The sequence below is a fragment of the Aythya marila genome (assembly GCF_965140915.1).
Source record: "Aythya marila genome assembly, chromosome: W".
In the NCBI taxonomy this organism is placed as follows: Eukaryota; Metazoa; Chordata; class Aves; order Anseriformes; family Anatidae; genus Aythya; species Aythya marila.
This window is the reverse complement of record NC_139081.1, coordinates 6066123-6210301: the sequence shown is the minus strand read 5'-3', so window position 1 is coordinate 6210301 and position 144179 is coordinate 6066123. Positions and strand designations below refer to the sequence as shown.

The following is a 144179-nucleotide window of genomic DNA, read 5'->3' as shown; positions in this document are numbered from 1 at the left end:
GGCGACTATGAGAATTTCCCATGACAGTGTTCCCACATCGCCCAAGTGAGGAATTTAGAAAAATATTGTTACCAGCCTCTGGCTTCAAGGAATACATGTAAGTAGAGGAAAACAACAACAACAACAAACAAAAAAGAAATAACTTCAAAAAAGCTGAACAAATGAAATGAAGAGGATCCAAACCAATTTCACTCCGTAGTTTTAAACTTGCACACTTGTGCATTTAACTACATCACAAAGGGCGACCAACATGCATCAATCAATACAGTGTAGATACCCTGCATTACATACGTGAACTTAAACATCTCTTTAAGATCATGCTTTGAACAAAAGGAAAGCATAGAAGGTAATATGTTAAGAGGGAATAAACACAAATAGAGCAGTCGTCATCAACTTCACAATTTTCTTCATGTGCCAACCAACATTTATGCAGCTTTTAACGGATCTTACCATATAACTTATTTTTAGAGATTCTGATAAAAATCACTATATAACCATGAAGAAAGTGCATCATATTGACAGCACAGAGGCAAATATTTTGCACAGCTATTTCAGCTTTCCATATTGTGCAGGTTACACACAATACAATCTTATTGTTAACAGCTCCTAAAGACATTTCAAAGCCTAATTGTTAGCTACAGTACTTTATATCTATGTTCTCAATAAAAATAAAATCCACAGAATTTTAGAAAAGGAATTTTAAATGCAGGGCTATATTGAATTGGTAAACCGCAACACAAAACTGATACAAAAACAGGTAAATGTATAACAATTTTACTCCATGAAATGCAAAAGCATTCTACTTCCCCCACTAATTTAAATTACTTCTGATCACTATGAGCCAGAATGCATGCCTGAACCTTAAACTGCATGCTAAGAATAAAGCCTTAGTCTAGAAATTAAACCTAATGAAGTACAATAATCAAATATCATATCTACTACTTTAAATTAAAAAAAATATGCAAAACCAAAAGGAGTGACTCACTTGGCAGCTTGCAGGTTGCTTCATTTTGTCCAAATTAACCTTTATTAGTTTACAATGGGGTTTCTATATTGTACACTGCAAGTGTCTGTTCCTAATACAGACACAAGCTGCATTTTAACTGTAATAGGTTCATTTGCGTAGTTCTTCATTAACATGAAGATACCTAGGAATCCCATCAAGCAGGATGAAATAATGTAGGAAAACCTTACTTAAAAAAAAAAAAAAAAAAAAAAGCCTTTTACTGTTTGTGATCCCCCACATTCTTAGGTTTCCTTTGTTGTGTGCAAAATAGTTTTCCTCTTCACATATCCCTACAGTTCAATTATGTGTTTCTTGCTTTGGTACAATTCCCCACAATATTCCAGGAAGTGCTGTTTTGTGAATATTTTTTTCCTTCTTCACGTCCATTGCAGAGTTGTAATAGGAGATAGATTTCAACTTACAAAGACTCCAGATGTTTAAACATTTCCCAACATTGACTTAATACAGTGACAGCAACTTCCCTCCCGTCCCTCCCAGTATGGTTGGGACTGTACTGTGTTCACTACTGGTTTACCCTTCCCCCCGGTAAAGGGTAATATTTCCCTGGGTGCAGAGACTCCCTCATAGACCCCCAGACTGAAGGACCTGTAAAAAGAAGAGATAGAGGTATAGTTAAATCTTACTTTGCATCTTAACTGACAGACCTGTGCATAAACAAAGAGCTTTTTTGCCTTTTTTTAAAGCAGTAGGTACCAACCTTCAAAGGGAAAATCTAGGCACAAATTTGTTTTTAAGTTTGTATTTATACCAGGTAAGATTATTATCCATGAAATAACAATGCATGCTTTAAAGCTATACCTTCAGTCCCACTACTGTGGCTAAGCTTAAGATTTAAGCAGTCTTATATATTTTAACAAGCTTTTGCCCATTTAGTACAAAATTATGTGGTAGTTATGACATTGAAAAAGAATATTAAACATACCTTCTATTAACCTAATGATTTGATCTTTAGGTGGATTAAAAACAAAACAAACAAACAAACAAAAAACATACCACAAGGCATCTCCCTCAATACCTCAATACAAACTGAGAATTTTATCATTTTGCATTCTTCCTCATTAGGAGGAAAAACAAACAAACTTTATGGCAAAACTAAAATAGATAAACACATAAATGTTTGAAGTTGTTTTATTTTTAGTCCATTGTTCAGATCAAAGATGTAATTAAAACAGTATTTCTTATATTGCTAACTCTGAAAAATTTAGGCTGACTTTAAATAGTTCTCCATTCAATAATAAAACAGAATTGCATGATTCACTCCAATAATTTCAGTACAAAAATTCTACATCAAATATTAAAATTATATAACAATTAAATGAATAAACTTAATTTTCCTTCTTTTTTTGGGGGTAGTATAATAACCTCCTCACAGTATCAGACTATTTTCTACATGAGAACTTTGCGTTATACAGTGTGCACAGAGAATCACAGAATCACAGAATCACAGAATCACAGAATGAACATACAAAGTAAGGTGGCATAATAATATAACTATTCTAGAATGGACAGTCACTGTTCTTTGTTGAAGTATTCCCTGTGACAGAACTGTATGCACCAATTCAGAATTGCTGAAGTGGAACACTGCAACAAAGAACACATCAACCTAACCAAAACATAAAGCTCTACAGTCAGAAGAGTTACAGATTAGCATAACATCCTTTATTCAATGCAAAGATCATCTAATGTGTGATAAGAAATGTATTAGACTTCTTATGGCTAACATGTCTTAACAAAGTTGCTTTCCTATCCTAGAAAAAATATTCCTGCTTAGACCACATCTGCCATCTACTTATTCATAACACACACAGGGAGTCTGTGTCTTTAGTATGATGACTTGAGGATCATATTAATTACTTTGCTTACTAAACCTGATCAGGCACTTTTTTACAGAAGGAAAGATGGAAAAAGAGTGAGTGTATAACATGCATGGTAGCGTAGCAAGATAAGATTGGTAATGTAGATGTAACAGAGTCAGACAACTGCTTTTGCTACAGCTATGCTACCAACATTTAGGCACAGTATCTTCCCCCCTGCCCCTTCTTATAGGAAGGGAAGATATTTGCCCCAGTGCATCTGAAAAATTGTAATCTAGCCAATTATGTTTCATATAATGCAAATAGGGAGGAAGTATGTTATACAGCTCTGTTTAGCAAGGAAGATTTGTGTGCCTACCTTTAATTATGGGACTGCAGCTACAGTGCACGAGGTTAAACTCCGTAGTAAGCTACAAGGAGCTCTTTTAAGGGAAGAGGAAATTGGTCAGAGAAATGCCTCCAATTCTCATCCCCAACTTGATTTTTAAATCCATGAAGAATCTACAAATAGGGGGAAGGTAAAGAATTACTAAACAGTAGATACATGATCATTATTTTCTAGCAATGTATGCAGTAGGCCACAGATCCTGGACTGTGCATCTGTCAAATATTTAATTGGAGAATTCAAATGAAGTGTTAAACAAAGGAAATTTAGTAACGCCTTTCTTAAAAGAGAAAAAACACAAAACATTTCAGTTAAGCATGGCATGTAGAATAATATAGCTATCCACACAGATTAATATAAATATATATATATATTGCATGGAGAAAAGCACAAGAGAATACACTGTAAAAAGCAAGTATGTCCTTTTGCCAAGTGACCATAAAACATTGCGTCTAGCTTGAATGCATTAGATCCCATATGAATATGCTGGAAAGAATATGAAAAGAAAAAAAAACCTGAATTACTGAAGCAAGTATTCAGTGCTGAAGAACTAGTACAGAAACATGCACTGAAACTACTTTGGATAATCATCACAGAGAGCATCATGGACTTTCTTTTAATCTTGTAAGTATTTGTTGTTTCCTTCTGCTGACACTGGAATACTCAACTGTGCATTTCCTGAACCTAATGTTCTTTTCAAAGCCTCTTAGCCTGTCTCCTAACTAGTACAATGAGATTTCTTCCCTCAAGCTGGGATTCAAAAATTCTAGCTTCTGTCCTGATGTTCACACTTGGCATTACTTAAAGTGCCAATGCTGACCCATAATCCATGTAAGAAATATGCCCTGTTTTAGCTTTAAAAGAAGTATCATTAACTTTTCACATAAATCCTTCCTAAAAAGAGATATCTCACTTTACAACATATGAAGGAAGCCTTACTACTGAACAGTAACAGCATTTGTTCATGAAACTAAAATAAGGATGTTTTAGGTTAAAAATACACTAATGCCAAGACATAATCTATCACTTCCTACTATCACTTCCTAGGTGTTTTTTTTTTTTTTTTTTTTTATTTTACACAAGGTAAATAGCTCTTTTGCTTAAAACTTGATTAACACTTTATCTAGGGATGTATTCTTGGGTATCAATGTACATTAGTTTCTTGAAGATTTGTTCATCTAAGAAGGCTTCAGCAAAAGCAAGATTAACAGATCAGGATATCATTGAAATATTTGCAATTTTCTAGATATTTCTCAAAAATAACATAGGTATCTTCGTGGCCAAAAAAAAAAAAAAAAAAAGTCTTGAACCATATAGATCTCATTTTCTAAAAAAAAAAAATAAATTCTTTATGTGGTATGAAAAAAAATATCTTCCAAATGCAGTCAAAACATAGCAGGCTGGCATTGTGAAAAGCTCTTTGAAGATGATTATACTTTCAAATAAAATCCCAAATGAACTTTTCAACACTATTAAAAAGAAGAAAAGAAGTTTGGAATAATCTGAATGCATATAAGAAAACAAAGTTTAAGAAAATCTTCAGATTTTTTATGTTTTGTCTGAATATTTATTATTTTGCAAAGAAGTCTCTGTGACCACAAACATGGGAAGTCCTAGTATTAGAAATAAAAAGCAAGAAACAGAGGATCCAAAACAACCATAGTTAGTGCATACTGTCATATTAGAAACATTACCTTACAGAACATGTCTCAGAGATCATCTTTTGGGTTAATCCATGATGCAATAGCATCACAAAAAAAAAAATAATAAAGTCCTATAAGATTAAACAATCACATAGGTTAGAAACCTCAATTTATAGGTCTAAAAGAAATGGTTTGACATTCATTCTATGAACTATGCAGTGTCTTTGATCCTAATTCACAACTCTTTTTAAAAATGCATTTATTTTCCAGTTAATATAGGAAATAATAGTAAGGTATTGTATGCCTTAGTGTACAGAAATAGAACTAGCTGAGTGTAGGAAAAGCTTTGTTTCATAAGCGTATTGAAATACACTTCTCCCTTCCCACATCACATTTGTCTAACTTTGAATTCTTTCAGTATGTGTACCAAGTGTCCTGGTTTCAGTTAGAACAGAATTAATTTTCTTCCTAGTATCTGGTGGAATGCTGTGTTTTGGCTTAGGATGAGAAGAGTGCTGATAACACCCCGATGTTTTAATTGTTGCAGAGCAGTGCTTATACCAAGCCAAGGACATCTCAGCCTTTTGCTCTGTCCTGCCAACAGGCAGGCTGGGGGTGCAGTAAGAGCTGGGAGGGGACAGACCCAGGACAGGTGACCCAAACTAGCCAAAGGGGTATTCCATACCATCTGACGTCATGCTAAACAATATATAGGGGTGGCTAGCCGGGGGGAGGGGGCCGGACTGCTCGGGGTTAGGCTGGGCATCGGTCAGCGGGTGGTGAGCAATTGCATTGTGCATCACTTGTTTGTACATATTATTATTACTTTCCGATTATCACCATTGTAACATTATTGTTATTATTGTTATTATTACTTTTGTTATTATTATTTTCCTGTCTTATTAAACTGTCTTTATCTCAACTCACGGGCTTCACTTTCCATTTCTCTCCCCCGTCCCAGAGAGGGAGGGGGGAGGGTGAGCGAACGGCTGCGTGGTATTTAGCTGCCGGCCGGGTTAAACCACGACACCAAGAAACAATCATCTTAACAAGCAACGAACTCGAGACCACACTTGCAACTTTCTCTTGCAAATTTGGAAAAAAAGCTGCTGTAATTCTTCAATTAGAGCCAGAAGTTGTTTCTGGGACACATAGAATGTTTATCATACATGTTCAAAAACAAAGCCACACCGTAATCCCTGCACTTAGTTCATCTGCTGTCATGCATTACACCTCTTATGACACCATTAAAACACTAGTCTTTAATCACTAAGTTGATAAATGCACTTTATTTCCCCCTCCCCTTAACTTGTGTGAAAGAACAAATGGACAGCAGAAGAAGGCTATACTAAAGATCTTAAAATCTTTGTCAGCAACATGGACAGTAGGACTGAGTGCATCTTTACCAAGTTTGCTTACGACACCAAGCTGCATGCTGTGGTTGACACGATGGAAGGAAGGGATGCCATCCAGAAGGACCTGGACAAGCTTGAGAAATGGGCCTGTACAAACCTCATGAGGTTCAACAAGATCAAGTGAAAGGTGCTGCACCTGGGTTGGGGCAATCCCAAGCTCAAATACAGACTGGGCAGAGAATGGATTGAGAGTAGCCCTGATGAGAAGGATCTAGTGGGTGTTAGTTGAAGAGAAGATCAACGTGAGCTGGCAATGTGCACTTGCAGCCCAGAAAGCCAACTGTATCCTAGGCTGCATCAAAAGAAGCATGGCCAGTAGGTTGAGGGAGGTGATTCTCCCCCTCTGCTCTCCTAAGACCCCACCTGGATTGCTGTGTTCAGCTCTGGAGCCCCCAATACAAGAAGGATATGGAAGTATTAGAACAAGTCCAGACGAGGACCATGAAGACAATCGAGGGGCTGGAAGCACCTCTCCTATGAAGAGTGGCTGAGGGAGTTAGGGTTGTTCAGCCTGGAGAAGAGAAAGCTCTGGGGGGAGACCTTATTGTACCCTTCCAGTACTTAAAGGGGGCCTACAAGAAAGCTGAAGAACTCTTTGTCAGAGAGTGTAGTGATAAGACAGGGAGTAATGGCTTTAGACTAAACGAAGGTAGATTTAAATTACATATAAGGAAGAAATTCTTTACTATGAGGGTGGTGAGGCACTGGAACAGGTTGCCCAGAGATGTTGTGGATGCCCTATCCCTGGAAGTGTTCAAGGCCAGGTGGGATGAGGCTTTGAGCAACCTGGTCTAGTCGAAGATGTCCCTGCTCATGGCAGGGAGGTTGGAACTAGATGATCCTTAAGGGAAAACATTACATTGGTGTAGCTTTATTTTAGAGCTGTGGAGACTGAAGAGCAAAGTCATATTCTATTCATAACATCTAACATTTTAAAAATGTCTTCCTTGTCATGCTGACTATTTAAGTAATGTATCCAAAGCTGAAACAGAATCTTCCCTAGCCAAGTTTTAAAAATGAAGAGGTGGTAATTATTATTATTATTATTATTATTATCATTATTATTATTATTATTATTATTATTATCATTATTATTATTATTATTATCATTATTATTATTATTATTATTTTGTCTGTTTTTTTTTTTTTTTTTTGAAAAGCCTGGAATGCCTCTGAAAAACAGATCCCCAACACAAAAAAAACAACCTTGACAAGTACCAAAATGGAGTTATTTTAAATATTGTTGAGGGATTTTTGAAACAGCAAGGAGGCCATGACTTGCTGCAGCTGAGCAAACCAAGCTGCCAGGACGACTATGAGAAGTTCCCATGACAGTGTTCCCACATCGCCCGATTGAGGAATTTAAAAAATATTGTTGCCAGCAGCTGGCTTCAAGGACGAGATCTATGTGACTGCTAATCACAAGGGGGTTGTTTTCTTGCAGGTGTTTGTCTGAGTGCTTTTGACCAATAATCTTGTGTGAGACACTATCCACCCCTGTTAAGTTTGCTATAAAAGTCAGGCTATTCGGGTAATAAAGGGGAAGCATGATCTGACCATACTAGTGTCTGTCGTGTTTTCGGCCATTCTTCCTGCAACAAGTGGAGCCCGAACAGGCTGAGACCCGGCGAGACACGGAGAGACCTGAGAGGCACGGAGAGACCTGAGAGACGCGGAGTGGAGTCGCAGTGAAATGCGGAGAAGTGCAGTTTCTGAATTTTAATTTGATCTAGGAGAAGCGCCCCACCATTTGGTGGCTCCTGTTTGGGACCAATGACATCTTGAACCTGAATAAAGGTAAGCAAAAATTTTGATTTTTATGAGCTCCCTTGCCGGCTGCAGCACTATTTTTTGCCCGTAATTCTGCGTGCAAAGATCCGAACGAAGACGACAGAGTCGTAAGTATTTAAGGCATATACCATTCGGTTGGGTGGGATTCGGTTGCCTGTGTGTGTAAGAGTGTGACTGAGATGGAACTGAGTTCCGAAGCGAGTGTGGAGGTCTTCTAACCGCGGTTCCAATCTCCCGCAAGGGACTTGGCCGGTGAAGGACCGAAGCGATTCCTATAGGATTTGTGGGTGGGTGATAGGTCCTAAACCCCCTGCAAGACACTCTTACTAAGGTAACCAAGGGCTGTGGGAATTGCCATAGTAAAATTCCTAGATGGGTCAGACAGAATCAAAGACCAGGGACCAGAAGAAAGGGAGCAAATTACCAGACATACCACCAGAAAGTCCATTAGGAATAATGATTGGAAATTGGAACGATAGGGGCCCCAGAAAAGGAAAAAGTAAATTAAAAATGGTCCAGTATTGTATGATAGAATGGCCAAAGGAGCCTTTAAAACCACGTCTTTTGGCCTGTTTTTGGATCCTTTGAAGACTGGATTTGCCAGGCCTTAAATACACATGTTAATTCAAAGAAACCTTTTAGCCAAGAAGAAAATGATCATGCAGGATTATGGATCAGGACTTCACATCCTTTTCCAGCCTCAATATTTACACTAAAAGCAGATGAGAAATTTGAAGAAGAAGAAGAAAATAGGAAAAAGAAAAAGATGATGAATGGGAGCCGTTGGATAACCTACCACCTCCATATTCTAACAATCCACCCCCGGTGGCTCCCCCTCCGGTGGCCATGGTATATCCACCAGTACCACTGTTGCCCCTGCCTCCACCACCAACAGCACCGGAATTAGACTGACCTCCGGCTGCATGTATGAGAAATAGGACTGCTGTATCTGAGAGAGCTTCTCTATATCCCTTAAGAGAGGTACCCCTTGGAGGCTATCAGGGAGGCATCGGGTTTGTGGCAGTCCCATTAAATACCCTGTTTGGTCCTGTTTGGGCGCCAGTAGGGAGGATAAAATATCTATTGGTAATAGTAGATCATTTAACACAATGGGTAGAAGCTTATCCCATAGCATGAGCTACGGCACAAATGGTGGTAAAAATTCTATTAGAACACCTGATACCTAGATATGGGATAATCCAGTACATTGATTCTGATCAGGGCACACACTTTACCTCTAAAATAATAAAATTATTATGTCAATCATTAGGTATTCAGTGGAAATACCATACTCCATGGCACCCACAAAGCTCAGGGAAAGTAGAAAGAATGAATCAAACAATAAAACAATTGGCTAAGTTAATGATCGAGACACAAATGCTTACCTGGACAAAATGCTTACCGTTGGCACTTTTAAACATAAGAACTAAACCACACAGTGAGACTGGATTATCGCCATATGAAATGTTATATGGTATGCCTTATTCTCAAGGGATGACTCTAGGGAACAATGTAGTTGAGGATCGTAGCATCCAGAAATATATAATTACTATTGGAAGGAGATTACAAGAGCTAAGAGAAATTGGAATAATGGCTCAAACACCACCTTTAGGATTTGCTATTTATAAGATACAACCAGGAGACAAGGTCTTAATAAAAAAAAACCTGGAGGGAAGAATCATTGAACCCCCGAGGGGAGGGACTGTACCTTGTTTTACTGACTACCGAAACAGCTGTGAGAACCGCAGAAAGGGGTTGGACCCACGCACCCAGAATAAAAGGACCAATAACTACCGAAGCTTGGAGGGTTGAGTCCGCTTCTGGGGAACTGAAACTAAGGCTAAAGAGGGACTAGTATTCTGGCAATGAGGCTCTTCATGAATTAAGGGCACCAGATAAAGAGGAAAAGCCTGAAGGGAGGAAAGGGAGAAGGCAAGACCGGGGCAGGACCCTCCACTGCGGTGTGTAGGGTCTACCGAGGGAGGCAACCCCTATGGGTATTGACTGCCAAGTGAGAGGGCCTCGACCGGACTTCTCCCGTACTAAGGCCAGGTTGTCCCGGGGAAAGAAAAACAAACAAACAAAAATAATAATAAATAATAAATAAGAACTTTTTAAAACCCATATAAAATTGTAATTAGTTTTCCAGGAGCTGGATCACCCCAAAAGGCTGAACAGTAACACAAGCTCAAATTGATCCTGGAAGCGGGCCCAACCCCTTGATTGAACGCATTTCTCACACCCTCAAGATTGGACGACACAGAAGGATAAGAAATGTTATATTTCCTGGTACTATTTTTACAGGGGCAATTGAGCCATGGGCGAGAATGGAAGAATAACATTTTCATTCTGGGGGAGGAAGTAGCCAAGGCCTTTAACCTTAGTAACTGCTGGGTTTGTGGAGGACCAGGGGGGGAACTGAAAGTTGGCCCTGGGTAGCTGGCCCGGTCGAACCCAAGTGGTGGGTTAGTAATTTGAGTGAAGTTCATAATGGGACACAATTTTGGAAAGAGGAAGAAGGCCCGTGGCAATTGCACTCGTCAGATCGGGGTATATACTGTTTAAACAGAACAGGAACAGTAGAGGCAAAAAAAGCATTTGTAATTGGACTCTATATCCCAGATATGATTGTACTGATCCTGAATGTGGACCTATAAACTGTACAGCATGTAAAGGAAAATGGAATGCTACATACATGTATGTCCAGCTGAAAAACGGGACTTGGATGAAATGCTCATATAAAGAATTTTTTGGATCTGGATGTAAAACCATGGCAAGCGCACAAGCAGAGGGACAATTTGACGTTCAGATCCTGAGCTGTCAGTGTGATAACACCACTAGGGAGCAGCGTGTGGTAAGGGTCTACCGCTGGAGGTGGAAAGATGAGAATGGTAAACAAGTGTTCTTTAAACATTTCTGGTCAGCTCGTAATATGACAAGCCGCCAAGGAGAACTTGGTTGTAATTGTAAGTGGGAATCCAGTGCGGGAGCTTGGAGGTGTACATATACGAGTACTAATGGGGCGGACATTGTAACAGGACCACTCGGTAACGAAAACACTCTGTATTTTCATGTTCCAAAGAATAAAAGTGAATGGGATGGTCCTTTTCCAAATGGGACGTGGGCTCTAAAGGGACATTATTGGGTGTGTGGCAAACATGCCTACAAAAGGCTACCAAAAGACTGGTCAGGAATATGCTATGTGGGATACATAAGACCCTTGTTCTTTTTATTGTCACAAATACAAGGGAATAAATTAGGAATAAAATTATATGATGATCTGAATACAGACAAACGATCTACTGATGCTTTCTTAGCCAGGGGTAGCACCCAAAAAATGGAGAGAAGATGAATGGCCTCCTGAAAGAATCATAGAGCATTATGGACCGGCTACCTGGAACCCGAATGAGGTAGTATCGGGGGCCCGAGAACCTATTTATAATTTGAATCGAATAATTAGTTTGCAAGCTGTCCTTGAAATTATAACCAATCAAACAGCGACGGCTTTGGATCTTTTGGCTTATCGGTCCACCCAGATGAGGAATGCTATCTTTCAACATAGAATGGTTTTAGACTATTTACTATCAGAAGAGGGGGGAGTGTGTGGAAAGCTGAACGATTCTAATTGTTGTTTACAAATTGATGATAATGGGAAAGTGGTTAAACAGATAACAAAAGAAATTAGAAAATTAGCCCACTTCCCAGTACAAACTTGGAAAGGTATGGATTGGGATTTGTTTTCATGGCTGCCCGGTGAACCATGGGTTAAAAGGATGTTATTTTTATTTTTATGTGGTGTAATGATGTTATTATTTATACCTTGTATGATACCTTGCTTTACATTATTGATGTGCCGGAAAATAAATAGTACGCAATTTGTGATGACTTCGGTAGAGAAGGAAGGTGATATGTCAGTAATGATGCTTAAGAATTGGACCCACCAAGAACGGACTGATGAAATCCAGTTGTTACTGGTAAAAGTTGAAAAAGAGACACAAATTGAGGATATTAAAAAGAAGATAAGGGATTGTGAGGAATGTTTTAGCAATTCGTGTCAATAGAGAGCTTGAAGGGAAAAGTATTTGTAGGCTTTTCCTTGAAGTCTCTGATATCTGGGGGGGGTCCAGAATAACTGCTAACTATTATGACCATTGCATGGGACACTATGCAAGTCTCTGATATCTGTCCAGGAGATTAAGGAGAAGGGGAAAGCTGAAGGACAACTAAAAGACAAAGCTTGCAGGGGATGCTGCACAAGTCTCTGACATACAGCCAAGTTGGACAAAGAAGAAGGACAAGAAAAAAAGCCTGGGAGGAAGACTATGAGCCTTCAGCACGAAAGACCCCCAGAGACCCCCAGAGGGACCACCGGAGACTGATATGCATGCTCCAATGGGAGGGTTTAGATTCTGGAAACTAATTATAATAACCCTGTTTTTTCTAGAAGTAGTAATGAATATGTATTAGCCTAGGAGCATAAAAATAAGCCACCTGATGTAACTGGTGTGCGTCTTGGTGGAGCGGAGGCTCCCGGCGCACCCAGTGCTGTTTGCTTACCTCTATTCGTTTAATAAATTGTAAAACTTTGATTGTAATCCTATTTGGGACTTAGCCATTTATTACACTACGGAAGAGAGAAAAGATCTGTTCATGCATCTTACTTGGACTACTCCATTGGGGTTGACTGAGATCATTGTACATATCCCACGAAACGCTGAATCCTTTTCCTCATTGTCCCTTATGTTTTGCAGAGATGTACACCTAATAAATTGGAAAACAAATCCTAGCTAATTCTACTACTTTTTCATTCAGTCAGGTCAGAATTAGATTACAGTATTTGATGGAGTAAGTCACACTAAGATGACATTATTTTGAACACTTAGAAAAACACTTGTTGCACAGTGTTTAGTACTATATTCCCATTATGCATCACCTCTAGAATCTGGTTCTCCTGTTGCACTACATATAATTAGAAAGTGTGACCTGTATTCCATTAAATACAAAAGAAACATGCATCCAAAATATTATAGGAACTATCATCATTAGAAGTGGAACATATGTTATCACAGTATGAATTATGTCAGATACAACTTACAGAACATGTGTTTAACTTTTACAGCAGCAAGCAAGCTATTTTATACATAAAAAGTCTATAACGTTCCTTACAGCTATTCAAGTCTCATACTGAATTTTAAGTAATGCACAGTTTAAATTTTACAGTATTTACATGCATTCTGGTGGATTTTAAAATGCTCTTTCATAGTCAAGCTTTAACACAACAAGCATGTGACAATCTTATTCCATGCATAAATTGGTTGTTAGCCACAACATAAAGAATACATGATGGTGCTACTGAAAACTCACAAACCTGACAGGACAAGATTAGTCACATGGTTGTCAATGATTAAGGACTAAGATTTTGAAACCAACTGAAAATATATCTAAAAGTGAGATAGAGAAAAGAAAAGAGTGAAGAAACATGAATTTTAAGAAAAGAAGATTGAATAATACACACCAGGGTCTTATAAACTGCTGTAGCACGAGGGCCACCTCTTGAGGACAAATGTAACCAAGACGACCAATTGTTATTGCTAAGGAAATGCAATCACGGTTATACACCACCAAACGCCAACCAAGACATGAACAAATGAAGGGAAGGAGGAAAAAATAAACAAAAAAAACCAACAAATAACTAAGAAACAGAAATCAACAGAATCTATGCATGATAAACATAAGATTTCACCAGTGCATTATCACCACCCCCTAAATAAGAGGCAGCAACATATATGGTATACTCTCCAGGGTAAAAGAAAAACTAAATTATTAAATGAGAGAACACCAAAACCACAATTTAAAATCCAATGGTTTTCTTTCTGATTTAAGCAGTCATTTTTCCCTCTTCAGACTTCTCTACTACATAAAAGTGTATGGCAGGTAAATTTAAAAAGTTTTTATTCAACTGTACTATTATGGATAATCTTGAAAAATGGAATTATCCATTTTAAGTTTTAGCATTAAGTACGCTATTCTTTTCCTATATTTAGAATTCAGGATTTTAATAGGTCTGCTATTTATCAGTAAAAATATATTTAGAAATAAGTTTACATTTAATATATCACAGCAACTATCTGCAGAAAAATAATTCTTTAATCCTAATTTCTCCTGTTCACAACAGGCTTTCTCATAAAAGTCGTGTAACAATATGACTTCTGATACAAAGGCATAAGAACACATGAAAAGCCAAATCACATCTTGAGATGATTTGGCAATTTGGTTATTTGTTCTGAGGGCCCAACTGAACAAGATATCATCTTGAAAATGTGTTTTAATGGTGTTTGCTCAACTCACGACGACTAATCTTTAGAAAAAGGTGGGGAATAATGTAACAGGATTACTTGAAGCAAAATACATTAATACTAAAATCCAGTAGAATTATATGAAACAGAAAAAGAAAACCTATGTTTAAGGGACATACTATGCAACACTAATTAACAGGCATTTGTAAACAGTTTCTATGAAACATGCAATAAAGCAGATGATGCATTTTCCAATAAAAGTTTGGTGTAGGACATACTAGCAGTTTGAAACATACTCAACGAAAGCTGCAACTCAATGGCAATATACTTTTTTACCTGACATTACTCAATTTCAATATGCAGCATCTAAAATTTTCAGCAGATCTAACATAAAATTATACATGTATAGTGCTGAAGTACTAATTCCAGATGAAAATGTACTCTTAAGTTTTATCTCACAGAATCATACAATATCCTGAGCTGGAAGGGACCCATAAGGATCAGCAAGTCCAACTCCTGGCAACACACAGGTCTACCCCAAAATTTAGAACATGTTACTAAGTGCACAGTCCAATCGCTTCTTAAATTCAGACAGGCTTGGTGCAGTGACTACGTCCCTGGGGAGCCTGTTCCAGTGTGCAACCACCCTCTCGGTGAAGAACCTCTTCCTGATGTCCAGCCTAAACTTCCCCTGCCTCAGCTTAACACCATTTCCACGGGTCCTATCATGGGTGTTTACAGAGAATAGGTCAGCTGCCTCTCCACTCCCCCTCGCGAGGAAGTTGTAGACTGCGATGAAGTCCCCCCTCAGCCTCCTCTTCTCCAGGCTGAACAGGCCCAGTGACCTCAGCTGCTCCTCATATGTCCTCCCCTCTAGGCCCTTCGTGAGCATCTAGCATCTTCGTCACCCTCCTCTGGACACTCTCCAGCAGTTTAATGTCCTTCTTGTACTGTGGTGCCCAGAACTGCACACGGTACTCGAGGTGAGGCCGCAGCAGTGCAGAGTAGAGCGGGACAATCACCTCCCTCGACCGACTAGCAATGCTGTGCTTGATGCATCCCAGGATATGGTTGGCCCTCCTGGCTGCCAGGGCACATTGCTGGCTCATATTCAACTTGTTGTCAACCACAACCCCCAGATCCCTCTCAGTGGGGCTGCTCTCCAGCATCTCATAGCCCAGTCTGTACGTAAAGCCAGGGTTGCTCCATCCCAGGTACAAAACCCAGCACTTGCTCTTGTTAAACTTCATGCGGTTGGTGATTGCCCAGCTCTCCAATCTGTCCAGATCTCTCTGCAAGGACTTTCCACCCTCATCCGAGTCCAAAACTCCTCCAAATTTGGTGTCGTTGGCAAATTTGCTCAGAACACCTTCTAGTCCTACATCCAAATTATTTATAAAGACATTGAAGAGGACTGGCCCTAAAATGGAGCCCTGGGGGACCCCACTGGTGACTGGCCACCAGCCTGATGTAACCCCATTTACCATAACCCTTTGAAACCTACCCATCAGCCAATTATTCACCCATCATATGATGTTTTTGTTAAGTTGTATGCTGGACATTTTGTCCAGTAGAATCCTATGGGAAACCATGTCAAAAGCCTTGCTGAAGTCCAAAAAGATCACATCAGCTGGTTTCCCTTGATCAACTAGACGGGTGATGTTATCATAAATGTTATCATAAAAGGAAATTGTCGTGGTTTAACCCGACCGGCAGCTAAACACCACGCAGCCGTTCGCTCACCCTCCCCCCTCCCTCTCTGGGACGGGGGAGAGAAATGGAAAGTGAAGCCCGTGAGTTGAGATAAAGACAGTTTAATAAGACAGGAAAAAAAATAACAAAAATAATAATAACAATAATAATAATGATGATACAATGGTGATAATACGAAAGTAATAATAGTATGTACAAACAAGTGATGCACAATGCAATTGCTCACCACCCGCTGACCGATGCCCAGCCTAACCCCGAGCAGTCCGGCCCCCTCCCCCCGGCTAGCCACCCCTATATATTGTTTAGCATGACGTCAGATGGTATGGAATACCCCTTTGGCTAGTTTGGGTCACCTGTCCTGGGTCTGTCCCCTCCCAGCTCTTACTGCACCCCCCAGCCTGCCCGTTGGCAGGACAGAGCAAAGGCTGAGATGTCCTTGGCTTAGTATAAGCACTGCTCTGCAACAATTAAAGCATCGGGGTGTTATCAGCACTCTTCTCATTCTAAGCCAAAACACAGCATTCCACCAGCTACTAGGAAGAAAATTAATTCTGTGCTAACTGAAACCAGGACATCTATCCACCCCTTATTCCATACCATTTATGTCATGCTCAGGTTACACTCTTTTCCATACATTCTAATTAGTCACCTATAGTAATCATGGTAGTGATAACATACAGTATAATATACTATTTAACATGGTGCAATTCAGTTCATGGGCTATTCTCACCCAGTATTAAATCTCCTTGAGGTACACACCGGACCTCTCCGTTCTTTTGCATCACCCACCAAGTATATCCAGGTCCCTGAGCGAAAACAATTCCACGAATAGGTTTGCCTTTTCCTGAGGCAGGAGTAGCCCAGACTGTTTTACCCAGCATATTTTTTACATGCACTACAGGAACTTTATCCCCATCTACAGTACGTAACAGGTTTGATTGGGCAGGTCCAGCTCGGTTGGTAGATCCCCTAGTATTGACTAACCAGGTGGCCTTTGCCAAATGCGTATCCCAGTTTTTGAACGTCCCAGCGCCCATTGCTTTCAAGGTAGTCTTTAACAGGCCATTGTATCGTTCAACTTTCCCGGAGGCTGGTGCATGATAGGGGATGTGATACACCCATTCAATACCATGTTCTTTGGCCCAAGTGTCTATAAGGTTGTTTCGGAAGTGAGTCCCATTGTCTGATTCTATTCTTTCTGGGGTGCCATGTCGCCATAGGACTTGCTTTTCAAGGCCCAGGATGGTGTTCCGGGCGGTAGCATGAGGCACAGGATATGTTTCCAGCCATCCGGTGGTTGCTTCCACCATTGTAAGTACGTGGCGCTTGCCATTGCGAGTTTGAGGGAGTGTGATGTAATCAATCTGCCAGGCCTCTCCATATTTATATTTCAGCCATCGTCCTCCATACCAAAGAGGCTTTGACCGTTTGGCTTGCTTGATTGCAGCACATGTTTCGCAGTCATGAATAACCTGTGCTATAGCGTCCATGGTCAAGTCCACCCCTCGATCACGAGCCCATCTGTATGTTGCATCTCTACCTTGATGGCCTGAGGTGTCATGGGCCCATCGGGCTATAAATAATTCACCTTTATGCTGCCAATCCAGGTCCACCTGAGCTACTTCAATCTTAGCAGCCTGATCCACCTGCTGGTTGTTTTGATGTTCTTCAGTAGCCCGATTCTTGGGCACATGAGCATCTACGTGGCGTACTTTCACAGCCAGGTTCTCTACCCGAGCAGCAATATCTTGCCACAATGCAGCAGCCCAGATAGGTTTGCCCCTACGCTGCCAGTTGTTTTGCTTCCATTGCTGTAACCATCCCCACAGGGCATTTGCTACCATCCATGAATCGGTGTAGAGATAGAGAACTGGCCATTTTTCTCGTTCAGCAATGTCTAAAGCCAGCTGAATGGCTTTCACTTCTGCAAACTGACTCGATTCACCTTCTCCCTCAGCAGCTTCTGCAACTCGTCGCGTAGGACTCCATACAGCAGCCTTCCATCTCCGATGCTTCCCCACAATACGACAGGACCCATCAGTGAACAGGGCATATTTCTTTTCATTCTCTGGCAACTGGTTGTACAGTGGGGCTTCTTCAGCACGACCCACCTCCTCCTCTGATGATATCCCAAAGTATTTGCCTTCTGGCCAGTCCATGATCACTTCCAATATTCCTGGGCGACTGGGGTTTCCTATTCGAGCCCGCTGAGTAATCAGTGCAACCCACTTGCTCCATGTAGCATCAGTTGCATGATGCGTAGAGGGGACCCTTCCCTTGAACATCCAGCCTAGTACCGGTAATCGGGGTGCTAGGAGGAGCTGCGCTTCAGTACCGACCACCTCCGAAGCAGATCGAACTCCTTCATATGCTGCCAATATCTCCTTTTCAGTTGGAGTATAGCGGGCCTCAGATCCTCTGTATCCCCGACTCCAAAACCCCAGAGGCCGACCTCGAGTTTCCCCAGGTTCTTTCTGCCAGAGGCTCCAGGTGGGGCCGTTCTCCCCGGCTGCAGTGTAGAGCACATTCTTTACATCTGGTCCTGTTCGAACTGGCCCAAGGGCTACTGCATGGACTATTTCCTGCTTGATTTGTTCAAAGGCTTGTCGTTGTTCAGGGCCCCATTCAAACTCATTCTTCTTACGAGTTACTTGGTAGAGTGGGTTTACAATCAGACTGTAATTTGGGATGTGCATTCTCCAAAACCCCACAACACCTAGGAAAGTCTGTGTTTCTTTTTTGTTAGTTGGTGGAGACATAGCTGTTATTTTGTTGATCACATCCATTGGGATTTGACGACGTCCATCTTGCCATTTTATTCCTAAAAACTGGATCTCCCGTGCAGGTCCTTTGACTTTATTTTGTTTTATGGCAAAACCGGCTTTCAGAAGGATTTGGACTATTTTCTTCCCTTTCTCGAAAACTTCCTCTGCTGTGTCACCCCACACAATAATGTCATCGATGTACTGCAGGTGTTCAGGAGCTTCCCCCTGCTCTAGTGCAGACTGGATCAGCCCATGGCAAATGGTAGGGCTGTGTTTCCACCCCTGGGGTAGCCTATTCCAAGTATATTGGACTCCCCTCCAAGTGAAGGCAAATTGTGGCCTGCACTCTGCTGCTAGAGGGATGGAGAAAAATGCATTAGCGATATCAATTGTGGCGTACCACTTGGCTGCCTTCGATTCAAGTTCATACTGAAGTTCCAGCATGTCCGGCACTGCAGCACTCAGTGGTGGCGTGACTTCGTTCAGGCCGCGATAGTCCACTGTTAGTCTCCACTCGCCATTAGACTTTCGCACTGGCCATATGGGACTATTGAAAGGTGAATGAGTCTTGCTGATCACTCCTTGGCTCTCCAATTGACGAATTAGCTTATGGATGGGAATCAGGGAGTCTCGGTTGGTGCGATATTGCCGCCGGTGCACAGTTGTGGTAGCAATTGGCACTTGCTGTTCTTCGACCCTCAGCAACCCCACAACAGAGGGGTCCTCTGAGAGACCAGGCAAGGTAGATAATTGTTTAATGCCCTCTGTCTCTAAGGCAGCAATACCAAAAGCCCACCGGAACCCTTTTGGGTCCTTGCAGTATCCTCTTCTAAGATAGTCTATGCCAAGGATACATGGAGCATCCGGACCAGTCACAATGCGGTGCTTCTCCCACTCATTCCCAGTCAGACTCACTTCAGCCTCCAATACAGTCAACTGCTGAGATCCCCCTGTCACTCCACAAATATAGATGGGCTCTGGTCCTTTATAGCTCGATGGCATTATAGTACATTGTGCACCGGTGTCTACTAAAGCCTTATACTTCTGTGCGCGTGATGTGCCAGGCCATCGAATCCACACAGTCCAATAAACTCGATTGTCCCTTTCCTCCCCCTGGCTGGAGGCAGGGCCCCCCTAATCCTGGTCAGAATCTTCCTCGTTTCTGTGTTTGAAGGACTGTCTGCTGGAAGTTGGAGCAGCAAACTTTTCGGAGAATCCCTTTTTCCTGATTGTTTTCTTTTGCAACTCACGTACCCGTGCCTCTAGGGTCGCGGTAGATTTTCCATCCCACTTTCTCATGTCCTCTCCATGGTCTCGTAAGTAAAACCACAGGGTGGCACGGGGTGAGTACCCACCATATCGTCTTCCTTGTGTGGGTGAACGCCTACCCCTGACAGCTGAGACACTGCTTTGTACAGGTGCGAAGGAGAATAATCTCTCTTCAAGTTGGTGAACCTTTTCAGAAAGTTTCTCCCAAGTGTTCTCCTTTGGTCGGTGGGCACTGGTTGGTTCAGGTGGGGAGGACAATAGATTCTCTTCAAGTTGGTGAACCTTTTCAGAAAGTTTCTCCACAGCTGAGACGCAGGCCTGTAAGGAAGAGGAGAGACTTTCTTCGTACTGCCGGAGTTGTTTAGCCGCTTCACCCACTGTGGGTTCCTCATCCTCTTTCCAGGCCATTATTGCCAATGAGCTGGCATATGATGATGGTGCACTCCGTACAAACTTCCGCCACATGGGTCGTGTACACTTGACTTCATCTGGATCTGTGGATGTTTGTTTGAGGTCTGGATCCTCATAAATCACTTCCCGTACGGCTAATTCCCTCAGGTACTGGATTCCCTTCTCCATAGTGGTCCACTTGCCTGGTAGACATAAAATATCTTCCTTGAAGGGATACCTTTCCCTCACAGCTGAGAGGAGACGCCTCCAGAGGCTGGTGGGTCGTGCTCCATCTGCAATTGCTTTGTCAATGCCGGCGTCTCGAGCAAGGGATCCCAGCCGCTTGGCTTCCCTGCCGTCTAATTCCACACAATTGGCTCCAGAGTCCCAGCACCGGAGCAGCCAGGTGACAAGCTGCTCACCTATACAGCGACCAAAATCTTTTCGCACATCTCGTAGCTCGCGCTCGTTTAGGCTTCGGGTAGTTACTGTTGCTCTTTCGGCATACTCATCTTCCTCCTCCTGAATCCTTGACGGCCCAGCGTCGTCATCATCTTCGTCATCTCTATACTTAGTTTTGGCAGAAGCCTTACCTGGATTGGCAGAAGACTCTCTGCGTTCTAAACGACTTGAATTTCTATACCATATTTTCACCTTCTCTACAGGGGCAGCTTGCACTGCTACTGCTCGTTTCTCTGACTTTGTTACAGGGTCTGCCACAGGGGTTGGAATGCCCTCTGCAGGGTCAACTTGCACTGCTACAGCTCGTTTCTCTGACACGGCCACAGGAGCTGGAGCGGCTACAGGAGCTGGAGCAGTTGCAGGAACCGGAGCTGTAGCGGCTACAGGAGCTGGAGCTGGAGCTGGAGCAGTTGCAGGAGCTGGGACTGGAGCAGCAGTAGGAGCTGGAGCTGGAGCGGCTTCAGGAGCTGGAGCTGGAGCGGCTTCAGGAGCTGGGACTGGAGCAGTTGCAGGAACTGGGACTGGAGTAGCGGCCGGAGCTGGAACTGGAGCGACTGCAGGAACTGGGACTGGAGCAGCTGCAGGAGCTGGGACTGGAGCGGCTGCAGGAGCTGGGACTGGAGCGGCTGCAGGAGCTGGAGCTGGAGCGGCTGCAGGAGCTGGGACTGGAGCGGCTGCAGGAGCTGGGACTGGAGCGGCTGCAGAATCCACCGTAGGGGTCACAGTGGCCGTTGGATCTGTCACAGGGTTTGGAGTGGCCGCAGGGTCTGTCACTAAGTTGACAGCAGTATCAATGGCAGCTCGATAGGCATGAGCCAGGCCCCAGCACGTTACAATGATTTGTGTTACTTTGGAACTGCCAGAATCATTACACCTTTTTTTCAAGCATTCTGCCAGTTTTTGAGGATTTTGCCATTGTTCAGGGGTGAATTTCCAACACACTGGGGGTGCCAACTGCTCTAGATGCCTGCCCATATCCACCCATACTCCCTGCCACCCACAACTATACTGCCTCCGGGCAGATCTCCGGATGAGCTTCATAAGTAGTTGTTTAACTTTAAGCAGAATCTGAAGTGCATTCATGAGGCAGAACAACAAGACTATGGTATTCTGAGTATTCCAGAAATATTCAATATCTTGGAGAGCTATTGTGACAAGCTCAGGGGATAAGAGGGTGGTGAAGGAGGAAGGCAGAGTGACCCAGGAGGATACAGGGGTGGTGAAGGAGAAAGGGAGAGTAAGCAAGTAAGGAAAAATATCCTCCCCTTTCCCCTCCACAGATTGACTCTCTAATGGAGAAAAACAATAGGTATAATTGCTAATAGTTCCCAAGATGCTGTTTCCAAAGTACAGAGTCCACGATGTTACTGAGTATAAATACCAAGTTAGAGTCATGACCAGATATCTTATCGTCTCATAAGCCATTGCTATAACACTTAGTACCATAATGGTCTGAAACCAGGGCCCGGAGAGGAGAAACAACACTACAGAGAGCAAATACGGAAAATAATGTACTATAATACTCAATTTGGAAAACAGGCGCAGCAGAGTTGTGATTAAAGCAATCAGCATCATGACAAGTGACTATTAAGCAGGTCTAATCCTTCCACCAATTTTAGTTTAACACACTCTGATCAGATCTGCCGTTATCTCAACCTTTCGGGCCCCACGTTGGGCGCCAAAAAGACTGTCGTGGTTTAACCCGACCGGCAGCTAAACACCACGCAGCCGTTCGCTCACCCTCCCCCCTCCCTCTCTGGGACGGGGGAGAGAAATGGAAAGTGAAGCCCGTGAGTTGAGATAAAGACAGTTTAATAAGACAGGAAAAAAAATAACAAAAATAATAATAACAATAATAATAATGATGATACAATGGTGATAATACGAAAGTAATAATAGTATGTACAAACAAGTGATGCACAATGCAATTGCTCACCACCCGCTGACCGATGCCCAGCCTAACCCCGAGCAGTCCGGCCCCCTCCCCCCGGCTAGCCACCCCTATATATTGTTTAGCATGACGTCAGATGGTATGGAATACCCCTTTGGCTAGTTTGGGTCACCTGTCCTGGGTCTGTCCCCTCCCAGCTCTTACTGCACCCCCCAGCCTGCCCGTTGGCAGGACAGAGCAAAGGCTGAGATGTCCTTGGCTTAGTATAAGCACTGCTCTGCAACAATTAAAGCATCGGGGTGTTATCAGCACTCTTCTCATTCTAAGCCAAAACACAGCATTCCACCAGCTACTAGGAAGAAAATTAATTCTGTGCTAACTGAAACCAGGACAGAAATCAAATTTGTTAGGCATGACCTCATGAACCCATGTTGGCTGGGACCAATGACTGCATTGTCCCCCAGGTGCGCTTCAATAACTTCAAGAATCATCTTCTCCATAATTTTACCAGGCACTGACGTGAGACTGACAGGCCTGTAATTGCTAGGGTCTTCTTTCTTACCCTTCTTGAAAACTGGCACAACATTTGCCAGCTTGCAGCCTACTGGGGCCTCTCCAGATTCCCAAGACCATTGAAAAATAATTGAGAGGTCACCCGATGACATTAGCCAGCTCTTTCAGCACCCTGGGATGGATCCCATCCGGACCCATGGACTTGTATGGATCCAGGTGGAGCAGCAAATCTCGCACACGTTCAGGGTCGGTTGGGAGTTTGTCATTCCCACCATCATGGTCCTCCAACTCAGGGCACCCTGGATCCGAAGCCCACCATCAGTGTTGAAGACAGAGGCGAAGAAGACATTAAATGTGTCTGCTTTGCCTATGTCATTGTCTGTGAGGAGACCTTCCCCATCAAGTATCGGACCTATATTTTCTTTGGTCCTCCTTTTTCTGTTCACATATTTTAAAATGCCCTTTTTATTGTCTCTCACAGACATGGCCAGCTTCAACTCTAGTTGGGCTTTGGGCCCACAAATTTTCTCACTACAAACATGAACAGCATCCCTGTATTCCTTCCTCGTCACCTAACCCTCCTTCCAGCAGCCGTACACTTTCTTTTTCCATCTAAGCTCCAGTAGAAGATCCCTGGTCAGCCAGGCCGGCCTTCTGCCCCACCTGCCTGCCTTCCAATACTTTGGAATCACCTGATCTTGTGCTTTTAGGAGGCAGTGCTTAAAGACTGACCAGCACTGATGGATGCCAATGCCTTCAAAAGCAGCTTCCCAGGGGACCTTAGTAACTAGTTCCCTGAGCAGCCTGAAGTCTGCTCTCCCCATATCCAGGGCTGAAGCGTTGGTGGCAGTTTTCCTTCTGTCACCATAAATTCTAAACTCAACCACTTCATGGTCAGTATGACCGAGACAGCCGCCAATTGCCATGTCTCCCACAAGACCCTCTCTGTTTTGCAGCAACAGATCAAGGAGGCCACCTTTCCTAGTTGGCTCCCTTAGCACCTGCACCAAGAAGTTATCATCTAGGTGCTTTACGAACCTCCTGGACTTGCTTGTGTCAGCTGTGTGGTGATCCCAGTTGACATCTGGCAAGTTGAAATCCTCCATAAGGACAAGGGGAGTTGGATCTCGAGGCATCTCGTAGTTCTGCAAAGGATAATTCATAGATGTCGTCATCCTGGCCAGGTGGTCTGTAATAGACTCCCACTATGACATCCCCTTTATTTATTCTTCCCTTAATCCTTACCCAGAGGATCTCAACTTTGCCATTGCCAACTTGAAGTTCAACACAGTCCAGCCCATGCTTCACAGACATCGCCACCCCGCCACCTCACCTACCCTGCCTGTCCCTCCTGAAGAGCCTGTAACCATCCATTGCAGCACACCAGCCACAGGACTCATCCCACCAGGTTTCGCTTATGCCGATGTCGTAGTTGTAGAACTGGGCCAAGACTTCTAGCTCATCCATTTTATTCCTCATACTGCGTGCGTTTGTATAGAAGCACTTCAAATGCGCCTCCCTACATGCAGCACCTTGTGGAGCTGACCGAAGGACCTTACCGGCATACAGTCCCTCTGATTCTAGTGCACCATCCCTTAGCTCATCACCGGCGTGCCATGTTTTATCCCCTTCCCCCTTTTACTCTAGTTTAAAGCCCTATCTATCAGCCCTGCCAACTCCTGAGACAAAATCCTTACCCCCCTCTGAGAGAGGTGCATCCCATCTTGTGCCAGCAGGCCTGGTGTCACGTAGACCTTCCCGTGATCGAAGAACCCAAAGATCTGCAGGTTGCACCAGTCCCGAAGCCACGTATTAATATGATGTGCCCACTTGTCAGCACTGATCCCCCCTATTGAAAGGACAGAGGCAAACACAACCTGTGCCCCTGATCCTTTAAGTAGTCGCCCCAAAGCCCTAAAGTCCCTTTTGATTGATCTTGGACTTCTCGTTGCTACCTCGTCATTACCAGCCTGAAAGACCAGTCGCGGGTAGTAGTCAGTGGGCCGTACCAGTTGCTTGACTTTCTTAGCTAAGTCTCTCACCGGAGCCTCAGGGTGACAACAGACTTCCCTGTCGGTTGGGTCCAGTCGGCATATCGGGCCCTCTGTTCCTTTCAAAAGGGAGTCCCCCATGACAATAATCCTTCTGTCTTTCTTGACAGACAATGTAGCAATGGAGGGGGTAAGTTGCCTTGCCTTAGGCACCCTCTCCAACTGGGACGGGCCTTCGTCTATGTTATAAATGAAGTCTCAACTCAATCTGAATTTTGTAATATTTATAAAACAAATATTTATAAAAGGTATAAAAGGCAAGTAAACAGCGCTGGGTGTGCGGGGAGTCTATGCTCCACCAACACGCACACACGAACATCAAACATTCTAAACATATAGAACATGGCTTTTACATACTAAACCCAAGTATGCCTATACATAGGTACAATCAGGAAAGAACAAACAATCCTTTAAGTTCCGTGACTTAACAGTCTCCATTTTCCATTCCTTTTCTTGATTACAAACAACAGTCTCCATTTTCCATTCCTTTTGAACAATATGTCTCGCTTTAAGTTGTCAAGCAACTCGGTCTTTGGGCCTTATGTATCCCGTTCTTCCCAGATTGAAGAAAAACATATCTATCTCCTTTGCAAGGCCAATGAGGCCTGGGTCAAAAGGCACATCCAGGTCAGCAGGGGGCGTAACAGCAAAAGCCTTCGATGGCTGTGGCAGCAGAGGGGCCGATGGTGATGGCATAGCAGTCGGATCAGTAAAGGAGCCCGCAGCTCCCTCACTATCTGGCAAGCCACACGTTTGTGATTGTGGCTCCACATGGCTCTTTAAGGCCTCAGAGACTGCTTGCCAGGTGCTGAGCAATCCCAGTCATTTTCAGTTGCAGAGTCCCACACCTTGACCTCAGTTTGGTCCCATATTTCAGGATCATAAACTGTCCGATTGTTAATAAGGAGAATAAGCTGTAAGGTTACCAGGACAGTCTTTGTTCCTAAGGACGTATGATTCCCCATAATGCTCAACTGCTTACCAGCAAGAGGCAGTTGTGTGCACGGGTCCGCTTCTCTCAGCTCGAGCTTCTCTCCAGCTCCAGTGCGCCTGTTTCCAGCAACTTTCTGTACGAGCTTCTCTGAGTGGGGGCGGGGGGGGGGTTGCTGGTTAGAACTGTTAACATTTATTGTTTAGTGTGGTTTCAAGTGTTAACGAAACGCGGGAAAAGCAATCATGTTTTGTTGCTTTCGGGAACCTTGTGGTGGGCAGAGCATGTGCAGAAGAAGAGGGAGACAGTCGAAGCCGCTCCTGCAGTCTGGAACAAAAGGTTGCTAATGGTGATGGGGAAACCATGAGCCTTTCACCCACAACGACCACCACAAAGAGAATTATAATATGAAGCGGGGATAGGATATCCATATGTATAGGCGTACTCGGGTTTCTTGTAAATATGTAACAGCAATGTCCTATATATATTTGGAAAGTTCGATGGTTGGGTGTGCGTGTTGGTAGAGCATAGACTCCCTGCGCGCCCAGCGCTGTTTACTTGCCTTTTATAAATATTCTTTTATGTTACTAAATTCAGAGTTGAGACTTCATTTATAACAAATTGGTGACCCTGACGTGATCTTCTTGGACTTTGGATCTGCGACCGGTAAAGGGAGGCGCCCCACCTAGTGGCCCTTGCTGATAGCAGTGCTAGAGTTCAACAAGATTTCGAACATAAGAGGCAAGTAAAAAAAAAAAAAAAAAAAAAAAGAGCTCTCCGTCAGTGACCCGTAGTCTTGCGCGCGAAGACCTGAATGAAGAGGATTTGTGAGTATACCGGTATACCGTTTGGTTGGGTGGGATTTGGCTGTGTGACTGTGTATAAGGGTGTGACTGAGACGGAACGTAGTTCCGAAGCGAGTGCGGAGGTCTTCTAACCGCGGTTCCGATCTCCCGCGAGGGACTCGGCGGGTGAAGGACCGAAGCGATTGTTCTAGGACTTCGTGGGTGGGTTAACCACTTGCAAGACACCTCTACACAAACACAGCCAGGGATTCGGAACCTCTTTAAGGTTTCCAGGGATTCGGAACTTATTTTAAGCTTCCAGAGATTCGGCCAGGGATTTGGAACCTCTTTAAGGGTTTCAGGGATTCGGAACTTATTTGAAGGTTCCAGGATGGGTCTGGGGGAAAGTAGATTCTCCAACCTGGGAGACTCAGAGAACCCAGACATTCCACCAGAAAGCCCATTAGGGATAATGTTAAAATATTGGGATGTTTGGGAATCGATGAAAGGAAAAAATAAAGAGAAAATGGCTCAATTTTGTATGATAAAATGGCCAAAGGAACCTTTAAGGCCACATGTTTTTTGGCCATTTTTTGGATCCTTTGAGGATTGGGTGTGTCAGGCATTAAACCACTATGTTAACTCTAAGGAGCCTTTTAACCAAGAAGAAAGCAATTATGCAGCTCTGTGGGTAGGAGCCTCAAACGCATTTCCCCCAAAACAAATATTCGCTTTAAATACAAGAACTGACAGGGGAAAGGAAGAATGGGGACCTCTGGATAATATACCCCCTCCCTATTCATGGCAACCAGAACCGCCACATTTTGAAAGTCGATTGCCCACGGCCTGTTCTCTATCCCTCTCCTCCTGCACAAAGGACTAGAAGTAAGATAAGAGCCACAGAAAGGGAGGAAAGTGAAACACGAGGCCGGACTGATGATTTAGGAGGCCTTTACCCTTTGAGGGAGGTACCCCTTGGGGGGAACCAGGGGGGAATAGGGTTTGTAGTGGTTCCTTTGAACACGTCAGATGTAAGAAATTTTAAGAAGGAAATGGGAAACCTTTTAGATGACCCTTTAGGAGTTGCCGAAAGATTGGACCAGTTCCTAGGTCCAAACACGTATACCTGGGAAGAAATGCAGTCCATATTAGGAATCCTCTTCACTACAGAAGAAAGAGGAATGATCAGGCAAGCAGGAATGAGACTGTGGGAAAGACAAAATCAGGGAGGTCCTCCAGGGGATGTGAAATGGCCAAATACCAACCCTAACTGAGATCATCAGGCTGCTCAGGGGAGGCAAAATATGAGGGATCTTAGGACCATAATGATACAAGGGATAAAGGAATCGGTTCTAAGGGGACAAAATATAAATAAAGCTTTTAACGAGTGTCAGTGCAGAGACGAATCTCCAACTGAATGGTTAGACAGGCTGAGAAAAAGCCTTCAGATGTACTTGGGTATAGATCCTGATTCCCCTGCAGGAGGGGCACTGTTGAGAACCCAGTTTGTAGCAAAATCCTGGGAAGACATCCGAAAGAAATTGGAGAAACTTGATGATTGGCATGAAAAAGGATTAGAAGAATTATTGAGGGAAGCAGAAAAGGTCTATGTGAGGAGAGATGGGGAAAAACAGAAGGCAGATAGTGATGAAAAATTCAGAGTTGAGACTTCATTTGAGACTTGAGACAAAAGGAATGGAAAATGGAGACTGTTAAGTCATGGACTTAAAGGATTGTTTGTTACCTTTTCTGATTGTACATATGTATAGGCATACTTGGGTTTAGTATGTAAAAGCAATGTTCTGTATATTTAGAATGTTTGATGTTCATGTGTGCGTGTTGGTGGAGCATAGACTCCCCGTACACCCAGCGCTGTTTACTTGCCTTTTATGAATATTTGTTTTATAAATATTACAAAATTCAGATTGAGTTGAGACTTCATTTATAGCAAAACGTATCAAAAGATCCATCAGATGTTGTCAGCTAATGCTATGTCCAAAGACAGACTATTCTAAGTGACTAAAGAAAGTCCCACCATCACCAGGATCTTGCATTTAGCTTCCTTCCTTCAGGTGCTGTCAAGTGTTAAGCTGACCAGGGCCAGAGAGAGATTGAAAAAAAGGTCCTTTGATAGTATCGGGTCTTGGACAGCAAGTAAAATACCATGGAAACAACCCAAACTGTTTTATTCTAGCGTGCCTGTGCCATGTGAAGCACTACATAGAAATAAAACAAATTTCAATAGCTGTCATAAGAAGATGCACACAACACATACGCATATGCTATTAATAAACAAATGTATGCTACAAAACAAAAACAAAACAAAACAAAAAAAATGTTTTTTTTGCCCATGTTGTGTGTTATCTGTGCTTTGTCCAAAGTATTCTGTGTTTATACATAAATTTGCATGTCTATTGTACTCTCTGATAAAGCAATTTCTACCGATGATGTGCTCTACTACACTGGAAAAGGGACACACAGAACAGCTTAGCTATACTGAAAGCGGTTACCCCCCCAAAAAAACAACAAAACAAAACAAAACAACCACCACTCATTAGAAATTAGCACACATTGCACCAATTTCTATGAAGTCCTATTTAACATTTATATTGATATACATATCTCCTCTGAGCTGAAAAATTGAGAACAGGAAAAAAAATCATGATGAAAAGCACATTTCACAAGCCACCACATACACAGACATTTATTAAAAATGGAAAGTATTTGTATAATAGTAGAATAATTGTGTATTAGGCAAGGCAGTCTATGTATTTTACATGTATATATTTAGTATTATCAAAATCCACGCAGAAAGATCAGCATTTCTCTTTTGTAACATGTAAAGCACATTGCAGTAACCACTGAGCCAGTTTTTCAATATATGATAAGTGCTTTTACAGAACATAAGGTATACTCACTGGTTTACATGTATTTAGATGATGTCCTACAGAATCTGCTAGAGTTCCTATAGCATCATAAAGAATCAGCAGGTTTTTATGCTGGTATTTACTAAATGCGAAGACCAAAGTATCAAGTATATATGCAAGATCAGGAACAAGCTCTGTACAAGCCTCTTCTTCTAGAGTAGCAAATGCACTTAAGGACCAAAACAAACAAAACAAATAAACAAAACCCACGAAAACACAACAGGTCAGTCAGTACCTTGAAAAACAACACCACCCCAAAACACCCCACACTACCCATTTCTGTTTAAACATAAAATTGTATTTAGTTCTCAAATTCATCCAAGGTATGTTTTTAAAATGGTATTACTGAGGTAATATCATTCTATTTTGAACAAACACATAAGGATTCAGCTCTTAAACTGTGATCAAGAAAATTCAAAAATATTCCTGTTATGTGTACACAGGAAGCCCACCCCATTCCCCCCCAGCATTACTATACATAAGTTGCAATGTATTAATTGCAATAGTAGGAACCATAACAACAAATGCTTATTTCAGCTAAAAACAGCTCACTATATTTAATGTCTACTGCTGCAGCTGCATCTAGAAGCCCCAGTGCTGTTGTGCCAGTACAGCACCAATATCAGACTGTATTCTCAGCAGTTAACTACATAGAAAAACAGACACAAAGGCATGGAAAACTAGAAGCAAAGACAGCTGACAAACAATTTTAGCCAGCCTTGGTCAATGCACAAATCATGACATCATGGAAACTTTACAGCTCCTTTGTCAAGTGTTAAATAAGCATTAAACAAAACAAAACAAAAAAAAACAACAAAGCAAACAAAAGTCCCCAGTATGTGCCACTTCAGAGAAACAATAAAATATGAGGTGAACAAGCTCCTACTTAGCCCTCTACCAAGTACACAAATGCCTTTTTCTTAACAGTGCAACTGTGAACGCTTTGAGTGACTAGCATTATTTTATTTATTCTTTTATTATATTATTTTGAAGTATTCTTTCAGAAAGGCATAGAACGTGAGCAGGAAAACATGTTTCAATATCTTTTTGGGTACCCCCAACTAAAGGAGCAGTTTCTCAGTAGCACAGAAATGAAAGTTAGGCATCTGAGATGATACAGAAGATAGTGATGAAAACATATAGTATCCTACAACCAATTTTCAATATAGTAGACTAATGATCCGTGCAGCTATTTACTATAAGGATGCAGGTTGTTTTTGCTCCTCTCCAAGAAGTATTGCTAAATTATATTGCTATTTATAAAGCTAGTATGTTTTGACTTGACATTTTGCAGCCACTCACCGAGGTGATCGGCTCCAGGGCAGACACATTCTGCAGTGGAGCGGGGCATCGAGGTGGGCAGGGCTTTTTTTCTGGCATTGAGGCAGCTGAGGGAGCTGCCGGGACCCTTGACTTATTACAACTCAAGAGTAATTTGTGACTACTCAAGAAACAGCTGAACCTACTCAAGTTAAAAATAAAATTAAAATAAAATAAAATAAAATAAAATAAAATAAAATAAAATAAAATAAAATAAAATAAACACTAGAAATGAAGTCATGCATTCATTGATAAAGGCATTAAAATATCTTTCCATAAAAAAGCAGTGTCACGAACAGTACTTTTTGGTTTTGAAGCTTTGGCTTACCTGCAGGCAGCTTCTTGTACTCTCTTGTTGCTATCCAGGATATGCTTTAGCAACTCAGTCATTAATGGCTTCAAGTATGTGTCTGGGTGTTGACTAACTACCCAGTGTGCATAGCGACTAAGAGTCTAGCATGTAATGGAGCGCACAAGAGCCTTTTTGTTGGAAAGGCACTGAATAAGGTGAGGGATCAGCTCAGGAAGATATGCAATCATACCCTGCATGCAGCCTATAAGGAAAAAATATAGTTATTGCAGTACCAGAACCAAAACTTTTTTTTTTTTTTTTTTTTTTTATTTCCTAGAAGGGACATATTTTCATTCTTTATCATGTAGCAATACATTTTAACAATATACAAAGCAATCCTAAGTCCTAAAAAGAAACCTTACCATAAACAATAAATAAAATCTACAATCACATTTATATTAACTTCAACCATATTTCTACTTCAGTGTTTTGCCAATCTCTAGAAATACTGTTTTATTAAATGGATTACAACACGTAGATCTAAGTAAAATGAGTTTATAAAATTTGCATGTCCTACATCAGTCAACTCAGTGACTAAAACAAGTAGAGAAAAATTTGACCTTTATAACAAATAATCACATCATTTAAAAGGATTCATTGAGAAATCTAATTTTCTTGTCTTCTCCTAGCATCACACAAATACTGAGCAGCAATAAAAGCTACACCTTTCAAGTCAACAAGGGCAGTAATACACTTGCTAGAAGAACTTTTACCTTGCTTGTCTTGAAATCAAAATCAACAAAAGTTTTCTAGCAACAAAGAAAAAGGCACTGTGAAAAAGAAAGATAATCCAGGAATGGACCCAAATGTATTCCTTCATTTTGCAAAATGGACATAGATGATAGAAATACAGACAGAAGGCCAAGCTTGTGACTAAGAACAAAGAAATAGAAGTTATCACAGAATCATAGAATGGCTCGGGTTGGAAGGGACCTCATAGATCATCTAGATCCAACCTCCCTGACATAGGCAGGGATGCCACCCACTAGATCAGGGTGCCCAGGGCCTCATCTAACGTGGTCTTGAACACCTCCAGGGATGGGGCATCCACAGCCTCTCTGGGTAGCCTGTTCCAGTGCCTCACCACCCTCTGAGTGAAGAATTTCCTCCTAACCTCTAATCTAAATCTCCTCTCTTTTAGTTTAAAACCACTCCCCCTTGTCCTGTCATTTTTTTGCATGAGCAAAGAGTGGCTCTCCATGTTTTTTAAAAGTCCCCTTTATGTACTGAAAGGTCGCAATGAGGTCTCCTCGGAGCCTTTTCTTCTTTAGGTTGAACAGCCCCAGCTCTGTCAGCCTTTCTTCATAGGAGAGGTGCTCCAGCCCCCCCCCAGTCATCTTTGTGGTCCTACTCTGGACCCGCTCTAACAAATCAATAGCCTTCTTGTGCTGGGGGCTCCAGACCTGGATGCAGTACACAAGTAAATGCACCTAGAATGAATCACAGAGCTACTTTAGAGCTAATTAAAAACACAGCAATCTGATACGCACTGCTGCCTTACCTTCAGCAATTGCTCCAAGCACAAGAATACCAGATTCTTTAACTACCCATTCTGGATGGAAGAGCAGTTCCTTCAAAAGAGGCAAGATGTATGGCAGAAGTTCATCATGTACATGTACATTGGCCAGGACATCTAAAGCAGCAGCAGAACATTTCCCTGAGGGGAATCAACAGCAAGAATCTCTGCTTATTATACAACCAGTTGTAGTTAGTATAATTCTTATTTTAACTTTGAGCCGCCAGTGAAGTCTCAGGGCATTAGAAAGAAGGATACTTCCATTTCATTACAATACATGGTGATCTACTGTGTGCTGGTGAAAAGCTACAGCTACCAGTTTTGCAGTATTTAGAATAACCACTAAAAAGACATATACACTGGGGAAGTTGAAACTCTCACTTACAGGAACCACACAATCATATTGCAACATTGCATACACTATGTAATTTCAGGATGGTGTAACACTAAGGAAGAGGTAAGGTCTGTGACATGAATGTAACATACTGGAGAAACTAAGGAGTGATGACCTAAAAAAAATTAGCATTTGATTGAAACAAAAATGTTCAAACACGATCCATGTTTCAAACCAAATTAAAGTAAAAATAAATTAATAAAAAAAATAATAAAAATCAGTCTCTACAGACTGAAAGGAATCCATCAGCCTCTGTTCTGAGCTCTTATACATTATTGCTTTTTTCTGATGCACCAGTACAAAGAACACCTCAAAAATAATTTGAAAGCTTTTAATCTTGTGTTTTTACCAAATAAAAACACATAAAAGAAAAATCAGTAACAACTTCAAAATATGATTAAGAAATCCTTACTATTTTTCTGCTGTGGTGTTATGTCTAGAAAAACAATTCTAAGATTGTTTTGTAAAGAAACTTTGTATTATAGAATTTATACTGCTTTTTTTTTGGTTATTAAAATCTCGGGTCCTTATTAATCTCTTAGAAATGGTCCAAATGGAACAAAATTACACACTAGACAGATATCAGGCAAAACATACATAGCATACAGAATCACACACAGAATCACAGAATTTCTAGGTTGGAAGAGACCTCAAGATCATCGAGTCCAACCTCTGACCTAACGCTAACAGTCCCCACTAAACCATATCCCTAAGCTCTACGTAACATGCAGAAATCCTAAAATGGACCTGAACTGTTAGTAGACCCAAATATGACACAGATAAGTTTCAGCCGGGAGGAAGGAACTATTAGAATAGATAATAAATATTAACCTTTCTGCTCTGCTCCTAGATGAGGTCCAACAGATTTGCATGAATCAAAACATAAACCCTCAACACAGAGCACATCTCAATTACAAAATAATAAACATCACCAACTCTCAACAAAGATCAATACATGCTGTTATTAACTAAGGCTGTTTCAGCTTTCTACTAGAGGCAAAAAATGGAGGGCTCCCATAATTAATTACCAGGTGTAATTAGTAAACAATGCTGTTAACTGTTAGGCTGCACTGATGTTTCCTTTCTGTTCAAACTGGAAATCAAATATACAACAGAGGCTAAGAAATAGGGCACGAAATTCTGAATTTCAGATAATCCGAAATCTCTCGAGCCCAGATGACATATTTCAATACAGATTTCCCCAACTGTTCTGCTCTTTCTCTTTCAGGCTACCACTCACAGTAGCTTTAGCTTCCTTGCCATTTTAATCAAAACTCTGGACCACAGGGCATTCTCTGTCAATTTCAACTATGATTTTCAGGAAATATGTATTTAATTCTGCAATCTCTACACACAACAGTGACAACAACAGTGTTATGAATCTAAAAAATAACTAATAAGAGAATTTATAAAAATAAGCATATTTATGCCCATATTTTCTTCAAAAATAATAATGTATTGTTTTTACATGGCAAGGGTTTGGTAGCAGGGGGCTGTAGAGGTGGCCTCTAAGAAACAGCCCTGCAGCCACCAAGGTGTGTGAAGGAGGGGGAGGAGGTACTCCAGGTGCCAAAGTAGAAGTTCCACTGTGGCCTGTGGAGAGGACCATGGTAGAACAGGCTATCCTCCTGCAGCCCACGGTGTACCACGGTGGAGCAGATTTCCACACTGCAGCCCATGGAGGAGCCCATCGTAGAGCAGGTGGATCTGACCTGAAGGAGGCAGCAGCCCATGTTGAGCCCCTGATGGAGCAGACTCCAGGCCAGACCTCTAGCTCATGGAGAGGAGCCCACACATGAGCAGGTGACCTGGCAGGAGCTACTGCCTGTGGGGGACCCAAGGTGGAGAAGCGTGCTCCTGATGGATATACCCCGTGGTACGGACCCATATCTGGAGCAGTTCTTGAAGAGCTGCTGCCTGTGAGAAGTCCACGCAGGATCAGTTTGGGAAGGACTGCATCCCGTGGGATTAACCCCATGTTGGAGCAAGAGAAGAGAGTGACTGTGAAGGAGTGGCAGAGAGGAAGTGCTATAGACTGACCACAACCCCCATTCCCCTGTGCTGCTCAGGGGAGGAGGTTGAAGAGGGTGGAGGGGGGAGGGAAGGTATTTTTAGTTTCTCACTGTTCTAGTCTGCTAGTGATAGGTAATAAATTATATTAATCTTCCTATGCTGAGTCTGTTTTGCCTGTGACAATAATTGGTGAGTGATCACCCAGTCCTTATCTCAACCTTTGAGCCTTTACCATCATATTTTCTCCCCTGTTTTCTTTTAGGAGGGGGAGCAAGAGAGCAGTTGTGGTGTAGCTCAACTGCCCAGCAGGGTAAAACCACCATAAATAATTTAAAAATTTAGATATGTGCCAAATTTTTTTGATCCATAAACTTCAAGGTACATTCATCTGTTATGAAAACTCAAGGCTCTGTAAGAAAAAATAAAAATTATGTGGACGAATCATCTAAATTTCAAAACTGAAAAAAGGGTTCTTTAGGGAAGAAACTTTCCTGTAATATGTATTTCATGATACAGTGAGAAGAAAAAAAAAAGTGCAAGGACAAGTTGAAGTACAATTGTTGAGAACCTTCTGAACCAGAACTGAGGCAGCCACCAAGATCAGGCATTTCATTTCTATGGCTTCTCAGGGACTGAATGAAGTAGTTCAAAATCACATTATTAAGTTGTCAAAAAAACCCTACAGTATGATTTCCTATTAATATAAGTAAATCTAATTATAGATTTTATAGATTCAAAAAGAACACATATTTTCTCAAGTTAATCCACATCAAATATAAATTTCTAATGGCCCCAAGCAGTCATACTTCCTCACTTTATCTAAAGGATCATAACTGAGAAGTCAGCTCTTGGACTGGAAATAACCCTTCAGCAACAATATGAAGTTTAACAAGAGCAAGTGCCAGATTCTGCACCTGGGAAGGCACAACCCTGGTTATACATACAGACTGGGGGACGAGATGCTGGAGAGCAGCCCTGCAGAAAGGGATCTGGGAGTTTTGGTTGATAGCAAGCTGAACATAAGCCAGCAGTGTGCCTTGGCAGCCAGGAGGGCCAACCCTATCCTGGGGTGCATCAAGAACGGCATTGCTAGCCCATCAAAGGAAGTGATTGTCCTGCTCTACTCTGCACTGGTGCAGACTCACCTTGAGGACTGTGTGCAGTTTTGGGCACCACAGTATAAGAAAGACATAAAGTTGTTAGAGAGTGTCCAAAGGAGGGCTACAAAGATGGTGAAAGGTCTAGAGGGGAAGATGTACGAGGAGTGGCTGAGGTCACTTGGTTTGTTCAGCCTGAAGAAGAGAATACTGAGGGGAGACCTCATCACAGTCTACAGCTTCCTCATGAGGGGGAGCAGAGGGGCAGGTGCTGATCTCTTCTCTCTGGTGACCAGTGATAGCACCCAAGGGAACGGTTTGAAGCTGTGACAGGGGCGGTTCAGGCTGGATATCGGGAAAAAGTTCTTCACCGAGAGGATGGTCAGCAATTACAACAGGCTCCTCAGAGAAGTGGTCATGGCACCAAGCATGCTGGAGTTTAAGAAGCATTTGGACAACACTCTCAGACACATGGTCTGATTTTTTGGGTGGTCCTTTGGGGACCCAGGAGTTGGACTCGATGATCCTCATGGGTCCCTTCCAACTTGGGATATTCTATGATAACCCACTTGAGAACGTGTTCTACGTTTTCAGGTGGTCAGCACTAGAACCAACAAAAAAGACGGTGTGACAGCTACATATCTATCTCATGTGGAAGCAGATAGTCAGAAGACAAATCCTTGCCTGTTCCAGAATGAGGCTGCTTGCAAAGTATATTTAAATCAGATTTGCCAAAATTCTGCTTGTTGTCTGCTATCACTGAACTTAAATAATAATAATAATAATAATAAAAATTCCTAAAGATCCTATGACATATACACAGACCATCAAAACTATGGTTTCCTCACAGCTATCTCCAACTCTTCATAACTGAGGTACTATGTTCTGGTTAGAAGCAAACTTCTCATCAGTAGCCAGTTTCAGAGTGTAGACTGAAGTAAAAGAAAGCACTATTTAAGCTTCCCCCAGCTATGAACAATGTGTAAGAACTTTTTTTTTAAAGGTAAAGCTAAACAGGTGATCTATGATTTGTGTTATATGATTTGTATTATTCTGTAGAATTAAAATTCTAACTCCAAAGCATCTGTTAAATTACATCCATTATGTTTGCAGCTCCATCTGCCATATTCACAATAAGAAATAAGCTTACAGATAGCAAGCTTTTCTCAATGCAGTTATATAGTTCAAATATCATCTGAAAGAACACCCCCCCAAACCACCAATTATATCAGGAGATGATTCTTTTTCTGTTTTTCTGTTCAAAAGCAAAGTTTCTGTATTCCTATACAAAGTCCTATTTTTACTGTGGGATTTTTTTTAGTTATATTTTAAAACATTTTACACATTACTTTGACATACTTAAATTCCAGTCAGAAATAGTATCATCATCATCATCAAGTTCATCATCATCATTGTCATCATCTTCAATACCATCTTCTTCATGTTGCTGAGCCATTGTCCGTGAACGATGAAAACGAGGTCTTATGTCCTGTTCACTATCTGGAATAGCTTCATCTTCTTCAATATCCCCCTGTCATCAAAATATTTCATCAGTGTAACTATATTGCTTAAGGAAGTTAAGAACGCAGTATAAATTTCAGTTCAGAATTTCATAACCACATGAAAGATTCACCTCCCACTTGTGCTACCCAGCTAACTAAAAATGTTATTATTCCTGCATTCTGCTACAGTATTTACCAGAAAATAACAGGGGAAAAAAAAAAAAAAAAAGCAAGAGAGTTAAGCTCACATAAAAGCACAAAGTATCTGTCTTGTTAAGAAATCACTCTCGATGTGAATGAATTGGAAAGAAGTGATAGAGAAATTCTGGTACAGAGGCATATCCTAAAACACTGTGATGGAAAAAGTGTAGTTCAGTCTAGAAGGGCATTAGAACTAATTCTGAACATTTTTTTTAGGCTGCATTGTTACAATAGTTCTTGGGTAAAAGTATCCCAGCTCTGCCTAAGTTGGGTGAGAGAAGGTCAGGGCAAAGCAGGAAACGCCATGGATTATTTTCCAACAAGCATGGTAACAGTTAGCATTCAGTAGTTGGAACAGCACACCTTGCCCCAGAAAGATAATTCTCCATTGAACAGATGGAAGACTGGGTCTGGCCTACCAGCTGAATCATTCCGATTTACAGGTGTGTTCATTTGACTGGGCTCAAGTTATTTTTCTTTATAGAGGCTTGTATGGTGTTAAGTTTTGGATTTGTGATGAAAATAGTGCTGATACACACCAATGTTTTAGTTGTTGCTGAGCAGTGCTTACACAGAGTCAAGGACTCTCATGCTTCTCATGCTACCCTGCCAGCAAGGACGCTGGGGGTACACAAGAAGCTGGGAGGGGACACAACCAGGAGAGCTGATCTAAACTGTCTAAAGGGCTATTTCTTACCATATGATATCATGCTCAACAATAAAACTGGAGGGAATTAGCCGGGGTGTTACCATTGTTTGGGGCCTGGCTGGTCATTGGTGAGCTGGTGGTGAGCAAATGCATTGTGCATTACTTGTTTTGTTTTTCCCTTTGGTTGGGGGGGTTACTGTTTTTTTGCCCCCCCCCCCCCCCAACTGTCTTTATCTCAACCCCACAAGTTTTCTCACTTTTGCCTTTCTGATTCTCTTCCCCACATCCAGCTAGCGTGAGCAAGAGGCTGTGTGGTGCTTAGCTGCCTACTGGGTTTAAACCATAACAACAGGTCAGAAGCTAAGCAGATATTCCCACAGAGCAAAAGAAATCAATGCTCACCTTCAGCAAAATAATATCTATCTCTGAATATCTCATACCATTTATCAGCCTGCAAAGAAATATTGATACATTTCAAAATAATACATAAATAAGGCAAGCTAATTTTCAGTTATCTGGGCCATAATTTTGATTGTAATTATCCCCCCCCCAATTAAAAAACAAAACAAAACACACAAACCACAAACTAAAAAACACAACAAAAGAAAAGAAAAACCCACAACTTCACCCTGATAACAAAAGCTAGTACCTAAACTAAGTTTCACTTCATTAAGTTCATCAATACTTTGTAATCTGCAGAAGTGTTAATTTAACAAGCTTTCTAACTAGAGGCAGACAGGTGGCACAACTGAGTTTTACACTTTAAAAACAGGATATTTTTCCATAAGATCAAACTTATTCTGAAACACCTTTCAGATATTGTCTAAAGCTTTTCAGTAATAATTCAAACTCTCATAATATGCTTGATAAATAAGTTGGTTCTCTCCAATAGTACTTGTCACTTTATTTTTGGCTGAGGACCCTATCTCAATACTGAAAGATGGAAGTTTTCACCTTCTGTGATTACTTTGAAGTATCACTCCTTAAGGCAAGTCCCCAACATAGAAATCTTGACTAATCTATATGAGAACTTCACTTAGTTATTAAACTGTTAATAGCTATGAGACTCCAACTGTAAAAAACTGAAAAAGTACTAGGGGGAAAAAAGGCAAATAGTTTACATGAAAAATATATTCACCACAACAAAATCTATAAAAATAAACATTATGTATTACAAATCAAATCAATCTAATAAAATCACCATGGACTGACTCAGCACGTGTGACAGACTCAGTCCCTGTACATTCTGAAACTGAGGAGTAATCAGGCCAGCAATAACATTCACACATTTCAATGGTATGTTACTTTCTGAACTTTTAATGAAAGAATACTAAGTATTCAGATTAATACCAATTTGCTGGCATTTCTGCAACATACTTCATGAAGTACGCAGAAGCTATGTATTTTGTAAGAAAGCCTACAGGAGCAAAATGGAACAAGAAATTAGATTTCACATAAACAGGTTTTTAGAAGATCTTGCCCCACCCTTAATTTAATATAAAAATTTTTGAGGTTGTCATCAAGTATTGACAGACTTTCAGAGCGCCCTATTCAAACTGGACTCATCAACAAACAAGTTGCTTGCAATAAACATAACATTGAAAGATCATGAGAGAAATTTCACATTACTCATCTGTTTTCCAAGAAATTTAAAAGCTTCTTAAAAAAAAAAAAATCAACCATAAAGCTCTTGCAATGTCAAGAGAGGTTAAAATTTCATACTACTCACCTTCTCAGTGTAAATATGATGTGTAGTGGGAAGGGGGGTGAGTAGAATCAAGAATTATACTATCATTCTTTTGTCTTTTGAGCTACGGGAGTAGGAATTAAGTAAAATCATTTTAAAACTTAAAAATCATTTCTCATAACATTATTTTCCCTGTTTTCAACCCCTACTTTCAGTGCTAAAAAATATGTTTTAATCTCAATTCTCTACTTTCTGATTGCTTATAAAAACTGAAATTTTGTTGATTTTTTAAATTGCTTCTCATCTAAAATTCTCATTTCTGTCAAAAAGAAAGCATCTTTACTCTCAACATCTTGAGAGTAAGAACAGAATCACAGACAGAACTGCCCTAGTATTTTCAAAAAACTTCCATGCATACATAAAAAAACAGTCTCCATTTACTGGGAACATTGAAGAATCCATTAATTATTACAAAAGACTTCAGATTAGTATGAAACAAGCTACAAACACTGCTGCAGACATGCAGATGTATAAATCTCAAACATGGATATTCATTTCCATTCAATCTAGGACCTACATTTTGAGGCTTATAATAACTTTTTAGAACTTACAAAACACTACAGGCAATCTGGTCTGAAGAAGTATAAAGGAACACATTATACATGCTTTGTTCAAGCCTAAATTGCAGTGACAATTAATACAAAATTGATTCCTAGTTCTAAGTGATCTTATGTCATTTTGTTATGTTTATAAAGATGGGCATGACTGTGCACCCAGAAGCATTGCACAGTGATCCCCAAAATGGCAGTCATCAAGTTTATGTGTACTGTGTTATGCCAGATATTATAGGCAATGTCACGTGGAGATCACAGAATCACAGAATTTCTAGGTTGGAAGAGACCTCAAGATCATCGAGTCCAACCTCTGACCTAACACTAACAGTCCTCCACTAAACCATATTGCTAAGCTCTACATCTAAACGTCTTTTAAAGACGTCCAGGGATGGTGACTCCACCACTTCCCTGGGCAGCCCATTCCAATGCCTAACAACCCTTTTGGTAAAGAAGTTCTTCCTAACATCCAACCTAAAACTCCCCTGGCACAACTTTAGCCCATTCCCCCTCGTCCTGTCACCAGGCATGTGGGAGAACAGACCAACCCACACCTCGCTACAGCCTCCTTTAAGGTACCTGTAGAGAGCAATAAGGTCGCCCCTGATGTTTGAGCTTAAACACACATTATATCTTTGTATCCATTTGATGCTTAACAGGCTGTTAAGCCTGAGGTAAAACACCACAGTGACAGAGTTAGGTTGCTTCTGGAGCTAGCTGGGTAAGAAATTCTCATAAGTCTTTTCAACGAACTGTGCTACAAACATTTTTACTAAGTAGAAGAACTAGCTACAGGAAATCTCTTCTAAAGATGCTGCAAGCTAGATACAATCTTTATAAGAGTAACTAAGAACAAGTCAATTGAAGTTTAAAGATGACTATAAAAAAAAAAAGAGTTGTAATTACTTATACTTACTTAGTAAGATGCCGACATAATACATCTTTACAAATGGGCTGTTCAGTCAAAGTCAGCCAAAACTCACAAGCTTCCAAAGCACCATTTTCATCTTGGTCCTGGGTCCTTTGAAGCATGTACTACACAATATAGAAACAAATTACTTGTATAAGATAGAAGTTTTAAGTACCCAGAAGCTACCAACATTGCAAAGTGTGTTTGCAAAAACAGAGTATGCCACCATAACAACTTTGTTTTTTGGGGAAAGGGGGAGAAAGATACTTAAGAGACTACTTAAGGCTATGGTAAGAATAAGCTAAGGAACTTCTTTCTTAATCCTAGATGATTCAGATTCTAAACTCCTTCATTGTTTAAGTGAGAACATTATTACCAATGGACAGAAATATGAACAGCCCATGTCCTAACTGAAACCAGGACATATATCCACCCCTTATCCCATACCATTTACGTCATGCTCAGGTTACACTCTTTCCAATACATTCTGATTAATCACCATTTTCATCTATGGTATATAGTAATCATAGTAGTGATGACACTCACTCAATGCCATGTTCTTTGGCCCAAGTGTCTATAAGGTTGTTTCGGAAATGAGTCCCATTGTTTGACTCTATTCTTTCTGGGGTGCCATGTCGCCATAGGACTTGCTTTTCAAGGCCCAGGATAGTGTTCCGGGCGGTGGCATGAGGCACAGGATATGTTTCCAGCCATCCGGTGGTTGCTTCCACCATTGTAAGTACATGGTGCTTGCCGTTGAGGGTTTGAGGGAGTGTGATGTAATCAATCTGCCAGGCCTCTCCATATTTATATTTCAGCCATCGTCCTCCATACCAAAGAGGCTTTGGCCGTTTGGCTTGCTTGATTGCTGCACGTTTCACAGTCATGAATAACTTGTGCTACAGCGTCTACGGTCAGGTCCACCCCTCGATCACGAGCCCATCTGTATGTTGCATCTCTACCTTGATGGCCTGAGGTGTCATGGGCCCATCAGGCTATAAATAATTCACCTTTATGCTGCCAATCCAGGTCCACCTGAGCTACTTCAATCTTAGTAGCCTGATCCACCTGCTGGTTGTTTTGATGTTGTTCAGTAGCCCGATTCTTGGGCACATGAGCATCTACGTGGCGTACCTTTACAGCCAGGTTCTCCACCCGAGCAGCAATATCTTGCCACAGTGCAGCAGCCCAGATGGGTTTGCCCCTGCGCTGCCAGTTGTTTTGCTTCCATTGCTGTAACCATCCCCACAGGGCATTTGCTACCATCCATGAATCAGTGTAGAGATAAAGAACAGGCCATTTTTCTCATTCGACAATATCTAAAGCCAGCTGAATGGCCTTCACTTCTGCAAACTGATTCGATTCACCTTCTCCCTCAGCTGCTTCTGCAACTCGTTGTGTAGGACTCCATACAGCAGCCTTCCATCTCCTATGCATCCCCACAATACGACAGGACCCATCAGTGAACAGGGCATACTTTCAGGTAGCTTGTACAGTGGGGCTTCTTCAGCACGACCCACCTCCTCCTCTGATGATATACCAAAGTATTTGCTTTCTGGCCAGTCCATAATCACTTCCAATATTCCTGGGCGACTGGGGTTTCCTATTCGAGCCCGCTGAGTAATCAGTGCAACCCACTTGCTCCATGTAGCATCAGTTGCATGATGTGTAGAGGGGACCCTTCCTTTGAACATCCAGCCTAGTACCGGCAGTCGGGGTGCTAGGAGGAGCTGCGCTTCAGTACCGACCACCTCCGAAGCAGATCGAACTCCTTCATATGCTGCCAATATCTCCTTTTCAGTTGGAGTATAGTGGGCCTCAGATCCTCTGTATCCCCGACTCCAAAACCCCAGGGGCCGACCTCGAGTTTCCCCAGGTTCTTTCTGCCAGAGGCTCCAGGTGGGGCCGTTCTCCCCAGCTGCAGTGTAGAGCACATTCTTTACATCTGGTCCTGTTCGAACTGGCCCAAGGGCTACTGCATGGACTATTTCCTGCTTGATTTGTTCAAAGGCTTGTTGTTGTTCAGGGCCCCATTCAAACTCATTCTTCTTACGGGTTACTTGGTAGAGCGGGTTTACAATCAGACTGTAATTTGGGATGTGCATTCTCCAAAACCCCACTACACCTAGGAAAGTCTGTGTGTCTTTTTTGCTAGCTGGTGGAGACATAGCTGTTATTTTGTTGATCATATCCATTGGGATTTGACGACGTCCATCTTGCCATTTTATTCCTAAAATCTGGATCTCTCGTGCAGGTCCTTTGATTTTATTTTGTTTTATGGCAAAACCAGCTTTCAGAAGGATTTGGACTATTTTCTTCCCTTTCTCGAAAACTTCCTCTGCTGTGTCACCCCACACAATAATGTCATCGATGTACTGCAGGTGTTCAGGAGCTTCCCCCTGCTCCAGCGCAGATTGGATCAGTACATAGCAAATGGTAGGGCTGTGTTTCCACCCCTGGGGCAGCCGATTCCAAGTATATTGGACTCCCCTCCAAGTGAAGGCAAATTGTGGCCTGCACTCTGCTGCTAGAGGGATGGAGAAAAATGCATTAGCAATATCAACTGTGGTGTACCACTTGGCTGCCTTCTATTCCAGTTCGTACTGGAGTTCCAGAATGTCTGGCACTGCAGCACTCAGTGGTGGCATGACTTCATTCAGGCCACGATAGTCCACTGTTATTCTCCACTCACCATTAGACCAATAAAAACTCACCATTAGACCAATAAAAACTCACCATTAGACTTTCGCACTGGCCATATGGGACTATTGAAAGGTGAATGAGTCTTGCTGATCACTCCTTGGCTCTCCAATTGACGAATTAGCTTATGGATGGGAATCAGGGAGTCTCAGTTGGTGTGATATTGCCGCCGGTGCACAGTTGTGGTAGTGATTGGCTCTTGCTGTTCTTTGACCCTCAGCAACCCCACAACAGAAGAGCCCTCTGAGAGACCAGGCAAGGTAGATAATTGTTTAATGTCCTCTGTCTCTAAGGCAGCTATACCAAAAGCCCACTGGAACCCTTTTGGGTCCTTGAAATATCCTCTTCTAAGATGCCAAGGATGCATAGAGCATCCGGGCCAGTCACAATATGGTGCTTTTGCCACTCATTCCCAGTCAGACCCACTTCAGCCTCCAATACAGTCAACTGCTGAGATCCCCCTGTCACTCCATAAATACAGATGGGCTCTGGCCCTTTATAGCTTGATGGCATTACAGTACATTGTGCACCGGTGTCTACTAAAGCCTTATACTTCTGTGTACTGGGTCTGGCTGGAATGTTAACTTTCCCGGCAGCAGCCCATACAGTGCCGTACTCTGTACTTGTAGCTGGAACAGCAGTGTTATCACACCAGTGTTGTGTCTACTGCTGAGCAGCAGTGGCACAGCATTGGGCCTTTCTCTAACCCTCCTAGGGGGTGGGCAAAAAGTGAGGAGAGAAACATCACTAGGGCAGCTGACCTAAACCAATCAAAGGGATATTCCATACCATGTGGTGTCACACTCAGCAATAAAAGGTGGAAACAGGAAGAAGAGGGGAGGGGTGGGCTCTCGTTGAGAAGACGTCGGTCCTCCTCTCGAACACCGGCTGTGTGCGTTGAGGCCTTGCTTCAAGGACGTGGTCAATCATCGCTCATTTGTGGGAAGTAGAGAGTAATTTCTTTCCTCTGCACTTCCATATAGCTTTCATTTATTTTGTTTGTTTGTTTTCCTCCCTTTTTCCCCTTTCCCTTTTATTTCCCCTTAGTTAAATTGTTTAGTTCATGGTAGTCTTTATTTAATTATTATAATTATTTCCCTTTAGTTAAATTATCCTTATCTCAACCCGTGAGTTGTTCTTTGCTTTACTTCTCCCCCTCCTCATCTAAAGGAGGGGGAGTAAGAGAGAGGTTGTGGGGTTTAGCTGCCCAGCACGGTAAAACCACCACAGTCCTTTTTGGCGCCCAACGTGGGGCAACACAGCAGAAGAAGTTTTTGAGAAAGGGAAGAAAATAATCCAAATTCTCCTGAAAGCTGGTTTTGCCATTAAAAAGAGCAAGGTCAAGGGGCCTACACAGGAAATCCAGTTCTTGGGGGTAAAATGGCAGGATGGACGTCGCCATATTCCAATGGATATGATCAATAAAATAACAGCAATGTCTCCGCCAACTAGCAAAAAGGAAACGCAAGCTTTCCTAGGCCTCATGGGATTCTGGAGAATTCATGTGCCAGGCTATAGTCAGCTTGTGAGTCCTCTATATCGAGTGACTCGAAAGAGAAATTATTTTGAGTGGGGCCCTGAGCAACAACAGGCATTTGAACAAATCAAACAAGAAATAGCTCGTGCAGTAGCCCTTGGGCCTGTCCGTACTGGACCAGCTGTGCAAAATATACTGTACACTGCAGCTGGGGAGCATGAGCTCACCTGGAGCCTTTGGCAGAAAACCCCAGAAGAAACTCGAGGTCGACCTCTGGGCTTCTGGAGTCGGGGCTATCGAGGATCAGAAGCCAATTACACCCCAACTGAAAAAGAAATACTCACAGCATATGAGGGTGTTCGAGCTGCTTCAGAAGTTGTGGGTACAGAGGCACAGCTCCTTTTGGTACCGCGGCTACCTGTGTTACACTGGATGTTCAAAGAGAAAATTCCCACTTGTGGTGTAAATGCCTGAAGTAACTAGGAAAATAAAACTAACATTCACATTTTTAAGGAAAAGGTACAGCATTGAAGAGGCTTTCAGGGTAGGGCATAACTGCTTTATCTGAGCGTTCCCTAGGCTCCCAGCCTTAGATGCTATCGCGCTGGGGAAACTTGGTGTGCTAGCTCTAAGGAACAGCACGGAGCATAGAGTGGAGTGGAGACACCACGGCTAGGCTCTGTAATCAGATGGGACCTCGATTGTTCTTGTGCACAAAGCTGCACTTTTTGCCACCCTAAGCCAAAGACCTGTCATGTTTTGACAAATGCTGTACCCTAGTGTACTTTTTGCTCATTATAATATCATTATAATACCAAAACACACCTCCATCCCAAAAGCTACCCGCCTCCAAGGTGCGACCACCCCTCACTGAGCATGCGCTCTGAATTCCTCGGAGCCTATTACTTTAAACGGAGACGGGAAAACTTTACACCAATCATAACTAAGATATGCTTGACTAGAGCCACTCAAGCTCCACCTAAAAGATAGAAAATAATATAAATTGGCCCAAGAGAAAGGGGATGTTAGGGAAGATACCACCGTCAGGGGAGATACCATCCCGAGGACAATATCCTTAGGACCTCCTGACTCCTGGGATCAGTCGACGGGCTGAGCCTCTCTTCCCCCCCCATTGGGACGCCTTTGGGTGAGATCTGAATACTTGCTTATAAATCTCTATAGAGTCTTTGATCCTTTTAACGCGTTTATTTCTAGGCTGCACACCTGTGACACCTGTAAACACCTGTAACACCTGTAACACCTGCAACACCTATAACCTCTGTAACATCTGTAACATCTATAAACATCTATAACACCTGTAACACCTACAACACCTATAACACCTGTGTATTTTATGCATACTAACTTGCTTTTGCAGACAGTCACTATCGCCGGCAATCCAAAAGAACCTGATTATCTGTTGCTGTAATAAACCATACTTGATTGCATTGTGATAACTCTCATTGAGTGCAACGAGGGTGAGGGTGGTTATCCGTGATAGTTCAGTGTTCTGAATCTAACCAGACCCCCAGGCGGTTAATGCATTTTTGGTGAATGTCCGAACGGACCCCCAGATGGTTAATGCGTTTTTGGTGAATGTCTGAACGGACCCCCAGGCCGTTAATGCGTTTTTGGTGAATGTCTGACTGGACCCCCAGACGGTTAATGTGTTTTTTGGTGAATGTCCGACTGGTTCAGTAACCTGAATCTGACCGGGCCCGTAACGGTTAATCAGCTACACCCCTTAACGCGACAGTAAAATTGGCGTAGTCGGCAGGATTGCTATGGATAAACTTCTGCAAAAATACAAGCGTGCCCCTTCCCAGGCGGGGAAGGAGTGGGCCCAAAGGTTTTGGAAAGATGAGGAAAAGGTGGTGGAGCGCATTGAGCAGTGTCAGGCTTCACGAAAGATTGGTCAAAGAAAGGGTAAAGGTGCGATTTGTGCTGTGTTAGGAGCCTGTTTGTCTTGTGCTCAGCAAGAAGCTAAGGAAACTCCTGCTCCCAAACTGATCTCTGATGCGGAACATACAGCTTTGAAATCAGAGATTGATGTGTTGAAGTCATCATTGGCCTTTGAAAGGGAGACGGGAAAAACATTAGGAATCAGAGTGGATAAACTTTTGGATGAAAATAATAAACTTTCCATTGAGAATGACAAACTTGTGACTGAAAATGATAAACTTGTGAGTGAAAATAATCATCTTAAACAATTGCTGGAGAGGGTTAGTCATCTGTTAAATAAAGTACAGCCTTTCGCTCCGGTCAAGCAGATTCGTGGAGTGCTGCATAGTGCAGAACCTGAAAGCTGGGACAGTGATTTCTGGTCTGACAGTGATGATGGTGTTGAAGAGATTTCTGATTCTGAACCTCAATCGATTTCCTTGAGACCTTTGGTTAAGACTGAGACTACTGTTGATGATAATGATGAAATCCGTACTACTGTGCAAACGATTCCGTTGTCACCAGCAGAGTTGGTTAAAATACAGGAGAAGTTCTCAAGGCGGTCAGGGGAATCAGAAGTTGAGTATGTGTGTCGAGTTTCTCTTAAAGGAGGAGATCGAATGATGTTGTGTAAGGAAGAAGTAGGAGGCTTTTGGAGACCTGGAGTATTTTTAACCACCACACCAGGAGCTGACTTGGCTGTAGCAGTACAGAAAGCAGCCTGCATTCAGGCGATATATGAAAGAGATAAATTAAGGAATTCCCCAATGTTAGCTCCTATTGACCCGGTTCAATTAACCCCTCTCATCCGTGGACTCCCTGATTGTCTTAAGATGTTTGTAGAAAACACCCAAGATCACATACTAGCTGCTTGTAGGGATGATGATAGTGGTTGTAGGCGAAATCCTAACTCCCCTATTCCCACCTGGAGTGAATTGGTACAAGACATAGATAAATACGGATGCCAAATAGGCTGGATTAATTCATCCAGTGTTAAATCCCAAGACCACTCTTGGCGAGTCCGCCAAATCCACACTAAAAATCCCAGATATCCCAAATTCAAAGAGAGGTTGAAACCTAATAGGGAACGAGGTGAGTTGTGGTGTCGACAAAAAAACTCTTGTCCCCGGGGAGGGCAGTGAGCCACCCTGCTCAGCGGGTATTAGCAATTCAATGGCTCTCTAATGAACACTCTGACCCTATAATTGCCATTCCTGTTGAACCCCCAAAAATATTGGTAAATTTTCTTATTGATACCAGGACCCAAATGTCAGTAATTACACATGAGACAGCACAAACCCTGAGCATAACACCTGGTCAACGCAGGGTTAAATTCACGGGAATCAATGGTGTGGAAAAACAATGCCCCACTGCAAAAATTTCACTCTGGTTGCCAGAGGAACAAAAATTAACCAGGATAGAAGTATTAGTTGGTGCTGCATATACTAATATTTTAGGATTTGACATACTGCATGGTTGCATGTGGAAACTCCCTGATGGAACTGTGTGGAGTTTCGCGACACATCAAAGGGATTCAGGCACCATGAGACTGAGCCTGTTACAAACATCCATACCCTTATCCCCTGCTAAAATCATTAATGATCGGCAATATCTGTTGTCAGCAGCATTATTTACGGGGATTGACGGGGTGGTAACAGAATTGGAAAAAAGAGGCATTATTAAAAGGACCCATTCACCTTATAATTCACCAGTGTGGCCAGTAAAGGAACCAACCAGGCAATGGCATTTTACAATGGATTACAGACAGTTGAATGCTAACACTATACCTTTGACTGCCGCAGTTCCAAACATGGCAGAGATAGTGAAAGCCCTCTGTGTATCTAACAGTAGTAATAGTGCTAACTACTCCCAAATATTTCTATGCATGGGAAATCAAAGATTGCTATTTCACCCTCTTTCTAACCCTGCCGGTTGAATACAACCGAGCATATTTTATTTTCTTTTGTGTTCACAGGAACCCTGAGCAAACTGTATATGGACAGCTGGAAGATGACGAATGAACAGTTTGGATTAATAATGCCATGCTTTACCCTGACCTTGATGCAATTACAGACCTTAAAGGAAACTTAACTACTGTGTCTGTGCATGGAGCTGAGGTGTTTCACCATGGCATCTAACCATGTATTGTCACAGTATAGCACAGTCACTGGAACATCTCAAAACAGAAAGGACCTAAATCTCTCTACTTTAGTTCTACATGGAAACAAAATATTTTCAAAAGATGAATGGAGTTGGAATGATTCTCTAAGAATGGCTGAACTTCAAGCCATGTCTGGACAGACAATACAAATTGGTTGCCGAATAACTAACCGATCCACTTATAATCGGCTGACTGAAATTAAGACAGTATACATTGATTCACCAAACCTATAATTGTGTACTGTCTTTGGGGTTACAGAGGCACAGAATAAGAAGCCTCTGCCTCCGCAGATATTTGAAAACGAACCGACTCAGCCTCCCATTGGTCTAACTCCTTCCATCTTCAATACAGGCCCTTACATAATTCAACAACAAATTCTCTTTGACCCTAGTTGGTCCCTAAAAGAGGGCCACGGGATGCAACTGGGTTATTAGGGACAGGATTAGGTATATTAAATAGCATTGATGCTGAGGTTTTAATGAGTAGAATAACTGCTACTACAAATGACCTAAGGAAACTGGAACAACCAATAAAATCAACTTTATTGGCTTTAGGAGCAAATCAATGGCTTCTATCAGATATTTTACCCCATTGGGAACAAATTGAGGAAAATGATCATCAATTAATTGTAAATGCCCTTGGAAAAGCCCAAGGCAATACCTCCCTTGCCTTGAGCTGTATCCAAGCACAGTTATGGATACAATCTGTAGCAGCAGCTATTATTAGAGAGGGAGAAGGAGGAACTTTGCCCCCTGAAATTCGAAAATTGATTTGGGATAACGCTTCAGAATTTGAAAAAGAATTTCAAGCATGGTGGCAATTAGTCAACTTTACCCATTATGCAGAAAATGATAAAATTGTTGCCTTTGTACTTACTATAAGCAATGCCACCGTATACAATGTATATCCAATCATTGCATTAGGACTCAATCATAATGGAACTATACTTTATCCTAAAGAGCATAAAGTATGGGCCCATCAAAAGGGAGGAAAGTGGCAAACAATTGATGTAAATGCATGTATTGTGCGTGAACAAAAAGGTTTCATCTGTGAAAGTAACACGCTGGAATCCCAAGACATTTGTCTTGACACTGAGCAAAATATTTGCCACTTTGAGATACATCCTAATGAAACCCTTGAAACTGTACTTGTATATATTGGGAAAGGTTGTGTTTGCATGAGAACTCATTGTGATTCTATAGTCGTAGATAATGCAGTGGTAGATATCAATAATCACTCTAATGTTTGTGTTTGCAATTTTACCAAAATTCTAGGATGTGATTTTAAATACTCAGCTCCTGTCACTTCTTATCAACTTATTGCATCTAATTATATTCTGCTTCATGAACTGCTGCCTACTCCTATTGGAATGAACCTTACCTTGGTGAAGAAATTGCTGGTACATGAGGACCTGAAGCAGCTGATGACACAGGTCCGAGAAAATGGACAAAAGACTCTGTTTACTGTCCATCATGATGCACAAGAAATACATCGAGTGATGGAAGGAGTAAAGAGAGATGAGAGACACCGTTGGTGGGACACTTTGTTTGGATGGTCGCCAGCTGCCAAGGGAATCTGCAACAAGATGCTTCACCCTGTTATTGTTCTGCTAATCTGGTTTATGATGAAACGTTTAGCATCCCTACACAATGTACATACACTCGATAAACCTCATCCTGAGAATGTTTGTGATATCCCCGACATATTCTAACTGTCGTGAAGCTTGAGTGACTATAGTCACGGGGTGGATTATGTGGTGTAAATGCCTGAAGTAACTAGGAAAATAAAACTAACATTCACATTTTTAAGGAAAAGGTACAGCATTGAAGAGGCTTTCAGGGTAGGGCATAACTGCTTTATCTGAGCGTTCCCTAGGCTCCCAGCCTTAGATGCTATCGCGCTGGGGAAACTTGGTGTGCTAGCTCTAAGGAACAGCACGGAGCATAGAGTGGAGTGGAGACACCACGGCTAGGCTCTGTAATCAGATGGGACCTCGATTGTTCTTGTGCACAAAGCTGCACTTTTTGCCACCCTAAGCCAAAGACCTGTCATGTTTTGACAAATGCTGTACCCTAGTGTACTTTTTGCTCATTATAATATCATTATAATACCAAAACACACCTCCATCCCAAAAGCTACCCGCCTCCAAGGTGCGACCACCCCTCACTGAGCATGCGCTCTGAATTCCTCGGAGCCTATTACTTTAAACGGAGACGGGAAAACTTTACACCAATCATAACTAAGATATGCTTGACTAGAGCCACTCAAGCTCCACCTAAAAGATAGAAAATAATATAAATTGGCCCAAGAGAAAGGGGATGTTAGGGAAGATACCACCGTCAGGGGAGATACCATCCCGAGGACAATATCCTTAGGACCTCCTGACTCCTGGGATCAGTCGACGGGCTGAGCCTCTCTTCCCCCCCCATTGGGACGCCTTTGGGTGAGATCTGAATACTTGCTTATAAATCTCTATAGAGTCTTTGATCCTTTTAACGCGTTTATTTCTAGGCTGCACACCTGTGACACCTGTAAACACCTGTAACACCTGTAACACCTGCAACACCTATAACCTCTGTAACATCTGTAACATCTATAAACATCTATAACACCTGTAACACCTACAACACCTATAACACCTGTGTATTTTATGCATACTAACTTGCTTTTGCAGACAGTCACTATCGCCGGCAATCCAAAAGAACCTGATTATCTGTTGCTGTAATAAACCATACTTGATTGCATTGTGATAACTCTCATTGAGTGCAACGAGGGTGAGGGTGGTTATCCGTGATAGTTCAGTGTTCTGAATCTAACCAGACCCCCAGGCGGTTAATGCATTTTTGGTGAATGTCCGAACGGACCCCCAGATGGTTAATGCGTTTTTGGTGAATGTCTGAACGGACCCCCAGGCCGTTAATGCGTTTTTGGTGAATGTCTGACTGGACCCCCAGACGGTTAATGTGTTTTTTGGTGAATGTCCGACTGGTTCAGTAACCTGAATCTGACCGGGCCCGTAACGGTTAATCAGCTACACCCCTTAACGCGACACCACTACACACCATGCAACTGATGCTACATGGAGTAAGTGGATAGCGTTAATTACACAGCGGGCTCGAATGGGAAAACCCAATCGCCCAGGAATCCTGGAAGAGATTATGGACTGGCCGGAAGGCAGAGATTTCGGAGCGCCAACAGAAGAGGTAACCCGTGCTGAAGAGGCACCACCATACAATGAGTTGCCAGAAGACAGAAAGCAGTATGCGTTGTTTACTGATGGATCCTGCCGTGTGATAAGGAGCCATCGGAAATGGAAAGCTGCTGTGTGGAATCCCATACGACGAGTTGTGGAAGCCATGGAAGGGGAAGGTGAGTCGAGTCAGTATGCAGAAGTAAAAGCCATACAACTAGCCCTAGATATCGCCGAAAGAGAAAATTGGCCAGTATTGTATCTTTATACTGACTCATGGATGGTGGCAAATGCTTTTTGGGGGTGGCTGCAGCAATGGAAAGAGAGCAACTGGCAGCGCAGAGGTAAACCTATCTGGGCTGCTACCCTGTGGCAAGATATTGCTGCCCGGGTAGAAAACCTGGATGTTAAAGTACGTCATGTAGATGCCCACATGCCCAAGAGTCGCACTACTGAAGAACATCAGAACAACAAAGAAGTGGATCGAGCTTCGAAAATTGAAGTGGCTCAGGTGGACCTAGACAGGGAACGTAAGGGTGAGCTGTTTGTAGCTCGATGGGCCCATGAAACATCAGGACATCTGGGGAGGGATGCCACATACAGATGGGCTCGTGATCGAGGGGTGGACTTGACCATTGAGGCCATCACACAGGTTACCCATGAGTGTGAGACCTGTGCTGCAATCAAGAAAGCCATGAAGGTAAAATCTCCCTGGAACAGGGGGAGATGGCTAGGGTTTCAATATGGTGAGGCCTGGCAAATTGACTATATCGGACCACTCCCAAAAACTCACCAAGGCAAACAGTACATACTCACCATGGTAGAAGCAACTACTGGGTGGCTGGAAACATACCCTGTAAACCATGCCACGGCCCGAAACACTATCTTGGGCCTGGAAAGACAAGTATTGTGGCGTCATGGTACACCAGAGAGAATTGAGTCTGACAATGGGAGTCATTTCCAAAACAATCTTGTTACCTCCTGGGCAAAGAGGCATGGTATTGAGTGGGTGTACCACATCCCTTATCACCCACAAGCCTCTGGGAAGGTTGAGAGGTACAATGGACTGTTAAAGACTATGTTACGAGCATTAGGTGCTGGGACTTGGCTAGTTAACAATAGGGGGTCTGACAGCCGTGCTGGTCCTGCCGAAACAAAACCCCTACACACTGTGAAAGGAGCTAAAGTTCCCGTAGTGCATATAGGAAGGTGGATGGGGAAGGCAGTGTGGGTTGCTCCTGCCTCGGGAAAAGGCAAACCCACTCGTGGGATTGTCTTCGCCCAAGGACCAGGGTATACCTGGTGGGTCATGCAAAAGAATGGGGATATCAAGTGTGTGCCTCAAGGAGATTTGACATTGAGAGAAAACTAAGTTATATGTTGTAGGAAGATGCTGTAGGATCAACGACAGGTCAACTTTGCAAGGAGCCGGGCAGTGCAACAAGGACTTGAGCTAAGCTGGTGCTGGTGTCCAGACATCCAACTCCGCCTGCCTTGAGTGGCCACTTTGGCAGATGAAGACCTAATCATCAACAGTTCTTATGAACATTTTCCAAGAAAGACCCATGGAATGAAAAGATACACCTGCCTATTTATCCTGTCCTGTTAAATCCTTGTCCTGTTAAAGGACAAGGGATAATGATGAGAATGCTTGTATGCTAAAGTATGGGGATCTGAGTGTGACACAAATGTTATGGAATAAGGGGTGGAGGTTGTACTGGGTCTGGCTGGAATGTTAACTTTCCCGGCAGCAGCCCATACAGTGCCGTACTCTGTACTTGTAGCTGGAACAGCAGTGTTATCACACCAGTGTTGTGTCTACTGCTGAGCAGCAGTGGCACAGCATTGGGCCTTTCTCTAACCCTCCTAGGGGGTGGGCAAAAAGTGAGGAGAGAAACATCACTAGGGCAGCTGACCTAAACCAATCAAAGGGATATTCCATACCATGTGGTGTCACACTCAGCAATAAAAGGTGGAAACAGGAAGAAGAGGGGAGGGGTGGGCTCTCATTGAGAAGACGTCGGTCCTCCTCTCGAACACCGGCTGCGTGCGTTGAGGCCTTGCTTCAAGGACGTGGTCAATCATCGCTCATTTGTGGGAAGTAGAGAGTAATTTCTTTCCTCTGCACTTCCATATAGCTTTCATTTATTTTGTTTGTTTGTTTTCCTCCCTTTTTCCCCTTTCCCTTTTATTTCCCCTTAGTTAAATTGTTTAGTTCATGGTAGTCTTTATTTAATTATTATAATTATTTCCCTTTAGTTAAATTATCCTTATCTCAACCCGTGAGTTGTTCTTTGCTTTACTTCTCCCCCTCCTCATCTAAAGGAGGGGGAGTGAGAGAGCGGTTGTGGGGTTTAGCTGCCCAGCACGGTAAAACCACCACATTCTGTGCATCTTACATGTCAGGCCATCGAATCCACACAGTCCAATAATCTCGATTGTCTCTTTCCTCCCTCTGGCTGGAGGCAGGGCCCCCCTAATCCTGGTCAGAATCTTCTTCGTTTCTGTGTTTAAAGGACTGTCTGCTGGAAGTTGGAGCAGCAAACTTGTCAGAGAATCCCTTTTTCCCAATTGTTTTCTTTTGCAACACACGTTGACTTCATCTGGATCTGTGGATGTTTGTCCATTGTCTGGGTCTTCATAAATCACCACCCGTATGGCTAATTCCCTCAGGTGCTGGATTCTCCTCTCCATAGTGGTCCACTTGCTGGGTAGACATACAAGCTTGTCGTTGAAGAGGTACCTTTCCCTCACAGCTGACAGGAGATGCCTCCAGAGGCTGTAAGGTCGTGCTCCATCTCCAATTGCTTTGTCAATGCCTGCGTCTCTAGCAAGGGATCCCAGCCGCCTGGCTTCCCTGCCGTCTAATTCCACACAATTGGCTCCCATGTCCCAGCATCGGAGCAGCCAGGTGACAAGCTGCTCACCTATGCAGCGACCAAAATCTTTTCGCACGTCTTGTAGCTCACGCTGGTATAGGTTTCGGGTAGTTACTGTTGATTTTTCGGCATCCTCATCTTCCTCCTCCTAAATCCCCGATGGCCAGGCATCTTCTTCTCTATACCTAGATTTGGCAGAAGACTCTCTGCGTTCTAAACGACCTGAATCTCTATACCATTTTTTCACCTTCTCTACAGGGGCAACTTGCACTGCTACAGCTCGTTTCTCTGACACAGCCACAGGAGCTGGAGGGGCTGCAAGAGCTGGATCTGGAGCCGCTGCAGGAGCTGTAACGGCTGCAGGGGCTGGAACTGGAACAACTGCAGGAGCTGGAGTGGCTGCAGGGTCCATCGTAGGGGTCGGAGTGGCTCTTGGGCCTGTCACAGGACTTGGAGTGGCCACAGGATCTGTCACTAGGTTGATAGTAGCATCAATTACAACTTGATAGGCGTAGGCCAGACCCCAGCATGTTACAGTGATTTGTGTCACTTTGGAACTGTCAGAGTCATGACACCCTTTTTTCAAGCATTCTACCAGTTTTTTAGGATTTTGCAGTTGTTCAGGGGTGAATTTCCAAAACACTGGAGGTGCCCACTGCTCTAGAAACCTGCCCATATCCTCCCACACTCCCTGCCACTCACAACTATCCTGCCTCAGGACAGATCTCTGGATGAGATTCCTAAGTAGTTGTTTAAACAAAACCTGAAGTGCATTCAGGAGGAATAACAACAAGAACATGCTGGTCTGAGTATCCCAAGGATATTCAATATCTTGGAGAATTATTGTAACAAGCTTGGAGGACAAGAGGGCAGTGAAGGAGAAAGGGAAAGTGAACAAGTAAGAAAAAATATCTCCCCCTTTCCCCTCCACAGATTGACTCCCTGATGAAAAAAAGGCAATAGGTGTTATTGTTAATGGTTTCTGAGATATGGTTTCCAAAGTATAGAGTCGACGACAGTGCTGAGTAGAAATACCAGGTTAGAGTCATGACCGGAAATTTCATCATCTCATAAGCCACTGTTACAATGCACAGGAAAGTGAAGCCTGTGAGTTGAGATAAAGACAGTCTATTAATATAGGAAAATAATAATAACAATAATAACAATAATGATGATAAAAGTACTACTACTAATAATGTGTACGAAACAAGTGATGCACAATGCAATTGCTCACCACCCGCTGACCGATGCCCAGCCTAACCCCGAGCAGTCCGGCCCCCTCCCCCTGGCTAGCCACCCCTATATATTGTTTAGCATGATGTCAGATGGTATGGAGTACCCCTTTGGCTAATTTGGGTTAGCTGTCCTGGGTCTGTCCCCTCCCACCTCTTGCTGCACCCCCAGCCTGTCCGCTGGCAGGACAGAGTGAGAAGCTGAAACGTCCTTGGCTTGGTGTAAGCACTGCTCTGCAACAATTAAAACATCAGCATGTTATCAACATTATTCTCATTCTCAATCCCAATCACAGCACCCTAACAGCTACTAGGAAGAAAATTAACTCTGTCTTAACTGAAACCAGGACAGTTTGCTATTGTGAGTAAGAACACATAGTAACAGAAATACTGCTCTAGTCTGAGTTGTTAGCAGATTACAGCTTGGAAAATTGAAAAATGCCCTAATGACTTTCCAATTGCAAACGAGACTTCATTAATGCAACTGAAATTAAGAGATTTGGCATTTTCCCTGAGAGGGCTTAAAAAAATCACAAATTTGTTGTATCCAGTTATTTTTCAGGAAGACAAAAACAGAGTAACAAAAAGTAATGTCTGAAGGCACTCCTCACTGTTGTTATTTCTTTTTTAATTATGCATTATATGTATTAATAGTATATGCTCCATGAAGTTAGATATTAATACATTAAAAAGGCTATTTAAACCCAGTGGTATAAGATAACCATGTGCACAGCCTGGAAATCATAGAAAGAACAGTGTACATAGTAACAAAGCAAAATGTGGGAAGGGTATTTGAAGGTTTTTTTTTAAATATTACCATGCCAAATTTTAATAAGTACTTCCAGTGGTAAGCTATAAAGTTCTACTGACTTCAGGCAATGGATATAGTTGCTTTGTAACCATAAATTACAAAATAGTATAGGAAGATTATTCAATACAGTTTTGTATACTCTATAACAAACAGTGCTGTGTTAGTCTTATTAAGTCAAAAATCAGGAAAAGAATGGCAAGATACACAAAGCATTAAGAACAAAGACTTTATGGAGTAACAGACATCTTTATCTGAAGAAAGCAACAGGATGCACACAATCTTATGACTTCAGCAACAAGCTGAGTTTCTGTTATAACTTCATATCATCAATACACCATTCATTACAAGAAATCTCATTATGCATTGTATAATAAAAAGAAAGGATTTCTACTGATAAAGACCTTAGGAACCATGCATTATATAAATGTCATCTGTGAACATACAAGTACAATCTAATAATTGAAATCTGTTAGATCTACTCCTGACATATCCTGTTATCGTGTTTTCAGAAAAAACAAACAAACAAACAAACAACAACAAAAACAATAAAACACCCATCTGTTTCTGCCCACCTGGAAGTGATGAACATGGAGCTCTTGACCAAACTTAAACAGAAAAAGACGGCCTACAGAGAGCAGAAGCAAGGACAGATAGCCTGGGAGAGATACAGAGACATTGTCCAAGCAGCCTGGCATCGGGTTAAGAAAGCCAAAGCCATTTCTTTTAGAATTAAATTTGGCCAGGGACATCAAGGGCAATAAGAAAGGCTCCTATAGGTACATTGGTGATTAAAGGAATACCAGGGAAATTGTGGGCACTCTCTGGAAAGAAACAGGAGACGTGATCACCCAGGATATGGAGAAGGCTGAAGTACTTAATGACTATTTTGCCTTGGTCTTCACTGACAAGGGCTCCAGCCACATAGCCTGTTATAAATGAAGTCTCAACTCAATCTGAATTTTGTAATATTTATAAAACAAATATTTATAAAAGGTATAAAAGCTATAAAAGGTATAAAAGCTATAAAAGGCAAGTAAACAGCGCTGGGTGTACGGGGAGTCTACGCTCCACCAACACGCACACACGAACATCAAACATTCTAAATATACAGAACATTGCTTTACATACTAAACTCGAGTAAGCCTATACATATGCACATTCAGAAAAGGTAACAAACAATCCTTTAAGTTCCATGACTTAACAGTCTCCATTTTCCATTCCTTTTCTTGATTACAAACAAGTCTCCATTTTCCATTCCTTTTGAACAATAAGTCTCGCTTTAAGTTGTCAAGCAACTCGGTCTTCAGGCCTTATGTATCCCGTTCTTCCCAGATCGAAGAAAAGCATATCCATCTCCTTTTCAAGGCCAATAGGCCTGGGTCAAAAGGCACATCCAGGTCAGCAGGGGGCGTAACAGCAAAAGCCTTAGATGGCTGTAGCAGCAGAGGGGCCCATGGCGCAGCAGTCGGATCAGTAAAGGAGCCCGCAGCTCCCTCACTGTCTGGAAAGCCACACGTTTCTGACTGTGGTCCCACAAGGCTCTTTAAGGCCTCAGAGACTGCTCGCCAGGTGCCGAGCAATCTCACTGCAACCTTGCCATTTTTAGTTGCAGAGTCCCACACCTTGACCTCAGTTTGGTCCCATGTTTCAGGATCATAAACTGTCCGATTGTTAAGAAGGAGAATAAGCTGTAAGGTTACCAGGACAGTCTTTGTTCCTAAGGACGTATGATTCCCCATAATGCACAGCTGCTTACCAGTGAGGGGCGGTTGTGTGTGTGGGTCCTCTTCTCTCAGCTTGAGCTTCTTCCCAGCTCCGGTGCGCCCATTTCCAGCAACTTTCTGTACGAGCTTCTTTGAGCAGTTTGCTGAGTTTGGCCGAACCTATCTTCATGAGGTGATCAACATGCCTGTTCCCTTCCTGGTCTCCGTTCTGCTAGCCTGTTCCTTTTCATTCCTTCTTTCTGCTTCTTTATTGATGACATAACTTCTTCACATCGTGTTGTCTTCTTTTTTTTTCTTCTCTTTTTCTTGAGGGCAGGCTCCCCTCTTATACCCTTCTCTCCACAGCAGTTCTTTTCAAAACAACTTTTCATTGGTCAAACAACTTTGAATGTAACAACAGCAAACACACAGAAACTTCCATGCCTTAATGGCTGGAGAACAAGCAACCTGAGACTGCATGGAGTCTCCTGAATCACCCTTCTTTGTTCCCTCTAAACTCTTTTATATTCCTGATGGCCTCATCGTTAAGAGTCTAATGTTATCTCAAACACAGGGCTTTCCATCCCCCATGGCCACACTCTCAAATCTTCCCCTTCTTTATTAATATCAACCATTTTCTTGACACGAATTACCACTCCATATGTAACAGCCCAGACCCCAGATCACAAAGGCAGGGACTGGGAGAATGATGAACTGCCCAGTGTAGAAGATTAAGTTCAAGACCATCTAACTGAAAATCTTTATAAAAATATGGTCTTTGATTTGTAACAAACTTCAAATAAATATTACAGAATCTATTAATATTTCCCTTGACAAATGTGAAATCTATCAGATACAGCAGTTGGAGCTAATTAAGCAGTAAATATGTGAAAGAACAAACTCCAGAGGTATATTGTTAAAAATGGAAGTATAATTGTCATGACAGCATCTTTTTTATGCCACTATTTCAATTACATGCAAACCCAGTTTTTAGCATCAACTCTACAATAAAAAATTTGAGCATAAAGGAAAAGCACCTATGTTTCAGTACTTTTGTTATAAATTAGACCACACAATTTACTGGTCTATTGAAATTATTTTATTAATCAAGTAAGCAGACACAAGCAAAACAGCGCTGGGCAGCTGGGGAGTCTCCTCTCTGCAACAGCACGCAACTTCCCTTTCCAGGGTTGCTGTTTTATAGCAGTCAAGTTCCAGATTTTCGGGACTGGCTGAGGCTGCGCCTTCTATTGTTGAGAGGGGGGTCATTGTTCCTCTGCTGGTGATCACGCGTTGTGCTTGTGTTCAGGTGGGGGTAGTGAAGCGGCAAACAGGATGTCTCGTTTCACTCAAGGATGTTTACCCAATACCCCCTCCTGCTATCTGCTTGCTTAATCCTCCCCTTTACCAAGGCCGTTAAATTGTACAACATTATCTCCTCAGCAGATTCTCCAAATTCCTCAAAGACAATGAACAAACCCCCACTAATTTATCACACTTTCATGCCAATAACAGGACAGGGGAAGGCTGCTGTGTGTGGTTTTTTTTTTGGGTGTTATTTTGACTCTAGCTCCTAAAAGCAGATTTCTAAACTCCACAACTCTAAAAAGCTGAACTTCATGACAAAATTCCCCCTCATAGGGCAATCATTAACTTTCAATTTCCTTCTGTAGTGAAGCTCTTCAGTCCTTCCACTGCTCTTAAACACTCAAACCTTGCTTGCTTATAAGGAGGAGCTACGCTAAGGTCCTGCCCAGCTTAGAATCCCTGGAAAGTTTTAACAGTCAGACAACTCCTAAATGGAATTATTTCCTGATAACTTCGTTGGTCCTCAACACACGCAGCATTTATTTCTTTTTAATTTAAATCCATGTTTCAACATTGGCACAAGGGGTTTTAAAACCCTTTGTGGTGCAATTGCTTGAAGTAACGAGGAAAATAAAACTAACATTCACATTTTAAAGAAGATGTACAGCATTGAAGTAGCTTTCAGGGTAGGGCGTAGTTGCATTACCTGAGCATCCCTAGGCTTCCAACCTTAGATGCTATCGCGCTGGGGAAACCTGGTGTGCTAGCTTTAAGGAACAGTACGGAGCGTAGAGTGGAGTGGAGACACCAAAGCTAGACTCTGTGACCAGGTGGGGACTCGATGGTTCTTGTGCACACAAAGACGGATAAGCTGCACTTTTTGCTACCCTGAGCCAAGGACCTGTCATGTTTTGACAAATGCTGTCCCCTAGTGTACTTTTGCTCATTATAATATCATTATAATACCAAAACACACCTCCATCCCAAAAGCTACCCGCCTCCAAGGTGCGACCACCCCTCACCAAGCATGCACTCTGAATTTCTCAGAGCCTATTACTTTAAACGGAGACAGGAGAACTTTTCACCAATCATAACTAAGATATGCTTGACTAGAGTCACTCAAGCTCCACCTAAGATATAGAAAATAATATAAATTGGCCTAAGAGAGAGGGGATGTCAGGGAAGATACCACTGTCAGGGGAGATACCATCCCGAGGGAATACAACATCCTTAGGACCTCCTGAATCCTGGGACCAGTCGACGGGCTGAGCCTCTCTTCCCCCCCCCCCCCCCATTGGGACACCTTTGGGTGAGATTTGAACACTTGGTTATAAATCTTTCTAGAGTCTTTGATTGTTTTAATGCATTAATTTCTAGGCTGCGCACCTGTAACACCTGTAACACCTGCGTATTTCATGTGTGAGGAATGTTTTAACAATTCGTGTCCATAAAGAACAATTCTGTTTGAATCCTGTCTGCCTCTGGGCCCTGCACTGGCAATTTAATTCTTGAACCACAGATGCAGTGTGTCCCAGTCTCCCCCTCATTCTGGTCAATTTATCACGTCTTCAGAAAATACTCCTTAAATTTATGAACCTGTTTGCTTTTGTTATTCCGGACTTCTATTTCTAACAGTTACAGCCTTTTTTCCTGTCTTCTTCGAGATTAACTTAACACTGCTATAGATGTGACTGTCCCTGTGAATGGCTGGGGAAGAATGTTTTAATTACTCGTGAAGTGTCAATAAAAAAGCTATTTGTGTTTGATGTCTGAGAGTTTCAGAACAACTGATAACAACTAGTGACTGTTATGGGATACTATGCAGACCTTTGGTATCTGGCCAGGGGGCTGAGAGATTAAGAGGAAGGAAAAAGAAGCTGAAGGACGGCTGGGAGACAAGACCTGCAGAAAATGTTCTATAAACTTGGTATGATGCCAAGTGAGTACAAAGGGGAGAGGAAGACTACGAGCCTTCAGCATGAAAGACCCCTAGAGACCCCCAGAAGAGACCCCAGAGGAGACTGCGCATGCTCCAGTAGGAGGGACTGGACCCCGGAAGCTAATTATAATAATCTATTTTTTTTAGAAGTAGTAATGAATATGTATTAGTCTAGGAGCATAAAAATCAGCTGCTTGATGTAACTGGTGTGCGTCCTGGTGGAGTGGAGACTCCCGGTGCACCCAGCGCTGTTTGCTTACCTCTATTCCTTTATATTCTTTTAATAAATCCTATTTTTTATTTAATCCTAATTTGAATCCTGAGCCATTTATAACACATGCATGTCTTGCTTTTGCAGACAGTCACTATCGCCGGCAATCCAAAGAACCTGTGTACCTGTTGCTGTAATAAATCACACTTGATTGCATTGTTATAGCTCTCATTAAGCGCGACATAGTTCAGTGTTCTGAATCCAACCAGACCCCTAACGGTTAATGCGTTATTGGTGAATATCCGATTCAAAAGTTCTAAAATTGACGCTATTGACATGTTCTTTCTCCCCAGTGAGATGACTTCTGACAGCAGGATTAATCAGCTTGCCTCCATCTTAGTCAAAAGGTAATAGCTTTTGTCTGGTTAGTACCACATGCTAGAGACCACAAAGGAGAGTGAAGGCTGCGTTGCTTCTTCTCTGATGCTCTTTTGATGTTGCTATATTTGCTCATCCTCCTCTCAGAATTCCAGAGACCTTATTTGTGGTTGATCCTTTAAATTGATAGTTCTTGAACAGCAAAACCTGTACTCATCTCAAAGCAGCTTTAACTAGCACATGCCAACTCGTATGCTAATAGGCAGCCTAGGAAGTTAGTAATACATTTACACCTAGCTAGTATCAAGAGACCAGTGAGTACTGAACCAACCTCACTATTAAGACAGAAGCCTACAAGGATCCAACATTTAATTAGTTCACACAGGGAGGGTGCAAAGTATGTGCTTAAATAGCAACTCTCATGTAAGAATATAGTTACTCAGTTGGTATGCGTGCATCTTCAGAGTTCACACGTGCTTGAATAAACCCTGACAAGATCACTTCAAACTCCACAGTAATTGAACTACTAATCCACAGACATTTCTTAGGAGAAATCAAAGAACCGCTTGAAAATAAACAACCCCCCTCCCAAAACAAAAACAAAAACAAAAACAAAAACAGAAACAAACAAACAAACAAAAACATAACACACAACCACCAAATAACCCTAAAACAGCAATCCAAATGGAGCTAGAATACATGTATATCCTTTAGTGAGCTTCATCATACTCCACTTACAACTCCTATGAAGGGACAAGCAAGCATGACTTCTACAACCTGAAAGTACAAAAGTACTTGCCACTCAAAACTTGCATATACTATCATTAAGGAAATTGAGCATTAATACAATTCACAGTAAAGCAGTTACATAAGTGATGAGACAGCAGGAAAAAGCTGAGAGACAGGCATTTTTCTCTAGTTCAAAGTAAATAACACAGATGTCTGGAGAAGGAAGGCTATAGAAAAAAACACAAAGGATTCTACAGGAACAGTAACTGGTAGATTGTTTTATATGCTTGCTGAGCTGACAGGAGTCAGCTGATACAAGCTGAATTTCTTTCTGAACTGCCACCTGCTCCTGTCTTTCGTTTTGTACTCAAATATATAATTTATGTTTATTTTACTGTTTTCTATTTTCTGTAGTGGACAAGGATAATTACTACAATTAGGGGAAATCATATTCTCCAAGAGCAGACAGACAAGCAACTCTACTAGGAATGATGGGGGAAAGGGATACCACCAGGAATGCTGAAGGTAAACCAAGGGATGGCACAGTTAATGGGAACATTTACACTGGGAGCACTGAGGGTTTGGGAGCTCATTTGAAATGCCTGTACACCAATGCATAAGAAACAAACAGGAGGAATGGGAAACTTTGGTCCATTCCCAAAGCTACAATACCACTGGTATTAGTGAGACTTGGTGGAATGAGTCCCATGACTGGAATGCTGGGATAGAGGACTATAGGCTGTTCAGGAGAGAGGCAGGGCAGGTGAGATGGAGGTGTTACAGCGTATGTAAGGGAGAGGTTTGTACAGCCCTTTCACTTAAGGACGATGTGGTTAAGAGCCTCTGGGTAAAGATTACGGGGATGGACAATAAAGCAGATGTTGTTGTGGGTGTCTATTATTGATAACCAAGCCAGCATGATTGTACTGATTTTATAGGCAATTAGGAGAAATCTCTGGATCAGTAGCATTTGTCCTTATGGGAGATTTCAACTTTCCTGACATAAAGTGGGAATATCATACTGCTGCAACAAGCAAGTCTGGGAAATTCCTGAAGTATGCTGAAAATAACTTCCTGTCACAAGTACTTAGTGAACCAACCAGGAAAGGTGTCCTCTTAGACTTGTTTGTAAATAGAGAAGGCCTCATGGGAGATGTAACAGTAGGAGGCTGCCTTGGCCAAAGTGATCACAAAATGGTTGAGATTAAAATTTTTGGTGTAATGAGAAAAAAAGGTCAGGGTTACCCCAGATTTTAAGAGAACAAACTTCAAACTACTCTGGGAGTTTGTTAGCAGGGTCCCCTGGGAATGTGCTTTTGAGGGCTTAAGGATACACGAGAGATGGTTGCTTTTCAAGAACCACCTTTTAATAGCACAGGAGCAGGCAATTCCATTGTGTCGCAAGTCAAGTAAGCGGGGCAGAAGACCAGCTTGGCTGAACTGGGAAATTCTTCTTGGAACTCGAGCAGAAAAAAGTGTATAATCTCTCAAAGAAAGGTCAAGCCACACAGGGAGATTACAGATCTGCAGTTTGCATTTGCAGAAAGAAAACACGAAAGCCAAAGCTCAACTAGAGCTGACACTGACCAGCGATGCCTCAGGTAACAAAAAAGGCTTTTTAAAGTATGTTAATAGCAAGAGATCTAAGGAAAATACTGGACTGTTACTGGATTAAACTGTTCACTTGACAAATAGGGATGATGAAAAGGCAGAGGCATTTAATGCTTTTTTTTTGCCTGTCTTTAATATTAATGACAGGACTTGGGTTGCCTGGTCTTGCAAGTTGGAAGACCTTGACTGGGGGATGTGGTGGTTTTACCGTGCTAGGCAGATAAACAACACAACCGCTCTCTCACTCCCCCTCCTTAGATGAGGAGAGGAAGAAGTAAAGAACAACTCACGGGTTGAGATAAGGATAATTTAATTAAAGGGAAACATAATAATAATAATTATTATTATTATTAAGGAAAGATTATTAATTAAACAATTTAACTAAAGGGGAAAAAATGGAAAGGGGAAAAGGGAGGGGGGAAGGGAAAAAAAGAAAAAAAGAAACAACAAATAAAGGCTATGTGGAAGTGCAGAGGAAAGAAATTACTCTCTACTTCCCACAAATGAGTGATGCTTGACCACGTCCTTGAAGCAGGGCCTCAACGCACGTAGCCGGTGTTCGGGAGGAGGACCGACGTTTTCATAACGAGAGCCCACCCCTCCCCTCTTCTTCCTGTTTCCACCTTTTATTGCTGAGTGTGACACCACATGGTATGGAATATCCCTTTGGTTGGTTTAGGTCAGCTGCCCTGGTGATGTTTCTCTTCTCACTTTTTGCCCACCCCCTAGGAGGGTTAGAGAAAGGCCCGATGCTGTGCCAGCACTGCTCAGCAGTAGACACAACACTGGTGTGATAACACTGCTTTTCTAGCTACAAGTGCAGAACACAGCACTGTATAGGCTGCTGCAGGGAAAGTTAACTTCCCAGCCAGACCCAGTACATAGGGCAAACCACATTTTGGGATGCATTAAACACAGCATAGCCAGCCAGTCAAAAGAGGTGATTCTCCTGCTATATTTAGCGTTGTTGCAACCTCACCTTGAATACTGTGTGCAGTTCTGGTCTCCACAACACAAAAAGGCTGTTAAGGTCCTTGAAAGCATCCAAAGAGGGCAACAAATCTGGTTAAAGGGCTAGAAGGCATGTCCTATGAGGGGTGGCTGAGGACACTTGAGTTTGTCACGCTTGGAGAAAAGGATGTGGAGGGGTGACCTCATTGCTCTCTATAACTTTCTGAGGAGGGGAATTGGAGAGGGAGGGGTGGCCCTGAAGTAGTCTGTCAGTTGGACTTGATAATTAGAATAAAAATTTAGAATAAAAATTCTGCTATACAACCAAAGCAGGTGTTAGAAGTTGCCTGCAAATAAGTAAAAAATGCAAATATGCTTATATTGTGGAAGAGGCACACAATAAGACAGTAGTTAGAAAATCAAAAATCCATGTAACAACAACAAAAAAATCTAGCTGATGTTCTCTTCACCATACTTTATTTACTGTTTTCTGACAGAAGAGAATAGGAAGCAAAATCATAGAATCATTAAAGTTGGAAAAGACCTCCAAGGTTATCTCGTCCAACCACCCCCCTACCACCAATATCACCACTAAACCATGTCCCACCACGTCCAACCTTTCCTTAAACACCCCCAGGGACAGCGACTCCATGACCTCCCTGGGCATAAGTATGACTTTCATATATTCCCACTGAAGATGAATATCAGCAACAAAACATGGTGAAGTTGCAACAATTATTGGAAGCAAACAGTTTTCAGAGTTTAATAATTCTTCATCCCGACTAGTGCAGCTACAATCTATATCAATAACTTTTTCAGTATGCAGAATATAGCAATAAGAGCAAACTCACCTACAGTAGCTCTGATTAAGGGGGAGGAATCACCAATATTGTTCATACATTCACTTTTAATGAAGTCAGTTACCCCATTTGGAAAGCTGTGGAAATGTGTTTTTACATTATTCTTCAAGATGAGACCACTCAGGGAACGTGTTGGTTCATCTGCAACAGAAAATAAGTTACATTCAACCTTCATTTGGCCCATAGGAGAAGGCAGATTTCCAGAACAACGCTGCAAAAGCAAAGCTTATAATGATAAATATTAATCTTTATTTCCTTATCTCTCCTTCCAGCTACACACATCAATTTATGTAGTAAAGCTTTTAATGTTCAGAATTCATTTTATTTATTTATTTATTAAAAATGAGAATATCAGTATTGTCAATTCTACACATTTTAAGAGAAAGGTTTCTAAATATAAAAGCAATAAATAGATCTGAAGTCACAGGATATAGGAGACTCATGGAAGACACTGGTCAGCCAAGGACATTCAGACATTCTGACTATACAAGACAAGTTTGCTATAGCACTGTTACTATAAGAAATTGATGACAACCCAGCTTTTACCACAATAAGACCTAAAAATGAGGTAGGGGCTATGCAGAAAGTCCTTTCCCCCCAACTCTCACAGAAATACATTGTTCAATTTTTCTACAAAATATTATACTCCCTTCAGATGCCATCTGTTCTATTCATCTATTAAATTAATAATCAGAGGGAGATGAAAAAAGGCTTTATAAATGTTAACAGATAAGTGCTATATAGTGTGAACCATAAGAAAAAAGCTACTAGAATTGACCTAAACAGAGTAAGAATTTAAATTTAAGTAAAAAATTGAGTTCTCTTCAATGAGCTATTTTTCTCCTGCATATTCCTCTAAATTATTGGAACAAGAGGGGAAAAGGAAAAAGAACAGCCAAGATTTTTCAGTTATACTGCAGCAGCCTCATGTTTGGCTCTTCAACCAATTTAAGGGCCAACAACTTGTAAATGGGGTTGCATCAGGCTGGTGACCTGTCACTAGTGGGGTTCCCCAGGGCTCCAGGGACAAGTCCTCTTCAATGCTTTCATAAACAGCTTGGATGAAGGACTTGAAGGTTTTTTGAGCAAGTTCACAGATGATACCAAATTGGGTGGAGCTGTTGACTCCGTCAATGGTGGTGAAGCCTTGCAGAGAGATTTGGACAAATTAGAGATCTGGGCAATTGCCAACAATATGAAGTTTAACAAGAGCAAGTGCCAGATTCTGCACCTGGGAAGGCACAACCCTGGTTATACATACAGACTGGGGGACGAGATGCTGGAGAGCAGCCCTGCAGAAAGGGATCTGGGAGTTTTGGTTGATAGCAAGCTGAACATAAGCCAGCAGTGTGCCTTGGCAGCCAGGAGGGCCAACCCTATCCTGGGGTGCATCAAGAACGGCATTGCTAGCCCATCAAAGGAAGTGATTGTCCTGCTCTACTCTGCACTGGTGCAGACTCACCTTGAGGACTGTGTGCAGTTTTGGGCACCACAGTATAAGAAAGACATAAAGTTGTTAGAGAGTGTCCAAAGGAGGGCTACAAAGATGGTGAAAGGTCTAGAGGGGAAGATGTACGAGGAGTGGCTGAGGTCACTTGGTTTGTTCAGCCTGAAGAAGAGAATACTGAGGGGAGACCTCATCACAGTCTACAGCTTCCTCATGAGGGGGAGCAGAGGGGCAGGTGCTGATCTCTTCTCTCTGGTGACCAGTGATAGCACCCAAGGGAACGGTTTGAAGCTGTGACAGGGGCGGTTCAGGCTGGATATCGGGAAAAAGTTCTTCACCGAGAGGATGGTCAGCAATTACAACAGGCTCCTCAGGGAAGTGGTCATGGCACCAAGCATGCTGGAGTTTAAGAAGCATTTGGACAACACTCTCAGACACATGGTCTGATGTTTTTGTTTGTTTGTTTGTTTGTTTTGTTTTTTTTGGGGGGGCGTCCTTTGGGAACCCAGGAGTTGGATTCAATGATCCTTTTGGGTCCCTTCCCCCTGGTATATTCTATGATTCTATGATTCCATGACCTTTTCTGGGAGAATGGAGAAGGAGGGAAGAAAGGATTTGTTATTTAAAAAAAAAATAATAAAGACTGGATGTATGATGATAATTTTTTCTCAACCACAGGACTTAAGGGTTAAGAATTAAGAGTTGTGACAAATATTATTTTTACTCTGCAAGTCAAATCAAGTAATTCTGTAATTTTATTTAAAGTTTTGAAGATATCATCAGTAAAGGTGTGTTGGGTCTGTCTGAGCTGGAGTCACCTTTTCCCTGCAGCAGTCCGCACAGTGCTGTGCTCTGCACTCGTATCTGGAACAGCACTGATATCACTCCAGTGTTGTGTCTATTGCTGTGTAGTGCTGGCACAGCATCAGGGCTCCTTCCAAGCCCCCAAGAGCCAGCAGGCTGTGGGTGGGCAAGTGATGGGGAGGGGACATCGCAAGGGCAGCTGACCTAAACCAACCAAAGGGATATTACATAACACCTGATGTCACACTCAGCAATAAAAGGAAGGGCTCTCGTGGGGGAGGGGGCTGTTCCTCCTGAACAACCGCTACGTGTTTTGAGGCCCTGCTTCCCAGGACGTGGCTGAACATCGCTCGTTGATGGGAAGTAAAGAATATTTTTTTCCCTCTCTCTGTGCTTCCTCACGGACTTATTGTTTCTTTTGTTTCTTTTTTCTCCCCATTTCCTTTCCCTCTAATTAAACCTTTCTCATCTCAAACCTCGAGTTCTCTGTGTTGTATTTTCTCCCCCTTCCTCTTTGAGGAGAGGGGGAGTGAGAGAGCGGTTGTGGTGGAGCTCGGCTGCCCACCTGAGTAAAACCACCACAAAAGGTCAGTTGGAGAATGACCTAAAGACAGAAGTCCTCACTTAAATGCTTGATCAGTCTCAGGTTTGACTGAAATGCTCTCAGAATTAAAAATAAAATCTCTGTATCAACTATTATACCAATTTAATATGTCAAATGGATTGCTTTACATAAACTCTAATCCACTGATAGCACATCTTCAAGAAATCCAGTCCTGCATAAATGATTAAGATTTAAAGTTCTGCCTATGTACCTGGCCAGGAAGGAAGCCAAAGGGGACTTCCTTTCATTTCCATATGATTTAAAGCCCTTCAAACGACAGTGAATGCATCATCTTCAGCAACCAGCTAGACACAGAATTCATTGGTTTCTCATTCTTTATCAACCAGCAGTATCTTCCTGTGGTGGAGGTGAAGGAACTCACCAAAGTTCCAAACAGAATTCTGATTATAATATTGTACATTAGCAAGTATTAATATAAACTATAGCGAGACAATATTAAACAGTGCATTTAGGAAAAATGTTTATCCTTTAGAATGCCTGGCTACGACTACAAAAGAAACAAGGCAACAGATTCAATTAAACCAAGCAGAGATAGAGATACTACCATGGAATCATAGAATCGTTATGTTTTGAAAAGACCTCCAAGATCATCTGGCTTAATCATCCCCCTACCACCACTGTCACCCACTAAACCATGTCACTAAGCACCAAGTCCAACCTTTCCTTAAACACCCCCAGGGACGTTGAATCCACCACCTCCCTGGGCAACCCATTCTAATGCCTGACCACTCTTTCTGAGAAGAAAAGTCTCATAATTTCCAACCTAAACCTCCCCTGGCACAACTTAACGCCATTCCTTCATGTCCTATCGCTGGTTATCTGGGAGAAGACACCAACCCCCAGCTCCCCACACCTTCCTTTCAGAGAGCAATGAGGTCTCCCCTGAGCCTCCTCTTCTCCAGACTAAACAAACCCAGCTCCCTCAGTCACTCCTCATAAGACCTGTGTTCCAGACCCTTCACCAGTTTTGTAGACCTTCTCTGGACATGCTCCAGGGCCTCGATGGCTTTCTTGAAGTGAGGGGCCCAAAAGTGAACACAGTACTCAAGGGGCGGCCTCACCAGAGCTGAGTACAGGGGGATGATCACTTCCCTGGTCCTGCTGGCTACACTATTCCTGATACAAGCCAGGATGCCGTTGGCCTTCTTGGCCACCTGGGCACATTGTCGGTTCATGTTCAGCTGAGCATCAACCAGCACTCCCAGATCCTTTTCCTCTGCACGGCTTTCCAAACACTCTGTGCCAAGCCTGTAGCATTGCATGGGGTTGTTGTGACTGAAGAGCAGGACCCAGCACTTACCCATGTTGAATCTCATCCCATTGGCCTCTGCCCAGCAATCCAACCTGTCCAGGTCCTTCTACAGGGCCTTCCTACCCTCCAGCAGACCGACACTTCCCCCCAACTCGGTGTCATCTGCAAACTTCCTGAGGGTGCACTCAATTCCCTCATCCAAATAATCAATAAAGATATTAAAGAGGGTGGGCCCCAACACTGACCCTGGGGGAATACCACTCGTGACTGGTTGCCAGCTGGATTTCACTCCATTCACCACCACTCTCTGGGCCTGGCCATACAGCCAGTTTCTAACCCATCCATGGGCTGCCAGCTTCTCCAGGAGAATACTGTGGGAGACCATGTCAAAGGCTTTGCTGAAGTCTAGGTAGACTACATCAACAGCCTTTCCCTCATCCACCAGGTGGGTCACCTGGTCATAGAAGGAGATGAGGTTGGTCAGGCAGGACATGCCTTTCATGAACCCATACTGGCTGGGCCAGATCCCCAGGTTGTCCCCTGCTACCAAAACCTTGCCACATAAGCCCATTACAGTGATCTAGTCTGTGATGGCTCCTAGGAAGCAACATCATCACCTCTTTCTAGATTTTCAGAAAGTAGACTTGCTGTGAAACTTTACCATGGTGTCAGAAGTTTCTTACACTGCAGATATACTTGTTCAGCTTCATCTACATGAAGCCAAATATAATCTTATAAAAGGCCTGTTATCACTTCTTACACAGGTCATATGAGAATAAGAATGCCTTTCCTATATCACCAAACAGGAGTGGAAACCAGAGAACAAATACTTTTCAATAACACCGATAACAGCACCCACAGTGTTTTTGCCAGCTGCAGAGCTGAGCACCTTTTCTGAAGGCAATCTTAAGAGCCCATACAAAAGTGTGTCTTGATCCCACAATCAAAATATCTGATGCTACTAAAATTGACTTCAGTAACTGGCTACGCGTTATTCCTGCTTTTGCAAAGTCTTTTAAAATTATTTCCATTCCTTCTACTATGACATAATTTTAACTCCTCAGAATGTGGTGGTGCAGTCCTGCCCCCCCCCCCCCCCTCGCTGGACTACTCTGCGATCTCAAGATAAACTAATGTTATGTTCTTGTCATTATTACAAGTGCAGTGAGTTGGGGTGATGAGGCACTCCCTAACTGCACCTGGAATTCCTGCTAACTGGATACCAGAACTGTACAATCTGGAATATACCTGGAATTGTATGGCTGGTGGGCAACACAAGAATTAAACAACCTGAATTGGGGCCAGGATGGAAAAATACTGACTAAAGCCAATCATCTCGCAGTCCTATAAATACTGGTCCTAAGCAAAACACCCCTCAGACCTCTCCAGGACCACAGCAGGTTGTGACCTAGCATCTCCCCCTGAGGTGGGATGCCTTTCAGGGCAAGACTCCTCAAGGTTCAATCATAGAATCATAGAATACCCCTAGATGGAAGGGACCCACAAGGATCACCGAGTCCAACTCCTGGCACCACACAGGTCTACCCAAAAATTCAGACCATATGACTAAGTGCACAGTCCAAATGCTTCTTAAACACCAACAGGCTTGGTGCTGTGACTACGTCCCTGGGGAGCCTGTTCTAGTGTGCGAAAACCCTCTTGGTGAAGAACCTCTTCCTGATATCCAGTCTGAACCTCCCCTGTTGCAGCTTGACACTATTCCCTCGGATCTTTTCGCTGGTCATTAAAGGTGTGAAATGTGTTCATCTGATTCATGTCAATATGGAACAATGCTAGGGCCACATGATGAAATGTGACCTTCTGTCTTACATACCCTTGTATAACCACAAGTCTAAGAAAAACAGAGTGGTTAATGTATATAGTTCTTGTATCTTACAAAGGAATGGTCCAGCAATTCGTGTCAGTAGGGGATTTGAAGGGTTAACATTGAGGCCTGGGTCTAGGGGATAAGAGAACAAAGGGGTTTTCAACAAAACTGCTGACTATTGCAAGTCTCTGGCATCTGGCCCAGAGACTACCAGATAAGAAGAGAGCTCAAGTTTCTGATATCTGGCCAAGAGATTAAGGAGAAGGGGAAAGCTGAAGGACGACTAAAAGACAAAGCTTGCGTGGGACGCTACGCAAGTCTCTGACATCCGGCCAAGATGGACAAAGGAAAAGGACAAGAAAAAAAGCCTGGGAGGAAGACTAGGAGCCTTCAACACAAGAGACCCCCAGAGGGACCACCAGAGACTGATACGCATGCGCCAGTGGAAGGGTTCGGATTGCAGGAACTAATTGTAATAACCCTGCCTTTTCTACAAGTACTAATGAATATGTATCAGCCTAGGAGCATAAAAACCATCCGCCTGAGGTAACTGGTGTGCGTCTTGGTGGAGCAGAGACTCCCGGCGCACCCAGCGCTGTTTGCTTGCCTCTATTTGTTTAATAAATTGTAAACTTTAATTGCAATCCTATTTGGGACTCAGTCATTTATTACAAAGGGAAGAGATCGGCGTCTACCCCTCTGCTCCCGCTTGTGAGGAAGCTGTAAAACGTGATGAGGTCTCCCCTCAGCCTCCTCTTTTCCAGGCTGAACAGGCCAAGTGACCTCAGCCGCTCCTCATATGTCTTCCCCTCTAGGCCCTTCACCATCTTTGTAGCCCTCCTCTCAACACTCTCCAATAGTTTCACGTCCTTTTTGTACTGTGGTACCCAGAACTGCACACAGTACTCGAGGTGAGGCCACAGCAGCACAGAGTAGAGCAGGACAATCACTTCCTTCTACTGACTAGCGATGCTGTGCTTGATGCACCCCAGGATATGGTTGGCCCTCCTGGCTGCCAGGGCACACTGCTGGCTCATATTCAGCTTGCTATCATTCACAACCCCCATATCCCTCTCAGTGGGGCTGCTCTCCAGTGTCTCATCCCTCAGTCTCATCCCCCAGTCTGTACGCATAGCCAGGGTTGCCCCTTCCCAGGTGCAGGACACGGCACTTGCCTTTGTTAAACTTCATGCGGTTGGAGATTGCCCAGCTCTCAAGTCTGTCCAGATCTCTCGTTAAGGCCTTTCCACCCTCACCAGAGTTAACAACACCTCCAAGTTTAGTGTCATCAGAAAATTTGTTCAAAACACCTCCTAGTCCTACATCCAAATCATTTAATAAAACATTGAAGAAAACTGGCCCTAAAATGGAGCCCTGGGGGACCCCACTGGTGACTGGCCACCAGCCTGATGTAACCCCATTTACCATAACCCTTTGAACCCTACCCATCAGCCAATTATTCACCCATCATATGATGTTTTAATCTAGCTATATGCTGGACATTTTGTCCAGTAGGATCCTATGGGAAACTGTGTCAAAAGCTTTATTGAAATTCAAAAAAATCACATCAGCTGGTTTCCCTTGATTGACTAAATGGGTGATCTTATCATAAAAGGAAATTAATTTTGTTAGGCAGGACCTACCCCTCGTGAACCCATGTTGGCTGGGACCAATGACCGCATTGTCCCCCAGGTGCACTTCAATAACTCCCAGGATAATCTTCTCCATAATTTTACAAGGCACTGACATGAGACTGACAGGCCTGTAGATGCCAGGGTCTTCTTTCTTGCCCTTCTTGAAAATTGGCACAACATTTGCCAGCTTCCAGCCTACTGGGACCTCTCCAGATTCCCAAGACCATTGAAAAATAATTGAGAGGTCACCCGATGACATTAGCCAGCTCTTTGAGCACCCTGGGATGGATCCCATCCGGACCCATGGACTTGTATGGATCCAGGTGGAGCAGCAAATCTCGCACACGTTCAGGGTCGTTTGGGAGTTTGTCATTCCCACCATCATGGTCCTCCAATTCAGGGCACCTAGAGTCCCGAAGCCCATTATCGGTGTTGAAGACAGAGGCAAAGAAGACATTAAATGTCTCTGCTTTACCTATGTCCTTGTTTGTGAGATGACCATCCCCATCAAGAAACAGACCTATGTTTTCTCTGGTCCTCCTTTTTCTGTTCACATATTTTAAAATGCCCTTTTTATTGTCTCCCACAGACCTGGCCAACTTCAACTCTAGTTGGGCTTTGGACGCATGAATTTTCTCTCTACAAAGGCCAACAGTAGTTGTGGTTGTAGCCAACAGTTATAGTGTCCATCTATTTTAGGTCAGCGAGTTTCTAAATCTTATTTTAATCCTGTCACAATTCTCTCCCAGTTATACTCTTCCTTTCTTCCTTTTAGTCTTCCACATCTACTACCGTTGGCAATAAAGAATTGCAGCATCCAAGTTATAGAATCTTTCAACAGAACTCTCAAAGAGGAGTCAGAAAAAAAACACTACTACTAAACAACCCCCCCCAAAAAAAATATTAAAAAAAATCATGGAATCACACAGAATCACAGACTCGTTCAGGTTGGAAGGGACCTCCGGAGATAATCTGGTCCAACCACCATGCTCAAGCAAGGACACCTACACAAAGTTGTCTGGGTCCATGTCTGTTGGGAATTGGCATACAGGACATGTGCCCGTGGAACAATTGTTCAATTTGAGCTTGCTTTAAGCAACCAGGGGTAGGCCTTAGAAATCTCAGGGCCTGCTGTAGCTGAGCAAACCAAGCTGCCAGAGTAACTGTGAGAAGCTCCCACGGCAATGACTCCCACATCGCCCAATTAAGGAACTCAGAAAATATTGTTACCAGCAGCTGGCCTCAAGGACTAGGTCTACGTGACCGCTGATCACAAAGGGGGTTGTTTTCCTGACTGCTAGTTGTTTGTCTGAGTGCTCTTGACCAATAATCTTGTGTGAAACACTGTCCACCCCTGTAAAGTTCACTATAAAAGTTAGGCTATTCGGGCAATAAAAGGGAGCAGCATGATCTGACTCAACTGGTGTCTGTCGTGCTTTCGGCCATGCTTCGCAACACATGTCCAGGCAGGTTTTGAAGATTTCCAAGAAGGGAGACTACAGCCTCTCTGTTCTACCTGTGCCAATGAACCTACAACAGAATCATAGAATCATAGAATACCCCTAGATGGAAGGGACCCACAAGGATCACCGAGTCCAACTCCTGGCACCACACAGGTCTACCCAAAACTCACAATTCAGACCATATGAATTAGAGAATGGTCCAAACGCTTCTTAAACACCGACAGGCTTGGTGCTGTGACTACGTCCCTGGGGAGCCTGTTCTAGTGTGTGAAACCCCTCTTGGTGAAGAACCTCTTCCTGATATCCAGTCTGAACCTCCCCTGTTGCAGCTTGACACTATCACTGGTCATTAAAGGGAAGAGATTGGCGCCTTCCCCTCTGCTCCTCCTTGTGAGGAAGCTGTAAAACATGATGAGGTCTCCCCTCAGCCTCCTCTTTTCCAGGCTGAACAGGCCAAGTGACCTCAGCCGCTCCTCATATGCTTTCCTCTCTAGGCCCTTCACCATCTTTGTAGCCCTCCTCTCAACACTCTCCAATAGTTTCACATCCTTTTTGTACTGTGGTACCCAGAACTGCACACAGTACTCGAGGTGAGGCCACAGCAGTGCAGAGTAGAGCAAGACAATTATTTCCCTTGACAAAATAGCAATGCTGTGCTTGATGCAACCCATGATACGGTTGGCCCTCCTGGCTGCCAGGGCACACTGCTGGCTCATATTCAGCTTGCTATCAATCACAACCCCCAGATCCCTCTCTGTGGGGCTATGTCCTGGTTTCAGTTAGAAAATAGTTAATTTTCTTCCTAGTAGCTGGTAGAATGCTATGTTTTGGCTTAGGATGAGAAGAGTGCTGATAACACCCCGATGTTTTAATTGCTGCAGAGCAGTGCTTACACCAAGCCAAGGACATCTCAGCTTCTTGCTCTGTCCTGCCAACGGGCAGGCTGGGGGCGCAGTAAGAGCTGGGAGGGGACAGACCCAGGACAGGTGACCCAAACTAGCCAAAGGGGTATTCCATACCATCTGACGTCATGCTAAACAATATATAGGGGTGGCTAGTCGGGGGAGGGGGCCGGACTGCTCGGGGTTAGGCTGGGCATCGGTCAGCGGGTGGTGAGCAATTGCATTGTGCATCACTTGTTTGTACATATTATTAGTAGTAGTACTATTATCATCATTGTATTATTATTATTATTATTATTATTATTATTATTATTATTATTATTATTATTATTATTATTTTCCTGTCTTATTAAACTGTCTTTATCTCAACTCACGGGCTTCACTTTCCATTTCTCTCCCCCGTCCCAGAGAGGGAGGGGGGAGGGTGAGCGAACGGCTGCGTGGTGTTTAGCTGCCGGCCAGGTTAAACCACGACACATACCTTGACCCTAGAGGCATAGCTACCCAAGTTGAAAGGAAATACAGCCACCAAAAGGTGTTCTACCAAAAAAATTACTGCTCCAGTTTCTGTTGGGCAGTCCCCCAGAGGGAGTAGAAAGGCTGATGTTACTTCTGACCCTAATGAAGGGACTGCTGAAGGGCCCTGCTTCTGGCTAGGCAGAGGAAAGGGACAACCAGATTTACTGGACTGTGTGGATCCGATGGCCTGGCACATTGGACCCACAAGAGTACTCTGGGAGTATTGCCATGGGGGTCGACAAGCCCCATGGTTGGTGATAACATCGGACTCATAAGGATGAAGCCATGAGGAATGTAAACAAGTTAGAAGGAACAAAGAAGTGGCGATTCATGAGAGCCTTGCTGTCTCAAACTGCTTGTTCTCCAACTCTTATGATATGGAAGTTGCTAAATGTTTGCTGTTGCTGGGCAAAGTTGTTAACCAATGAATAGCTAGTGGGAAAGTACCGCTTGTAGAGCCAATGGTATAAGAAGGGAGCCTGTCCTCAATAAAGGTTGTTGAAGTTATTGCTTTTTAAAGAAACCCTGGCGTCATTATGCCACAGAGTACAAGGCTCTAGTGGAGACTGGTGCAGTGTACCCTGATGCCATCAGGCTACCAAGGGGTTGAACCAACTGTATCTCTAGAGTGACAGGGGGATCCCAACTGTTAACTGCATTGGAGGCTGAAGTGAGCCTTACTGTGAATAAGTGCCAAAAGCACCCCATTGTGATTGGCCTGGAGGCTCCATACATGCTTGGCATAGACTTCCTCAGGAGAGGGTACTTCTAGGAACCAAAAAGGTAATGGTGGGCTTTTGGCATAGCTACCTTAAGTATGGAGAAGATTAAACACCTGCATACGTTGCCTGGTCTCTCAGAGGATCCTTCTGTTGTGGGGTTGCTGAAGGTTCAAGAACAGCAGATGCCAATAGCTACCATAACAGTGCACTGTGGAATAACTGCCTGAGGTGACTTGGAAATTAAACTGATATCCACATTTTAAAGAAAAGGTACAGCACTGAAGAAGCTTCCAGGGTGGAGTGTAGCTGCACTACATAAAAGTTCATTAGGCTTCCAACCATATATGTTGGAGACACCTGTAGTGGGTTTATGTGGCAAGGTTTTGGTAGCAGGGGGCCATAGGGGTGGTTTCTGTGAGAAGGATCTAGAAGCTGCCCCATGTTTGGTAAGGGCCCCACTGCTGAACAGAGCCGAACCAATAAGTGATGTTGTTTTGCACCTCTGTGAGAGCATATTTAAGACGGGAAAAAAAATGCTGCTACTCAGCAGCTGGGAGAGTGAGAGGAGTGAGAAACAGCTTTGCAGGCATCAAGGTCAGTGAAGAAGGAGGGGGAGAGGTGCTCCAGGCGCCAGAGCAGAAGTCCCCTGCGGCTTATGGTAAGGACCATGGTGAAGCAGGCTGTCCCCCTGCAGCCCATGGAGTACCACGGTGGAGCAGGGTTCCATGCTGCAGCCCATGGAGGAGACCACGGTGGAGCAGGTGGACCTGCACCGACGAAGGCTGCAGCCTGTGGAAGACCCCTGCCGGAGCAGATTCCGGGCCGGACCTGTAGCCTGTGGAGAGGAGACCACGGAGGAGCAGGTGACCTGGCAGGAGCTGCTGCCTGTGGGGGATCCAGGTTGGAGCAGTTTGCTCCTGAGGAATGGACTCCTTGGTACGGACCCATATCTGGAGCAGTTCTGGAAGAGCTGCTGCCTGTGGGAAGCCCACACCAAATCAGTTCATCAAGGACTGCATCTCGTGAGAGGCACCCCACAGCACAGGGAACGAGAGTGACCAAGAAGGAGCAGCAGAAAAGAAATGCTATAGACTGACCACAACCCCCATTCTTCCGTTCCCCTGCACCACTCAGGGGGAGGAGGTGGAAGAGGGTGGATGGGGGGAAAGGTGCTTTTGTTTTCTTTCCTTTGTTTCTCACTTCTCTAGCTTGTTAGTAATAAGCAATAAATCTTACTATCTCCCTATACTGAGTCTGTTTTGCCCGTCATGATAATTACTGTGCGATCTCCTCATCCTTATCTCAACCCTTGAGCCCTTTTCATCATATTTTCTCCCTGCTCCTCTTTGAGGAAGGGGAATGAGAGACACATTGTGGTGGAGCTTGGCCACCCACCCGAGTAAAACCACCACAACACTGTGTCCAGGCTCTGTGATAAGACAGGAACTTGATTGTTCCTGTGCACACTGAGACAGATAAGCTGCACATTTGCTACCCCGTACCAAGGGCCTGTCATGTTTTTGATAAAATGCTGTCCTTTGCTCATTATAATATTATAATACCAAAACACACTTTCATCCCAAAGGCTACCTGCCTCCAAGGTGTAACCACACCTCACTGAAGATGCGTTTAAAAATGTTTCTAGTCTATACATTTAAAGCAAAGCAAGAAAATTTTGCACCAATCATAACCAAAATATGCATGACTAGAGTTACTCAAGCTCCACCTAAAAGATAGAAAATAATATAAACTGGCTTAAGAGAGAGGGGATGTTAGAGAAGATACCATTGCGAAGGATACCTTCTGATTTCTGTGATCAGTTGATGGGCTGAGTCTCTCCCCACACACACACACCCCTTTGGGTTAGACAGGGAACAAGATAAAGGATGTTGATTCCATAGGTCTTAGCTAGCACAATTGTATGTTAACGACCCCAAAGATAAGGGAGTAAAAGACTCTATGCATAGATAAGGGCACCAGAAAGAACTGGCTTGACTGTTGAAATCTGTCAAAAAAAGGAAAGGTCAGAAGTTTAGCAGCAAGGAAGACTTCTAGCCTTCATCAGAAGACCACCATAGTACACCGGATGACCACCCAGGACTCCAGTATGCATGTGAATAGGGGCGGGAACCTATGTTATTGATTCTTCGGAGACCTGATGAATATGCAAGAGACTTATGGGAAATGAAATGAATATGTATTTGTCCCACTAATAGTAACACTATTAGTAACCCTAATTACACTACTAGTAACCCTTGGTGTGTGTGTGTGTTCAGCAGAGCAATCCCCACACACACACGGTGCCATAATAAAGAATACCTGCTTAATAACTTTGGTTATTGAGTTTTCACTGCGTCATGGGTAAGATATGAACACTTGGTTATACCAAGTGCCTCCCTGGGAAACCTAGAAATCTCTATAGAGTTGCTTTATACCTTTTAAAGTGTTTATAGCCAGGCTGTGTTACTCATACTTTTGGTATTTGAGTATGCTTCGCAAACAGTGAATTTATCACTGGAAATCCAAAGAACCTGTATACCTGTTGCTTTAATAAATTGCACGAGATTGCATTAAACCTAGCCGTGATAATTCTCATTGAACACAACTGAAATCTTTAAGTGTGACCACGGTAGTTCATGGAGCGAGGGATTCACAAATGTGCTACATTAATACATTCACAAATAATGTGCTACGTTATTTGTGAATCTGTAATCATGATAATTCAGTACCCTGAATCCAACCGGACTTAGCTAATTGGGCATCACACTCAATTACTTTAACCTTTAATGAATCAGAAAAAAAATGACATAGTCGGCAGGATAGCCATGGATAAACTGCTGCAAAAATACAAATGTGCCCCTTCCCAGGCTGGGAAGGAGTGGGCTCAAAAATTTTGGAAAAATTGAGAGAAAGTGGCAGAACACATTAAGCAGTATCAGGCTGTGCAAAAGATTGGAGTGAAAATGGGTAAAGATGTAATCTGTGCAGTATTAGGAGCCTGTTTGTCTTGCACTCAGCAAGAAGCTAAGGAAATTCCTGCTCCCAAACTAATCTCTGATGTGGATATACAGCTTTAAAACTGGAAAATGAGGTGTTAAAGTCATTTTTGTTCTTTGAAAGAAAGACAGGAAAAACACTAGGAATCAGAGTTGATAAACTTTTGAATGAGAATAATCATCTTAAACAATTGCTGGAAAGGGTTAATCATCTGTTAGATAAAATACAGCCTTCTGCTCCAGTTAAGCAGGTTCGTAGATTAATGCGTAGTGCAGACCCTGAAAGCTGGGATGGTGATATTTGGCTTGACAGTGATGATGAGGTCAAAGAGACTGCCAAACCTTAATTGATTTCCTTGAGACTTTTGGTTAAAACTGAGACCACTGTTGATGACAATGATGAAATCCGCACTCCTGTGTGAACAATCCCATAGTCACCAGCAGAGTTTATAAAAATACAGGAAAAATTCTCAAGACGGTCAGGAGAATCGGAAGTCGAGTATGTGTGGTGAGATTCTCTTGAAGGTGGAGACCAAATTATGTTGAGTGAGGAAGAAGCAGGAAGCTTTCGGGGACCAGGAACATTTTAAACTACCACGCCAGGAGATCATAACTACTCTATAACTGCACGAGCTGCATACTGGGCAGGTGGTATAGAACCCCAGGAGAGAGGGGAATCACTGGAAATTAGAGCCACAGGCTATTCCATCTTGGCTGCCGCAGTACAGAAAGCAGCCTGCATACAGGCGATATATGAAAAAGAGAAATTTAGGAAATTCCCCATGTTAGCCCCCTATCGACCCAGCTCGATTAACCTCTCTTATCCGTGGCCTCCATGATTGTCTCAAGATGTCTGTAGCAAATACAAAGGATCACATACAAGCTGCTCGTAGGGATGGTGATTATAGTCGTAGATGAAATCCACACTCCCTCATTCCCACCTGGAGTGAATTTGTATGAGGCATAGGTAAGTATGGATGTCGAATGGGCTGGATCAGTTCATCCAGTACTAAGCCCCCAAAACACTCCCAGCAAGATCACCAGATCCACACTCAAAAACCCAGATACCCCAATTTCAAAGAGAGGTTCAAACCTAATAGGGAACGGGGCGAGTTGTGGTGTAAGGCCCTAGATTTGGGTGTACCCCAACCAATCTTGCATGGTGTCTCTACAGAGGATCTCCCTACATTAGTCCAATCTCTGGGTAAGAAAAATATTCCAGCTGGGGAGAATTGCCTAGCTGGAAAACTCTCAACCCATAAGTGCACCTTCTGCACCAAGCCCAATTGGCAAGGCAGAATCTCAGCAAAAAAAATCCTATCCCCGGGGAGGGCAGTGAGCCACACTGCTCAACAGGTATTAGCAATTCAATGGCTCTCTGATGAACACTCTGACCCTATCATTGCCATTCCTGTTGAACCCAAAAAAATATTGGTAAATTTTCTTATTGATACCAGGACCCAAATGTCAGTAATTACACATGAGACAGCACAGACCCCGAGCATAACACCTGGTCAACTCAGGGTTAAATTCATGGGAATCAATGGTGTGGAAAAACAATGCCCCACTGCAGAAACTTCACTCTGGTTGCCAGAGGAACAAAAATTAACCAGGATAGAAGTATTAGTTGGTGCTGCATATACTAATATTTTAGGATTTGACGTACTGCATAGGAGAATGTGGAAACTCCAAGATGGAACTGTGTAAAGTTTTGCAACATATCAAAGGGATTCAGGCACAGTGAAACTGAGTCAGTTACAAACATTTGTACCCTTACCCCCCTCTCAAATCACTGATGTTCGGCGACATGCATTGTCATCAGCAGCACTTAGGGGGATTGACGGGGTGGTAAGAGAATTGGAAGAAATAGGTATTGACCTGATGAGATACATCCAAGGGTCCTGAGGGAACTGGCAGTTGAATTTGCTAAGCCACTATCCATCATATTTGAGAAGTCATGGCAGACAGTGAAATTCCCACTGACTGGAGAGGGGAAACATAACCCCCATTTTTAAAAAAGTGTTCTGCATCTAGCCGAAGAATACTGGCACAGCATCAGGACAAAACACCGGTGTGATACCAATGCTGTTCTAGCTACAACGGCAGAGCACAGCACTATATGGGCCACTGCAGGGAAAGTTAACTCCATCCCAGCCAGAGGCAGTACAACCTCAACCCACCAAAGGGATATTCCATATTGTATGATGTCACACTTATCAATAAAAGGTGGGAAAGGGGAAGGAGAGGAAGGGCTCTCGTTATAAAGACGTCCGTCCTCCCAAACAACTGCTACACGTATTGAGGCCCTGCTTCCCAGGACATGGCCACACATTGCTCATTGATGGAAAGTAGAGAGTAATTTATTTTCTCTCTCTGTGCTTCCGTGCAGCCTTTGCTTGTTTTCTCCCCTCTTCCTTTTCCCTTTAATTAAATTATCCTCAGCTCAACCCGTGAGTTGTTGTTTTTTTGTTTTGTTTTGTTTTGTTTTGTTTTTCTTTCCAGCATACTTTCTTCTTCCCCTCTTCTTCTAAGGAGGGGGAGTGAGAAAACAGTTGTGGTGGAGTTCAGCTGCCCAGCAGGGTAAAACCACCACAGTCCTTTTTGGCACCCAACGTGGGGCTCGAGGGTTGAGATAACAGTAGAATTGATTAAAATGCTTATGTCTAATACACTTACTTTCTAGTCACCATGTTCAGTTTCCTGTTAATATTTTCCTGTTTGATCAAGCCTCATGTAGTCCATGCCATGTTCTCCCTTCTCTATATCCAATCAGAGAGTATGCTAAAATCTGTATTCGGATTCTTTAGTTCACTGTGCTGTAAAGCACTGGCCTTGAGTTTAATCTGGTACTCAGGCCCTGCACTGTTATCATTCTGGTCTCTTGGAAATCATCTTTTTGAGAATATTAAAAATTACACTGCTTTCTTTTCCTCCTCTGGAAGTCAGTTTATGAATAGTATTGGGAATGATGTCTCCTCCTTCTTTCTTTGTGGACTAATTACAGCAGTTTTTGAGTACCTTGAATGTCCATGGCTAACCAACATACTCCTATTGCTAGGTCTCCACAGTGTGTTTCTTCTTTTTTCGTTAAACAATTAGTTAAGAATACCACCCAGGAATCTGCCCCAAGACAGTGTGGTGGCAGGTGGCAAGGTGTGTGGAAGAATATGGGCAGGTACCTGTCACAGTTCTCTCCTCCAGTGGTTTTGAACTTCACCCCTGAACAAGTGCAAAATCCTAAAAAAAATTATAGAATGATTGAAAGTTGTATGCCCTGACCCTGGCAATGCCGGAGAGCTACAGCTCACTGCACTGTGCTGGGGTGTGGCCTGCACCCATCAAACAGTAATTAACACTACCCAGCACCCTCAAGGGAAGAAGGAGGTCTCTGAATCTGATGACCAGATAACATGCACTGTGGCTAAACCAGAGGGCCAACCATCCATGGTATCAGTCGCCCCCATAGCCAAGACAAAACAATGGAAACAAAGTAAGCTCCTTTAGTGAGGGAAGAAGCTCCTCCTAAGAAGGAGGGAAAAGAGGAAAAGGCAGGAACCTCTAAAGCACAGCTACCACAAAAACAGCAGGAAGAAGAGACAAATCAAAAATAAATCAGAAACCACCTGATCCCTATGCCTGAGTGAGCTGCAAGATACATGAAAGGATTTCAGTCCTCACCCAGGCAGGCACATCCTCACGTGACAGCTTTGATGCTGGGACACCAGGGCCAATAGCCAGGAACTAGAAAGCCAGGAAGCCAAGCAGCTAGGATCCCTCTCTAGAGAAAGGGTCATTGATAGAGTAATTGGTAGAGAGGCAGAGCTTCTCAGCCTCTGGAGGCAACTCCTGTCAGGTGTAAAGGAAAGGTATCCCTTCATACTGTATATCACCAGCAGTGTGCAGGCCACAGTTTCCTTTCACTTGAAGGAAAAGGAAAACCTGGGGAACTACAGGCCAGTCAGTCTCACCTCCGTGCCTGGCAAGGTCATGGAGCAGATCCTCCTGGAAACTACGCTAAGGCACATGGAAAATAAGGAGGTGATTGGTGACAGCCAACATGGCTTCACTAAGGGCAGATCATGCCTGACAAATCTGGTGGCCTTCTATGACAGGGTTACAGCATTGGTGGATAAGGGAAGAGCAACCGACATCATCTACCTGGACTTGTGCCAAGCATTTGACACTGTCCCCCATGATATCCCTGTCTCTAAATTGGAGAGACACGGATTTCACGGATGAACTATTTGGCAGGTCAGTGGCTCAACGTCAAGGTGGAGATTGGTAACGAGCGACTTTCCTCAGGAGTCAGTATCTGGACCATCACTGTTTAACATCTTTGTTGGTGACATGGATAGTGAGATTGAGTGCAGCATCAGCACATTTGCCAATGACACCAAGCTGTGTGGTGTGGTCGACATGCTGGAGGGAAGGGATGCCATCCAGTGGGACCTTGACAGGCTTGAGAGGTGGGCCTGTGCGAACCTCACGAGGTTCAACAACAAGGCCAAGTGCAAGGTCCTGCACTTGTCTTAATGACATAATGGTCTATCCTTGTATATTACTACTTATGCTGCATACATGTATATTGGATAATGACTACATAAGTATTTCCCAATGATAGCAATTACTAGTTAAGTTTGAAAACTGCACTGAACATTGGGAGCAGTTATTCTCTCTATGCAAGGCGCCAGACTTGGGTGTCCAGGTTAGGAAGGAAATCTGTCTGCTTCCTATATCGTTAGAAGAAGATGAGATGGTGTTCGGAGCAGGAGCCTAATCTGGGTGCTGTGAACAGCACTCTGCAAGAGTGCCCCTTTTCCTCCACTCATTGCAACGGGAACTGAGGAATCATAGAATCATAGAATGATTTAGGTTGGAAGGGATCTTAAAGATCATCTAATTCCACCACCCCCCTGTCGTGGGTATGGACACCTCCCACTAGACCAGGTTGCTCAAAGTCCTTGAATACTTCCAAGAATGTGGCATCCCCAGCTTCTCTGGGTAATCTGTTCCATTGCCTCACCACCCCTTTAAGTACTGAAAGCCTGATAAGGCTATAAGGAATATGAACCTTTCAATTCAGGCCACTAGATTAAATGCCTAAAAATTAACTGTGGTAACTAAAGCTTATAATGGTAACATTTTATATTGTGTATGGAAAGTGACCAAGTTACCAATTTTGAATGAAGGCTAAAGTATTTCTGGGTGCTTAGCTGATGACAAGTCAAAAAGGCATTGGTTCATTGTTGGCATGTAAAGGTGGTATATGAAGCCCTGCTGAAGTGAATGAACACTTTGTCACTTCTTCAGTTGCTGAGTTTCATCTAAACTTAAATGTCCAAATAAAATGGTAGTTAAAGAAATGACTGGAGATGAAACTCTTGATTTTGCCTCTTGAAATATTCATTGATGGCCAAGATGACCAGAAGGAAAAATGATTGATGTATACTTTAAATGAAAGCAAGTTCATTTACTTTACCTTTTTTCCTCTGCCTCCGTGTCATATTGGTAGATGCTAACCCATAACCTCATCCTATAATATTGATTCAGGTTTGTTCTCACTGAATGTCACCTGGTTTCCTAGCAACACACACATGCCACAACCATTTTGTAATGCAAACCATTCTATAAAAGGTGTGGTATATAAACTGAAAGTGAAACAGTGGTATATAAACTGAAATTTAATGAAATAGTAAAGTATATGAAATAGTAAAGTAAATGAAATGAAAAGGAAATGAAAAGAAATGAAATAGTAAAGTAAAAGCTTGTGGGTTGAGATAAAGACAGTTTAATAGGACAGAAAAGGAAGACAAATAATAATAATAATAATGATAACAGTAATGTGAGAAACAATCTGTAGCCAATAACACAGGTTCAGGCAAGGATCTCAGTGAGGTAGCATTTTTATTCGTGATTGTAATGGCAGGCATCCTGCAAGCAGGAGTGCACAGCAAAAGTATATCATAAGCTTATATTCCCTATTACCTGACACTTGATTCCTCCCGTTTTCTCATTGGCTGAGTACTACAGGTTCACAACCTACTTGACGCACTTCTATGCCATATATGTACAATTTTATTTGACCAACCATTAATTTCTCCTTTTCCTTTTTTTTTTTTCCTTCTTCTCTCGTGACTAGAGGGCCTGTGATTTTTTGTTTTTACAGATTTTGCATTGCTCATCCTGTTTTCCCTAGATGTCCTCCTTATTTGGGACCTTCCCCTTATCTGCTTAACATGCTCCACACTGCTATGCCTCTGTTATGCCTTCCCAATCACTTTTGAATATGCAAGGTTAGTGGAATTTTCCACTGCAAAAACACAACTTTAATTCTCACAATTCCCCCCTCCTCTTCTTTTCTTACTCCTATTGTTGCTTTTGTACCTTTTTACATTCCCCACTCTTGAGTTTTTCCAACATTTCCCTGTTCCTTTTCACTAGAAGATTAGCTGGAGTCCTCTTAATTCTGTGTGTATGGGTCTGTGGTGTAATTGCCTGAAGTAACTAGGAAAATAAAACTAACATTCACATTTTAAAGAAAATGTACAGCATTGAAGAGGCTTTCAGGGTAGGGCATAGCTGCATTACCTGAGCGTTCCCTAGGCTTCCAACCTTAGATGCTATTGCGCTGGAGAAACCTGGTGTGCTAGCTCTAAGGAACAGTACAGAGCGTAGAGTGGAGTGGAGACACCACGGCTAGGCTCTGTGACCAGGTGGGGACACGACTGTTCTTCTGCACACAAAGACGGATAAGCTGCACTTTTTGCTACCCTGAGCCAAGGACCTGTCATGTTTTGACAAATGCTGTCCCCTAGTGTACTTTTGCTCATTATAATATCATTATAATACCAAAACACACCTCCATCCCAAAAGCTACCCGCCTCCAAGGTGCAACCACCCCTCACTGAGCATGCACGCTGAATTTCTCAGAGCCTATACCTTTAAACGAAAGTGAGAAAACTTTAAAACTTTTCACCAATCATAACTAAGATATGCTTGACTAGAGCCACTCAAGCTCCACCTAAAAGATAGAAAATAATATAAATTGGCCTAAGAGAGAGGGGATGTTAGGGAAGATACTATCCCGAGGGAATACAACACCCTGACTCCCGGGACCAGTCGACGGGCTGAGCTTCTCTTCCCCCCCCACTCCCCCATTGGGACGCCTTTGGGTGAGATTTGAACACTTGGTTATAAAAATTTCTAGAATCTTTGATCCTTTTAACACGTTAATTTCTAGGCTGCCCACCTGTAACACCTGTGTATTTCATGCATGCTAGCTTGCTTTTGCAGACAATCACTATCGCCGGCAATCCAAAGAACCTGTGTACCTGTTGCTGTAATAAATCACACTTGATTGCATTGTTATAGCTCTCATTAAGCGCAACTAGGGTAAGGGTGGTTATATGTTATTGGTGAATCCGTGACCGTGATGGTTCAGTGTTCTGAATCCAACCAGACCCCAGACGGTTATTGGTGAGTATCCGACCGGACCCCTAATGGTTAATGCATTATTGGTGAAATCTGTGATTGTGATAGTTCAGTACCCTGAATCCGACCGGGCCCATAACGGTTAATCAGCTACACCCCTTAACGCGAAAGGGTCCCAAGGGGGCTTTGGCTTTGTATGTCTTCAATAATAGTTACATTTGGAATTATCGCCCCCAGGGCATAATTTCTCTTCCATCCTCGGGGCAACACATTCCTCGCTTTATTACCGCATAGCCAATATCAGCCCTTGCCGTTTGGGACTGGCCATCTGGTTACAGGATGATTCCATTGTTGTGTCTGATGTGCATTATACATATTAGCATTCCTGTAGCTACCATATTCGGTACCGTATGGATAATTTCCTATCTCACACGTAACATTTCTACACCTAGGATCAGTATTATTGTCCCGTGAATTTTCATCAGTATGGAGAATAATCAAGATACTAATATAAAAACCAGAATACCCTGGAAACACTCTAACTCTATGTAATCCAACTCTTTTTCCCAATTACACGTGGTATTCATTAATTTTTCCTAAGGAAAAGTTAAATGTCAATTTACAACTATGATTCACACCTCCTCCTTATTTTTAATTTTAAAGGTTCGCCTATAGGAACAGTCTCTCAGGTCTCATACTTAGGAATTATCTATTCTAGAATTACCTTAGCTACCGTGTTCGCAGCAGCAGATACTGATGGGAAAGTTTCCACCCAGCCTGACAAATGATTGACCAAGACTAGTAACTATTAAATCTACGTACTCTAGGGAGTTCTGTAAAATCTACCTGTATGCTTTGGAAGGGTTGAATTCCTGGTTCTCGCCCCGCTTTGGACTGACTGCAGATAATTTTCCTATTTACCTTCTGACATCCTACACAACTCCTGCATACTTGCTTAGCCAGAATACAGATATTCCTACATATACATGTATATACATGTATTTCCCTAGCACAGCATTGGAGGTATGCCTCCAACCACCTGGGTTTCCTCGGGTCCTCCAGCGTTGCCCTCAGCCTTTCCCACGTGTGTCCTGCACCATCAGGAGCCTGGAGGCGACAAAACATGGACTCCTCAATGCCAGGTGGAGATTAAACAAGGTGCTTCTTCCTCAGCCCCCCAAATCGAATACAAATAGAAAGCTCCAGCAGCCACAACACGCGAGGGAAGAAGCAACACCTGGACCTGGCCACCTCGGGACACCTGTAGCTGCAAACACCCAAACCCCAACAGCGAGCAAGGAGGTTGCAGCCAACAGAGAAGCAGAGATGAGAAAGCAGACACAGGAGTTAGGAACGTCGTTACTGTTTACCATCTGTTTTACTACTTGGCCAGCAGGTCAAGCGAGGTGATTCTCCACCTCTATCGAGACTCTTATGAGACCCCAGTTGGAGTACTGGGTTCAGCTCTGGAGCCTCCAGCAAAAGAAGGACATGGAAGCATTAGAACGAAAACCAAGGATGGCCACAAAGATGATGAAGGGTCTGGAAAATCACTCCTAAAAAGACAGGCTTAGGGAGTTGGGGTTGTTCAGCCTGGAAAAGAGAAGGCTCCAGGGAAAACTTATAACAACTTTCCAATAACTAAAAAGGGCCTACAGGAAAGATAGAGATGGGATGTAGTGATAGGACAAGAAGCAACAACTTTAAACTAAAAGAGTGTAGATTTAGAATGGATATAACAAAGAAATTCTTCGCTATTGTATTGGGTTTATGTGTCAAGGTTTTGGTAGTAGGGGGCTGCAGGACAGGCCTCTGTGAGAAGAATCCAGAAGCTGCCCCACATTACATAAGAGCCAGTTTCAGCCAGCTCCAAAGGGATCCAACGCTGCTCAGAACCAAGCCAATAAGTGATATGATTGTGCCTCTGTGAGAGCATATTTAAGAAAGGGAAAAAAATTGCTGCACAACAGCAGCTGGGAGAGAGAGGAATGAGAAACAACCTTGCAGACACCAAGGTCAGTGAAGAAGGAGGGGGAAGAGGTACTCCAGGCACTGGAGCAGAAGTTCCCCTGCGGCCTGTGGAGAGGACCATGGTGGAGCAGGTTGTCCCCCTGCAGTCCATGGTGTACCACAGCAGAGCAAATTTTCACATTGTAGCCTGTGGAGAGGAGCCCACGCAGGAGCAGGTGATCTGGCAGGAGCTGCCACACGTGGGGGACCCGTGTTGGAGCAGTTTGCTCCTGAATCACAGAATCATACAAATCCCTGAATAATCTCCAGGTCATTAGCTAGTGTAATCCATGTTATCAATATGTCAAATTATACCAGCTGAAAAACTAACCTGATGCATCTGTTCTATAATACAAAAGCTTTCACCTAGATATTTCTTTTAACCCCATCAAAAAGGCTATCATTTATTATCTTTCAGCACATGTATGCTAATTAACAGAGGAAAGACTTCCCAAAAGATAATTCTTTCCCTGCTGCTCACATACCAGAGCTCTCATTACCCTGGGTACTGAATGTATACAATTTACTTCTTTAGGATATACACCATCCTTCTACACAGAAATGTGGCCTTACAGTTCGACTACTCTTCATAATTAACCAAAAATTAGCATTTCCCATTTATTGGCATTTACCCTGCAGAACCACACTGATATTAATACTGAATAAATTTAACCAGAAATGTGCATATTCTCCTATAACTTGTCAATTACCTGAAAGTCAAAAGTTGTTCAAAAATCACATAACAAACTATGAAAAACTGCTTTGGATGGAACCCATGGTACAGACCCATATTGGAGCAGTTCTTGAAGAGCTGCTGTCCATGGGAAGCCCATGTAGGATCAGTTTGGGAAGGACTGCATCCTGTGGGAGGAACCTCACGTTGGAGCAGGGAAAAAGTGACTGTGAAGGAGCAGCGAACACAAAGTATTATGGACTGACTGCAACCCCCATTCCCTGTTCCCCTGCACTGCTCGGAGGGAGGATGTAGGATGGAGGGAGGGTGGAGGGGGGAAGAAGATGTTTTTAGTTTACTTTTAGTTTCTCACTCTTCTAGTCTGCTAGTGACAGGCAATAAATTCTATTAATCTCCCTATGCTGAGTCCATTTTGCCCGTCATGATAATTGTTGAGTGATCTCCCTATCCTCATCTCAACCCTTGAGCCCTTTTCAATGTATTGTCTCCCCCTTTCCCTTTGAGGAGGGGGAGTGAGAACACAGTTGTGGTGGAGTTCAGCTGCTCGGTAGTGTGAGGAATGTTTTAACAATTCGTGTCCATAAAGAACAATTCTGTTTGAATCCTGTCTGCCTCTGGGCCCTGCACTGGCAATTTAATTCTTGAACCACAGATGCAGTGTGTCCCAGTCTCCCCCTCATTCTAGTCAATTTATCACTTCTTAAAGTTATGAACCTGTTTGCTTTTGTTATTCCGGACTTCTATTTCTAACACTGCTATAGATGTGTCTGTGAATGGCTGGGGAAGAATGTTTTAATTACTCGTGTGTCTGGGAGTTTCAGAACAACTGATAACAACTAGTGACTGTTATGGGATACTATGTGGATCTTTGGTATCTGGTTAGGGGGGGCCGAGAGATAAAGAGGAAGGAGAAAGAAGCTGAAGGACGGCTGGGAGACAAGACTTGAAGAGGATGTTCTATAAACTTGGTATGGTGCCCAGTAAGTACAAAGGGGGAGAGGAAGACTACGAGCCTTCAGCATGAAAGACCCCTAGAGACCCCCAGAAGAGACCCCAGAGGAGACTGCGCATGCTCCAGTAGGAGGGACTGCACCCCGGAAGCTAATTTTAATAATCTATTTTTTTTAGAAGTAGTAATGAATATGTATTAGTCTGGGAGCATAAAAATCAGCTGCTTGATGTAACTGGTGTGCGTCCTGGTGGAGCGGAGACTCCCGGTGCACCCAGCGCTGTTTGCTTACCTCTATTCCTTTATATTCTTTCAATAAATCCTATTTTTTTTATTTAATCCTAATTTGAATCCTGAGCCATTTATAACAGTGGGGTAAAAACACCACGACTATGAGGCACTGGAACAGGTTGCCTAGAGAAGTTGTGGATGCCCCATCCCTGGAAGTGTTTAAGGCCAGGCTGGATGGAGCTTTGAGAAACCTGGTCTAGTGGAAGGTGTCCCTGCCCATGTCAGGGGGTTTGGAATTAGATGATCTTTAAGGTCCCTTCAGTTATAAATGAGGTCTCAACTCGATCTGAATTTTGTAATATTTATAAAACTAATATTTATAAAAGGTATAAAAGCTATAAAAGGTATAAAAGGCAAGTAAACAGCGCTGGGTGTGCGGGGAGTCTACGCTCCATCAACACGCACACACGAACAGCAAACATTCTAAATATACAGAACATTGCTTTACATACTAAACGCAAGCATGCCTATATATACATACAATCAGGAAAGGTAACAAACAATCCTTTAAGTTCCATGACTTAACAGTCTCCATTTTCCATTCCTTTTCTTGATTACTAATAAGTCTCCATTTTCCATTCCTTTTGAACAATATGTCTCGCTTTAAGTTGTCAAGCAACTCGGTCTTCAGGCCTTATGTATCCCATTCTTCCCAGATCGAAGAAAAGCATATCCATCTCCTTTTCAAGGCCAATAGGCCTGGGTCAAAAGGCACGTCCAGGTCAACATGGGGCATAACAGCAAAAGCCTTCGATGGCTGTGGCAGCAGAGGGGCCGATGGCAGTGGCATAGCAGTCGGATCAGTAAAGGAGCCCGCAGCTCCCTCACTATCTGGCAAGCCACACGTTTGTGATTGTGGCTCCACATGGTTATTTAAGGCCTCAGAGATTGCTCGCCAGGTGCCGAGCAATCCCACTGCAACCTTGTCGTTTTTAGTTGCAGAGTCCCACACCTTGACCTCAGTTTGGTCCCATATTTCAGGATCATAAACTGTCCGATTGTTAAGAAGGAGAATAAGCTGTAAGGTTACCAGGACAGTCTTTGTTCCTAAGGACGTATGATTCCCCATAATGCGCAACTGCTTACCAGCGAGAGGCAGTTGTGTGCACGGGTCCGCTTCTCTCAGCTCGAGCTTCTCTCCAGCTCCAGTGCGCCTGTTTCCAGCGACTTTCTGTACAAGCTTCTCTGAGCAGTTTGCTGAGTTTGGCCGAACCTATCTTCATGAGGTGATCAACGTGCCTGTTCCCGTCCTGGTCTCCGTTCTGCTAGCCTGTTCCTTTTCATTCCTTCTTTCTGCTTCTTTATTGATGACATAACTTCTTCACATCGTGTTGTCTTCTTTTTTTTTTTTTTTTTTTTATCTTGAGGGCAGGCTCCCCTCTTATACCCTTCTTTCCACAGCAGTTCTTTTCAAAACAACTTTTTCATTGGTCAAACAACTTTGAATGTAACAACAACAGCAAACACCCAGAAACATCCATGCCTTAATGGCTGGAGAACAAGAGAACCAGCTGGAGAACAAGCAACCCGAGACTGCATGGAGTCTCCTGAATCACCCTTCTTTGTTCCCTCTAAACTCTTTTATATTCCTGATGGCCTCATCGTTAAGAGTCTAATGTTATATCAATCATGGGGTTTTCCAACCCCCATGGCCACATTCCTAAATCTCCCCCTTCTTTATTAATATTAACCATTTTCTCGACACGAATTACCACTCCATATATAACACTTCCAACCCAAACCATTCCATGATTCCACATAGATCAATCAACCAGCAAACTGACTATAGGTATAACTGGTACCCGCTGCTCCTGACCCCTGACAGTATGGTTAGCAGAACCAGCAATAAGGCAAATATCCGTAATATGTAAGCAGGCTGTTAATGTATACCCCTGCCCCCTTCTCCTCCCCCTCTCTGGCCCCAGGGTGTGAGGACACCCTTTGTCATGGTGATAAAAAGCATTAGTGTTATCAAGACCCAAGTGCTGAATCACCAAGGATGATATGGGGGAACCAACTGACAGGGTGATTAAGTTTCTCAGGGCTATCAATACCCAGGTGTGGGGTTGCCAGGAGATGATGACATCCCTCCTGGAACAGGGAAATGTAACAGCACAGGGTGCATTGTCTATAAAATCGAGCAGCAACAAGCCCTAATTGGGACTTAGACTGGAAGTGCTGCCGGGCAACAAAACCCATGATATCCTTCCCCCTCACCCAGTGGCCAGGGCTGCCTCCACCACTCCACCATCACCTTTTTCCTCAGAGGACTGAGTGAGTGACTCATGTTCTTTTACATAAAGCCTGAGTCTAGGTTATGATTATATTACACAGTGAACAATAAGAATTTGACCCAATCTGCAGAAGGTCCATCCAGGTAACTGAAAAGCCTGTGTAACTCACAATTCTAGAAATTCTGTGCAACTATAAGCTACGCTAAGTGCTAGAAACTGTAGATAAGCCATACTGATTGTTAATATATTTTTAATGTAATAATAAAAATAAATCTATAATTGAAACCACAACCCTGTTGCAGTCCTCATTCTGCCAAGGGTCCCTAAAGAACCTGCCTGTCCTCCATAGTGCTGGATGACAACAGGAATAAGCTTCCTATTTCTATCAAACTGAAGAGAAGAAAGTGAGGCGGGGGGAGGGGGGAGCATAAAACAGTCAATATCTCAAAAAAAACTTACCTTCAGACTTTAACTTTGTAAGAACAAAAATCAGGTAGTTGTTGAAATCTGGATACTGACTGAGTTCTTCTAGTTTCTGAAGAGAGAACCTGTTAAGGAAAAGCTGAATTTGGTACACACAGCATTTATAGCTTTCTAGATACAAAGATTATTGAATGAGTTTATGTACTACTGTGTCATTTCAAACAGCAATGACCATAAGCTCACAATACGCAGAGTGAGAACAATCTGAAAGTAGTTTCTGCAGTTTTCATACTGAAGCAATAGCTTTTAGCTAAGGTGAAATCTGAAATTAATAACATAAAATAACATAACATAAAATAACATAAAATAACATAAAATAAAAACAAAACTCAGGGACAAACACACAAACTGATGCTTAAATATAATCAAATCCTGAAAAAAAGCTTCCTCTTAACAGTTTTGGATTTCAATATTTACACTTTGAAGCCCATGATACCTAAGAAATCCACTGAGAGACAATCACATAAGTCTTTATTTGTATCTGCAACAATAAAACAGCTATTACGATTCTGATAAGCTACTCATTTTCTTATTATTAGAAATATACTTCTTTATGATTAACTAACCACATCCTGAGCTTTCAGCAGTTAGATTGTTAACTGCAAATGCCCAGATATTTGTACCAAGAAGTTTATGCTTATCCACTGTCTCCTAATAAAAGTAAAATAAAAATCTGTATTCATACCCATTTTCTACAATGTCAACTCATTGAACGAGCATCTTACTAGCAATACCAACACATTCACTATGCCCTTGAGAGAACCACAAGAAGAATTACATTTCTTAACAGCTATGAAGCTATATAGCAGTTTTTCTAGAATTTGTAACTCTTTCGACCTCAAACCTCCAAGTATTCTGACACTGCTTGACTAGAGCATTAACCTGGCATTCTTGTTATACCCTGTTCTCACACCCTGCTATTCATTAGTATCCTCCTTATTCCTTTCCTCCTAATTTCTAACCTAAATCTCCTCTGCCTTAGTTTAAAACCATTCCCCCTTGTCCTATCACTATCAACACATGTAAACAGGCGTCCCCCCTCCGGTTTATACACTCCCTTCAAGTACTGGAAGGCCGCAATGAGGTCTTCCTGGAGCCTTCTCTTCTCCAAGCTAAACAAGCCCAGTTCCCTCAACCTTTCTTCATAGGGGAGGTGCTCCAGCCCTCTGATCATCTTAGTGGCCCTATTATTGGTCAAAGCACTCAGAAAAACAACTAGAAGAAAACAACCCCACCTGCAAGAAAACAATCCCCTTGTGATTAGTAGTCACGTAGACCTTATCCTTGGTACCCGCTGCTGGTAACAATATTTTCCTGCATTCCTCAGTTGGGCGATGTGGGAACACTGTCATAGAAGCTTCTCACAGTTATCCTGGTATCTTGGTTTGCTCAGCTGCAGCAGGCCGTGGGATCTATGCTGTTTCCCGATTCCCTCAACAATTCCCCCTGCTTCTTTTGAGCAAACCAAGCCTGACACAGCAGTTTTACAAGTAACTCTTTTAGCTATACCTACAACACACTACGATGATTACCACCACCATAAACCAAATCTTTAATCCCCTTGTGACTAAACCCAGCAACCATCTACACCTTGTTTAAAACAAATCATCGAGCTATTAATTGAAAGAACCAATATCATTTTGAGTCTCTCTCATGTACTACTCTTCTGGAGTAGGTGACGCCCGGGACAGACAGGGTGACATTATACTGTTCTGACCATCTCCGGCACTCACAGATTTTGTTGTTGCTTGATCTTGGTCACAAGTGCAAGCATTGCTGACAATATTAGAATCTCCGTCCGTAATTTCTCCGTCCGTTGGAACATTCTGGACGGCCTTCACGAACCGGCTTGGCACCCAAACTGGTCCGGCCGTTGTAGAGACACAGAAATATCCCCGGCCAATGAACAAGACAGGAACTGGACCCTTCCAGACTCCTGTAGCAGGATCATGGTAACTTACTCTTATTTGCGGCAGCACATTTGGTGCTGCTTTATTCATGGATTGAAAATGGATACTTGCAGGAGGATCTTCTCGGTCACCGGTCAAGCATAGATGATTCAAGACGAATAACGCCTTGGACAGTCGCTCATCAACATCTTTAATTTCTTTTAACCTTGCTAACTGTTCCTTTAAGACTTGATGTGATCGTTCGACAATTGCTTGGCCCGTGGGAGAATATGGGATGCCTGTGATATGCGTTACTCCCCACATCTTCATAAAGGTGCTGATCTTTTTGCTGACATACGCTGGGCCGTTGTCCGTCTTGATCTGCTGTGGTACCCCCATGATGGCAAAGCACACTGTCAAATGCCTGCACACATGGAGTGCCTTTTCCCCTCCCTGTGCTGTTGCCCATATGAATCGTGAAAAGGTATCAATACACACATGCACATATCTTTTAGTACCAAATTCTGGCATGTGCGTGACATCCATTTGCCATACCTCGAGTGCCTTAACACCCCGTGGATTAATACCCAAGCCTAACCCCGGCCCATGATGACTGCAGGAGGGGCATGCTCTTACTATTCCTTTAGCTTCTGCCCAAGTAAGTCCAAACATTCTCCGAAGACCTTTTGCATTCTGGTGAAACATTTCATGCGACACACGTGCATGCATAAAGTCACTTTCTGGTCTTGCTGTGATTACACTTACCAACTTGTCTGCTTGCGCATTACCTTCTGCTAATCCAATTGAGAACTGGTGACTACGTATGTGAATGACACAGTAAGGTGCGGTTCTTCCTTGAATGGCATCTCGCAGTTGCAGAAACAATGACAACAATCTGTCCTTCTTAGTTTGCCGTATCAAGGCGTCCTCAATCCGGTTCACTACATTGACAACATACAGAGAATCTGAAACGATATTAATTGGCTCATGCATCCAGCGTTGGCAAGCCCAAACAACTGCGGACAATTCTAGTGTTTGTAATGTATCCGCTGTTGTCCCTGTAATTAGGTGATTTTCCCAGGTGCCATTCTCATACCACACACACACTGCCTGCCTACTTACTGCACCGGCATCAGTATAGACTGTGCGACCCACTACCGGCCGAGGCGAAATTTGCGGTACCGCTTGCCATTTATACGATCTTATAACTTGCCATAGAGGCCCTTTCGGGGCCTGGGAATGTACCAATCCCGGGAATCCTAGCACGGCTTCTTGTAGAGGAATGGATTGCTGTAAACACCATTCCAAATGATCCTGAGTTATCGGTAGACTAATATCCCCGGGTTCCTGGCCGCTGATATCAATACTCCGAGAGCGACCCTTACGTACCAATTCCGCAATAGCTTCCGCCTGGGTCTGGATACTCATTTTTGGCTGTATTGATAGAAAAATCCATTCCAAAATTCGAAAATGTTGCCCTATCATCCTTCCTTCATAATTATCTATTTTAGTTATATCATTTCTACTTTTAGGGTCAGTGGCATCCGCCTCACACTGTTCCTGTCTTTGTTGCCCCTTATTTTCACCCTCTTCTTTTTGCCACTGACCAATCACTGCAAATGGGTGAGACACATGATTGACTATTACAAAAGAGAGTGGAAGTTTTGTGATGCGTCTGCAAACCGCGCCAGCTGCAATCTTTAAAGATATGCGGGAAAGGGCCTGCCGTTGTTCATTCATCAGTGTAATGCTTTGTTCTGCCCTCCTACCCCGCAACAAAGGTAACAATAGAGCCAGGTCATCATTACTAATTCCCACGATACGCCTGACCCACTGAATATTGCCCAAGAATGTTTGGACGTCCGTTAAATTATGCAAAGTAGTAGATATATCGACCTTCTGTGGTCGGATGGTAGAGTCTGATATCTTCCATCCCAAGGATAGCCAGGGCCGTTTCCGCTGAACTTTTTCTGGAGCTATCTTTAGTCCTTTCGCTTCCAGGGTGTCGTGGTTTAACCCGGCTGGCAGCTAAATACCACGCAGCCGTTCGCTCACCCTCCCCCCTCCCTCTCTGGGACGGGGGAGAGAAATGGAAAGTGAAGCCCGTGAGTTGAGATAAAGACAGTTTAATAAGACAGGAAAATAATAATAACAAAATAATAATAACAATAATAACAATAATGTTACAATGGTGATAATAGGAAAGTAATAATAATATGTACAAACAAGTGATGCACAATGCAATTGCTCACCACCCGCTGACCGATGCCCAGCCTAACCCCGAGCAGTCCGGCTCCCTCCCCCCGGCTAACCACCCCTATATATTGTTTAGCATGACGTCAGATGGTATGGAATACCCCTTTGGCTAGTTTGGGTCACCTGTCCTGGGTCTGTCCCCTCCCAGCTCTTACTGCACCCCCAGCCTGCCTGTTGGCAGGACAGAGCGAAAGGCTGAGATGTCCTTGGCTTGGTATAAGCACTGCTCTACAACAATTAAAACATCGGGGTGTTATCAGCACTCTTCTCATCCTAAGCCAAAACATAGCATTCCACCAGCTACTAGGAAGAAAATTAATTCTGTTCTAACTGAAACCAGGACACAGGGTATTCTGAATAAACTGTAGATCGGAATCCTGGAAGCAATCTGGCCTGCAAAACAGAATGTCATCCATGTAATGGTAAATAATGACATCACACCACGCTGTTCGGATTGGCTCCAAGGCCCAGGCTACATATAGTTGACATAATGTGGGGGAGTTCTTCATACCCTGCGGAAGCACGAGCCACTCGTAGCGTTTTGCTGGGGCTTGCTTGTTAATGGCAGGTACCGTAAAGGCAAATCTCTGGCAGTCCTTGTCTGCTAAGGGAATTGTAAAGAAACAGTCTTTTAAGTCTATGATCAAAAGGGACCAATGTTCAGGCAGCATGGTCGGGGATGGTAAACCAGGTTGCAAGGCTCCCATAGCTTGCATTTGGTCATTTACTTTTCTGAGATCTTGTAGGAGTCGCCACTTTCCCGATTTCTTTCGAATCACAAAAATCGGCGTGTTCCAGGGACTCGTGGATGGGTGTATGTGTCCTGCCTGGAGCTGTTCTTGAACTAAAGTCTGTGCTTGCTGCAACCTGTCTGTCGTCAATGGCCACTGCTCCACCCAGATAGGCCAATCAGAATGCCATGTCAAGGCCAGGGTGGGCGGTTGCTCAGCAGTGGCCACTAAGGAAAATCCTTGCTGTCGGTAGTAATCACTGCCCCAAGCTGAGAAAGTATATCCCTCCCGATTAACATTTGAAGATTTGCGGGCAGTGCCATCACGTACAGTCTAGCTGAAATCGTTTTCTCTTGGAATTTTAACGTCACAACCTGTGCACTGAGATATGTCGCTGAGCTGCCGCCAACTCCCGTAATTCCAGTGGCTGGAGATGTTAGTGGCCAATGTTTTGGCCATATCGTGATGCTGCAGATCGTAACATCCGCACCAGAATCGATCATGCCGGTGACAGTAATTTGGTGTGATCCGATGGATAATATCACATTCATCATAGGTCGGGAGGCCAGAGATCTGGTAAAACAGATAACATGGTCCGTGGAGCCAAAACCTCCTGTTCGGTCGACCTGTGCTCCCGCACAGGGTTGATAATTTTGGAGTGCAACAAGTTGGGCTATTCTGGTACCTTTCGGAATAAACAAGGGTGGGTTGAGCGTGTACGCCATGACTCTAATTTCTCCTACGTGGTCAGCATCGATAACCCCCGGAATGACCATCAATCCTTTAAGGCCTACAGAGGATCTACCTAATAGCAAGCCGCCTAATGGTGTGTTTGATAGTGGGCCTTGGATCCCCGTAGGAATGGCCGCTACAGACTTATCGGAAAGCGTGACGCTTACTGATGTTGCCAGGTCCACCCCGAGGCTTCCTCTGGTGGCTGGGGCATTATTGTCGAGAAATCCGCCCCGTCTGGCTGTACTGCGGCTACTGTTGTCGTCGCGCGGCCGAACGCACTCCTCTTGGAGTTTCCCTGAGCCCTGCACATCGGTGTAGCATGTGTATCAGATCGGCATAGGTCGCACCAGAGGGTAGCTGTACACTGTCTTCTTGTATGGCCAAGCCTCCCGCATCGATAACATCGCCACTGCTCCTGGGGGTTACGTCTCGAGGGACCACCATTGGATCGGGACACTATGGCAGCCAAAGGATCACCGATGGCTGATGCAACAGCTTGAGCCATCACAGCTGCTTGCTTGGACTGATCAACACACTCTACCCTCTCCAACATCTCTTCGATGGGAGCAGTTTTTGGTAGTGTAGCTAGGATGCTTTGGGTTTTTGTGTTCGCGTTGTCAAAAGCAAGCATTCTAAACATGCTCCGTTTCAAGTCTGGTGTCAGGTCAGGATGATCCATGATCGCTGTCCACAATCGGTCGATGAACTTGGCATAAGGTTCACCTTGGGCCTGGTGGATTGAAGCAAATGGAGGAGCTTTCTTTTCCCCAGGGAGGGCAAAAAGAGCTCGAAGTGCAAGCTGTGCAGCTGTTCGATGAACAATCTCAGGGAACTGCAGCTGAAGCTGAGGGTCGAAGTACGGGCCTGTCCCTGTTAGCATTTCAACTGTGGTGCCATATAGGGGGTCCCCCGTTGGACGCGGTTGACTCGCTTCCACTTGTGCCAATCGTAGCCATTCTCTTTCAAAAATCAACAGTTGAGAGGGAGTTAACAACAGACGGGCTATGTTTTGGCAGTCGAAGGGACACATCAAATCTGCCTGGAAGATCCAGTGAATTATCTGTCGTGCTGCTTGGGAGTGTAAGCCATAATCCGTGACTGTTTTTCTAGCTTGTTGTAGAAGCTTCCAATCATGTGGCTGCCATGATCCGGTGCCTTGCCCAGAGTTGACAATAACTGGGCAGGCCAAAGAGGAGGAGGCATGCCAATCTCCCTCGAGAATGGCGTCACGTATGATACCCGACCACCTGGTTGATATCGGTGCTGATGGAGTTGGGGTGGCAGATAACGGGGGAGAGACACCCTGGGTGGATTTATGGTTCTCTGGCGGCGGCGCAGATGCTGGGGGCATCGTGTCGAGATTTTCCGGTGCAGGAGGCGAAGAGGGCAGTTCACAGGCCGCATCCGTACCGGGCTCAGACAGTCCCTTGGCGATGGCTGCTGCTGAGTCCTTTATTGAAGAGGTCATGCCTCGAACCGGGGTCAGTATAGGACCCGATGGAAATAATCGTGACAATGAGGTGTCGGATTTCGTAGTCGATGTTTTGGTAGCCCCAGACTGCACGGACAAAGCCTGTGTCGCTGCCATGACAACCTGGCGTTCGGCCTTCAGACCGCTCAGGGCATCAATCACCAAACGCCAAGTTTTACATAAATCCTTGTCAAACTTTCCACGTGTGGTACTCGTCTGACATAAACGGTCTCCTATGAGTTGCCACTCATCTGGGCTAAAAGTTTGAGGGGTCTCCTTCAGAAAACCCTCCTTCTGGGCCCAATTTATCAAGGATTTAACCTTTTTCGTATTGCAAGCCACGCCTCTCATAGTGAGGATGTTAGAGAGAAGCTGCACGGCCGCCTCCGCCTCCATGGTTACGCGATCTCCGCCCTGCTGTTGTTCGGCGACGCCTCTTATCTCCCGTAGCAACTCGATCCCGGACGGCCTGCGTCGCACCGTGATCACGTCAATTTCCCACGTTCCGTAGCAATTCCGCGTCCCGCCGCGATTCCGCGTCCCACCGCGATTCCGCGTCTCACCGCGAGTCCGTTTTCCGCGTCCCACCGCGATTCCGCGTCCCACTGCGATTCCGCGTCCCTCCGCGAGTCTGTTTTCCGCGTCCCACCGCGATTCCGCGTCCCACCGCGAGTCCGTTTTCCGCATCCCACCGCGATTCCACGTCCCTCCGCGATTCCGCGTCTCACCGTGAGGCCCGTGTACAGTGTTTTCGGGTCGGTGTCTGGTCTGCTCCAGCGCCGGTCAGATGGGCGCTCCGATGTCCCGGCGGCGCGGCGGGGTCGCGGCGCCGCTGCTCCCGACGCCGCTGGCTTCTTGGTCCCCCTGTGGTCCGATGTGCCGGCGCCGCTAGTGTCCCACTGCGCTGCGATGTCCGTCCCGGCGCCGCTGCGATGTCCTGTTCAGGTCAGCCTGTTCGGGCGCCATATATTGCAGGAAGCACAGCCGAAAGCACGACAGACACCAGTAGAGTCAGATCATGCTCCATTTTATTGCCCGAATAGCCTAACTTTTATAGAGAACTTAACAGGGGTGGACAGTGTTTCACACAAGATTATTGGTCAAAGCACTCAGAAAAACAACTAGAAGAAAACAACCCCACCTGCAAGAAAACAATCCCCTTGTGATTAGTAGTCACGTAAACCTTATCCTTGGTACCCGCTGCTGGTAACAATATTTTCCTGCATTCCTCAGTTGGGCGATGTGGGAACACTGTCATAGAAGCTTCTCACAGTTATCCTGGTATCTTGGTTTGCTCAGCTGCAGCAGGCCGTGGGATCTATGCTGTTTCCCGATTCCCTCAACACCCTTCAAGTACTGGAAGGCTGCAATGAGGTCTTCCTGGAGCCTTCTCTTCTCCAAGCTAAACAAGCCCAGTTCCCTCAACCTTTCTTCATAGGGGAGGTGCTCCAGCCCTCTGATCATCTTAGTGGCCCTCCTCTGGACCCGTTCCAAGAGCTCCACATCCTTCTTGCGCTGGGGGCCCCAGGCCTGCACGCAGTATTCCAGGTGGGGTCTCACAAGGGCAGAGTAGAGGGGGACAATCACCTCCCTCTCCCTGCTGGCCGCCTCTTTTTTAATGCAGCCCAGGACATAGTTGGCCTTCCAGGCTGCAAGTATGCACTGCTAGCTCATGTCCAGCTTCTCGTCCAGAAGGAAGTCCATCAAGTCCTTCTCTGCAGACTACTCTCAAGTTCTTCTTTGCCCGGTCTATATAAATACCTGGGATTGCCCCAGCCCAAGTGCAAAACCTTGCACTTGGCCTTGTTGAACCTCATTACGTTCTCATGGGCCCACTTCTCCAGCCTGTCCAGGTCCCTCTGGATGGCATCCCTTCCCTCTATTGTATCGACTGCACCGCTCAGCTTGGTGTCATCTGCAAACTTGCTGAGAGTGCACTTGATTCTGTCATCTATGTCGTTGATAAAGATGCTGAAGAGTACCAGTCCCAAGACCAACCCCTGAGGGACACCACTTGTGACTGGCCTCCACCCAGACATAGAACCGTTGACCACAACCCTTTGGCTGTGACCAACCAACCAATTCTTTATCCACCTAACAGTCCATCCTTCAAATCCATACCTCTCCAATTTAGAGAGAAGAATGGTGAGAGACCATATCAAAGGCTTTGCTCAAGTCCAGGTAGATGATATCCATCACCCTTCCTTTGTCTACCGATGCCATCACTCCATCATAGAAGGCCACCAGATTGGTTAGGCAAGATCTGCCTTTGGTGAAGCCGTGCTGGCTGTCTCGAATCACCTCTTTATCTTGTGCATGCCTTAACATGTCTTCCAGGAGGATCTGCTCCATGATCTTCCCAGGCACAGAGGTGAGGCCCACCTGCCTGTAGTTCCCCGGTCTTCCTTTCTCCCTTTTTTAAGAACGGGAGTAATGTTTCCCTTTTTTCCAGTCACCGGGGGCTTCACCCGACAGCCATGGTTTTTCAAATATGATGGAGAGTAGCAACCACATCATCCATCTCTCTCAGCACCCTGGGATGCATACCATCTGGCCCCATGGACTTATACACACCCAATTTCCTTAGGCAGTCCTGGACTTGTTCCACTGCCCCCGTGGGACAGAATCCGCTCCTCTCACCCTCTCTTTGAGGTTCAGGGTCCTGACAGACATAGGAAACTTGACCACCAGTGAAGACTGAAGGCAAAGCACTTATTGAGTACCTCATATTTTTACACGTCTAAGAAAAGCCAGTTCTCCCGTCTCATTTATCAGAGGGGGAACACTCTCCTTGGCCGGTCTCCTCCTGCCTATGTATCTGTAGAACCCCTTCTTGTTATTCTTCATATCCCTTGCCAAGTTCAGCTCCATCTGTGCTTTGGCTTTCCTGATCCCGTCTCTACACATCCGGATGACACCCCTGTATTCCTCCCAGGCTACACAACCCTGCTTCCACTTCCTGTACATTTCCCTCTTTTCTCTCAGTTTAAGCTGAAGGTCCTTGCTCAGCCATGCTGGTCACCCACCTCCTCTGCTCTATTTCTTTTGCTGAGGGATGGAGAACTCTTGCACTCTCAGAAGGGTGTCCTTAAAGAGCTGCCAGCTCTGTTCCGTTCCTATGCCCTTAAGGACAGTTTCCCAGGGGATCCCAGCAAATAGTTCCTTGAGCAGCCGGAACTTTGCTCTCCTGAAGTTCAGGGTCCTAACTCTGCTTTTTGCAGACACATATTCCTCAAGATCACAAACTCCACTAGGGCATGGTCGCTACAGCCAAGGCAGCCTCCAGTCTTAACCTCTCTAATGCTCTCTTCCACACTGGTGAGCACCAGGTCTAGTAAGGCTTCACCTCGGGTCAGTCCATCTATTACCTGGACCAGGAAGTTATCCTTAACACACTCCAGGAATCTCCTGGATTGCCTGGAACCCGCCGTGCTGCTACCCCAGCAGATATCTGTGTGGTTGAAATCCCCCATCAGGACAAGAGCTTGTGAGCACGACAGTTCTTGCAGCTGAAGCAAGAAGGCCTCGTCGACAGACTCCCCCTGATCAGGTAGCATGTAGCAGACCCCAACCACTAGATGTCCTTTACCAGACCGATCCTTGATTTTCACCCACAAGCTCTCAACCTGGTCACGGCTGTTTCTCAGGCACAGCTCTTCACAATCTATCCACTTCCTAACATAGAGAGCAACTCCTCCTCCCCCCCTTCCTCGCCTATCCCTTCTGAACAGTTTGTAACCATCAACAGCCACACTCCAGTCGTGGGAATCATCCCACCAGGTTTCTGTGGTGGCAACTACATGATAGTTCCCCACTAGCACGGTGCCCTCCAGCTCCTCCTGTTTGTTACCCATACTGTGTGCATTAGTGTAAATGTACCTCAGCTGGGCCACCTTTTGGGAGGGAGAAGCCCTAATACCCTCTTGACCATACTCAGGTGATTCCATAGTTCCCAACCTCTCGCCAACCCTTGTGTCCTTCCTGCAAAATGTTATGTCACCCTCATCCTTCCCCAAGACACAAGATTGCAAGGTCTTGCTATCACATTCCTTACCCACAAGAACTGGCACGATACATTCAGGCTCCTTTACAGTGCCCCTGGTTCCACCCCCACCCCCCTTCATACTTAGTTTAAAGCTCTGTCAGTGAACCCTGCCAACTCCCATCGTAAAATCCTTTTCTGCCGGTGAAAAAAGCTATTCCTGTATGTTGTCAGCAGTCCTGGTCTCAAGTAAATCGACCCAAGATCAAAAAAAAACCAACCCTGCTCGTGACACAAGGCTCAGAGCCAATTATTAACCCGCTGGCTCATCACGTCCAGTCCCTCGTTATTTCTTATAACTGGAGGGATAGAGGAGAACACGACTTGCGCTCCCGAACCCTTGACCAGTCTCCCCAAGGCTCTGAAGTCCTTCTTCATAGTCCTTAGAGGAGTTCTTAATATTTCACAGAATTCACAGAATCATCCAGGTTGGAAGAGACCTCCAAGATCACCTAGTCCAACCCCTGACCTAACACTAACAAGTCCTCCACTAAACCATATCACTAAGTTCTACATCTAAACGTCTTTTAAAGACCTCCAGGGATGGTGACTCCACCACTTCCCTGGGCAGCCCGTTCCAATGCCTAACAACTCTTTTGGTAAAAAAGTTCTTCCTAATATCCAACCTAAACCTCCCCTGGCGCAACTTCAGCCCATTCCCCCTCGTCCTGTTACCAGGCACGTGGGAGAATAGACCAATCCCCACCTCGCTACAGCCTCCTTTAAGGTACTTGTACAGTGCGATAAGGTCGCCCCTGAGCCTCCTCTTCTCCAGGCTGAACAATCCCAGCTCCCTCAGCCGCTCCTCGTAGGACTTGTTCTCCAGACCCCTCACCAGCTTCATTGCCCTTCTCTGGACTCACTCGAGCACCTCCATGTCCTTCTTGTAGTGAGGAGCCCAAAACCAAACACAGTACTCGAGGTGCAGCTTCACCAGAGCCAATTACAGGGGGACAATCACTTCCCTAGACCTGCTGGCCACACTGCTTCTGATACAAGCCAGGATGCTGTTGGCCTTCTTGGCCACCTGAGCACACTGCTGGCTCATATTCAGCTGACTATCCACCAATACTCCCAGGTCCTTCTCTGACAGGCAGCTTTCTAACCACTCTTCCCCCAGCCTGTAGCACTTCTTGGGGTTGTTGTGCCCCAGGTGCAGGACCTGGCACTTGGCATTGTTGAACTTCATACAGTTGGCCTCAGTCCATCGGTCCAGCCTATCCAGATCCTCCTGCAGAGCCTTCCTGTCCTCAAGCAGATCGACACATGCACCTAACTTGGTGTCGTCTGCAAACTTACTGAGGGTGCGCTCAATCCCCTCATCCGGATCATCGATAAAGATATTAAAGAGGACTGTCCCCAGTATGGAGTCCTGGGAGACTCCACTAGTGACTGGCCTCCAACTGGACTGGACTCCATTTACCACGACTCTTTGGGCCCGGCTATCCAGCCAGTTTCTAACCCAACAAAGCATATACCAGTCCAAGCCAAGAGCAGCCAGTTTCTTCAGGAGAATGCTGTGGGAAACGATGTCAAAAGCCTTGCTGAAGTCAAGGTAGACCACATCCACAGCCTTTCCCTCGTCCACCCAGCGCGTCACTTTGTCATAGAAGGAGATCAGGTTCGTCAAGCAGGATCTGCCTTTCATAAACCCATGCTGACTGGGCCTGATCGCCTGCTTGCCCTGCAAGTGCCGCGTGATGACACTCAAGATAATCCACAAGCTTTCCTAGTGCTGAGGTCAAACTAACAGGCTTATAGTTTCCCGGGTCTACCTTCCGGCTCTTCTTGTAGATGGGTGTCACATTTGCTAGCCGCCAGTCGACTGGGACCTCCCCTGATAGCCAGGACTGCTGATAAATGATGGAAAGCAGCTTGGTCGGCTCTTCCACCAGTTCTCTCAGTACCCTCAGGTGGATCCCATCGACTTGTGTACATCCAAGTGCTGTAGCAGGTCGCCAACCATTTCTTCATGGATTGCGAGGGCCACATTCTGTTCCCCATCCCCTTCTACCAGCTCAGGGTACTGAGTATCTAGAGAACAACCGGTCTTGCCATTAAAGACTGAGGCAAAGAAGGCATTGAGTACCTCCGCCTTTTCCTCATCTCTTGTTACTATGTTTCCCCCCACATCCAGTAAAGGATAGAGATTCTCCTTAGTCCTCCTGTTCGCGTTAATGTAGTTATAAAAACATTTTCTGTTATCTTTAACACCAGTAGCCAGATTGAGCTCCAGATGAGCTTTGGCCTTTCTAATTTTGTCCCTGCACAGCCTCGCAACATCCTTATAGTCCTCCTGAGTAGCCCGCCCTCTTTTCCAAAGATTATAAACCCTCTTTTTTTTCCTAAGCTCTAGCCACAACTCTCTGTTCAGCCAGGCCAGTCTTACATGCTGGCTCGTCTTTGGGCACGTGGGGACGGACAGCCATTAAGATTTCCTTCTTGAGGAGTGCCCAGCCTTCCTGAACTCCTCTGCCCTTCAGAACTACCTCCCAAGGGACTCTGCCAACCAGTGTCCTAAACAGCTCAAAGTCTGCCCTCTGGAAGTCCAAGACAGTAGTTTTACTGGTCCTGGTTTCATCACTGCCTACTTGAAACAATAAAAGAGGATAATAGCCTGAGGGCCGTACTAGGGAAGGAAGTTTCTTCCTTACGTCTTTAACCTGGGCCCCAGGAAGGCAGCAGACCTCCCTGTGCAGCGGGTCTGGTCTGCATATCGGGCCTTCCGCTCCCTTCAGCGGTGAGTCACCAATGAAAATGACCTGTCTTTTACTTTTTACTGGGGAGGTTTTAATGCAGCGGGTAGCCTGATTAGACTTTGGTGACACCTCCAAGTAGGAAGAGCCATCACCCTGGCCATTGTACAGTTGTCCTCGCAGAGCAGTGTACCTGTTCTGCAGAGGCAGCTGGGGAGGTAGGGGAATCACCAGGCAAGTGCACCTGCTACGCTTGTAACGCCGAGCAGGGACCTTTTGCCATTGCCCCCTGTCCCCCAGTTCATCGCCATCTTTGTTAGGGGGAGGAGAGGAGAGGGGGTTCACTGTAGCAGGCACTCTGTCTGCCTGCTGGTCCCCTCCTATTACCTGCTCGCAACGTGGTAGGGGGTGATGTGTTTCTTGTGGAGCCTCTGCTGGCTGCCTAAGCCTCAGGGCTGGTATTTGGGGTGTCTCACCCCGGTGCCTTTCTTTCAGGCCTGGCAGGGAGTTGCTCCACCAGTCTATCTCCTGTTCACACTCCCTGATAGCCCTTAACCTCTCCACCTCCTCCTTGAGCTCTGCCACCAGGCTGACCAGGTCATCCACCTGCTCACACCTCACACACGGTGTCTCTGCCACCCTCAGATGGCAGCAACAGGCATCCCTTCCCTCCAGCGTGTCGACCACACCACACAGCTTGGTGTCATTGGCAAATGTGCTGATGCTGCACTCAATCTCACTATCCATGTCACCAACAAAGATGTTAAACAGTGATGGTCCAGATACTGACTCCTGAGGAAAGTCGCTCGTTACCAATCTCCACCTTGACGTTGAGCCACTGACCTGCCAAATAGTTCATCCGTGAAATCCGTGTCTCTCCAATTTAGAGACAGGGATATCATGGGGGACAGTGTCAAATGCTTGGCACAAGTCCAGGTAGATGATGTCGGTTGCTCTTCCCTTATCCACCAATGCTGTAACCCTGTCATAGAAGGCCACCAGATTTGTCAGGCATGATCTGCCCTTAGTGAAGCCATGTTGGCTGTCACCAATCACCTCCTTATTTTCCATGTGCCTTAGCGTAGTTTCCAGGAGGATCTGCTCCATGACCTTGCCAGGCACGGAGGTGAGACTGACTGGCCTGTAGTTCCCCGGGTCTTCCTTTTTCCCTTTTTAAAAATGGGGGTTATGTTTCCCCTCTTCCAGTCAGTGGGAACTTCACTGGACTGTGATGACTTCTCAAATATGATGGATAGTGGCTTAGCAACTTAATCTGCCAGTTCCCTCAGGACCCTCGGATGCATCTCATCAGGTCCCATGGCCTTGTGCACCTTCAGGTTCCTTAGATGGTCTTGAACCTGATCTTCTCCAGTAGTGGGAGGTTCTTCATTCTCCCAGTCCCTGCCTTTGCCTTCTGGGGCTTGGGCGGTGCGGCTAGAGCTCTTGCCAGTGTAGACCGAAGCAAAAAAAGTCATTGAGTACCTCAGCCCTCTCCCTATCCCAAATAACCAGGTCTCCCGTTTCCTTCCATAGAGGGTCCGCAATTTCCAGAATCTTCCCTTACGTATAGAAGCCTTTCTTGTTGCTTTTGATGTCCCTGGCCAATTTTAATTCTAATAGGGCTTGTGCTTTATTAATCTGATGCCAAGCTGCTCGGACAATTTCTCTGTATTCCTCAGAGGCTACTTTTCCTTGCTTCCACACTCTGCAGGCCTCAGTTTTCTGCTTGAGTTTGGCCAGGAGCTCCTTGTTCAGCCATGCATTTTTGCTTGACTTCATCTTTGTTGGGATGCATCCTTCCTGAGCTTAGAGGAGGTGATCCTTGAAGAATATTAAACAACTTTCTTGGTCCCCTCTTCCCTCCAGGGCTTTGCCCCACGGGACTCTACCAAGCAGATCCCCGAAGAGGCTAAAATCTGTTCTCTCAAAGTCCGGGGTAGCGAGCTTGCTGTGCTCCCTTCCTTGCTGCCTTCAGGATCCTAAATTGCACCATTTTGTGGTCGCTGTAGCCAAGACTGTTCTTGAGCTTCACATTCCCCACCTTGTTGGTGAGAATGAGGTCCAGCATAGCACCTCTCCTTGTTGGCTCCTCTATCACTTGGAGAAGGAAGTTTTCATCACTGTATTCCAGAAACCTCCTGGATTGCTTATGTCCTGCTGGGTTGTTCCTCCAACAGATATCTGGGTGGTTGGAGTCCCCCATGAGGACCAGGGCTCGCGAACGTGAGGCTGCTTCTGTCTATAGAGGGCCTCATCTGCTTGGTCTTCCTCATCAGGTGGCCTGTAGCAGACCCCCACTATAATGTCATGTCACCTGTCCCTGCCCTCCCTGTAATCCTGACCCATAAGGTCTCTGTCAGCTCCTCATCCATTCACAGGCAGAGCTCCACGCATGCACTCCAGCTGTTCATTGACATAGAGGGTGATGCCCCCTCCTCATCTCTTGTGCCTGCCCTTCCTAAAGAGCCTGTGTTCCTCCATTCCAACAGTGCAGTCATGGGAGCCATCCCACAGTATCTCTGTAATGCCAATGAGGTCATAGCTCTGCAGTCATGTGTACATTTCTAACTCCTCTTGTTTATTCCTCATGCTAAATATGTTAGTGTAGAGGTATTTAAGTTAGGCCCCTGATGAAGCTGACTTACTGGGGCCAGCTTCGAGTCGACTGGGGCCTCTCCAAATTTCCAAGATTGTTGAAAAACAATTAAAAGAAATCTCACGATAACATCAGCCAGCTCTTTGAGTACCCTGGGATGAATCCCATCAGGCCCCATAGACTTACGTGCATCCAGTTGGAGTAGTAAATCCCCCACAAGTTTGGAATTGGCTGGGAGTTTATCATTTCTACAGTCACGGTCCTCCAACTCAAGGTCCCAGGGCCCCCGTCATCAGTGTTGAAGACAAAGAAGGCATTAAATATCTCTACTTTGTGTATGTCTCTATTTGTGAGGTGCCCATCCTCATCAAGTAATGGACCAATGTTTTCTCTGGTACTCCTTTTGCTGTTAATATACTTAAAGTCCTTTTTGTCGCCTTCCACAGTACCGGCCAGCTTTAACTCTAATTGAGCTTTGGCCTCACGAATTATCTCCCTGCAATGTTGAACAGCATCTCTGTAGTCCTCCCATGTCATCTGACCTCGCTTCCAGTGTCCATACACTTTCCTTTTCTGCCTAAGCTCTAGAAGAAAATGTTCCCCTCAGAAGTGAATCACCAATTACAATAACCATTCTTTTTTTTTCTTGTCAGAGATGGTCATGATGTAGGGGGGGTAGGCTGACTTCCCCTTGGTGACCTCTCCAACCCATAATGACCTTCATCCACATCATAGGAATAGTCAGCATGGATTCACCAAGGGGAAGTCATATTTGACCAATCTGATATCCTTCTATGATGAGATGACTAGTTGGGTAGATGAGGGGAGAATGGTGGATGTGGTCTACCTTGACTTCAGCAAGGCTTTTCACACTGTCTCCTATAGCATCCTCATAGGCAAGATCAGTAAGTGCAGCCTAGATGACTGGACAGTGAGGTGGATGGATAATTAGCTGGATGGCAGAGCTCAGAGGGTTGTGCTCAGTGGTGCAGTCTAGTTGAAGGCCTGTAGCTAGCAGTGTGCCCCAGGAGTCAGTATTGGGTCCAGTCTTGTTCAACTTATTCATCAACGACCTGGACAATGGAATGAGAGTTTGCTGAGAACACAAAAGCTCGGAGTGGCTAATAGCCTAGAGGGCCGTGCTGCCATTCACAGGGACCTGGACAGGCTGGAGGGTTGGACCGAGAGGAACCTCATGAAGTTCAACAATGCAAGTGCAGGGTCCTGCACCTAGGGAGGAATAGCCCCAAGCACCAGTACAGGCTGAGGGATGACCTGCTGGAGAGCACCACTACTGAAGCAAGTTCAGAGGAGGGCTACTAAGATGATTAGAGGACTGGAGCACCTGTCATATGAGGACAGGCTGAGAAAACTGGGCCTGTTTAGCCTGAAAAGGGGGAGACTGAGGGGAGGGTGTCAAGAGGGTAGAGCCAGTCTCTTTTTAGTTGTACCCAGTGCCAAGACAAAAGGAAACAGGCACAAACTGAAGCACAAGAAATTCCATATGAATATGAGAATCACAGAATCACACAATTGAAGGGGTTGGAAGGGACCTCAAAAGTTCATCGGGTCCAACCCCCCTGCCAAAGTAGGTTCCTCAGAGCAGGCTGCCCAGGTAGGCGTCCAGACAGGCCTTAAATATCTCCAGAGAAGGAGACTCCACAACCTCCCTGGGCAGCCTGTTCCAGTGCTCCATCACCATCACCGTGAAGAAATTCTTTCACGTGTTGGTGCGGAACTTCCTGTGCTCTATCTTGTGACCATTATTCCTTGTCCTGTCCCTACAAACCACTGAAAAGAGGTTGGCCAAATCCCTCTGTCTCCCACACCTCAGGTATTTATACACATTGATGAGATCCCCTCTCAGTCTTCTTTTTCTCCAGGCTGAACAGACCCAGGTCTCTCAGCCTTTCCTCATAAGGAAGATGCTCCAGGCCCTGTATCATCTTTGTGGCCCTCCGCTGGACTCTTTCCAGGAGATCCCTGTCTTTTTTGTACCGGGGAGCCCAGAACTGGATACAGTACTCCAGGTGAGGCCTGACCAGGGCAGAGTAGAGGGGGAGGATCACCTCCCTTGACCTGCTGGCCACACTCCTTTTAATGCCCACCAGGATCCCATTGGCCCTCTTGGCCACGAGGGCACACTGCTGGCTCATGGTCAGCCTGTCATCCACCAGGACCCCCAGGTCCTTCTCATCAGAGCTCCCCTCCAGCAGGTCGTCCCCCAGCCCGTACTGATACATGCGGTTGTTCCTTCCCAAGTGCAGGACTCTACACTTGCTGTTATTAAACTTCATTTGGTTTCTTCCTGCCCATCTCTCCAGCTGGTCCAGGTCTCGCTGAATGGCAGCACAGCCTTCTGGCGTGTCAGCCCCTCCTCCCAGCTTTGTGTCATTGGCGTACTTGCTGAGGGCAGACACTATTCCCTCATTAAGGTCGTCGATGAAGATGTTGAACAAGACCAGACTCAGCACCGACCCCTGGGGAACACCGCTATTCACAGGTCTCCAGCCGGACTCTGCGCCGCCGATCACCACCCTCTGAGCTCGGCCAGTCAGCCAGTTCTCAACCCACCTTACTGTCCACTCCTCTATCCCACACTTTCTCAGCTTTGCTATCAGGATGTCATGGGAGACAGTATCGAAAGCCTTGCTAAAGTCAAGGTAGATGACATCCACTGCTCATCTACCCAGCTGGTGATGCCATCATAGAAGGCAACAAGGTTGGTCGAGCACGACTTCCCCTTGGTGAATCCATGCTGACTACTCCTCATAACCTTCTTCTCTTCCAATTGCTTGGAGATGGCATCCAGAACAAGCTGTTCCAACACCTTCCCAGGATCAGAGGTGAGACTGACTGGCCTGTAGTTTCCCGGATCCTCCTTCTTGCCCTTCTTGAAGACTGGAGTGACATTGGCTATCCTCCAATCTTCAGGCACCTCTCCTGTTCTCCAGGACCTTTCAAAGACGATAAGAGAGCGGTTTGGCAATCACCTCTGCCAACTCCCTTAGCACACGTGGATGCATCCCATCAGGACCCATGGATTTGTGTGCATTGAGCCCACTCAAACGCTCCCAAATCACTCCCTCATCAACCGGGGGGGAGATCTCCACTTCCCAGACTCTTTCTCCTCCCTCCAGGGTCGAGGAGTCCCGGGGGGGAGTCCTTAAAGCAAAGACTGAAGCAAAGAAAGCATTCAGTATCTCCGCATTCTCAGCATCTCCCGTTACCAGGACACCCCCCAAGGGGGTGAGGGGGCACTTCTTTACTGTGAGGGTGACAGAGCACTGGAACAGGTTGCCCAGAGAGGTTGTAGAGTCTCCTTCTCTGGAGATATTCAAAACCCTCCTGGATGCCATCCCGTGCAAGGTGTTCTAGGTGAACCTGCTTGGCAGGGGTTTGGACTAGATGATCTTCAGAGGTCCCTTCCAACCTCGGCCATTCTGTGATCATCACTTGTCTGTCCATCAAGTTCCAGAGCCTCATACCTGTTGTATAAGGGCACCTGGAAAGGCGAGGTAGACAGGGAAGGGATTTGTCTGCTTGGGGTGGCAGGCAAACATGTAACATATACATATGTATACATTGTTACATACATACACAGACATTTTCAATTACAGGACATGCCCTGTCAAGTTATAATGAAACATTTTCCCAAGCTGACATACAATGATAAAAATATGCCACAAATCTAACCTTTCCAATCCAACATATGAGGACCTTCTTGAAAGCACAGGTATCTCAGCACAGCAGGGAGTTACTACTGCCACTTGAAAAGAATTTGAAACATCAGTTAACTGCACCTTTGTTTAGTCAATTTGTACTCGTATTCAGGACAGCATCCACTATATTGCCCATCCTGCACATACAGTGCTATTTTTCAATACACAAAACAGATGCTATTAAGTTATTTGAAGCAGAACTTTAAAATATAATTTCACATTAAAACTATTGTTGCTATAAACATTTTTGTATTTGAAATACTGAAGAAGAACACCTATTTAAGTTTAGGGCATTATCAGAACTTATTCACTTTGCATAGAATTTTTCAAAGGAAGCAATAGCATCTTGAAAAGGTTAAACATCTGCAAGAACAAGATGATTAAGATGAAAACTAACCACCTTTTAGATAAGGGCAGAAGCCTTCCCAAGCCTGACTGCATCTGTTAGGAAAGCCCAGCAGTCAAGTAAATTTGGCTTCAAGCTAAACTCTTAAAATAACCATATATATGGGTCTTACCTATGTCAGTGAATTATTTTGCTTTATGTGAAGACCTTCAAGCAAATGCCTTAAAAAGGGATCAAAATGATAAACTCATAACCTTCATAGATGTTCAGAAGGACTTCTTTGTATTTCAAAGCACTTATATGTTAACTTAAAGAGCAGGAGACAGTAGGTAAGAGTTTGATTTTTCAAGATCTATGCTTCTATTAGTCTTAATTTAAAATTTCCCCCTCAAACTTTGTTCCTTAAAACTCTGCTATTTTATCATTTCTACAATCAAAAGAGACTTAAGGGGGAAAAAAAAAATATAAATCCAAAACACTAACATCGAATGCACTGCAAAGCAGCACGAGAAGCTGCATACAGTAGATTACCCCCTTCTTGTCAATTTGAAAGACAAATAAGAAGCAGTATTTTAGGCTCAGGCTTCCAGACAAGCAGCAACATCCTCACAATGCAGCAAAACATGCAGCGTCAGGGCCAGCGAAAGCATACAGGCAACGGCTCCACCAGCGGCACATACCCCCCACTAGCTCCGGCTTTCGTCTCGAATCCCAGCACCAGATTAGCTCAAAGGCTCCTGCTCGCTGCTCCTCCCCTTCCCCCCTTTGCCGCATGGACGATGGGTACTCCGCAACGCGATGCGAGCTCTGCCACACGGGCAGCGAACCCCCCCCCCCCCCCAGCCCCCTTGGCGCGATCCGCCACGGCGAGGGCGGCGCTCCTGCCCCGCCGCGGCTGGGCGCTGGCAGTGGCCCAACGTAAATCCGGTAAAGCGACAGATACCGAAGCAGCCACGCCAGGATTTGAAAAAAAAAAACAACAACCCTTAGCCTTTCTTTTTTTTTTTTTCTTTTTTTTTTTGATACCAACAGGTGTCCGGACCTGCGGCGGGAGAAGGCGACTCTACACAGCCTTTCAAACGCCGCGCCACACGTCCATCCGTTGAGCCGGCGGAGGCTCGGCTCAGCACGCCGCCACAGCAGTGCTGGTCTGCGGCTGCGCAGGCCACACTCCCCCCACCCGGCTCCCCAGTGCCCGCCCGGGCCCCCCTCCGCCCTGCCTGTCCCATGCAGGCCTCGGCCAAGGATACATGTTGCACAGCTCTCTGTGTGGTAGTGTCTGGGGATTGGGACTCCCTGAGTAGCTGCTCGTCAGGCTTCCACTCGTACTCCATCTTTGCTTGCTGGAAAACACCAGAAAACAGGAGGACGCGGTTAGCAACGCAGCAGACCCCAGGCCGTGGGGGAAGAAGAGATCAAGCGAGCGGCCAGACCCGGCCCACTCTCACCCCTTTGGTCCGCCAGCCCAGAGCCCGGCCCCATGACCGGCCGGAACCGACCTGTTCCTGCTGCCGCCTACTGAGCGCCACACCGAGCCGACAGACAGCGCGAATTTGCAATCTGGCCCTAACAGCCGCCTTGCGAACTCCTGGGTCCTAGTGCCAGGCACGCCTCCGACCGCCTGGGCTGCCTCGAACCCGCCAGCGTCGCTGTCAGCCTTTCCCGGGTGCGTCCCACACCGTCAAAACAAAGTGCTTCTTCCTCAGCCCCCCGAATCGAATACAAATAGAAAGCTCCAGCAGCCACAACACGCGAGGGAGGAAGCCGCCCGGACCTGGCCACCTCGGGACACTTGTGGTTGCGAACACCCAAACCCCGACAGCGAGCAAGGAGGTTGCAGCCAACGGAGGAGAAGCAGAGATGAGAAAGCAGACACAGGAGTTAGGAACGTCGTTACTGTTTACCATCTGTTTTACTACTGTGTGATTTGGTTTAATGTTGAGTAGATTTCAGAAGTTCTCAGTGTCACATGTATAAAGAGGGAATAGGTCTGACTACACAAGGAAGGGGGAAAGAAACTCAAAAGAAACTGTTGTGAATACCTAGTGTATCTTATCCTTAGCCTCAAAATATATATTTTAAGGGAGATCTCAGGACAAAAATATCAATTTATACATATGTATATCATATAAATGTATTATATATATTATCATAGTGTTGTGGTTTAACCCGGCAGGCAGCTAAGCACCGCACAGCCATTCGCTCACTCCCCCACAGTGGAATGGGAGAGAGAATCGGAAAAAAGTAAGAATGCAAGAACTTGAGGGTTGAGATAAGGGCAGTTTAATAAGAAAAGGGAGAAAACAAGAATAAGAAAAAGAAAAGTGTCGTGGTTTAACCCGGCCGGCAGCTAAACACCACGCAGCCGTTCGCTCACCCTCCCCCCTCCCTCTCTGGGACGGGGGAGAGAAATGGAAAGTGAAGCCCGTGAGTTGAGATAAAGACAGTTTAATAAGACAGGAAAATAATAATAATAATAATAATAATACAATGATGATAATAGTACTACTACTAATAATATGTACAAACAAGTGATGCACAGTGCAATTGCTCACCACCCGCTGACCGATGCCCAGCCTAACCCTGAGCAGTCCGGCCCCCTTCCCCGGCTAGCCACCCCTATATATTGTTTAGCATGATGTCAGATGGTATGGAATACCCCTTTGGCTAGTTTGGGTCACCTGTCCTGGGTCTGTCCCCTCCCAGCTCTTACTGCACCCCCAGCCTGCCCGTTGGCAGGACAGAGCAAGAAGCTGAGACGTCCTTGGCTTGGTATAAGCACTGCTCTGCAGCAATTAAAACATCGGGGTGTTATCAGCACTCTTCTCATCCTAAGCCAAAACATAGCATTCTACCAGCTACTAGGAAGAAAATTAACTCTGTTCTAACTGAAACCAGGACAAAAAGCAATAAAACAAGTGATGCACAATGTAATTGCTCATCACCTGCCAAGAGATGCACAGCCAGTCCCCAAGCAACAGTAGTCTTCCCAGCCAAGTTCCCACAGTTTTATTCTTGAGCAAGACATCATATGGTAAGGAATATCCCTTTGGCCGGTTTGGATCAGCTGTCCTCGTTTTGTGGGAACCAGCTTTTCCTGCATTGAACATCCAAACCAGTAAACGTATGTTCTTTTAGATAATACAATTTCAGATTTGCGTACGGTTATTTGATCTTCATTTCCTACTGTCATCCATTCCCTTTGGCTGGTGGGTCTAGGAATAGAATAAGAAGCTGAGGAAACTAAATTGCTAGCTTTCTATCCTATTGAGACAATTCCAGCTATAATAGTTTTTGCTTTATGTTGCATATCATACTAGAAATTGTGTACATGTGCAATCGATCCCATAATACACCACTTTGTAATGAAGTTGACCTCAGGTTTCCCGGAACACTGGACATTTCAATACTAGAGGCAAATAAATCTGTAATGCGATTATTTCTCCATGGAATATCAGCTAGATATAGTACCTTTGATCAACTAATCTTCTGGACAAAGGCCAGAGTAATTCATAGGATCATAGAATCATAAAAGTTGGAAAAGACCTCCAAGATCATCTAGTCAAACAGCCCCCTATGTCGCATTAAGGGGTGTAGCCGATTAACCATTATGGTCCTCCTCAAAGGGAAAGGGGGAGAAAATACGATAAAAAGGGCTCAAGGGTTGAGATGAGGACAGGGAGCTCACTCAACAATTATCGTGATGGGCAAAACAGACTCAGCATAGGGAGATAATAAGATTTATTGCCTCTTACTAACAAGCTAGAGAAGTGAGAAACAAAGGAAAGAAACCAAAAATGCCTTCCCCCCATCCACCCTCTTCCACCTCCTCCCCCCAAGAGGCACAGGAGAACGGGGGAATGGGGGTTGCGGTCAGTCTATAGCACTTCGTCTTCACCGCTCCTTGGTCACTCTTGTCCCCTGTGCCGTGGGGTCCCTCCCACGGGATGCAGTCCTTGATGAACTGATCCGGCGTGGGCTTCCCACAGGCAGCAGCTCTTCCAGAGCTGCTCCAGATATGGGTCCGTACCACGGGGGCCATGCCTCAGGAGAAAACTGCTCCAAACTTGGTTCCCCATGGACAGCAGCTCCTGCCAGATCACCTGCTCCTGCGTGGTCTCCTCTCCATGGGCTACAGGTCCGGCCCGGAATCTGCTCCGACAGGGGTCCTCCACAGGCCGCAGCCTCCGTCAGTGCAGGTCCACCTGCTCCACCGTGGTACTCCATGGGCTGCAGGGGGACATCCTGCTTCACCATGGTCCTCACCACAGGCCGCAGGGGACTTCTGCTCCGGCACCTGGAGCACCTCTCCCCCTCCTTCTTCACTGACCTTGGCGCCTGCAAGGCTGTTCCTCACTCCTCTCACTCTCCCAGGTGCTGTGTGGCAGCATTGTTTTTTTTTTTTTTTTTTTCCCCTCCCCTGTCTTAAATATGCTCTCACAGAGGCACAAACAACGTCGCTTATTGGCTTGGCTCTGGTCAGCAGTGGGGCCCTTACCAAACATGGGGCAGCTTCTAGATTCTTCTCACAGAAGCCACCCCTATGGTCCCCTGCTACCAAAACCTTGCCACGTAAACCCACTACAATATCTGAATTAGTTTGGAAGCAGGAGTTTCCTTAGCTTCTTCCTGAGCACAAGACAGACACCTGATACTGCACAGATTACAGCTTTACCTTTTCTCCCTCCAATCTTTTGTGCAGCCTGACACTCCTTAATGCTTTCTACCACTTTCTCTTTATTTTTCCAAAAATTTTGAGCCCACTCCTGCCACACCTGGGAAGGGACACATTTACATTTTTGTAGCAGTTTATCCATAACAGTCCTGCTGACTACGTGTAATTTCTCTGTCGCATTAAGGGGTGCAGCCGATTAACTGTTATGCGTCCGGTCGGATTCAGTGTACTGAATTATCATGGTCACAAATTCACCAATAACATATTAACCGATATGGTCCAGTTGGATTCAGAGTACTGAACTATCACGGTCACGGATTCACCAACAACGTAACATGTCCTCACTCTAGTCGCGTTCAATGAGAACTATCACGGCTAGGATATGTGCTCGCTTCGGCAGCACATATACTAAAATTGGAACGATACAGAGAAGATTAGCATGGTCCCTGCGCAAGGATGACACGCAAATTCGTGAAGCGTTCCATATTTTTTTGCCCACCTGTTAAACACGTGGCTCTGGGGCTGGTGCCAACGCAGAAATCTTGGGTTTTTCGACCATGGGGCACTTTACTCAGCATCCGGCCTGATGGCCGCAGACGGGTCCCTATCTTTTAGGGGAAAAAGGATCCTGGGCCAGGAGCTGGCAGGGCTCATTGAGAGGGCTTTAAACTAGGTAAGAAGGGGGATGGGGCTGAAGCAAGGATTGTTGGGGCTGTGCCAGGGGGAACAATGGCAAGGCCGGAGGATAAGGTAATGGCCCAGCTGAAGTGCATCTACACCAATGCACGCAGCATGGGTAACAAACAGGAGGAGCTGGAAGCCATCGTGCAGCAGGCAGGCTACGACTTGGTTGCCATCACGGAGACATGGTGGGACCAGTCTCATGACTGGAGTGCTGCAATGCCTGGCTATAAGCTCTTCAGAAGGGACAGGCAGCACAGAAGGGGTGGTGGTGTGGCTCTCTATATTAGAGAGTCTTTCGATGTTGTAGAACTCGAGGCTGGGAATGACAAGGTCGAGTCCCTTTGGGTTAGGATCGGCAGGGACAGCAAGGCTAGTGTCCTGGTTGGGGTCTGCTATAGACCGCCGAACCAGGATGAGGAGACGGATGAGGAGTTCTACAGGCAGCTGACAGAAGTTGCGAAATCTTCAGCGCTTGTACTCGTGGGGGACTTCAACTTCCCTGACATATCCTGGAAGCACAACACAGCCCTGAGAAAGCAGTCTAGGAGGTTTCTGGAGAGCGTGGAAGATAGCTTCCTGACGCAGCTGGTTAGTGAACCTACCAGGGGTGGTGCCCCGCTAGACCTTCTCTTCACAAACAGAGAAGGACTGGTGGAGGATGTGATTGTCGGGAGCTGTCTTGGGCAGAGTGACCTCGAAATGGTGGAGTTCACTATTTTTGGCGAGGCCAGGAAGGGGACCAGTAAAACCGCTGTATTGGACTTTCGGAGGGCTGACTTTGAGCTGCTCAGGACACTAGTTGGTGGAGTCCCTTGGGAGGCAGTTCTGAAGGGCAGAGGGGTCCAGGAAGGCTGGGTGCTCTTCAAGAGGGAAATCTTAATGGCACAGGAGCGGCCTGTCCCCATGTGCCCAAAGACGAGCCAGCGGGGAAGAAGACCAGCCTGGCTCAACAGAGAGCTGTGGCTTGATCTTAGGAGAAAAAAGAGGGTTTATAATCTTTGGAAAAGTGGGCAGGCCACTAGGGAGGACTATAAGGATGTAGCGAGGCTGTGCAGGGACAAAATTAAGAAGGCCAAAGCTCATCTGGAGCTCAATATGGCTACTGCCGTTAAAGATAACAAAAAATGTTTTATAAATACATCAACACAAAAAGGAGGACTAAGGAGAATCTCCATCCTTTACTGGATGCGGGGGGAAACTTAGTTACAAGAGATGAGGAAAAGGCGGAGGTACTCAATGCCGTCTTTGCCTCAGTCTTTAGCGGCAATACCGGTTGTTCTCTGGATACCCAGTACCCTGAGCTGGTGAAAGGGGATGGGGAGCAGGATGTGGCCCTCACTATCCACGAAGAACTGTTTGGTGACCTGCTACGGCACTTGGATGTGCACAAGTCGATGGGGCCGGATGGGATCCACCCAAGGGTACTGAGAGAACTGGCAGAGGAGCTGGCCAAGCCACTATCCATCATTTATCAGCAGTCCTGGCTATCGGGGGAGGTCCCAGTTGACTGGCGGCTAGCAAATGTGACGCCCATCTACAAGAAGGGCCGGAGGGCAGACCCGGGGAACTACAGGCCTGTCAGTTTGACCTCAGTGCCAGGGAAGCTCATGGAGCAGATCCTCTTGAGAGTCATCACGCGGCACTTGCAGGGCAAGCAGGTGATCAGGCCCAGTCAGCATGGGTTTATGAAAGGCAGATCCTGCTTGACGAACCTGATCTCCTTCTATGACAAAGTGACGCGCTGGGTGGACGAGGGAAAGGCTGTGGATGTGGTCTACCTTGACTTCAGCAAGGCTTTTGACACCGTCTCCCACAGCATTCTCCTGAAGAAACTGGCTGCTCTTGGCTTGGACTGGCGCATGCTTCGTTGGGTTAGAAACTGGCTGGATAGCCGGGCCCAAAGAGTCGTGGTAAATGGAGTCAAGTCCAGTTGGAGGCCAGTCACTAGTGGCGTTCCCCAGGGCTCGGTGTTGGGGCCGGTCCTCTTTAATATCTTCATCGATGATCTGGACGAGGGCATTGAGTGCACCCTCAGTAAGTTTGCAGATGACACCAAGCTATGCACGTGTGTCGATCTGCTTGAGGGTAGGAAGGCTCTGCAGGAGGATCTGGATAGGCTGCACCAATGGGCTGAGGTCAACTGCATGAAGTCCAAGTGCCGGGTCCTCCACCTGGGGTGCAATAACCCCAAGCAGAGCTACAGGCTGGGAGATGAGTGGTTGGAGAGCTGCCAGGCAGAGAAGGACCTGGGAGTATTGGTGGATAGTCGGCTGAATATGAGCCAGCAGTGTGCTCAGGTGGCCAAGAAGGCCAACAGCATCCTGGCTTGTATCAGAAACAGTGTGACCAGCAGGGCTAGGGAGGTGATCGTCCCCCCGTACTCGGCTGTGGTGAGGCCGTACCTCGAGTACTGTGTTCAGTTCTGGGGTCCTCGCTACAAGAAGGACATCGAGGTGCTTGAGCGGGTGCAGAGAAGGGCGACGAAGCTGGTGAGGGGCCTGGAGAACAAGTCCTACAAGGAGCGGCTGAGGGAGCTGGGCTTGTTCAGCCTGGAGAAAAGGAGGCTCAGGGGCGACCTTATTGCTCTTTACAGATACCTTAAAGGAGGCTGTAGTGAGGTGGGGGTTGGTCTATTCTCCCACGTGCCTGGTGACAGGACGAGGGGGAATGGGCTAAAGTTGCGCCAGGGGAGTTTTAGGTTGGATCTTAGGAAGAACTTCTTTACTGAGAGGGTTGTTAGACATTGGAACAGTCTGCCCAGGGAAGTGGTGGAGTCACCATCCCTGGAAGTCTTTAAAAGACGTTTAGATGTAGAGCTTAGGGATATGGTTTAGTGGGGACTGTTAGCGTTAGGTCAGAGGTTGGACTCGATGATCTTGAGGTCTCTTCCAACCTAGAAATTCTGATTCTGTGATTCTGTGGTAAAATGAGGTCCACTGTCTGATGAAAGTCCCTCTGGTATTCCAAAACGAGGAATTACTTCTTTCAGTAAAACCTTTACTACCTCCCTAGCTTTATTAGTTCGGCAAGGGAAGGCCTCTGGCCATCCAGTGAATGTGTCCACCAATACTAGAAGATATCAATATGATCCTTGCTTAGGCAATTTGGAAAAGACCACTTGCCAATACTCCACAGGTTTCATCCCTTTCCTTATGTGCCCTGGCGTTGGTTTTGGCTGGATCTTGGGGTTGCTGGCACAGCACACAGGGCACCTTCGCACTACTTGGTTTGCGATAGTTTGCATTTTTATTCCAATTAAAAAGCGCTTCAGGCAATCTACCATGACATCAGCACCAAAGTGTGTCCCTTTGTGTAAGTCTTTCATTAGCTGTTCAGTCATAGTTTCTGTTATCAGGAGCTGTTCATTGGGGGTCTCTCACCATTCATCTTTTTGCTTTGTACGTTTTAGTTTTTCCGCTAGTTGGATCTCTTTAGTGGTATATTCTGGTGGACTGAGCAAAGTCTTTGCACAGGGGACTAACATGCTTTGTAGGTCTCCTGGTGCTCTTCTAGTTGCTTCCTTGGCTGCTAAGTAAGCTTTTCTGTTTCCTATTATTATGTCATGATCACCCTTTTGGTGGGCCTTGCAGTGCATTGCTGCTACAGCTTTGGCCCTTTGCACTGCTTCTAACAACCGTAAAATTTCTGGACTGTGCTTAATTGGTCCTTCAGCTGTTGTCAATAGCCCTTGTTCCCTCCAGATGGCTCCATGGGTGTGAAAAACTCCACAGGCATATTTAGAATCTGTATAGACGTTGAGGGTCTTCCCTTCTGCAAATTCCAAGGCCCTAGTCAAGGCAATTAATTCAGCTTTTTGTGCTGAGGTATTGTGGGGGAGTGACTTTGCTTCTACAGTGTCCCAAAGGGCCACAACTGCGTATCTTGCTTTGGGTTGTCCGTTTTCCATAAAACTGCTACCATCCGTAAAATACTCAAGGTCCGCGTTAGCGATTGGTTCATTTTTAAGGTAAGTTCAGCTGGTGTATGTGTGCTCAATAATACCCGCACAGTCATGTTGGATTTCTCCCGTCTCCTTGGCTGGAAGAAGCGTTGCTGAGTTCAGGGTGCTGACTACAGACAACTTTATGTCTCCTTGGTCTACTAGTACAGCTCAATATTTAGTTGTTTGGCTTGGGGATAGCCAGACGTTTCATTTGGCTTCCATTACAGCTAGCACTGCATGCAACACAAATACCATCAAGGGTTGTCCCAGAGTCAGTTTTCTAGCCTCTTGGACTAGGAGTGCAGTCGCTGCTACTGCCCTCGAAGAAGGCGATCCCTTACTCGTTTCATCTAGCTGCTTGGAAAAATATGCCACTGGTCTTTTCCATCTTCCAAATATGTGGGTCGTTGTACTGGGTCTGGCTGGAATGTTAACTTTCCCGGCAGCAGCCCATTCAGTGCCGTACTCTGTACTTGTAGCTGGAACAGCAGTGTTATCACACCAGTGTTGTGTCTACTGCTGAGCAGCAGTGGCACAGCATTGGGCCTTTCTCTAACCCTCCTAGGGGGTGGGCAAAAAAGTGAGGAGAGAAACATCACTAGGGCAGCTGACCTAAACCAATCAAAGGGATATTCCATACCATGTGGTGTCACACTCAGCAATAAAAGGTGGAAACAGGAAGAAGAGGGGAGGGGTGGGCTCTCGTTGAGAAGACGTCGGTCCTCCTCTCGAACACCGGCTGCGTGCGTTGAGGCCTTGCTTCAAGGACGTGGTCAATCATCGCTCATTTGTGGGAAGTAGAGAGTAATTTCTTTCCTCTGCACTTCCATATAGCTTTCATTTATTTTGTTTGTTTGTTTTCCTCCCTTTTTCCCCTTTCCCTTTTATTTCCCCTTAGTTAAATTGTTTAGTTCATGGTAGTCTTTATTTAATTATTATAATTATTTCCCTTTAATTAAATTATCCTTATCTCAACCCGTGAGTTGTTCTTTGCTTTACTTCTCCCCCTCCTTATCTAAAGGAGGGGGAGTGAGAGAGCGGTTGTGGGGTTTAGCTGCCCAGCACGGTAAAACCACCACAGTCATCACCCCGACCGCCACCCCCTTCATTCATGAACAAACAATTGGAAAGTTTTTTTCATGTTTGGCAGCCCTAGGGCTGAGGCTGACATTAGGTCCCTTTTTATATTATCAAATCCCTTTTGGCACTCGGCAGTCCCTTCGGACACATTTTCTGTCCCCTTTGTTGCTTCATACAGAGGCTTTGCTATTAGTCCAAAACTGGTGATCCAAATTCAGCAATAACCTGCCATCCCTAGGAATCTTCACAATTGCTTTTTCATTTTGGGGACATCAATTTGGCATATAGCTTAGTTTTGCTCAATACAAATCAGTTGCTGAATAACTAATGGGTCTACTTACAATAGGCTGACTGAAATTGAGACCTTTTATACTGATTCTTCCACAAAATATACCAACTTGGCCTCCCATTAGTCTAACTCCTTCCATCTTCAACACAGATCCTTACTTAATTAAAAATGTGGGACAACAACGAGTTCTCTTTAAACCTAGCTGGTCTCTAAAAAGGGTAGAGCTAGTTCTGTGCATTAATCTCTCAGAAATCAACCCAAAATGTACCACTTTTTAGAGAACTGCCTACACCAGCTGGTTAGCATGGTTACACAGACGTTCTCTGAAACAATCTCGGTGCATGCCACAAGATGCCACTGGGTTATTGGGAACAGGATTAGGTATACTAAATAGCATTGACGCTGAGGTTCTAATGAGTAGAATAACTGCTACCACAGACAACCTAAGGAAATTGGAATGACCAATAAAATCATCCTTATCGACCTCAGGAGCAAGTCAATGGCTTCTATCAGACATTTTACCCCACTGGGAACAAACTGAAGAAAATGATCATCAATTAATTGTAAATGACCTTGGAAAAACTCAAGGTGATACTTCCCTTGCCTTGAGCTGCATCCAAGCACAGTTGTGGATACAGTCTGTAGCAGCAACTATTATTAGAGAGGGAGAAGGAGGAACTTTGCCCACTGAAATTTGAAAATTGATTTGGGATGATGCTTCAGAATTTGAAAAGGAGTTTCAAACATGGTGGCAATTAGTCAACTTTACCTACTATGCAGAAAGTGTTAAAATTATTGCCTTTATACTTACCATAAGCAATGCCACCGTATACAATGTGTATCCAATCATTGCATTAGGACTCAATCATAATGGAACTATACTTTATCCTAAGGAGCGTAAAGTATGGGCCCATCAAAAGGGAGGAAAGTGGCAGACAATTCATGTAAATGCATGTATTGTGCGTGAACAAAGAGGCTTCATCTGTGAAAGTAACACGCTCGAAGCCCAAGACATTTGTCTTGACACTGAACAAAACATTTGTCACTTTGAGATACATCCTAATGAAACCCTTGAAACTGTACTTGTATATATTGGGAAAGGCTGTGTTTGCATGAGCAAAGATAATACTACTGTAAAGTGGTCACCCTAATGTTTGTGTTTGTAACTTTACCAAAATTCTATGATATGATTTTAGTTACTCAGCTCCTGTCACCTCTTACCAACTTGTTACATCCAATTATATTCTGCTTCATAATCTGCTGCCTACTCCTATTGGAATGAACCTTACACTGGTGAAGAAATTAGTGTTACATGAAGACTTGAAGTGGCTGATGAAACAAGTTTGAGAAAATGGATGAAAGACTCTGATTACCGTCCATCATGATATAGAAGAAATACATTGAGTGATGGAAAGAGTAAGGAAAGGTGAAAAACACCACTGGTGGGACACTTTGTTTGGATGGTCGCCAACTGCCACAGGAATCTTCAACAAGATGCTTCGCCCTGTTGTTCTGTTAATACTCATTGTATTATGCTTTATGCTAACAACTAGTTTGTATGTTAAACTCTGGATCATGATGAAATGTTAAGTAACCCTACACAATATACATACACTCGATAATCCTCATCCCAAGAATGTATGTGATATACCTGATACATTCCAAATGTCATGAAGCTTGAGTGACTATAGTCATGGGGTGGATTATGTGGAGTAATTGCCTAAAAGTAAATAGGAAAATGAAAATAATATTCACATTTTAAAGAAAATGTACAGCATTTCAGGGTAGGGTGTAGCTGCATTACCTGAGCATCCCTAGGCTTCCAACCTCAGATGTTACCAAACTAGGGGAACCTGGTGCGCTAACTCTAAGGAACAGTAGGGGCCGTAGAGCGGAGTGGAGACACCGCGGCTAGGCTCTGTGACAAGAGGGGGACTCAATTGTTCTTGTGCACACCAAGACGGATAAGCTGCACTTTTGCTACCCTGAGACAACGACCCGTCATGTTTTTGACAAAAATCTGTACTCTAGTGTACTTTTGCTCATTATAATATCATTATAATACCAAAACACACCTCCACCCCAAAAGCTACCCGCCTCCAAGGTGCAACCACCCCTCACTGAGCACACGCTATGAATTTCTCAGAGCCTATACCTTTAAACGAAAGTGAGAAAACTTTTCACCAATCATAACCAAGATATGCTTGACTAGAGTCACTCAAGCTCCACCTAAAAGATAGAAAATAATATAAATTGGCTTAAGAGAAAGGGGATGTTAGAGAAGATACCATTGTCAGGGAAGATACTGTTGTGAGGGACCTTCTGACTTCTGGGATCAGTCGACGACCTGAGCCTCTCTTCCTCCCCCGTCCCCAATGGGACAACTTTGGGTGAGATTTGAACACTTGGTTATACTGCGTGTCTCCACAGAAACTTAGAAATCTCTATAGAGTTTTTGTGCCTTTTAACACATTAATAGCCGGGCTGTGTACCTGTGTATTTCATGCATGCTAGCTTGCTTTTGCAGACAGTAAATTATCACTGGCAATCCAAAGAACCTGTGTACTTGTTGCTGTAATAAATTGCACTTAATTGCATTGTTCCTATCACAGAATCACAGAATTCCTAGGTTGGAAGAGACCTCAAGATCATCGAGTCCAACCTCTGACCTAACGCTAACAGTCCCCACTAAACCATATCCCTAAGCTCTACATCTAAACGTCTTTTAAAGACTTCCAGGGATGGTGACTCCACCACTTCCCTGGGCAGACTGTTCCAGTGTCTAACAACCCTTTCGGTAAAGAAGTTCTTCCTAACATCTAACCTAAAACTCCCCTGGCGCAACTTTAGCCCATTACCCCTCATCCTGTCACCAGGCACGTGGGAGAATAGACCAACCCCCACCTCACTACAGCCTCCTTTAAGGTATCTGTAAAGAGCAATAAGGTCGCCCCTGAGCCTCATTTTCTCCAGGCTGAACAAGCCCAGCTCCCTCAGCCGCTCCTTGTAGGACTTGTTCTCCAGGCCCCTCACCAGCTTCGTCGCCCTTCTCTGGACCCGCTCAAGCACCTCGATGTCCTTCTTGTAGCGAGGACCCCAGAACTGAACACAGTACTCGAGGTGCGGCCTCACCACAGCCGAGTACGGGGGGACGATCACCTCCCTAGCCCTGCTGGTCACACTGTTTCTGATACAAGCCAGGATGCTGTTGGCCTTCTTGGCCACCTGAGCACACTGCTGGCTCATATTCAGCCGACTATCCACCAATACTCCCAGGTCCTTCTCTGCCTGGCAGCTCTCCAACCACTCATCTCCCAGCCTGTAGCTCTGCTTGGGGTTATTGCACCCCAGGTGGAGGACCCGGCACTTGGACTTCATGCAGTTGACCTCAGCCCATTGGTGCAGCCTATCCAGATCCTCCTGCAGAGCCTTCCTACCCTCAAGCAGATCGACACATGTGCATAGCTTGGTGTCATCTGCAAACTTACTGAGGGTGCACTCAATGCCCTCGTCCAGATCATCGATGAAGATATTAAAGAGGACCGGCCCCAGCACCGAGCCCTGGGGAACGCCACTAGTGACTGGCCTCCAACTGGACTTGACTCCATTTACCACGACTCTTTGGGCCCGGCTATCCAGCCAGTTTCTAACCCAACGAAGCATGCGCCAGTCCAAGCCAAGAGCAGCCAGTTTCTTCAGGAGAATGCTGTGGGAGACGGTGTCAAAAGCCTTGCTGAAGTCAAGGTAGACCACATCCACAGCCTTTCCCTCGTCCACCCAGCGCGTCACTTTGTCATAGAAGGAGATCAGGTTCGTCAAGCAGGATCTGCCTTTCATAAACCCATGCTGACTGGGCCTGATCGCCTGCTTGCCCTGCAAGTGCTGCGTGATGACTCTCAAGAGGATCTGCTCCATGAGCTTCCCTGGCACTGAGGTCAAACTGACAGGCCTGTAGTTCCCCGGGTCTGCCCTCCGGCCCTTCTTGTAGATGGGCGTCACATTTGCTAGCCGCCAGTCAACTGGGACCTCCCCCGATAGCCAGGACTGCTGATAAATGATGGATAGTGGCTTGGCCAGCTCCTCTGCCAGTTCTCTCAGTACCCTTGGGTGGATCCCATCCGGCCCCATCGACTTGTGCACATCCAAGTGCCGTAGCAGGTCACCAAACAGTTCTTCATGGATAGTGAGGGCCACATCCTGCTCCCCATCCCCTTTCACCAGCTCAGGGTACTGGGTATCCAGAGAACAACCGGTATTGCCGCTAAAGACTGAGGCAAAGACGGCATTGAGTACCTCCGCCTTTTCCTCATCTCTTGTAACTAAGTTTCCCCCCGCATCCAGTAAAGGATGGAGATTCTCCTTAGTCCTCCTTTTTGTGTTGATGTATTTATAAAACATTTTTTGTTATGTTTAACGGCAGTAGCCATATTGAGTTCCAGATGAGCTTTGGCCTTCTTAATTTTGTCCCTGCACAGCCTCGCTACATCCTTATAGTCCTCCCTAGTGGCCTGCCCACTTTTCCAAAGATTATAAACCCTCTTTTTTCTCCTAAGATCAAGCCACAGCTCTCTGTTGAGCCAGGCTGGTCTTCTTCCCCGCTGGCTCGTCTTTGGGCACATGGGGACAGGCCGCTCCTGTGCCATTAAGATTTCCCTCTTGAAGAGCACCCAGCCTTCCTGGACCCCTCTGCCCTTCAGAACTGCCTCCCAAGGGACTCCACCAACTAGTGTCCTGAGCAGCTCAAAGTCAGCCCTCCGAAAGTCCAATACAGCGGTTTTACTGGTCCCCTTCCTGGCCTCGCCAAAAATAGTGAACTCCACCATTTCGAGGTCACTCTGCCCAAGACAGCTCCCGACAATCACATCCTCCACCAGTCCTTCTCTGTTTGTGAAGAGAAGGTCTAGCGGGGCACCACCCCTGGTAGGTTCACTAACCAGCTGCGTCAGGAAGCTATCTTCCACGCTCTCCAGAAACCTCCTAGACTGCTTTCTCAGGGCTGTGTTGTGCTTCCAGGATATGTCAGGGAAGTTGAAGTCCCCCACGAGTACAAGCGCTGAAGATTTCGCAACTTCTGTCAGCTGCCTGTAGAACTCCTCATCCGTCTCCTCATCCTGGTTCGGCGGTCTATAGCAGACCCCAACCAGGACACTAGCCTTGCTGTCCCTGCCGATCCTAACCCAAAGGGACTCGACCTTGTCATTCCCAGCCTCGAGTTCTACAACATCGAAAGACTCTCTAATATAGAGAGCCACACCACCACCCCTTCTGTGCTGCCTGTCCCTTCTGAAGAGCTTATAGCCAGGCATTGCAGCACTCCAGTCATGAGACTGGTCCCACCATGTCTCCGTGATGGCAACCAAGTCGTAGCCTGCCTGCTGCACGATGGCTTCCAGCTCCTCCTGTTTGTTACCCATGCTGCGTGCATTGGTGTAGATGCACTTCAGCTGGGCCATTACCTTATCCTCCGGCCTTGCCATTGTTCCCCCTGGCACAGCCCCAACAATCCTTGCTTCAGCCCCATCCCCCTTCTTACCTAGTTTAAAGCCCTCTCAATGAGCCCTGCCAGCTCCTGGCCCAGGATCCTTTTTCCCCTAAAAGATAGGGACCCGTCTGCGGCCATCAGGCCGGATGCTGAGTAAAGTGCCCCATGGTCGAAAAACCCAAGATTTCTGCGTTGGCACCAGCCCCAGAGCCACGTGTTTAACAGGTGGGCAAAAAAATATGGAACGCTTCACGAATTTGCGTGTCATCCTTGCGCAGGGACCATGCTAATCTTCTCTGTATCGTTCCAATTTTAGTATATGTGCTGCCGAAGCGAGCACATATCCTAGCCGTGATAGTTCTCATTGAACGCGACTAGAGTGAGGACATGTTACGTTGTTGGTGAATCCGTGACCGTGATAGTTCAGTACTCTGAATCCAACTGGACCATATCGGTTAATATGTTATTGGTGAATTTGTGACCATGATAATTCAGTACACTGAATCCGACCGGACGCATAACAGTTAATCGGCTGCACCCCTTAATGCGACAGAGAAATTACACGTAGTCAGCAGGACTGTTATGGATAAACTGCTACAAAAATGTAAATGTGTCCCTTCCCAGGTGTGGCAGGAGTGGGCTCAAAATTTTTGGAAAAATAAAGAGAAAGTGGTAGAAAGCATTAAGGAGTGTCAGGCTGCACAAAAGATTGGAGGGAGAAAAGGTAAAGCTGTAATCTGTGCAGTATCAGGTGTCTGTCTTGTGCTCAGGAAGAAGCTAAGGAAACTCCTGCTTCCAAACTAATTCAGATATTGTAGTGGGTTTACGTGGCAAGGTTTTGGTAGCAGGGGACCATAGGGGTGGCTTCTGTGAGAAGAATCTAGAAGCTGCCCCATGTTTGGTAAGGGCCCCACTGCTGACCAGAGCCAAGCCAATAAGCGACGTTGTTTGTGCCTCTGTGAGAGCATATTTAAGACAGGGGAGGGGAAAAAAAAAAAAAAAAAAACAATGCTGCCACACAGCACCTGGGAGAGTGAGAGGAGTGAGGAACAGCCTTGCAGGCGCCAAGGTCAGTGAAGAAGGAGGGGGAGAGGTGCTCCAGGTGCCGGAGCAGAAGTCCCCTGCGGCCTGTGGTGAGGACCATGGTGAAGCAGGATGTCCCCCTGCAGCCCATGGAGTACCACGGTGGAGCAGGTGGACCTGCACTGACGGAGGCTGCGGCCTGTGGAGGACCCCTGTCGGAGCAGATTCCGGGCCGGACCTGTAGCCCATGGAGAGGAGACCACGCAGGAGCAGGTGATCTGGCAGGAGCTGCTGTCCATGGGGAACCAAGTTTGGAGCAGTTTTCTCCTGAGGCATGGCCCCCGTGGTACGGACCCATATCTGGAGCAGCTCTGGAAGAGCTGCTGCCTGTGGGAAGCCCACGCCGGATCAGTTCATCAAGGACTGCATCCCGTGGGAGGGACCCCACGGCACAGGGGACAAGAGTGACCAAGGAGCGGTGAAGACGAAGTGCTATAGACTGACCGCAACCCCCATTCCCCCGTTCTCCTGTGCCTCTTGGGGGGAGGAGGTGGAAGAGGGTGGATGGGGGGAAGGCATTTTTGGTTTCTTTCCTTTGTTTCTCACTTCTCTAGCTTGTTAGTAAGAGGCAATAAATCTTATTATCTCCCTATGCTGAGTCTGTTTTGCCCATCACGATAATTGTTGAGTGAGCTCCCTGTCCTCATCTCAACCCTTGAGCCCTTTTTATCGTATTTTCTCCCCCTTTCCCTTTGAGGAGGACCATAATGGTTAATCGGCTACACCCCTTAATGCGACATAGGGGGCTGTTTGACTAGATGATCTTGGAGGTCTTTTCCAACTTTTATGATTCTATGATCCTATGAATTACTCTGGCCTTTGTCCAGAAGATTAGTTGATCAAAGGTACTATATCTAGCTGATATTCCATGGAGAAATAATCGCATTACAGATTTATTTGCCTCTAGTATTGAAATGTCCAGTGTTCCGGGAAACCTGAGGTCAACTTCATTACAAAGTGGTGTATTATGGGATCGATTGCACATGTACACAATTTCTAGTATGATATGCAACATAAAGCAAAAACTATTATAGCTGGAATTGTCTCAATAGGATAGAAAGCTAGCAATTTAGTTTCCTCAGCTTCTTATTCTATTCCTAGACCCACCAGCCAAAGGGAATGGATGACAGTAGGAAATGAAGATCAAATAACCGTACGCAAATCTGAAATTGTATTATCTAAAAGAACATACGTTTACTGGTTTGGATGTTCAATGCAGGAAAAGCTGGTTCCCACAAAACGAGGACAGCTGATCCAAACCGGCCAAAGGGATATTCCTTACCATATGATGTCTTGCTCAAGAATAAAACTGTGGGAACTTGGCTGGGAAGACTACTGTTGCTTGGGGACTGGCTGTGCATCTCTTGGCAGGTGATGAGCAATTACATTGTGCATCACTTGTTTTATTGCTTTTTGTCCTGGTTTCAGTTAGAACAGAGTTAATTTTCTTCCTAGTAGCTGGTAGAATGCTATGTTTTGGCTTAGGATGAGAAGAGTGCTGATAACACCCCGATGTTTTAATTGCTGCAGAGCAGTGCTTATACCAAGCCAAGGACGTCTCAGCTTCTTGCTCTGTCCTGCCAACGGGCAGGCTGGGGGTGCAGTAAGAGCTGGGAGGGGACAGACCCAGGACAGGTGACCCAAACTAGCCAAAGGGGTATTCCATACCATCTGACATCATGCTAAACAATATATAGGGGTGGCTAGCCGGGGAAGGGGGCCGGACTGCTCAGGGTTAGGCTGGGCATCGGTCAGCGGGTGGTGAGCAATTGCACTGTGCATCACTTGTTTGTACATATTATTAGTAGTAGTACTATTATCATCATTGTATTATTATTATTATTATTATTATTTTCCTGTCTTATTAAACTGTCTTTATCTCAACTCACGGGCTTCACTTTCCATTTCTCTCCCCCGTCCCAGAGAGGGAGGGGGGAGGGTGAGCGAACGGCTGCGTGGTGTTTAGCTGCCGGCCGGGTTAAACCACGACACTTTTCTTTTTCTTATTCTTGTTTTCTCCCTTTTCTTATTAAACTGCCCTTATCTCAACCCTCAAGTTCTTGCATTCTTACTTTTTTCCGATTCTCTCTCCCATTCCACTGTGGGGGAGTGAGCGAATGGCTGTGCGGTGCTTAGCTGCCTGCCGGGTTAAACCACAACACTATGATAATATATATAATACATTTATATGATATACATATGTATAAATTGATATTTTTGTCCTGAGATCTCCCTTAAAATATATATTTTGAGGCTAAGGATAAGATACACTAGGTATTCACAACAGTTTCTTTTGAGTTTCTTTCCCCCTTCCTTGTGTAGTCAGACCTATTCCCTCTTTATACATGTGACACTGAGAACTTCTGAAATCTACTCAACATTAAACCAAATCACACAGTAGTAAAACAGATGGTAAACAGTAACGACGTTCCTAACTCCTGTGTCTGCTTTCTCATCTCTGCTTCTCCTCCGTTGGCTGCAACCTCCTTGCTCGCTGTCGGGGTTTGGGTGTTCGCAACCACAAGTGTCCCGAGGTGGCCAGGTCCGGGCGGCTTCCTCCCTCGCGTGTTGTGGCTGCTGGAGCTTTCTATTTGTATTCGATTCGGGGGGCTGAGGAAGAAGCACTTTGTTTTGACGGTGTGGGACGCACCCGGGAAAGGCTGACAGCGACGCTGGCGGGTTCGAGGCAGCCCAGGCGGTCGGAGGCGTGCCTGGCACTAGGACCCAGGAGTTCGCAAGGCGGCTGTTAGGGCCAGATTGCAAATTCGCGCTGTCTGTCGGCTCGGTGTGGCGCTCAGTAGGCGGCAGCAGGAACAGGTCGGTTCCGGCCGGTCATGGGGCCGGGCTCTGGGCTGGCGGACCAAAGGGGTGAGAGTGGGCCGGGTCTGGCCGCTCGCTTGATCTCTTCTTCCCCCACGGCCTGGGGTCTGCTGCGTTGCTAACCGCGTCCTCCTGTTTTCTGGTGTTTTCCAGCAAGCAAAGATGGAGTACGAGTGGAAGCCTGACGAGCAGCTACTCAGGGAGTCCCAATCCCCAGACACTACCACACAGAGAGCTGTGCAACATGTATCCTTGGCCGAGGCCTGCATGGGACAGGCAGGGCGGAGGGGGGCCCGGGCGGGCACTGGGGAGCCGGGTGGGGGGAGTGTGGCCTGCGCAGCCGCAGACCAGCACTGCTGTGGCGGCGTGCTGAGCCGAGCCTCCGCCGGCTCAACGGATGGACGTGTGGCGCGGCGTTTGAAAGGCTGTGTAGAGTCGCCTTCTCCCGCCGCAGGTCCGGACACCTGTTGGTATCAAAAAAAAAAAGAAAAAAAAAAAAAGAAAGGCTAAGGGTTGTTGTTTTTTTTTTTCAAATCCTGGCGTGGCTGCTTCGGTATCTGTCGCTTTACCGGATTTACGTTGGGCCACTGCCAGCGCCCAGCCGCGGCGGGGCAGGAGCGCCGCCCTCGCCGTGGCGGATCGCGCCAAGGGGGCTGGGGGGGGGGGGGGGTTCGCTGCCCGTGTGGCAGAGCTCGCATCGCGTTGCGGAGTACCCATCGTCCATGCGGCAAAGGGGGGAAGGGGAGGAGCAGCGAGCAGGAGCCTTTGAGCTAATCTGGTGCTGGGATTCGAGACGAAAGCCGGAGCTAGTGGGGGGTATGTGCCGCTGGTGGAGCCGTTGCCTGTATGCTTTCGCTGGCCCTGACGCTGCATGTTTTGCTGCATTGTGAGGATGTTGCTGCTTGTCTGGAAGCCTGAGCCTAAAATACTGCTTCTTATTTGTCTTTCAAATTGACAAGAAGGGGGTAATCTACTGTATGCAGCTTCTCGTGCTGCTTTGCAGTGCATTCGATGTTAGTGTTTTGGATTTATATTTTTTTTTTCCCCCTTAAGTCTCTTTTGATTGTAGAAATGATAAAATAGCAGAGTTTTAAGGAACAAAGTTTGAGGGGGAAATTTTAAATTAAGACTAATAGAAGCATAGATCTTGAAAAATCAAACTCTTACCTACTGTCTCCTGCTCTTTAAGTTAACATATAAGTGCTTTGAAATACAAAGAAGTCCTTCTGAACATCTATGAAGGTTATGAGTTTATCATTTTGATCCCTTTTTAAGGCATTTGCTTGAAGGTCTTCACATAAAGCAAAATAATTCACTGACATAGGTAAGACCCATATATATGGTTATTTTAAGAGTTTAGCTTGAAGCCAAATTTACTTGACTGCTGGGCTTTCCTAACAGATGCAGTCAGGCTTGGGAAGGCTTCTGCCCTTATCTAAAAGGTGGTTAGTTTTCATCTTAATCATCTTGTTCTTGCAGATGTTTAACCTTTTCAAGATGCTATTGCTTCCTTTGAAAAATTCTATGCAAAGTGAATAAGTTCTGATAATGCCCTAAACTTAAATAGGTGTTCTTCTTCAGTATTTCAAATACAAAAATGTTTATAGCAACAATAGTTTTAATGTGAAATTATATTTTAAAGTTCTGCTTCAAATAACTTAATAGCATCTGTTTTGTGTATTGAAAAATAGCACTGTATGTGCAGGATGGGCAATATAGTGGATGCTGTCCTGAATACGAGTACAAATTGACTAAACAAAGGTGCAGTTAACTGATGTTTCAAATTCTTTTCAAGTGGCAGTAGTAACTCCCTGCTGTGCTGAGATACCTGTGCTTTCAAGAAGGTCCTCATATGTTGGATTGGAAAGGTTAGATTTGTGGCATATTTTTATCATTGTATGTCAGCTTGGGAAAATGTTTCATTATAACTTGACAGGGCATGTCCTGTAATTGAAAATGTCTGTGTATGTATGTAACAATGTATACATATGTATATGTTACATGTTTGCCTGCCACCCCAAGCAGACAAATCCCTTCCCTGTCTACCTCGCCTTTCCAGGTGCCCTTATACAACAGGTATGAGGCTCTGGAACTTGATGGACAGACAAGTGATGATCACAGAATGGCCGAGGTTGGAAGGGACCTCTGAAGATCATCTAGTCCAAACCCCTGCCAAGCAGGTTCACCTAGAACACCTTGCACGGGATGGCATCCAGGAGGGTTTTGAATATCTCCAGAGAAGGAGACTCTACAACCTCTCTGGGCAACCTGTTCCAGTGCTCTGTCACCCTCACAGTAAAGAAGTGCCCCCTCACCCCCTTGGGGGGTGTCCTGGTAACGGGAGATGCTGAGAATGCGGAGATACTGAATGCTTTCTTTGCTTCAGTCTTTGCTTTAAGGACTCCCCCCCGGGACTCCTCGACCCTGGAGGGAGGAGAAAGAGTCTGGGAAGTGGAGATCTCCCCCCCGGTTGATGAGGGAGTGATTTGGGAGCGTTTGAGTGGGCTCAATGCACACAAATCCATGGGTCCTGATGGGATGCATCCACGTGTGCTAAGGGAGTTGGCAGAGGTGATTGCCAAACCGCTCTCTTATCGTCTTTGAAAGGTCCTGGAGAACAGGAGAGGTGCCTGAAGATTGGAGGATAGCCAATGTCACTCCAGTCTTCAAGAAGGGCAAGAAGGAGGATCCGGGAAACTACAGGCCAGTCAGTCTCACCTCTGATCCTGGGAAGGTGTTGGAACAGCTTGTTCTGGATGCCATCTCCAAGCAATTGGAAGAGAAGAAGGTTATGAGGAGTAGTCAGCATGGATTCACCAAGGGGAAGTCGTGCTCGACCAACCTTGTTGCCTTCTATGATGGCATCACCAGCTGGGTAGATGAGCAGTGGATGTCATCTACCTTGACTTTAGCAAGGCTTTCGATACTGTCTCCCATGACATCCTGATAGCAAAGCTGAGAAAGTGTGGGATAGAGGAGTGGACAGTAAGGTGGGTTGAGAACTGGCTGACTGGCCGAGCTCAGAGGGTGGTGATCGGCGGCGCAGAGTCCGGCTGGAGACCTGTGAATAGCGGTGTTCCCCAGGGGTCGGTGCTGAGTCTGGTCTTGTTCAACATCTTCATCGACGACCTTAATGAGGGAATAGTGTCTGCCCTCAGCAAGTACGCCAATGACACAAAGCTGGGAGGAGGGGCTGACACGCCAGAAGGCTGCGCTGCCATTCAGCGAGACCTGGACCAGCTGGAGAGATGGGCAGGAAGAAACCAAATGAAGTTTAATAACAGCAAGTGTAGAGTCCTGCACTTGGGAAGGAACAACCGCATGTATCAGTACGGGCTGGGGGACGACCTGCTGGAGGGGAGCTCTGATGAGAAGGACCTGGGGGTCCTGGTGGATGACAGGCTGACCATGAGCCAGCAGTGTGCCCTCGTGGCCAAGAGGGCCAATGGGATCCTGGTGGGCATTAAAAGGAGTGTGGCCAGCAGGTCAAGGGAGGTGATCCTCCCCCTCTACTCTGCCCTGGTCAGGCCTCACCTGGAGTACTGTATCCAGTTCTGGGCTCCCCGGTACAAAAAAGACAGGGATCTCCTGGAAAGAGTCCAGCGGAGGGCCACAAAGATGATACAGGGCCTGGAGCATCTTCCTTATGAGGAAAGGCTGAGAGACCTGGGTCTGTTCAGCCTGGAGAAAAAGAAGACTGAGAGGGGATCTCATCAATGTGTATAAATACCTGAGGTGTGGGAGACAGAGGGATTTGGCCAACCTCTTTTCAGTGGTTTGTAGGGACAGGACAAGGAATAATGGTCACAAGATAGAGCACAGGAAGTTCCGCACCAACACGTGAAAGAATTTCTTCACGGTGATGGTGATGGAGCACTGGAACAGGCTGCCCAGGGAGGTTGTGGAGTCTCCTTCTCTGGAGATATTTAAGGCCTGTCTGGACGCCTACCTGGGCAGCCTGCTCTGAGGAACCTACTTTGGCAGGGGGGTTGGACCCGATGAACTTTTGAGGTCCCTTCCAACCCCTTCAATTGTGTGATTCTGTGATTCTCATATTCATATGGAATTTCTTGTGCTTCAGTTTGTGCCTGTTTCCTTTTGTCTTGGCACTGGGTACAACTAAAAAGAGACTGGCTCTACCCTCTTGACACCCTCCCCTCAGTCTCCCCCTTTTCAGGCTAAACAGGCCCAGTTTTCTCAGCCTGTCCTCATATGACAGGTGCTCCAGTCCTCTAATCATCTTAGTAGCCCTCCTCTGAACTTGCTTCAGTAGTGGTGCTCTCCAGCAGGTCATCCCTCAGCCTGTACTGGTGCTTGGGGCTATTCCTCCCTAGGTGCAGGACCCTGCACTTGCATTGTTGAACTTCATGAGGTTCCTCTCGGTCCAACCCTCCAGCCTGTCCAGGTCCCTGTGAATGGCAGCACGGCCCTCTAGGCTATTAGCCACTCCGAGCTTTTGTGTTCTCAGCAAACTCTCATTCCATTGTCCAGGTCGTTGATGAATAAGTTGAACAAGACTGGACCCAATACTGACTCCTGGGGCACACTGCTAGCTACAGGCCTTCAACTAGACTGCACCACTGAGCACAACCCTCTGAGCTCTGCCATCCAGCTAATTATCCATCCACCTCACTGTCCAGTCATCTAGGCTGCACTTACTGATCTTGCCTATGAGGATGCTATAGGAGACAGTGTGAAAAGCCTTGCTGAAGTCAAGGTAGACCACATCCACCATTCTCCCCTCATCTACCCAACTAGTCATCTCATCATAGAAGGATATCAGATTGGTCAAATATGACTTCCCCTTGGTGAATCCATGCTGACTATTCCTATGATGTGGATGAAGGTCATTATGGGTTGGAGAGGTCACCAAGGGGAAGTCAGCCTACCCCCCCTACATCATGACCATCTCTGACAAGAAAAAAAAAGAATGGTTATTGTAATTGGTGATTCACTTCTGAGGGGAACATTTTCTTCTAGAGCTTAGGCAGAAAAGGAAAGTGTATGGACACTGGAAGCGAGGTCAGATGACATGGGAGGACTACAGAGATGCTGTTCAACATTGCAGGGAGATAATTCGTGAGGCCAAAGCTCAATTAGAGTTAAAGCTGGCCGGTACTGTGGAAGGCGACAAAAAGGACTTTAAGTATATTAACAGCAAAAGGAGTACCAGAGAAAACATTGGTCCATTACTTGATGAGGATGGGCACCTCACAAATAGAGACATACACAAAGTAGAGATATTTAATGCCTTCTTTGTCTTCAACACTGATGACGGGGGCCCTGGGACCTTGAGTTGGAGGACCGTGACTGTAGAAATGATAAACTCCCAGCCAATTCCAAACTTGTGGGGGATTTACTACTCCAACTGGATGCACGTAAGTCTATGGGGCCTGATGGGATTCATCCCAGGGTACTCAAAGAGCTGGCTGATGTTATCGTGAGATTTCTTTTAATTGTTTTTCAACAATCTTGGAAATTTGGAGAGGCCCCAGTCGACTCGAAGCTGGCCCCAGTAAGTCAGCTTCATCAGGGGCCTAACTTAAATACCTCTACACTAACATATTTAGCATGAGGAATAAACAAGAGGAGTTAGAAATGTACACATGACTGCAGAGCTATGACCTCATTGGCATTACAGAGATACTGTGGGATGGCTCCCATGACTGCACTGTTGGAATGGAGGAACACAGGCTCTTTAGGAAGGGCAGGCACAAGAGATGAGGAGGGGGCATCACCCTCTATGTCAATGAACAGCTGGAGTGCATGCGTGGAGCTCTGCCTGTGAATGGATGAGGAGCTGACAGAGACCTTATGGGTCAGGATTACAGGGAGGGCAGGGACAGGTGACATGACATTATAGTGGGGGTCTGCTACAGGCCACCTGATGAGGAAGACCAAGCAGATGAGGCCCTCTATAGACAGAAGCAGCCTCACGTTCGCGAGCCCTGGTCCTCATGGGGGACTCCAACCACCCAGATATCTGTTGGAGGAACAACCCAGCAGGACATAAGCAATCCAGGAGGTTTCTGGAATACAGTGATGAAAACTTCCTTCTCCAAGTGATAGAGGAGCCAACAAGGAGAGGTGCTATGCTGGACCTCATTCTCACCAACAAGGTGGGGAATGTGAAGCTCAAGAACAGTCTTGGCTACAGCGACCACAAAATGGTGCAATTTAGGATCCTGAAGGCAGCAAGGAAGGGAGCACAGCAAGCTCGCTACCCCGGACTTTGAGAGAACAGATTTTAGCCTCTTCGGGGATCTGCTTGGTAGAGTCCCGTGGGGCAAAGCCCTGGAGGGAAGAGGGGACCAAGAAAGTTGTTTAATATTCTTCAAGGATCACCTCCTCTAAGCTCAGGAAGGATGCATCCCAACAAAGATGAAGTCAAGCAAAAATGCATGGCTGAACAAGGAGCTCCTGGCCAAACTCAAGCAGAAAACTGAGGCCTGCAGAGTGTGGAAGCAAGGAAAAGTAGCCTCTGAGGAATACAGAGAAATTGTCCGAGCAGCTTGGCATCAGATTAATAAAGCACAAGCCCTATTAGAATTAAAATTGGCCAGGGACATCAAAAGCAACAAGAAAGGCTTCTATACGTAAGGGAAGATTCTGGAAATTGCGGACCCTCTATGGAAGGAAACGGGAGACCTGGTTATTTGGGATAGGGAGAGGGCTGAGGTACTCAATGACTTTTTTTGCTTCGGTCTACACTGGCAAGAGCTCTAGCCGCACCGCCCAAGCCCCAGAAGGCAAAGGCAGGGACTGGGAGAATGAAGAACCTCCCACTACTGGAGAAGATCAGGTTCAAGACCATCTAAGGAACCTGAAGGTGCACAAGGCCATGGGACCTGATGAGATGCATCCGAGGGTCCTGAGGGAACTGGCAGATTAAGTTGCTAAGCCACTATCCATCATATTTGAGAAGTCATCACAGTCCAGTGAAGTTCCCACTGA

The 144179-nt window shown here is 44.9% G+C and overlaps 1 protein-coding gene across 1 annotated transcript; it reads right to left on the bottom strand.

Moving 5' to 3' along the window:
• Nucleotides 1-42342: 42342 nt before the first annotated feature.
• Nucleotides 42343-137949, bottom strand: LOC309889471 (transportin-1-like; the record flags this gene model as incomplete). The annotated part of the gene is made up of 6 exons (XM_082782326.1): nt 42343-42445; nt 68393-68542; nt 96662-96737; nt 118420-118512; nt 137056-137122; nt 137804-137949. 6 exons carry the CDS (start codon nt 137947-137949, stop codon nt 42414-42416), a joined length of 564 nt encoding a protein of 187 aa, XP_082638452.1. The 3' UTR covers nt 42343-42413.
• Nucleotides 137950-144179: the final 6230 nt, after the last annotated feature.